Source organism: Eleutherodactylus coqui, chromosome 1 (genome assembly GCF_035609145.1).
Source record: "Eleutherodactylus coqui strain aEleCoq1 chromosome 1, aEleCoq1.hap1, whole genome shotgun sequence".
Lineage (NCBI taxonomy): Eukaryota > Metazoa > Chordata > Amphibia > Anura > Eleutherodactylidae > Eleutherodactylus > Eleutherodactylus coqui.
Window position 1 is genome coordinate 298,472,882 of NC_089837.1, and position 119,041 is coordinate 298,591,922.

The window sequence follows — 119,041 nt, forward strand, 5'->3', positions numbered from 1 at the left end:
TGAAAAAGGCCTGGGAGACTGCGGCCCTGACCGTTAAAGCCAACATCACGGCCACATCTGTGGCAAGATCTATGACGGTCTGGTTGGACCAACTTCAGACGCTGATTTCTCAGAGGGGCTCTAGGGAAGACATCTCCAACTGCCTTCCCCTCCTCCAATAGGCAACCGGCTTTCTGGCAGATGCCTCTATGGAGTCGGTGAGGTTCGGAGCCCGTTCAGCAGCCCTCTCTAACACAGCCAGGAGGGCCGTCTGGGTTAAGGCCTGGACAGGGGATAACGCTTCGAAGAACAGGCTCTGTTCCCTGCCCTTCCAAGGACACAGAATCTTTGGGCCTTCCTTGGATACACTCCTAGAGAAGGCATCGGATAAGAGTCAGGGACTACCATCGGAGAAGTCCTTCAAGCGGCCTTCCTCCTCCCTTTATTCCCTCTAAAACATACAAGGGGAAAGGGAAAACCGGATGCTGGTCCTATCCCAAAGGTGGAAAGGGTGAGAATCCGCCCTCCAGGACCCTACAAGTAGGGGGTAGGCTGAGGGGGTTCGCCCTTAAATTGAATTTTCCTCCCCTCCTCCCCGGAGGTTCGTGGTCACCCCCTGCCAGTCACCCTCGTCTGCTCAGGCCCTCCAGTTGGGGGTGCAGGAGCTGTTGTCCCTAGGGGCCATCACTCGGGTTCCCACAGAAGAACGGTTCAAGGGGTGCTACTCCCCCTTGTTTCTCGTTAAAAAACCTAACGGGTCCTATAGAACCATAATTAATCTGAAATTCCTGAATAAATCTATCTCATATCAAAGATTTAAAATGGAATCGGTGTGGTCAGCAATCCCGTTAATTGCACCAGATAGCGTCATGGCCACCGTGGACTTAAAGGACGCCTACTACCATGTCCCTATACACACAGATTTCCAGCAGTATCTGCGATTTGCCCTGGTGATGGATGGGTCAGTCTCTCACTTCCAGTTTACGTGCCTGCCATTCAGGATTTCCTCCGCACCCCAGGTGTTCTCCAAACTGGTGTTAGAGATGGTGGCGGCACTAAGATTGTCCCATACCTCGACGATTTCCTGATCATAGCAGGATCAGCTTCAGAACTCCGGTTCCAGGTCAACCTCTCACTCCGTCTGTTCGAATCACTAGGCTGGATCATCAACTCCGTTAAATCTAGTCTTCTTGGGAGTTATTCTGGACTCACAACGCCAGTGTTCATCCCTTCCCCTAGAAAGGCAAAAAGCGATCCTGGACGAGTGTCGGGCACTTTCTCTAGCCGCCAAAGTCTCCCTTAGGAGAGGCATGAGGGTCCTCGGCCTCATGACATCTTGCATCGGGGTAGTCCCTTGGGCCCAATTACATTGTAGAACCCTCCAAGACTTTATCCTGAGCAACTGGGATAAATCACCCGCTTCCCTGGATCAGATAGTCGTCCTTACCCACAAGATAAAGTCCTCCTTGGAGTGGTGGATGTCTATTACCAACCTTGCCAGAGCCATGGTTTGGTACCCCACATCCCCAGTATCCATCTTTACTGACGCGAGTGCAACTGGCTGGGGGGCCCACTTAGGCCGTCATTATGTCCAAGGGGGCTGGAACCAGGAGGAAGCCACTCAGTCCTCCAACTACAAAGAACTTTGCGCTGTCTGGAAGGCCATTCGGGGCCTCGAGACAGAGATCACGGGTAGACACATTAAGATATTTTCGGATAATATAACAACTGTGTCCCTCATTCGCCACCAGGGATCCACGCGGAACCCCCGACTCCAAGACCTGGCGGCGAAAGTTCTTGGGTGGATAGAGCAGCGGACACCTTCCGTCACAGCGTTCCACGTAAGGGGCCCAGAGAACTCCATGGCAGACCATCTCAGCCGCAGGAAGATAGATCCGGGGGAGTGGACTCTACATCCACATGCATTCCAGCTAATTATAGAAAGATGGGGGACACCAAAGGTGGACTTGTTTGCCTCTCGGGAGAACACCAAGATCCCTCTGGTCCTAAGGAAAATTCAGGGGTCCCCAGGCTCCGTTATCCTGGTGGCCCCATTCTGGCCCAAGAGACCCTGGTTCCCGCTCCTGGCCGCTCTCTCGATCGACACAGGATCCTCTACATCTGCCGCAGAGAGACGACCTCCTTCAGCAGGGTCCTCTGATATGCCCAAAGGTCCGACAGTTCAGACTGGATCAGCTGAGCGGGTAAAATACCTGAGCCAGGGCCTATCAGGGAGGGTGACCACTACTTTATGTGAGAGCTTCAAAAAATCCACCAGAGATATATACACTAGGGTGTGGGATACCTTCTCTAGGTGGTTGGGGCATAGTATTCATGACCTCCAACAGCCTGACATTAACAAGATATTGGAGTTCCTACAGGATAGATTAGATATGGGGCTAAGACCTAATACCCTCAAGGTCCAGGTGACCGCCCTTGGAGCCTTCTTTGACTCCCCCTTAGGCGACCATAGGCTAATTAGGAAATATCTTAAAGGGGCAGTCAGACTCCACCCCTTTGTAAGGGAAACCATGCCCCCATGGGACCTGAACCTAGTTTTACAGGCCCTCTGCGCACACCCCTTTGAGCCCTTGGAAGATCTATCAGTTAAAGGAGATGTCTCGAGGAAGCAGTTAATTTTTTTTTTTGCCCAGTCCCCCCCATTAAACACACATTACAAAGCCCCCCTGTAAATGACATTTCTAGCTGGTTCGTACTTACCGTTCCAGCGTTTCAGCAAGTTATAAAAGTTTCCTCAAGATGGCCGCCGGCTCTTTCCCAGTCGCTCGCTGCAGCCCGACGTGCGCGCTCCCGAGACGCCGCCAGCTGTGTCTCCATGGCAACCGGACGCATCGCAGCCGCCGACCAGACGCCCCGCAGCCGCCGACCAGACAGCAGGTAACCGGCGCTAGCCCCCGGCTCCCCAGCGCTAGCTCCCCCGGCGCAGCGACAGCCCCCCCGGCCTAGCGCTAGCTCCCCCGGCCTAGCGACAGCCCCCCCCATCGCAGCGACAGCCCCCCCGGCCTAGCGCTAGCTCCCCCGGCGCAGCGACAGCCCCCCCGGCCTAGCGCTAGCTCCCCCGGCCTAGCGACAGCCCCCCCGGCCTAGCGACAGCCCCCCCGGCCTAGCGCTAGCTCCCCCGGCGCAGCGACAGCCCCCCCGGCCTAGCGCTAGCTCCCCCGGCCTAGCGACAGCCCCCCCGGCCTAGCGACACCCCCCCCATCGCAGCGACAGCCCCCCCGGCCTAGCGCTAGCTCCCCCGGCGCAGCGACAGCCCCCCCGGCCTAGCGACAGCCCCCCCGGCCTAGCGACAGCCCCCCCCGGCCTAGCGCTAGCTCCCCCGGCGCAGCGACAGCCCCCCCGGCCTAGCGACAGCCCCCCCCCCGGCCTAGCGACAGCCCCCCCCATCGCAGCGACAGCCCCCCCGGCCTAGCGCTAGCTCCCCCGGCGCAGCGACAGCCCCCCCCCGGCGCAGCGGCAGCCCCCCCCCCGGCGCAGCCCGGCGCAGCGGCAGCCCCCCCCGACCCATCACTTACCTGGGAGGCTTCTCGGGGCTGCTGGGCTGGGCTGGTCTTCTCCGCTGGGCAGCTCCAGTTTCTGCACCTTCCTCTAACAGAGGATGGTGCAGAATGGCCGCTTCAGCGCGCTCCCGAGCAGTGACAGCTCGTCTGCGCATGCGCAGAAGAGCTGTAGCGGGGAGCACACTGAAGCGGCTCGTGCTGAATGGAGAAGACCGGACTGCGCAAGCGCGTCTAAAAAAGCAAGCTGCCAGCGAATTTAGACGGAACCATGGAGACGAGGACGCTAGCAACGGAGCAGGTAAGTGGAATAACTTCTGTATGGCTCATATTTAATGCACGATGTACATTACAAAGTGCATTAATATGGCCATACGGAAGTGTATAACCCCACTTGGTTTCGCGAGACCACCCCTTTAAGATCCTCTCCTATAAGGTAGCCTTTCTTGTTGCCATCACATCCGCTAGACAGATTGGGGAGATCCAATCCCTCTCCATTAGGACTCCGTATATGACCATCTTCCCGGATAAAATAGAGTTCAGGCCTGACCCCTTTTTCCAACCGAAGGTTCTCACAGACTTTCACAGAGAACAGTGAATAGTACTTCCCTCCTTCTGCCAGGAACCCCGTAACACCACGGAACAGAGGTTCCATAATCTAGATGTTAGACGAGCAGTCCTGAAGTATTTGGAGGTCACACATTCCTTCAGGAAGTCTAACAACTTTTTTATTCAATTTCAGGGTCCACGCAGAGGAGGGGCCGCTACTAAGGACTCCTTAGCGCATTGGGTCAGGAGGGCCATAGAAGAGGCATACAGATCCCAGGGGATTCCACTCCCGGGCAACGTTAGAGCCCATTCCACTAGGGCGGTCGCCTGTTCCTGGGCGGAGAGAGCCCAGGCGACAACCGACCAGATCTGCAGGGCCGCCACATGGTCGAGCACTCATACCTTCACTAAACACTATTGCCTGGACCTGGGGGCCAGCCGTGATATGGCCTTTGGGCGGAAGGTGCTACAGGCAGTGGTCCCTCCCTAAAGCCCTTGGTTGTTGGCACTTCTCCAGGTGTATGCTGTCAGGATGACGAAGGGAAGACAGGAATTAGGTCCTACCTGTTAATTCCTTTTCCTGAAGTCATCCTGACAGCATAGGGGCTTTTCCCTCCCCTTGAGTTATTTTTACGTGAAGTAACGTATTGTACTATGATCACTGTAGTTATTTGGTACACACTGGTGAGCCGGTGGTGGGAGTTACCTTTTGTGTTTTTCCGCCTTCTGTCCCAACAGGTGTCCAGCGGACAACCTCTAGGTGTATGCTGTCAGGATGACTTCAGGAAAAGGAATTAACAGGTAGGACCTAATTCCTGTCATCTGCGAGCAGAGGGAAAATCAAAGCATGTCCTATTTTCGTGCGGTTAACCACAGATGGCTTCCATTGAAGTCAATGGAAGCCGTCTGACCTGCGGCCCATCCGCAAAGTCAGTAGGTCACAGGTACCCACGTCATCGCCTAGCAAAAGCACGGGAAAAACAGACATTTAAAAAAAAATAAAACAATCTGTACTGTGCATGTCTGACGGCGAGCTGACAGAGCCAGCCGCTTTAAGGCCTCATGTCCATGAGCATGCATGGAATCCGAGTGCAGAATCCCGCAGCCATGAGGCTTAAAATGACATTTTCTCACCTATCCGGATGCGGCACAACTCTCTTTCCTCATGGCCGGTTCTTCTTTCTTCTGCCTGGTGGATCTGTCCAAGCATGCCGCGGCGTGTTTTTTTTTCTTTAAATCTCCTGCTGTCCTACAGGAAGCTGCAGAAAATAAAGCCTGCAGCGATTTTTATCCCGCTCGTGCGATCCGCACACTAGGATAAAATGACATCCGTAGGTATTTAATTACTTGCAGATGTGCACCTCATTAAAAGCAATAGGAGAACTCCACGGTCCTCTGCCACGGCTGTGACAACCGGACCGGAGGATTCCCGAAGTGATGCAAGGCGGTTTTCACAGGACCCGGGTCTGGGGCAGTTGGGAGGAATCACTGTCAGCTGAATGACTGCTCGGCCCTGCAGCTATCTTAGGGTACGCATATGCTGCTACTAAGGTATATCTAATGTTCTATTAGATTGGAAGCTCATAGCAGCTGAGTTTCTATTGTATATTAGATTGTAAGCTCTCAGGAACAGGTTGTATATGTCTATTTCTGTACAGCGTTAGCTCTTTAAATCTATAATTACATGTATATATGCAGCAGGACAGATTAGATCCAGGGTGATAGCCGATTGCCACATCTGGTGTTGGCAGGAATTATTTTGGAGGGGATTGCCTTTCTCTAGATCAGGGGTGTCAAACTCCTTTTCACCGAGGGCCACATCAGGCATATGGTGACCTTCAAAGGGCCGAATGGAAGACAGTATAGTAAGGGCCTGTTCACACAAGCGTATTTGCGTACATAATATGCAGTGAATAGGAGCCATTGATTTCAATGAGTTCATTCATATGATGTATATTTTCACACAGCATGACCTATTTTGTTGCGTACTACGCACCCCAGTAGGCCATTGGAGTGAATGGGCCGCGAAAATACGTGGTGAATGCGCAGGAAACCTATGTATTCACTGCATATTTGCTCACCTTTCAGTGGGCCCATCTGCGTTATTTTTTGCGTAACCAAATATGCAGACATAAGCGATTTTTGATTGCGCAAATACACAGCGTATTTGTGCAATCGAAATATGATTACGTCCATGTGAACAAGCCTTAATAGTGACCACTATAGTGGTCGCAGTAGTCATAGAGACTCTGATAGTGGCCCCAGTAAAAATAGTGACCCCCACAGTGGCCCCAGTAGTAAAAGCGACTCCCATAGTGGCCCCATTAGTAATAGCAACCCCCACAGTAATAATATTAACCCCCCCATAGTAATATTATCCCCCTCAGTAATAATATTATCCCCCTCAGTAATATTAACCCCCACTCAGAAATATAACCCCCCTCAGTAATATTAACCCCCCCCCTCAGTAGTAATAGCTCCCCCTTAACCCATATACTCGCCTCCTCCTTGCTGTCAGCGCTGCTTTAGCTCTGCTCGCGCTGAGCCCAGGTGCACACTGACATCAGTGTGTGCGCCCGGAACACTTCCTCCCTGAGTCCTCTCCTGCGGAACTGAAGAGCAAGGGACTCAGGGGAGGTGTATTCCAGCTGCACACTGACGTCAGAGTGTGCGCCGGGATCAGCGCTGCCAGCGTGATTACCAGCGAGGAGCTGCGGCACCCCAGCTGGTAATCAGTACAGTGGCGAGCAGCCGTCGGCACGCCGCGGGCCACATAAAATGAGGCAGCGGCCCACGGGCCTTTTGTTTGCCATGTGCTCTAGATCTTTGGGTCCGGTGCCTTTCATCTTAGGGCATTGGGGGACTGGTCAAAAGGACTGCAGCAAGTTTTGTGGTCTCCACCGGTCCTAACCTGAGAGTCACTGGGATAAAATACATTTTAATAATATAAAAATAACATGTAATATATGGAGCAGGAGTGACGTGACAGGTGAGGTCTGTATGTGGGAGTGTCATATGATGAGCTGAACCCCCCCTCTTTCATCACATGGAACTTGGCAACAATTATCGGGCTACTGCGAGCGCTGGAGACACTTTGATGTGTGATGTGATGGACATTAGATAAGCCGATGACAATACGGGCATGTGGGGGAAAAATAACGTCCGTTATCAAGATCACAAAACCAAGATAGCGATGGTACATGGATATTGGGGTGCAGGTGCTGGATGATGAGGATAAAGCAATACCAAACGACTGCCCTAAGTGTAAGATGCACCTATAGGGTTTTGAATATTGGGGTACATCTCCGCTGTGGGATGGTGCATTAATAAGCATTGATGATATGGTTTGATATTGGGATACAGGCTTGGAAGTAAATAAATATTGAGGTTTTGAGAGGAATGCACAGTAGTCCCTGGAGTGGGATGTTAGATGGTGGTGAAGTGGAGGAAGAAGTCCAATAAATAGGAGGGTGCTGAATGTTGGGGTGAAGTGTTGGGGCAATGCTGATAAATGCTGCAGTAATTTGTCCATATACTCTGCATAATGTCACCAGCAGCGGATTGTGGAGCAGCTACTTCTAACAGCGGATATGTGTATTGTTCGTCTCAGTGCTCCAGTCACACTATGATGATGCACATTTCCTTCTGCTGACCACCGTCTTCAAATTTGGCCCACGATTGTGGCATCTGGTGAGATTCTGACACATTAGTACACAAAGATCAACCAGCAATACGTAGCCCTATCATGAATCCAGAATGTCCGCAGAATTTCCAAATCCAAAACAGAGTCAAAATCCGCAACATTGGTGCGAATTTTGATTTCAAATAAAACATATACTCATTATCAAAAGAAATCCCTCCCCTAGAAGATGTTCTTGGAATCAAATGAACCTTTCTCTGTGTGATTATAATGATGATATCAAAAAGTGATTACGATATCAGACCAAAAGGAGAATTTACTGCAGAAAACCGAACACTTAAAGGGAGGCTCTAGTACCCTGCTGTACCGCCTCTAGCTTGGATGTAAGATGTGAAATAGGCGGGCATGGAGGCTCTAGTACCCTATTGTACCGCCTCTAGCTTGGATGTAAGATGTGATACGGGCAGGCATGGAGGCTCTAGTACCCTATTGTACCGCCTCTAGCTTGGATGTAAGATGTGATACAGGCGGGCATGGAGGCTCTAGTACCCTATTATACCGCCTCTAGCTTGGATGTAAGATGTGATACAGGCGGGCATGGAGGCTCTAGTACCCTATTATACCGCCTCTAGCTTGGATGTAAGATGTGATATAGGCTGGCATGGAGGCTCTAGTACCCTGTTGTACCACCTCTAGCTTGGATACAAGATGTAATACGGACGCGCATGGAAGCATACGCGTTCTTTATGGTATCCTGCAGCATATCGGTCCAGATTTGCTGTAACTGAGCTTCTAGATCATACAAACTCGTAGGCTGTCGAAGTTGGCATCCCAGATGGTCCCATACATGTTCTATTGGTGATAAATTTTGTGCCTGGTGGGCCACGGAATTGTGGCAATATTGTGGAGGCGTTCCTGTGATACTTGTGTGCAATCGAGTATTATCCTGCTGGAAAATGCCTCTTGGAAGCTGCTATGAGAAGAACACACGTGGCTGCAGGATGTCCTGAACATATTGCTGAGCTCTCATTGTCCCTCGTGTCATTACTAGTGATGACTGTATATCATATTCGATGGCCCCCAGACCATCACAGCATTGGCGACAGTGTGCCGCTCTACAGCAAAGGTGGGATTGAGGTGCTCACCCCTAGGTCTACAGACAGGAACACGGCGTGATCGGTGACCAAACTAAAGTTGGATTTTTCGCTGAAGACAGCCCAGTTCCACTCCGTAGCAGTCCAGTTTAGCTGTGCACGACGCCACTGCAAACGGTGGGTGAGTGTCAAAGGCATAATGGGTGCCGTGACACCAAATCTCTTTCAGCCAAGTAGCCGGTAAAGGTTTCGACAGAAGACACAGTGGCCTGTAACAATGGTGCCACCTGTCTGTGGATGGCAGACAATGATACGGTTGGAGCTGCTCATGCTTGTCGGGCAATCAAATGATCCTCCATACTGGTGGTCTATTAAGTGCCTTCATGCATGCTCTGGTCCCAATGCCTCCTAACAGTCTGGTCAGCCTAGGTAAAGGGCGATTTATACATAGAACCATCCAGGTTCTCGCATTCCAATAATACCTTCCCTTTGAAACTCCGTTAACTGGGCAAAATCTCTTTGATTGTAACGTAGAGGCGTCTAGTGGTCAACAAGCTCTACACAAGCGGAAAAAGAGGTCCAATACACACAAGTAGTCTCTGAGAGCCTTTTTATAGGCCAAGGGTGGAACTAATTTAAGGCCTCTTTCACATGGGCTACAAAATCTCGCTACAAAATGCATGTATGTGAAGCCTGTGGTGTCCATTGGGTTCTTTCACATGAGATTCTTTGTAGCCTGAAAGAACCCATTGGAAATCATGGACTTCACATACATGCGTTTTGTAGTGGCGATTTTGTAGCCCGTGTGAAAGAGGCCACAGCTGGCAGGACTGTTCATCTAATCATGCCACCACTATAATCATTTGCATAATTGCCGGAGATATAACTGCATGACGAGTTTTGTAGTAAAGCGACAACTAATTCTAGGTGTTTGATTTTTTTTTTGACAAACAGTGTATTATTTTTGCCGCACGGCTAACACCATTAGAAAAAAGATACATCGTACAAAAAGTGCACTTTTATTTCCAAGAAAAAAATGTTATAGAAAGCGATTAAAAATCCGTACATACCCCAAAATGGTGTCAATAGAAACTACAGCCCCCCTCCACCCCCCCAAAAAGAAAGCCTTAAACAACCAACTTGATAGAAAAATGAAAAAGGGATGGTGTCAGAAGATGGTGACAGAAAGCTATTTCCTTTTTCAAAAAAATATATTTTATATATTCATTTTTCAAAAAAAACTAGATACATCTGATATTGTTGTAATTATTCTATCAAAATAAAGCCAAGTCGTCATTTTAGCTGCAGGTTGTTTACTGTAAAAATACCCCCCCCCCCCCTTCCAAAAAATGGCGCGTTTTTTTTTGCATTTCAGCCTACTTAGAAATTTTTAAAATCTTTTCGGTACATTATGTGGTACATTAAATGATGCCATTGAAACCTACAACTTGTCCGCAAAAAACAACCCTCAGATGGTTATGTTGACGGACAAATAAATTTGTTATGTTTTTTTTTAATGGAGAGAAAAAACACAAAAGTGTAAAACCAAAAATTGGCCATTAAGAAAACCCTTTAAAGGGGTTGTCCCGAGAAAGCAAGTGGGGGTAAGCACTTCTGTATGGCCATATTAATGCACTTTGTAATATACATCGTGCATTAAATATGAGCCATACAGAAGTTATACACTTACCTGCTCCGTTGCTGGCGTCCCCGTCTCCCGATTAGACGCGCTTGCGCAGAAGGGTCTTCTCCCTTCTCTTGGGTCTCGGCACGAGCGGTGTTCTGGCTCCGCCCCCTTCTACGTGTCATCGCGTAGCTCCGCCCCGTCACGCGTGCCGATTCCAGCCAATCAGGAGGCTGGAATCGGCAATGGACCGCACAGAGCCCACGGTGCACCATGGGAGAAGACCCGCGGTGCATCGTGGGTGAAGATCCTGGCGGCCATCTTAGTAAGGTAAGGAAGAAGTCGCCGCAGCGCGGGGATTCGGGTAAGTACTAAACGGTTTTTTTTTTTAACACATGCATTGGGTTTGTCTCGCGCCGAACGGGGGGCCTATTGAATAAAAAAAAAACCCGTTTCGGCACGGGACAACCCCTTTAAGGAAGGTGTCTTTACATATGGGTGATAATCACTATCGTCCACATGTGCCACAACCCAAGAACGCAGATGAGGAGGACATTGATGTCTATAGATGGCACAGCGATGTAGTGTATTAACTATGCTGGCTCATTGCCTCCCTCTAGTGTCTGCTTATTAAGCTGCATTTAAAGGGATAATCCTACCCTACACATACTGTCATTGATGGCATATTATGTGATATCTGATACTATGTGATATCCATGGATGTCTGTACCCCCCCCCCCCCCCCACACACACACACACACTCTCCGTCTGATACTATTTATGAAGGCACTCTGTGTAGCACTAGGTTGACATTCGCTATCTTGCACTATTTATTGGGTCGCTCTCTATGGGTCACTATAAGGCATTCCATCTGATACTATATATGGAGGCATTCTCTGTCTGGCACTATTTATGATGGTAGTCTGTCTGGCACAATGGGGGCACTCTCTATCTTATACTATTTATGTCACATTCATTACTGCCCTCTCCTCTCCATGTGTGACACATTTATTAGGCTTTTGCTCTTGATCAATATGCGGATTTAGCTCTGTTAATGGGCAAAATCCACGTACTGAATGTCTGACACGTTTTTGCATGGATCCGCATGAAGAAGTAACACACAACTTCTTTTTTTGAATGCGCGTCACAAAAATTTGCTCGCAAATTTTGCCCACTGATGGCTGCATCCACATGTGGATTCATGGTAAAAACTGCAGCAGAATGGAATTCCAAGTGGAATCCACCGTGTGAACATATCCTTATTGTCCCCCCATCTAAGCATGTGTCACTTTCATTACTGTCCCCTCCTCTCCCCATGTGTCACATTTATTACTGTCCCCTCATCTCCCCATGTGTCACTTTTATTACTGTCCCCTCCTCTCCCCATGTGTCACATTCATTACTGTCCCCTCATCTCCCCAGTAATTACATCTAGAGGCCGGTGTGGGGAATAATTTTTTACTGGCAATTTTAATTATGAGGAAAAATGATGTTATGGCGGGGTGGCAACTTGGACAAATGGTGAGAAAAAATAAGTAGCTCATTTTGTGCACAAATATAGCCAGCACTAAGATTTGTAACTTTTGGGATTTTTGCACCACACGCCACACTTTTAGAGAAGTAGGTGGGGGCACCCACTATGTTTAGTAGAATTTACACCAGAGAACTGCCTCATAGCTGGTAAAGATTTCTTCTTCTGGCACATGATCAGCCCAAGACACATCTATTAAGTGGCATAAACCTCTTAACCCTTAATGCCACAGGACGTAAAGTTACATTACTGGTTACAGTTACTGGTCTTAATAAATCAGCCCCATAGTGTTTAAACATAGAAGAAAACTGTGTTCTGTCCCAGTCCAGCGTGGAGAGGGTCCTGGAGCCGGTTGGGGAAGAGTTGGGAGGATCCATCACCCTCATTCCATCCCAAGAATTACACCTGCTGCTCTGACTGACCAGGTGAGAAGAGCTGGCTCTTTCTATAGGAGTACTAGTGAATGATTGCTGTAAGACTGGAGCAGACAAGAGGGGTAAGACCAGGGCATAGACTGCTGATGTGTCTGTGCTGCTAGTATGACCCTGCTAGCACGGAGGAGTACTAGTGAGTGATGGCTGTAAGACTGGAGCAGACAAGAGGGGTAAGACCAGGGCAGAGACTGCTGATGGGTCTGTGCTGCTAGTATGACCCTGCTAGCACGTGGAGTACTAGTGAGTGATGCCTGTAAGACTGGAGCAGGCAAGAGGGGTAAGACCAGTGCATAGACTGCTGATGGGTCTGTCCTGCTTGTATGACCCTGCTATGCAATACATTGTGTATGTGTAGCATTTTCATATGCATCCCTGCATGTATGTGTGATACTCATAGACTCATAGAGTTGGAAGGGACCTCACAGGTTATTGGGTCCAACCCCCTGCTCAGTGCAGGATTCACTAAATCATCCCAGACAGATATTTGTCCAGCCTTTGTTTGAACACTTCCATTGAAGGGGAACTCGCCACCTCCCGTGGTAACCTCCTCCACTCATTGATACCCCTCACCGTCAGAAAGTTTTTTTCTAATATCTAATTTGTGTGTCCTCCCTTTCAGTTGTATCCCATTGCTTCTGGTCTTTCCTTGTGCAAATGAGAATAGGGCTGATACCTCTGCACTGTGACCACCCTTCAGATATTTGTAGTCCACTATTAAGTCTCCTCTCAGCCTTCTTTTTTGCAAGTTAAACATTCCCAGGTCCTTTAAAGGGGTTGTCTCGCGAAATCAAGTGGGGTTATGCACTTCTGTATGGCCATATTAATGCACTTTGTAATATACATTGTGCATTGAATATGAGCCATACAGAAGTTATTCACTTACCTGCTCCGTTGCTAGCGTCCTTGTCTCCATGGTTCCGTCTAAATTCGCTGGCGGCTTGCGTTTTTAGACGTGCTTGCGCAGTCCGGTCTTCTGCTCTGAGCACGAGCCGCTTCAGTGTGCTCGCCGCTACAGCTCTTCTGCGCATGCGCAGACGAGCTGTATCTTCTCGGGAGCGCGCTGGAGCGGCCATTCTGCTACCATCCTCTGTTAGAGGAAGGTGCAGAAACTGGAGCCGCCCAGCCCAGCAGCCCAGCCCAGCAGCCCAGCCACCCAGGTAAGTGAAGGGTGACGGACTGACGGGGGTGACGCATGACTGACTGCCGCTGTGGCCCCGGAGCCTACCGCTGTGGCCCCGGAGCCTACCGCTGTGGCCCCGGGGCCTACCGCTGTGGCCCCGGGGCCTACCGCTGGGGAGCCGGGGCCTACCGCTGGGGAGCCGGGGCCTACCGCTGGGGAGCCGGGGCCTACCGCTGGGGAGCCGGGGCCTAGTGCGGGGAAGCCGGGGCTAGCGTGGGGGAGCCGGGGGCTAGCGCCGGTTACCTGCTGCCTGGCGGTGGGTGACTGGTCGGCCGCATTCAATCCCGGGGTCCAGTCGGCGGCTGCGGGGCGTCTGGTTGTCAGGGAGACACAGCTGGTAGCGTCTCGGGAGCGCGTACGTCGGGCTACAGCAAGCGACTGGAAAAGAGCCGGCGGCCATCTTGGGGAAACTTTTTATAAGTTGCTGAAACGCTGGAACTGTAAGTACAAACCAGCTAGAAAAGTCATTTACAGGGGGGCTTAGTAATGTATGCTTAATTAGGGGGACTGGGAAAAAAAAAATTTCACTGCTTCCTCGAGACAACCCCTTTAACTGTTCTTCATAGGGCATGATTTACCATCCTGGTAACTCTTCTTTGAACTTGATCCAGTTTGTCTATGTCTTTTTTAAAGTGGGGTGCCCAGCACTGGACACAGTATTCCAGATGAGGTCCGACCAAGAAAGAGTAGAGGGGGATAATTACCTCACGTGATCTAGATTCTATGCTTCTCTTAATACATCCCAGAATTGTGTTTGCCTTTTTGACTGCTGCATCACATTGTTGACTCATTTTCAGTCTATGATCTATTAGTATACCCAAGTCTTTTTCACATGTGCTACTGCTTAGCCCAATTCCTCCCATTCTGTATGTGCTTTTTTCATTTTTCTTGCCCAGATGTAGGACTTTGCATTTCTTCTTGTTAAATACCATTCCGTTAGTTGCCACCCACTGTTCAAGCTTTTCTAGATCTTTTTGAATACTCCATCTCTTCCCTAGTGTTAGCTATCCCTCCTAGCTTTGTGTCATCAGCAAATTTGATCAGTTTCCCATCAATTCCCTCCTCCAGATCATTTATAAAAATGTTGAACAACACTGGGCCTAGGACAGAGCCTTGTGGTTCCCCACTTGATACATTCTTCCACTTGGATGTGCAGCCATTTATGACCACTCTTTGAGTACAATTACTCAGCCAGTTGTGAATCCACCTAACAGTTGCCTTGTCAATCCCATATTTGGTCATTTTTTCAATACGCATAGTATGAGATACTTTGTCAAATGCTTTACTAAAGTCAAGATAAAAGATGATACGCGGGCATGTGCAGTGCCATATGTGGTCTGTGCCAGCTCTCTGCTGGCAGAGCGTATGGTCACAAGCAGAGGCGTAACTAGAAGCTCTTGGGCCCTGATGCAAAATCTATAACAGTGACCCCTACTTACATGTGGTGTTTATAATACTTTGGTCTACTTATATGAGGGAGGGGCCTTTGGGCCCCCTAAGGCTTTAGGGTCCGGTAGCAATTGCCACCCCTGCACCCCCTATAGCTACACCCAACAAGATGGGTAAAACTCTGTAGTTAAACTCGCGTTTTACACATAGTCCATGGGCCTGAGCCCTTAATAAATTTGGGGCATTTTGTGCCAAGGTTTGTAACAAATCCCAGTATTAGTAAATTCTCCCCACAATAACTTTACTTTTCTAGTGATATAGTAATTCAATTTGTGGCCAAGAGGGGGGGTGGGGTTAGCGGGATCCTCCCGCTAGCCCTGCCTTCTCTCTTTGCTAGACAAGAATCACTATGAGAATCCCTCTAGCCCCACCCTTCTCTCAGCTAAACCCTGGGAAAGCCCTTTAGCTGTGCCCCTATCTCTTCAAGATATGTCAGAGATCCCCTGTAGCTCCGCACGCTCTCTCCCCTTGCTATGGGGGATTCCAAGACTGTTGCGCGATGTTCTCCCATTGATTTTAATGGGGCCCAGGCCCCATTAAAAACAATGGGTGATATTGCAAGTTTTTTTGTATCGCACAGAGGCTTGAGTAAACACATAGCAAATGAGAAAGAAACCATTGAAAATCATTGGTTTCATAATCATGCATTTTCAATCACTAGAAAACCTATCGCCAGTGTGTAAGAGACCTTAATTTGGTCGCTCTGCTCCAAAAATGTAACAGACAGTTTGAACGGAGGCAAAGCCACTAATGTGAATGAGCCCGCACTCCCTAATTACCAAAGCACTCGTCTCCCACCACTTACCAGGCCAACTTTGTCACTTTTTTCAGACAACCAGAACTGTTGCTTTTTATTTTGCATTTTAAATTCTACAGTACCACGTGGCAGTAATGTGTTACCTTTATTCTCGGTACAATTACAGTGATGTCAACTATGTAGAAGATTTTTCTTTATTCTTCTATTGCGCAATAACACAGCAGAGCTTGTCACTTAGTTTTTGTTTTTTTTTAAAGGAAACCTGTCTAGTCCCCACAGCGCCATAAATGAAGTTATGGTGCTGTTGGGACACGTGACAGGGAGCCAGATATAGTATTTTTTTTAGAAACTCTCGCGATGCCCCCTCTGAAGACAATGCATGGCGCGAAATTCCGATAGTTTTCCAAGTCCTGTGCATGCACACTCCCATACACGTCTGTTGGAGAGCACATGTATGGGACTCATCACTGGATCGTGGGGATCGGTGAGTATAAAAAATACATCGTCTGACTCGGTCACATCCTCTAATGGCGCACTAACTTGGTCTATGGTGCGGTGGGGACGTGACTGGTTCCATTTATATTCCTGCTCGCCATGCAAAAAAATATATATTACACAGAAATAATGTATAGCCCCTTCTCCCAGGTTTGTGCAGCTGCAGTGTCACATCCTTCAGTCTTCTCTCTAATGCAGTGTGGACAGGCTGCAGTCGGCCTGTGTATGGAATGTCACAGGCAGATGGAGCCAATCAGACCTCAGCATTCGAGCACTGAGGTCTCTGATTGGCTGCAGTTGTCTGATTTTCTGTAAATGGGTTGAATGCAGACTGTCAACACAAACCCTATGCAGAGGGGAGTATTGGATCGGCATTTTACCAGTCAAAGAGGAGAACTGAGTGCTTCATGCAGGGCTGTTTTTTGTTATTCTCATTGAAGTGAATGGCGGCTAAGGAAACGGCACAGCCCAACACTACACTGTTATCAAAAGTCTGGGAGTTAAGGAAGCAGCATAGTGCACGGTGTTAGGGCTTATTCAGACGTGCCTAGATCGGTAGGGTTTTTACGCCCGGCTGATATACTCTGTCCCTCTCTGCAGGGGGAGGAGGCGGGCCAGGCCAGAAGCACTGCATTGAGCTCCTGCCCCCTCTACGCCCCTTGCTACTATTTGCAATTGAAGGGGCGGGGCAGGGCAGAACTTCGCTCCACCCCGTCCCTCCCATTGCAAAGAGTGGCGAGGGGGCGGGAGCTCAGTGCACTGCTGGGCATGAAAACCTGGCCGATTTATGCATGTCTGAATAAGCCCTTATGCTGTATCAGTAGCTTCTTTTTTCTTCAATAAGAGCTACGGAAACAGCGCTGTGCTAATCTATACAATGGGTGGCCTTGCAGAATCTTGCATTGAGGCCTGCCGGAGGATATGTCCTCAATTCAGAGCCTAGAGGGCCCCTAGTTCAAATTAAGAACCAGGTCACAGACTACTACTGAAAGCGTGTATAGGTAGATTTAAAAACAACACACATTGGCAGTAAAATAAAGGTCTTTATTTGACAGCTGAATTAGCGGTACAGTCACAAACTTGGAACAGTTTCAAATACTTTGACTATGCTTGCTTTACTATTAAACAACACTGTCTCTGCATGCAAGCTTTTGCAGCAACAAAGAGTCTCTTAAACCAGTGTTCCCCAACTCCAGTCCTCAGGGACCGCCAACAGGTCATGCTTTCAGGATTTCCTCAGTGTTGCACAGGTGATGAAATTATTGCAGGTGCCTCAGACATTGCCACAGGTGTTCTTACCATGGGATATCCTGAAAACATGACCTGTTGGTGGTCCCTGAGGACTGGAGTTGGAAACCCCTGTCTTAAACTATGCAGCTGGTGGCGGCCTCTGTCTTGGGCGCAGCTGGTGGCGGCCTCTGTCTTGGGCGCAGCTGGTGGCGGCCTCTGTCTTGGGCGCAGCTGGTGGCGGCCTCTGTCTTGGGTGCAGCTGGTGGCGGCGCTGGTGGCGGCCTCTGTCCTCGGGGCGGCGCTGGTGGCGGCCTCTGTCCTCGGGGCGGCGCTGGTGGCGGCCTCTGTCCTCGGGGCGGCGCTGGTGGCGGCCTCTGTCCTCGGGGCGGCGCTGGTGGCGGCCTCTGTCCTCGGGGCGGCGCTGGTGGCGGCCTCTGTCCTCGGGGCGGCGCTGGCGGTGGCCAGTCCTGTGATTCATAAGAAAAAGAGAAAAGTGAGTATAGTAAACAATTTTTTAAATATATGGGGTCCCGCGTAGGGCCTCTCGGCCGGTCTGTCCCGCGTAGGGCCTCTCGGCCGGTCTGTCCCGCGTAGGGCCTCTCGGCCGGTCTGTCCCGCGTAGGGCCTCTCGGCCGGTCTGTCCCGCGTAGGGCCTCTCGGCCGGTCTGTCCCGCGTAGGGCCTCTCGGCCGGTCTGTCCCGCGTAGGGCCTCTCGGCCGGTCTGTCCCGCGTAGGGCCTCTCGGCCGGTCTGTCCCGCGTAGGGCCTCTCGGCCGGTCTGTCCCGCGTAGGGCCTCTCGGCCGGTCTGTCCCGCGTAGGGCCTCTCGGCCGGTCTGTCCCGCGTAGGGCCTCTCGGCCGGTCTGTCCCGCGTAGGGCCTCTCGGCCGGTCTGTCCCGCGTAGGGCCTCTCGGCCGGTCTGTCCCGCGTAGGGCCTCTCGGCCGGTCTGTCCCGCGTAGGGCCTCTCGGCCGGTCTGTCCCGCGTAGGGCCTCTCGGCCGGTCTGTCCCGCGTAGGGCCTCTCGGCCGGTCTGTCCCGCGTAGGGCCTCTCGGCCGGTCTGTCCCGCGTAGGGCCTCTCGGCCGGTCTGTCCCGCGTAGGGCCTCTCGGCCGGTCTGTCCCGCGTAGGGCCTCTCGGCCGGTCTGTCCCGCGTAGGGCCTCTCGGCCGGTCTGTCCCGCGTAGGGCCTCTCGGCCGGTCTGTCCCGCGTAGGGCCTCTCGGCCGGTCTGTCCCGCGTAGGGCCTCTCGGCCGGTCTGTCCCGCGTAGGGCCTCTCGGCCGGTCTGTCCCGCGTAGGGCCTCTCGGCCGGTCTGTCCCGCGTAGGGCCTCTCGGCCGGTCTGTCCCGCGTAGGGCCTCTCGGCCGGTCTGTCCCGCGTAGGGCCTCTCGGCCGGTCTGTCCCGCGTAGGGCCTCTCGGCCGGTCTGTCCCGCGTAGGGCCTCTCGGCCGGTCTGTCCCGCGTAGGGCCTCTCGGCCGGTCTGTCCCGCGTAGGGCCTCTCGGCCGGTCTGTCCCGCGTAGGGCCTCTCGGCCGGTCTGTCCCGCGTAGGGCCTCTCGGCCGGTCTGTCCCGCGTAGGGCCTCTCGGCCGGTCTGTCCCGCGTAGGGCCTCTCGGCCGGTCTGTCCCGCGTAGGGCCTCTCGGCCGGTCTGTCCCGCGTAGGGCCTCTCGGCCGGTCTGTCCCGCGTAGGGCCTCTCGGCCGGTCTGTCCCGCGTAGGGCCTCTCGGCCGGTCTGTCCCGCGTAGGGCCTCTCGGCCGGTCTGTCCCGCGTAGGGCCTCTCGGCCGGTCTGTCCCGCGTAGGGCCTCTCGGCCGGTCTGTCCCGCGTAGGGCCTCTCGGCCGGTCTGTCCCGCGTAGGGCCTCTCGGCCGGTCTGTCCCGCGTAGGGCCTCTCGGCCGGTCTGTCCCGCGTAGGGCCTCTCGGCCGGTCTGTCCCGCGTAGGGCCTCTCGGCCGGTCTGTCCCGCGTAGGGCCTCTCGGCCGGTCTGTCCCGCGTAGGGCCTCTCGGCCGGTCTGTCCCGCGTAGGGCCTCTCGGCCGGTCTGTCCCGCGTAGGGCCTCTCGGCCGGTCTGTCCCGCGTAGGGCCTCTCGGCCGGTCTGTCCCGCGTAGGGCCTCTCGGCCGGTCTGTCCCGCGTAGGGCCTCTCGGCCGGTCTGTCCCGCGTAGGGCCTCTCGGCCGGTCTGTCCCGCGTAGGGCCTCTCGGCCGGTCTGTCCCGCGTAGGGCCTCTCGGCCGGTCTGTCCCGCGTAGGGCCTCTCGGCCGGTCTGTCCCGCGTAGGGCCTCTCGGCCGGTCTGTCCCGCGTAGGGCCTCTCGGCCGGTCTGTCCCGCGTAGGGCCTCTCGGCCGGTCTGTCCCGCGTAGGGCCTCTCGGCCGGTCTGTCCCGCGTAGGGCCTCTCGGCCGGTCTGTCCCGCGTAGGGCCTCTCGGCCGGTCTGTCCCGCGTAGGGCCTCTCGGCCGGTCTGTCCCGCGTAGGGCCTCTCGGCCGGTCTGTCCCGCGTAGGGCCTCTCGGCCGGTCTGTCCCGCGTAGGGCCTCTCGGCCGGTCTGTCCCGCGTAGGGCCTCTCGGCCGGTCTGTCCCGCGTAGGGCCTCTCGGCCGGTCTGTCCCGCGTAGGGCCTCTCGGCCGGTCTGTCCCGCGTAGGGCCTCTCGGCCGGTCTGTCCCGCGTAGGGCCTCTCGGCCGGTCTGTCCCGCGTAGGGCCTCTCGGCCGGTCTGTCCCGCGTAGGGCCTCTCGGCCGGTCTGTCCCGCGTAGGGCCTCTCGGCCGGTCTGTCCCGCGTAGGGCCTCTCGGCCGGTCTGTCCCGCGTAGGGCCTCTCGGCCGGTCTGTCCCGCGTAGGGCCTCTCGGCCGGTCTGTCCCGCGTAGGGCCTCTCGGCCGGTCTGTCCCGCGTAGGGCCTCTCGGCCGGTCTGTCCCGCGTAGGGCCTCTCGGCCGGTCTGTCCCGCGTAGGGCCTCTCTTTATGGAAAGATAAGTGAGTATAGTAGTTCATTTTTTAAACAAATGTATGGGTTGTAGGGTTTGGAGCAGGTGAGTATACCCTTTTTTCCAGATAGTGCATCCTGGGGGGGCCGGTCTTCTATCAGACTGTAACCCCTTACCATTATTTGAAGTTTACGTCATGGCAGCATACTACTTGCACCAGGACCTAAACTTACATTATGCGTTGCAACACCTGAGATCAATTAACATTGATCTCCGCTTTTAACCCTCTACATGCCGCTATCCATTTAGATTGCGGTATGAATAGGGTTTACAGAGGGCGGGCGCTCCATCTGTGACATTTTTGGACCCCCCACGATGTAATCCCAGTGGGGTGATGGGTTGCCATGGCAACAGCACGCCAGATACTGGTGTCCCGTCTTGCCATTGATCGCTATTACAAGCAATAAGGCATTGCAGTAAGGAAGTCCTGCAATGCCTTTTAATAGCGATTATTCGTGTTATGATTCAAGTTCCCTACAGGAAAATAAAAGAAAAAAAAAAACGAAAAAATAAGATTAAAAAAATTTTAAAGGAGATGTCTCGAGGAAGCAGTTAATTTTTTTTTTTGCCCAGTCCCCCCCATTAAACACACATTACAAAGCCCCCCTGTAAATGACATTTCTAGCTGGTTCGTACTTACCGTTCCAGCGTTTCAGCAAGTTATAAAAGTTTCCTCAAGATGGCCGCCGGCTCTTTCCCAGTCGCTCGCTGCAGCCCGACGTGCGCGCTCCCGAGACGCCGCCAGCTGTGTCTCCATGGCAACCGGACGCATCGCAGCCGCCGACCAGACGCCCCGCAGCCGCCGACCAGACAGCAGGTAACCGGCGCTAGCCCCCGGCTCCCCAGCGCTAGCTCCCCCGGCGCAGCGACAGCCCCCCCCGGCCTAGCGCTAGCTCCCCCGGCCTAGCGACAGCCCCCCCGGCCTAGCGACAGCCCCCCCCATCGCAGCGACAGCCCCCCCGGCCTAGCGCTAGCTCCCCCGGCGCAGCGACAGCCCCCCCCGGCCTAGCGCTAGCTCCCCCGGCGCAGCGACAGCCCCCCCCGGCCTAGCGACAGCCCCCCCGGCCTAGCGACAGCCCCCCCCGGCCTAGCGACAGCCCCCCCCGGCCTAGCGACAGCCCCCCCATCGCAGCGACAGCCCCCCCGGCCTAGCGCTAGCTCCCCCGGCCTAGCGACAGCCCCCCCGGCCTAGCGACAGCCCCCCCCATCGCAGCGACAGCCCCCCCGGCCTAGCGCTAGCTCCCCCGGCGCAGCGGCAGCCCCCCCCGGCGCAGCGGCAGCCCCCCCCGGCGCAGCCCGGCGCAGCGGCAGCCCCCCCCGACCCATCACTTACCTGGGAGGCTTCTCGGGGCGGCTGGGCTGGGCTGGTCTTCTCCGCTGGGCAGCTCCAGTTTCTGCACCTTCCTCTAAGAGAGGATGGTGCAGAATGGCCGCTTCAGCGCGCTCCCGAGCAGTGACAGCTCGTCTGCGCATGCGCAGAAGAGCTGTAGCGGGGAGCACACTGAAGCGGCTCGTGCTGAATGGAGAAGACCGGACTGCGCAAGCGCGTCTAAAAAAGCAAGCTGCCAGCGAATTTAGACGGAACCATGGAGACGAGGACGCTAGCAACGGAGCAGGTAAGTGGAATAACTTCTGTATGGCTCATATTTAATGCACAATGTACATTACAAAGTGCATTAATATGGCCATACGGAAGTGTATAACCCCACTTGGTTTCGCGAGACCACCCCTTTAAGCCCACATTTTGTATTGTCTTATTGGTCATTGTACAATAAATTGAACACACTATTTATTCTGTACAGCCAAAAAACTTTAAACTTTAAATACCTTAAAAATGGAGGAAATATGCTTATTTGTTTTTTGCCTCCCAAAAACCCAAAGGAATTGATCAAAAAATCTGTACCCCAAAATGGTAACCAATAAAAACTACAAGCCCTTTAAACATTTAAGAAAAAAGTTATAGCAATGTAAAAATAAAATTTATTTCCTAAAAAAAAGAAGGATTTTGTTATCGTTATAATTAAACTGACTCTCAGAAAATATGTATTATGTCATTTATGCTGCATGATTAATGCTGTAAAAAACAATGGCAGAATTGCTGTGTTTTCTCTCTTTGCTCTCCAAAAAATTTATAAGATTTTCAAAATATGGTATTTTTTCCCTAAAATTGGTACTAATAAAAAACTACATTTTGCCTCGCAAATAAAAGAAGCCCTTATACGACCAAGTCATCAGAAAAATTAAGAAATTATGTGTTTTTTCAAAGTGGAAATGAAAATCGTTGCATCCATATGCCCAAAATACGTCATGTCCTTAAGGGCTTAAAGAGAACGGAGATTGGGGGAATGAGATCCCCCCCTCTCTTGTCACATCTTCCTTCCTCTCCTGTCAGCTGCAGTAGTGGAACCTTGTTGGCACATGCACACTGCAAATTCAGAAAGGAAAGCTTAAAATAATGAATGCTGCTTTTTGTTTTTTGATTGGACAGAAAAATAGTACCCAGATTTTGTGAATTATTCATGAATTTATGGACGGTTTGCAGCCCTAAATTTGGGTGACTTGACAGGTTTGTTGTAATGGGGCATATTATTCTGCATACCATATGGGAAGGACGAGCGAATAAAGAGCTTTTTATATATACAGTGCCATGAACTCTAGACAGGAAAGAAATGTTCATTTTAGCAGCTTACCTTATTTGTTGCGATTTTCTACTTCAGACTTCTTCCATTGAAATACTATGTAGGCATGTACAATATATAAACAACATGCACCACTTATGTGAAATATTCTCTGTATTGCTGTGATCCTTTCTACTGTGTCACAGCAATTATCATTATTTATTGTTTAGATATATATGAGAGGTTTTTAACCTTTCAATATATTTTATTTTAAAAATGTTATTAAACTCTTTTTAGTCCCATTAGGGGACTTGAACATGCGATTGCTGACAGAATACACTGCAATATTTCTATATTGTACCTTGTCACTGTTGAGACTTAAAAGGCCTTAGGCCTCATGTCCACGGGCAAAAGAAGAATTAAAATCCGCAGCGGATTTTAACTCTTCTCCCGCACGCGGATCCGCACCCCATAGGGATGCATTGACCACCCGCGGGTAGATAAATACCCGCGGATGGTCAATAAAAGGGATTTTAAAAAAAATGGAGCATGAAAAAATCTGGACCATGCTCCATTTTCATGCGGGTCTCCCGCGGGGACGGCTCCCGCGGGCTTCTATTGAAGCCTATGGAAGCCGTCCGGATCCGCGGGAGACAAAAATCAGATTTTACTCACCCGCTCCGGTTCTTCTCTTCGCCGCGGCGCCATCTTCTCTCAGTCGCGGCCGGATCATTTTGCTTCGGGCCGGTGCATGCGCGGGGCACGTTACCGACGTCATCCTGCGCATCCGCCGGGCCGAAGAAAGAAGATCCGGCCGTGACGCAGAGAAGATGACGCCGCAGTGAAGGAAGGATCCGGAGCGTGCAGGAGGTAAGTTTATTCTGATTTATTCTTATTTTCAGCCCTCATGTCCGCGGGGCAGGAGGGACCCGCTACAGATTCTCCATGGAGAATCCGTAGCGGGCCTGATTTTCCCCGTGGACATGAGGCCTTAATATACACCAGTCCCAGTAGCATTAACTAGGCCTTGGGTTGCCATAGTAACCCATAGCCACCCTACAGTTGTGTTACTGGGGAGGAATGGAGGGATTCCCTCTAATGGCTTAGATGCCACGTTCAGCATTGAGTGTGAAATTTAAGTTAAGCAGCTGGCATCTGATCCCCGAAGATAAAGGTGGATGTCTGCTGTGTAACACATTGGGTACCCTCCATGCTTGGTGCAGGCTCGTCTCCCAAACATGTACAACCTTTGTTATGAAGGGGTTAATGAAATACTTTGCATTTTAGTTTTGTAATTTCCAGGGATGCAATTTTTACCAATATCTATAATAAAGCCCCAATGACCCGTATGTCATCACTACAAGCGCTTCAGTCATTGAATAACGATCACTACTTACACCTACAAATAGTCTTTTGTGGACTGAAGGCTCCTTATAGAACCGTTTCCTTAGATAAACATGAAATAGATAAGGGCCCTCAATGAATACCATATAGGCCAAATAACTCAGTAGGAAATCGTCTCTTGTGTATCGGCCAATTTCAGGAAAATACAACAATGTCATATTTCTATATTAAAGGGTTTTCTGGTTAGGTGACGTTTTTCATGTTGTCTCTTTCAGTCCCCTGGATAGGTGATAACTGATAGATCGGTGAGGGTCCGACTGCCGGCATCCCCACCAATCACCAGAATGGGAGTCACCTGAAGTTGGCAGAATAAATTGAGTGTTGGTAGTACAAACAAGCTGCGGCTCCATTTATTGCAGTAAGACTGCTAAAGGTGTCCATTTGAATGTCTTTGAGCCATTATTTTCTTGATCAATGGGGAGGGTTTTTCAGCAGTAGGATCCCCACCCATTCTATTATTTCACATCTCAATGGCTATTCAGTGTGTGTGTATACATATATTATGTATATAATAGTCACACCAATATACTACATGTAGAATAATCGTCCGACTCCTCCTACAACATTAGGGTGCGTCACACGGGGCAAGAATGATTTTTGGTGTGGACTTTGTGCAAGGTGAATCAGCAGCATTTACAATATAAGCCATGTGGATGACATTTTAACAAATCTCCCCCACAGAGTGCAGACGATCTCCCCGAGGGATACGCTGTGGACTTTATATCCGCAGCAGGTTAACTATATGCTGCAGATTTCACCTTTTTGAATCCAAAGTGTGAAATCTGCAGCAAGTCCACCCAAAATGCAAGAGAAAATCTATAACATTAAAGGGGTTCTGACATTAAAAAAAAAAAATGTACTCACCTTGCCTGGCCTGGCCCGATCGCCAGGCATGTCCCCTCCAGCCGGCATCTTCTTCTGTGCCTTTAAAGCAGAGCAGGAGCGGTCAAAAAGACCGCTTCCTGGCTCTGCTCCGTCCGTCAGGCACTTCCGAGGTGAACGGACGGACCGCCCACAGCAAGCACGTCACAAGCAGTGCTTGCTGTGGGCGACCCGTCCGTCCTGCTGAACTCCGGAGTGCTGCGCATGCGCAGTGCAGACGCGGCCCGTCCTGACTCCTGTCAGAGGGCACCTCTCCACTGCGCATGCGCGCGATCCCGGAGCGGCGCGGCTGCTGGAGGAAGAAGACTGCCTGCCGGGAGGCATATTAGCACTTTCTGCTTAGGCTAAGCAGCGCTGCTGATTAGAGCCACCTGATTGGCTCTTCGGCACCACGTGACTGCACAGCGTGCACCAATCAGGAGGCTCTAGTCAGGCTGCTTAACCTAAGCAGAAAGTTCTAATATGCTGCCGGGAGATGACCCCCCCGATGTCAACAACAACAGGAGACAAGGTAAGTATAAGATTTTTATGCTTTAGCAGCCATTAAACCATGGGTTTCCTGGGTCCATTAGGCAGACCAGGGAACAATGGCTGCTAAAGCATAAAAAAATTATTTGTGTCAGAACCCCTTTAAACTGTGAATTAAATGACTGCTAATCTTTGTGTGACTTGGTTGCTTACGGCTCCAGGTGACCCCCTCGCTGGCGCTCCTTGAGGCTGACGCTGTGGCCGGCACTGGCTTCCCCGCGGACAGCTGCAGATCACTGGTCCTATCAGGTAATAATCCAGTCCTTAATGTCTGTTCCTGCTGTCCTCTAATCCAACGTATTTAGCCCCAAGATGGGTCTCCACTGCGCTCTTTGTCTGTCTGGTCTTTGCTACAGGATAGATCTCCTTGGACTATGACTTGCTGTTGCCTCTTCTTTCTTCTCCATCTGCCACTGTCACCATTTCTCCTCTTCTGGCTTCTCCAGCTGTTCCTGGCAAAATCCAATCCAGTTGGGTTAGCTTTTTGTCAGCAGCACCAGCAGTTCTCATCTGGCTTCAAGATGGCGTCTGACTGACCAACTGCCACTTTTCCTTCAGGAAGCTCCGCCCACTTCAGGCTCCGCCCACTTCACTGCACTACACAGAGGATGACTGTTATGTCTTGTCTCACAAGAACATAAATTAAAGGGCCAATATCGCTCTATTACAATAATAAAAAAATATGTCTAGGAATGTAAATAATAATCCAAGGACTCTAGGTAGGTTGGCCTCACACAGCACATTTTTCATGTAGTTTATTTATATATATATATATATATATATATATATGTGATGATTATTAGCACTGATTAAACTTGTACCTGGTTAAACTTGTACAATGCACGTATGTTATAAAAAAAACATGTTTTATGTCTGGGTTTTCAGGTTTTTTTCCCTTGCATTTCATAAGTCAAAAACTCCACACATTGAGATCTCTGTTTTAGGGCTCATTCACACGGGCGGATGCAATTTTGGTCTGTGTGTTATGCGTGCTTTTTTCACTTGAGCGAAAAAAAGGACGACTGATGTCCAATTATTCCGATTGCCATGTTGGAATCAGAAAGAAATTCTTTGCCTTAATGGAGAAAATTGGCTTCTGCCTCATAGGAGGTTTTTATGCCTTCCTCTAGATCAACATTGGAGGTGGGGTAATAGGATGAACTGGATGGACATGTCTTTTTTCAGCTTTACATACTATGTGTAGACAGTGACCTGTGACTATCTTTTCCTCTATATCTGTGGTTGCCCCACCACCACCACAACCACCCCCCACCCCCCAAGGTTCCTAATGTAGCCATCTCCTCCCCCAAGCACAGTTGCACCCATCCCATTGAGATGCAGCCCATCCCTATGATAGAACCACTAGCCAAGAAGAAAGTCGGTCTGTTCTACTTGAACTCAAATTCCTCCTTCCTGCACAAACTCTTGAGACACTTTTTTACCTCACTAATCTTCTGCTACCTTTCTGGTGTAGTTCAGGTTGTATTTCAGAAAATACTACTTTGAAGGTCCTTGCCCTAAGTTTACAATCTTGGAAATAATTTTTAAGGAGCTTCCTTACCTATCTTTAACTTTGTCATTGGTGCCAATATTTAGCATAACTGCTGGGTCCTCATCAGGCTTTCCAGTATTCTGTCAACCCAATCCATAATGTGTGAAATTGGGGTACCAGGAAGACAACACACTGTTCAACGCTCCTGGTCTTTAGGACAGTTTGCCCTGTCTGTCCCCCTAATAGAGTCCCCTACTTTCAGAATCTGTCTAGCCTGCCCTGTACTCTTATTATCCTTCTTACTGGAGCAGGCATCCTCCTAATGGTCAGAGGCCATGTTGTGTTGCAGCAGTGCTAACCCTGAAATTGACATTCCCCTCATCTGCCAACTTTACACACTTGTTGGTGTGTGCCAGATTAGGACTTTTCTCTACGGGACTCTTCCTTCTATGCTGTATTCTGTCACCCAGCTAGCTGCCTGATCTTCCTGCACCTCCATCCACCTCCACATCTACCCCAGCGAGTGTCCGCTGAGTAAGCAGCAAACTCCTTTCCATGTTGTTCAACGGATGTCAGTCACACATTACAAGCCACACATTTAAATCTAGGATCTGGGCTTCCAAATGTGCAACACGCTTACAGCAGTATGCACCCTCAAACTGTTGTATGTAGAGATGAGCGAGTATACTCGGTAAAGGCAATTGCTCAAGCGAGCATTGCCTTTATCGAGTACCTGCCCGCTCGAGACGAAAGGTTCGGGTGCCGGCGCGGGGGAGCGGTGAGTAGCGGCTGTCAGCAGAAGGGAGCTGGGGGGGGGGGGGGGAGAGGGAGAGAGAGATCTCCCCTCCGTTCCGCTCCACTCTCCCCCGCAGCTCCCTGCCCGCCGCCGGCACCCGAACCTTTCATCTCGAGCGGGCAGGTACTCCCTAAAGGCAATGCTCGCTCGAGCAATTGCCTTTAGTGAGTATATTCGCTCATCTCTAGTTGTATGATCACACTAGGGTTTTTATTGGTTTAATTATGCCTATTTCTAGAAGGTTGTCTATTTAAAAAAATTTTTTAAAAAATTAACAAGATGTTGTTAAAGGATGGAAGAAATACTCTTCAAAATGTTCTCATCCCCAGATATTGAACATATGCTACACATTTACTGTTCTCTGCAGTTCCCGTATTTGTTTGTTGTGGTAACGGTGAGTGAATGTGATTTTGTGTTCATGCTGCCTTGTGCCTTTTTGTTACCATTTTGCTAACAAGCTGTGTTCTGTATCGATTTCACCTCATGCTTCATGTTGTGTTTACCCAGCGCCCGCATGAATGGTTGTTCTCAGCGACTGAACAGGGTGACCTGCTGAACCAAGTGCTTCTAAATGAAAGCATAGAGAAACAGGTAAAAAAAAACAAGGCGTTTGAATTTCCACTTGGCAGAGCTTTAAGGATTGGTTTTGTTATTCTAGCCCACTTAAATTGCAAACCTTTTATGGATTCAGATCACAAACTGACAAACACTGGCTCAGGGCTTCAGGATGTGAAAATGGGCTGATGGCTGAAAAGCAATGACCTGATGACTTGAGGCAAAGAAAATCTCTTCACATAGTAAATATACACTCACACAAACAGCTACTGTATGTGAGTCGCTCGATTTCTTCTATTCCAAACAATACCACTAGAGGCAGCCTTGTCTACATGCTGGCATGCCCATACTGGAGACTTATAAAGTTATCAGGAGTGCTATAATATAGTGGCAAATGTGTACATGTAAGGATGGCTGCGCACGAACGGGTCGGATTCCGCATGCGAGAGCCCGCAGCGGTATATGACCCCGTACACGTTCAACGTCCGCGTGTACCTGTATTTCTCTGTATTGTGGATGGTCCGGATGGCTTGCCGTCAGACATGCGCGGTACAGATTTGTTTTTTTTAATCCCTGCCTTTTCTGTGCTGTCACTAGACAATAGCACGGAAACCACGAACTTTCCACAATGTCAGTTGCAGAAGGGCTGCAGGTGGAGCGTTTTCTATAGACTTCAATGGAAGCTGTCCGCGTAGAATCTGTACAAAATACAACATGCTGGGATTTTTTTTTCTGCAAGTGGAAATTGCAAAAGCTGTTGCTCATGTGAGTGGATGATCGCGGATACTGCAATCCAAATCCGGCCGTTCACATCTGACCTAATGCTGCGATAACAACTATCTTAGCTGCAGTTGTTTCACAGATCCTTGGAACTGCCTAGCAGCACAGACTGTAACACAAGGCTTGATGATGTAGGAGACCAGTTTAGAAGAGCTGTGCAGATAACAGAAGGTGACCCGGTCTAGCAGTTTACAGCACCAGACCTCTGAACAACTGCATTGGGTATTAGTGTATCTTGATGCCACCAGGAACTCCTGGTGGAGCCAAGATTGACAGGGGGGTGACGCCCCCCGTTGCTGATTGGCTGGACAGCAGTGTCGGCTGGCAGGTCCTGGCTGCTGCAGCTGTGAGCCGGCGCTGTTGCCTCCCTGCATGCGCTCCCTCTGTCTTACCTGACACAGTGCTCCCGCCCAGTTAGCTGGCTGCTGTGCTTTTCACACTCTGTTTCGCCGCTGCTCTTGTCTCCTCGCTGCCCGGCCCAAGGTGAAGGTTATATATGTGCTGTGCTGCAGTTGTCAGCGTCCCGCGCCTCTCACAGTCTGTGAGGCCACCACTGTTGTCTCCCCACTGAGCACCTCGCGCCGCTCTGGACTCCCTGCTGCCGACCCTGTTCAGCGGTTAGCGGAGTAACACATGCGGGGCATCATCCTTCTGGAATGCTGGCAGCTGAGGCACTTACACATGCCCCTGTGCGGATGCATGGGGGGGGGGCGCTGTATGCTTTATACGTTCCTTATGGGCTGCCAGGACCTGGCAGCCGACCCCGCTGTGCAGCCAATCAGCATCAGGGGGCGTCACCCCCTGTCAATTTTGACTCCACCAGGAGTCAAACAGCCAGACAGGACCTACCACTGCATTAATACTAGGGCAAGACATAACTGAAGTTCCAGAGTCAAAATAAAGTAATAAGTTGATTACGAACCACGGTGGTAACAAAGACCAAGAAGAATGAACTATTGAATTGCCACAGTGGACCATAGCACATTTTCAAGACCTACTTGTTTGATCATATAAAGTTCTGGCTGAGACACCAGAGACACGCAAGGAAGTACCAGCAACATAGCGCAACCTCCAATTTTTGATGGATGGCGCCAAAAATTAGAACAGTGAACGGCCATATGACTGGCACAGTATATGACAGTACCCCATGTCTTAGGGCCTCCCTCAATCCATTCCCCCAGAGAGGGTTAATCAGACATGTGCAGTGGACTTGGAATTGCAGGCACCTCTGGTGGTGGGCTTGGCACAAGAGACACCTGTGGCAACAGACTTGGAACAAGAGCAGGCACTGCAGCTAGCAGCCGACTTGGCAAGACACTCGGTAGGCAGCACTGTGGAACTTAGGGGTTGTGACTTAGAACTGCTAATACTCTTGCAAAGCTATGACGATAAGTTTTCTTCAGAGAACCCTTCCCTGGACAGACTGGGGCCTAAGGTTGGGGATTACCAATGAAGCACCTTACGAGTTAGTTATGACTTCACTAAACCAGGTTTAGAAATTTGATTGCATAGTTCAGGTTCAAAAGAAATATGACCAACATGGCAAGTAGTACCTGGCATGTTTTCTTTCACAGGGTCGATGTCAGATGTGTCTACAGTAAGTCCATCACTTTTGCTATGGCTGGCAGGTTCTTCGGGTCTTGCAGGACAAACTGGATAGTCTAGGTGAAGATGACCCTTTTGACCAAAGATGAGATAGGCTATTAGACAACCTCCTGGATCTTTCTGCAGAAGACAGAGTAACATGACCAAATTCCATATGCTGTTCAGGAGAATAAGCCTCATTATATGCAGAAGAAAATTTCGGATTGGCAAGAACTCGTGTAGTGGCCCAGTACTATGGGGCCCCTCCTAAAAAGTGTGTAGGCTCAATGTTATGTTGTCAGAGTCTTTTGCGTTGTGTGAGTGGAGTGCATTGCATAACATGCAGCATTGGATGGGTTAAGTATCTGGTGTCTGGGTTATGGATCTCTTTGCCGATCACGTGACTGTACTTTATATATATATGTGTATGCAAGGTGTGATAGAGAGTCTACAGTGAGATCTCTCAAGAGAGCTGTACAAGGCAGCTATCTGTGTGTATCTTCAACCCATAGACATGGAATGGAAGAGGCTAAAAGGATGGCTTAATGTCTGTGGTGCCCAATATTCTCCGAAGTTCGGCAGCATGTTTTCTGCTTGTGAGCGTGGACCGGTAGAGACTAAAAGAGGAAAGAGTGGTTCTGGGCCAGGACCTACAGATAACTGTGGCTTCTCCTGCATCCCATGAGTCCTCCCTGACACATCCCTTGTCAAGCCGCTGCTAAATTGTAATTTACTGAAAAGAAATTTGTAACCACGTTCCAGTAAAACGACCAGTCGCCCTTCCGTTTCCGGAGGCTATGTCTTAAACAGTACCCATGTGTGTGTGGATTTACTTTGCCAACTAGGAATTCCCCCACGGAAGCTGCGCGAGAAAGCGTTTACTCCTCCAACTAGGAATCCCCCACTGCAGAAGAAATGGTGGCGTCACGAGACACAAAACAGGACTAAAGGTAATCCAGAATTAGGTTCCCCATTTATTAACCTGCCCTTGGCGCTTGGACGTGTCACCAGTTACCCTCCGGGTGGGAGACAGTAGAGCCACCGTGACAAGGCCCAAATTCTACCCCGCTGTCTCCTAGGCCGTGTCCCGCTCCTCGGATGCTGCACTCGTTTCTGACGGGGTAAGTCTGAGAAACTATTTTCTTTAGACCTCTCTCTGAAGCACAGATCGACTTGGATAGCAAGAAAAATTAAACCATCCAGAGAGGAGGGTATATGATGCCCAGGCAGTTCATCTTTAATATGGATGAGGGCCACACCTGACCAGAACATGGCCTGAAAGGCTTCATTGTTCCAAAATAAATCTGATACAAAAATGGCAAAATTTGATAACATTATCCAACTGTGAAAGCACCCTGTCTCAGGTGCAATAGTGCAGTAGTGGTGGCGGCATGACGCGGTACGTGAAAAATCTACCAGAAAATAGCAAGAAAATCCTGCAGTGAAGACACAACCAGATTACTGTGGCCTCATAAAGATGATGCCAGGGCCTCATCAAATGGAAACAGAGGAGCACATAGTTTGAATTGTATATGGCACTGTTGTAGTAGTAATAATTAGAGATGAGCGAACACCAAAATGTTCGGGTGTTCGTTATTCGGAACGAACTTCCCGCGATGCTCGAGGGTTCGTTTCGAACAACGAACCCCATTGAAGTCAATGGGCGACCAGAGCATTTTTGTATTTCGCCGATGCTCGCTAAGGTTTTCATGTGTGAAAATCTGGGCAATTCAACAAAGTGATGGGAACGACACAGCAACGGATAGGGCAGGCGAGGGGCTACATGTTGGGCTGCATCTCAAGTTCACAGGTCCCACTATTAAGCCACAATACCGGCAAGAGTGGCCCCCCCCCCCTCCCAACAACTTTTACTTCTGAAAAGCCCTCATTAGCATGGCATACCTTTGCTAAGCACCACACTAGCTACAACAAAGCACAATCACTGCCTGGATGACACTCCACTGCCACTTCTCCTGGGTTACATGCTGCCCAACCGCCCCCCCTCCCCCCCCACAGCGCACACCAAAGTGTCCCTGGGCAGCCTTCAGCTGCCCTCATGCCACACCACGCTCATGTCTATTTAGAATTGCGTCTGCCATGACGAGGGACCGCAGGCACACACTGCAGAGGTTGGCACGGCTAGGCAGCGACCCTCTTTAAAAGTGGCGGAGCGATAGCCCACAATGCTGTACAGAAGCAATGAGAAATAGAATCCTGTGCCACCGCCATCAGGAGCTGCACACGTGGGCATAGCAATGGGGAACCTATGTGCCACACACTATTCATTCTGTCAAGGTGTCTGCATGCCCCAGTCAGACCGGGCTTTTTAATTCATAGACACAGGCAGGTACAACTCCCTATTGTGAAGTCCCTGTCGACCCACAGCATGGGTGGCTCCCTGGAACCCACCGGCGGTACACAGAAATATCCCATTGCATTGCCCAACACAGCTGAGGTAGTAATGTCGTGCTTAATGCAGGTGGGCTTCGGCCCACACTGCATGCCCCAGTCTGACTGGGGTTCTTTATAAGTGTACAGATGTAGTAAAAACTCCGTGTGCACCTACAGCATGGGTGGGTGCCAGGAAGCCACCGGCGGTACATAGAAATATCCCATTGCATTGCCCAACACAGCTGAGGTAGTAATGTTGTGCTTAACCCTTTCCAATGCAATTTGTATATGGTTTTCCTAGGGGGCTTACTCTTTTTCTGCTGTTATACAACGGCGCTATATGCTGGCTAAAGCCAGTACTGCATGAGCTGACACGTAGGATAGGCTCCGACAGCAGAGAGGCTGGCAATATACAGTAAGAGAACCCCGACGGACGTCTACCAACAACGGAGCTGTACAGCCTTAAACCCTAATGTCTTCACAGGTCACACAGTGGACTGGAAAGGGTTAATGCAGGTGGGTTTCGGCCCACACTGCATGCCCCAGTCAGACTGGGGTTCTTTACAAGTGGACACATGTAGGTTAAACTCCCTGTGGACCCACTGCCTGGGTGGGTGCCAGGAAGCCACCGGCGGTACATAGAAATATCCCATTGCATTGCCCAACACAGCTGAGGTAGTAATGTCGTGCGTAATACAGGTGGGCTTCGGCCCACACTGCATGGCCCAGTCAGACGGGTTCTTTAGAAGTGTACAGATGTCTTAAAAACTCAGTGTGCACCTACAGCATGGGTGGCTCCCTGGAACCCACCGGCGGTACATAAAAATATCCCATTGCATTGCCCAACACAGCTGAGGTAGTAATGTCGTGCTTAATGCAGGTGGGCTTCGGCCCACACTGCATGGCCCAGTCAGACGGGTTCTTTAGAAGTGTACAGATGTCTTAAAAACTCAGTGTGCACCTACAGCATGGGTGGCTCCCTGGAACCCACCGGCGGTACATAAAAATATCCCATTGCATTGCCCAACACAGCTGAGGTAGTAATGTCGTGCTTAATGCAGGTGGGCTTCGGCCCACACTGCATGGCCCAGTCAGACGGGTTCTTTAGAAGTGTACAGATGTATTAAAAACTCAGTGTGCACCTACAGCATGGGTGGCTCCCTGGAACCCACCGGCGGTACATAAAAATATCCCATTGCATTGCCCAACACAGCTGAGGTAACGTCAGCTGTAATGCAGGTGGGCTAAAAATTAATTTGATTACACTGTAGGCGAGGGCCCACAAAAATTGCTGTATCAACAGTACTAATGTACATCCCAAAAATTGGCCATGGCCAGCCAAGAGGGCAGGTGAAACCCATTAATCGCTTTGGTTAATGTGGCTTAAGTGGTAACTAGGCCTGGAGGCAGCCCAGTGTAACGAAAAATTGGTTCAAGTTAAAGTTCCAATGCTTTTAAGCGCATTGAAACTTATAAAAATTGTTCTGAAAAATTATTTGAGTGAGCCTTGTGGCCCTAAGAAAAATTGCCCGTTCAGCGTGATTACGTGAGGTTTCAGGAGGAGGAGCAGGAGGAGGAGGAATATTAGACACAGATTGATGAAGCAGAAATGTCCCCGTTTTGGATGGTGAGAGAGAACGTAGCTTCCATCCGCGGGTGCAGCCTACGTATTGCTTACGTATCGCTGCTGTCCGCTGGTGGAGAACAGAAGTCTGGGGAAATCCAGCCTTTGTTCATCTTGATGAGTGTTAGCCTGTCGGCACTGTCGGTTGACAAGCGGCTACGCTTATCTGTGATGATTCCCCCAGCCGCACTAAACACCCTCTCCGACAAGACGCTAGCCGCAGGACAAGCAAGCACCTCCAGGGCATACAGCGCTAGTTCAGGCCACATGTCCAGCTTCGATACCCAGTAGTTGTAGGGGGCAGAGGCGTCACCAAGGATGGTCGTGCGATCCGCTACGTACTCCCTCACCATCCTTTTACAGTGCTCCCGCCGACTCAGCCGTGACTGGGGAGCGGTGACACAGTCTTGGTGGGGAGCCATAAAGCTGGCCAGGCCCTTAAAGACTGTTGCACTGCCTGGGATGTACATGCTGCTCGATCTACGCACATCCCCTGCTACCTTGCCCTCGGTACTGCGCCTTCTGCCACTAGCGCTGTCGGCTGGGAATTTTACCATCAGCTTGTCCGCAAGGGTCCTGTGGTATAGCAACACTCTCGAACCCCTTTCCTCTTCGGGAATCAGAGTGGGCAGGTTCTCCTTATACCGTGGATCGAGCAGTGTGTACACCCAGTAATCCGTCGTGGCCAGAATGCGTGCAACGCGAGGGTCACGAGAAAGGCATCCTAACATGAAGTCAGCCATGTGTGCCAGGGTACCTGTACGCAACACATGGCTGTCTTCACTAGGAAGATCACTATCAGGATCCTCCTCCTCCTCCTCCTCCTCCTCAGGCCATACACGCTGAAAGGATGACAGGCAATCAGCCGGTGTACCGTCAGCAGCGGGCCAAGCTGTCTCTTCCCCCTCCTCCTCATGCTCCTCCTCCTCCTCCTCTACGCGCTGAGAAATAGACAGGAGGGTGCCCTGACTATCCAGCGGCATACTGTCTTCCCCCGCCCCTGTTTCCGAGCGCAAAGCAGCTGCCTTTATGGTTTGCAGGGAATTTCTCAAGATGCATAGCAGAGGAATGGTGACGCTAATGATTGTAGCATCGCCGCTCACCACCTGGGTAGACTCTTCAAAATTACCAAGGACATGGCAGATGTCTGCCAACCAGGCCCACTCTTCTGAAAGGAATTGAGGAGGCTGACTCCCACTGCGCCGCCCATGTTGGAGTTGGTATTCGACTATAGCTCTACGTTGTTCATAGAGCCTGGCCAACATGTGGAGCGTAGAGTTCCACCGTGTGGGCACGTCGCACAGCAGTCGGTGCACTGGCAGCTTAAAGTGATGTTGCAGGGTGCGCAGGGTGGCAGCGTCCGTGTGGGACTTGCGGAAATGTGCGCAGAGCCGGCGCGCCTTTACGAGCAGGTCTGACAAGCGTGGGTAGCTTTTCAGAAACCGCTGAACCACCAAATTAAAGACGTGGGCCAGGCATGGCACGTGCGTGAGGCTGCCGAGCTGCAGAGCCGCCACCAGGTTACGGCCGTTGTCACACACGACCATGCCCGGTTGGAGGCTCAGCGGCGCAAGCCAGCGGTCGGTCTGCTGTGTCAGACCCTGCAGCAGTTCGTGGGCCGTGTGCCTCTTATCGCCTAAGCTGAGTAGTTTCAGCACGGCCTGCTGACGCTTGCCCACCGCTGTGCTGCCACACCGCGCGACACCGACTGCTGGCGACATGCTGCTGCTAACACATCTTGATTGCGAGACAGAGGAGGAGGAGGAGGAGGAGGGTGCTTTAGTGGAGGAAGCATACACCTCCGCAGATACCAGCACCGAGCTGGGGCCCGCAATTCTGGGGGTGGGTAGGACGTGAGCGGTCCCAGGCTCTGACTCTGTCCCAGCCTCCACTAAATTCACCCAATGTGCCGTCAGGGAGATGTAGTGGCCCTGCCCGCCTGTGCTTGTCCACGTGTCCGTAGTTAAGTGGACCGTGGCAGTAACCGCGTTGGTGAGGGCGCGCACAATGTTGCGGGAGACGTGGTCGTGCAGGGCTGGGACGGCACATCGGGAAAAGTAGTGGCGACTGGGAACTGAGTAGCGCGGGGCCGCCGCCTCCATGATACTTTTGAAGGACTCAGTTTCCACAACCCTATACGGCAGCATCTCAAGGCTGATGAATTTTGCTATGCGGACGGTTAACGTTTGAGCGTGCGGGTGCGTGGCGGCGTACTTGCGCTTGCGCTCGAACACTTGCGCAAGCGACGGCTGAACGGTGCGCTGAACTACACTGCTGGATGGGGCCGAGGACAGCGGAGATGAGGGTGTGGGTGCAGGCCATGAGGCGGTAGTGCCTGTGTCCTGAGAGGGGGGTTGCATCTCAGTGGCAGGTTGGGGCACAGGGGGAGAGGCAGGGGTGCAAACCGGAGGCGGTGAACGGCCTTCGTCCCACCTTGTGGGGTGCTTGGCCATCATATGTCTGCGCATGGTGGTGGTGGTGAGGCTGTTGGTGTTGGCTCCCCGGCTGAGCTTTGCACAACAAAGGTTGCACACCACTGTTCGTCGGTCGTCAGGCGTCTCTGTGAAAAACTGCCAGACCTTAGAGCACCTCGGCCTCTGCAGGGTGGCATGGCGCGAGGGGGCGCTTTGGGAAACACTTGGTGGATTATTCGGTCTGGCCCTGCCTCTACCCCTGGCCACCGCACTGCCTCTTGCAACCTGCCCTGCTGATGCCCTTGACTCCCCCTCTGAAGACCTGTCCTCCTGAGTAAGCGTTGCACACCAGGTGGGGTCAGTCACCTCATCGTCCTGCTGCTCTTCCTCCGAATCCTCTGTGCGCTGCTCCCTTGGACTTACTGCCCTTACTACTACCTCACTGCAAGACAACTGTGTCTGATCGTCATCGTCCTCCTCACCCACAGAAAGTTGTTGAGACAGTTGGCGGAAGTCCCCAGCCTCTTCCCCCGGACCCCGGGAACTTTCGAATGGTTGGGCATCAGTGACGATAAACTCCTCTGGTGGGAGAGGAACCGCTGCTGCCCAATCTGAGCAGGGGCCCGAGAACAGTTCCTGGGAGTGTTCCCGCTCCTGAGCAGGTGTTATTGTAGTGGAGTGAGGAGGCTGGGAGGAAGGAGGAGCAGCAGACAGAGGATTCGGATTGGCAGCAGTGGACGGCGCAGAACTGCGGGTAGACGATAGGTTGCTCGAAGCACTTTCTGCCATCCAGGACAGGACCTGCTCACACTGCTCATTTTCTAATAACCGTCTCCCGCGTGGACCCATTAATTGGGCGATGAATGTGGGGACGCCAGAAACGTGCCTCTCTCCTAATCGCGCAGCAGTCGGCTGCGACACACCTGGATCAGGAGCTTGGCCTGTGCCCACACCCTGACTTGGCCCTCCGCGTCCTCGGCCGCGTCCACGTCCTCTAGGCCTACCCCTACCCCTCAGCATGCTGTATTACCAGTGATTTGATTTCACAGGCAGGAAATAAATTGGCGCAAGACTGCAGGCCAAATATAATTTTTGCCCTTTTTGGAAAACGAAAGGCCCCACTGCCTCTAGTGAATGAATTATCTAAGTTTAATAACTGTGCTGTGTCCCTGCTTATGTGTCACAGAACGTGAGGGTAGCAGAGTTATTATAACTCTTGGAGAGCAGGTATTTTTTTCCCAATTAAGGAAAGCAAATGGCGAAGCCAGCAGTAAAGCGTAGCTGGGTGCGTCTGATTTAGCAATGTTGTTCACGCAGCTCACACGTCTCCACCGCCCTTAGGACGGACAGAGGCTGGACAAATAGATTTGTTTTCAGTTTTTTTCCACCAAAAGGCAGCACTGCGTATATTCAATGAACATGAGAAGTTTAATAACTGTGCTGTGTCCCTGCTTATGTGTCACAGAACGTGAGGGTAGCAGAGTTATTATAACTCTTGGAGAGCAGGTATTTTTTTCCCAATTAAGGAAAGCAAATGGCGAAGCCAGCAGTAAAGCGTAGCTGGGTGCGTCTGATTTAGCAATGTTGTTCACGCAGCTCACACGTCTCCACCGCCCTTAGGACGGACAGAGGCTGGACAAATAGATTTGTTTTCAGTTTTTTTCCACCAAAAGGCAGCACTGCGTATATTCAATGAACATGAGAAGTTTAATAACTGTGCTGTGTCCCTGTTAATGTGTCACAGAACGTGAGGGTAGCAGAGTTATTATAACTCTTGGAGAGCAGGTATTTTTTTCCCAATTAAGGAAAGCAAATGGCGAAGCCAGCAGTAAAGCGTAGCTGGGTGCGTCTGATTTAGCAATGTTGTTCACGCAGCTCACACGTCTCCACCGCCCTTAGGACGGACAGAGGCTGGACAAATAGATTTGTTTTCAGTTTTTTTCCACCAAAAGGCAGCACTGCGTATATTCAATGAACATGAGAAGTTTAATAACTGTGCTGTGTCCCTGCTTATGTGTCACAGAACGTGAGGGTAGCAGAGTTATTATAACTCTTGGAGAGCAGGTATTTTTTTCCCAATTAAGGAAAGCAAATGGCGAAGCCAGCAGTAAAGCGTAGCTGGGTGCGTCTGATTTAGCAATGTTGTTCACGCAGCTCACACGTCTCCACCGCCCTTAGGACGGACAGAGGCTGGACAAATAGATTTGTTTTCAGTTTTTTTCCACCAAAAGGCAGCACTGCGTATATTCAATGAACATGAGAAGTTTAATAACTGTGCTGTGTCCCTGCTTATGTGTCACAGAACGTGAGGGTAGCAGAGTTATTATAACTCTTGGAGAGCAGGTATTTTTTTCCCAATTAAGGAAAGCAAATGGCGAAGCCAGCAGTAAAGCGTAGCTGGGTGCGTCTGATTTAGCAATGTTGTTCACGCAGCTCACACGTGTCCACAGCCCTTAGGACGGACAGAGGCTGGACAAATAGATTTGTTTTCAGTTTTTTGGCACCAAAAGGCAGCATTGCGTATATTCAATGAATAACAACTGTGTTGTCGCCCTGCCTATACAATTCTTTCCCTGCAGTATCAATGGAGGGTGCAATGGTCTGCAGAGGCGATTTTGAGAAGCAAAAAAAAATGCAGCACAGCTAACAGCAGCCTGGACAGTACTGCACACGGATAAATATGGCCCTAGAAAGGACCGTTGAGGTTCTTGAAGGCTACACTCACTCCTAACACTCTCCCTGCCTATGCAGCACTTCTGTCCCTAATGCCAGGTGCAACGGTCTGCAGAGGCGATTTTGAGAAAAAAAAAATTCCCACTGCTAACAGCAGCCAACACACAGCTATCAGTGGCCCTAATAAGGACCTTTGGGGGGTCTTGAAGCCTACACTAACTACCAATTCTTTCCCTACAGCAGCTCCGGTACAAACAGCACTGTCCCTCATCTAACTCACACCGCATCTGAGGCGAACCGCGGGAGGGGCCGACTTTTATGTTCGGGTGACACCTGATCTTCCCAGCCACTCACAGCAGGGGGGTGGTATAGGGCTTGAACGTCACAGGGGTAAGTTGTAATGCCTTCCCTGTCTTTCAATTGGCCAGAAAAGCGCGCTAACGTCTCAGCGAAGGAAGTGAAAATAACCAGAACACCGCATGGTGTTCGTTACGAATAACGAACATCCCGAACACCCTAATATTCGCACGAATATCAAGCTCGGAAGAACACGTTCGCTCATCTCTAGTAATAATATAAACGTGTTTCTTAAATCAGCTTAGGCATACATATATATATATATATGTATTCATATATCCACCATCATAGGAAATAGCTAGCAGTTAAATGGTTAACGAGCTCAATATTATACCCTGGTATGTACAAATACAATGTTGAAGATAAACCCCCTACACATCTTCCAAGCGCTACCTCACAACAGGAAGAACTTCGTATCTCTGACTGCATTCTTTCAGTCCAGATTGGAATATTAATAAAGTCTATGCTATTAGGTATATAGGAATTACATGTTCACATAGCAACATACACCTGGGGCGTAAACATATGTTAATCATTAGCGTCATTACATACTAGGCCAATCATGAGTTGTTATGATGTTGGGGGGTGGGGGGTGCATGTAATTGGTGCGTCATGGTCAACTATATTTGTATTGTACTTTCTTTGAGTAAATCAGAAGAGTATTGGGGACTGACAGATAACACCAGTCAGTTCAAACACATATATTCATGCATGAAGCTTCTCATTATAACCAGTCTGGAGCAGATCAGTGAAATCTGCTGGAATATGATTTATTCCCATAACAGCACTGATTCAGAAATTCCAGATAGATCTTAGGGTTCCCATCATATGGCTGAGGAATAGGAAGAGAGAGCTTGAATCTACAAGCAGGTGCATTCTGATGTGAGTCCATAGAGGAATATACTTGCTACTGCAAATGTTTTCACTGACATTGTAAGACCAGATCCTGTATATCTATATATCATGGGGTTGCCTGTACTGCAGAGTCTGGATTATGGCCTAAATATACTGTAATGCTGTAACAATATCTGCCTCAGGTGTAGTTGTTTTGTGGATCCTTAGAGCCACGATTAGATGGTGTGGCTAGCAGTAGAGACGGTCAATGCTGGTTGATGAAGCAGAACAGTGTAGGTATCAAACGATGTAGATGGGCCAGGCAGGTAACAGGCTGATGTAGCACGGCTGTGCAGGTAACAGGCCAGACAAGGCTGGGTAACAGAAGGCGATCTAGTTTAGTAGTTTACAGGACCAAACCTGGGAAAAACTGCATTGATACTCAGGCAAGGCGTTACGGAAGTCCCAGAGTTAAAAAAGAAAAACAAAAGGAGGTAATGAGTTGGTTAGGAATTGCTGTGGCAACAGAAACCAAAGACCAGGAGGAAATAACTAGTGAATAGCCACAGTAGACCATAGCACATTATCAAGACATGCTTGTGGTATTATATAATGTCCTGACTGAGATATCAGCCATGCAAGGAAGCCCCAGCAACATGGCGCAACCTTCACACAGATGCAAACAGACAGCACCAGAAGTAGAACAACCATATGATTGGCGCAGTGCATGTCAGTTTAGACAACAGAAGTGCATAAAAGTGCATTATTCTTGATGATTTTAGCAACAAATCATACTATGATATATTTACACACATATATATTAATTTGAGTTCTCTGTTCATGTATTGTGATCATATGACTCAGTAGGTTAGAAAGTGACCTGTAAATGCACATAGAAACGTATCTCTGATAGATTGTTGGTTGGTAGATTTGTAAATTTCCATTGACACTATGTTCTAGCGTTGATGTTTTTATGCCTCCTTTGCTATTCATTTTGAAGTCCATGTGGTTTTGCTCATAAGACATTTCAACAAGACGTGACCATAAAGATGCTAGTGTGTGAATACTGCTTTATATTAGATTTATTTGATTGGATACTATACTTTCCAATTTTTCTTTTTCATATAACCTGTATAGTGTCTTGTGAAAGTATTCACACCCATCAAGATTTTGGGATTTTTCCACATTATTCTAGTAAAAAGTGCTTCAAATTAGATGGATTATGTTGGTGTATAGCAGATCTCAATTCATGTCACAAATTCTAAATTGGATTGAGGTCTGGACTTTGACTAAGCCATGTCAAGACATATAAATGTTTCATCTTAAACCACTGTTGCTGGAAGGTGACCCTCTGTCCCAATGTCAATTCTCTAGCAGAGTGAAACAGGTTTGCCTCAAGAATTGCCTTGTATTAAATGCCATTCCTCTGTCCTTCAGTCCTAACTAGTTTTTCAGTCCCTGTCGATAGAGGGCATCTCAACACCACCACACTTCACTATGAGAAGTGTGTTCCTGGTGTGATGGGAAGTGTTGGGTTTGCACCACACATTCCATTTGCCATGGAAGCCAAAAAGCTTAATTTTAGTCTTATTTGACTAGAGAACCTTCTTCCATGTGTTTGGGGAGTCTTTGATATACCGTTTAGTAAACTCCAGACATGTTTTCTTTTTCTTTAACCACCTTAGTGACCACCCATACGTGTTTTCATGTCCTGGGTGTCTGGGCTTCATTCTACAGGGCTGTAAAAACACGCAAGCCCTGAAGAATAAAGCCTTGGGGTCCGTGAGTGTGACAGCTTCCTGGTATTTGCTACCAGAGGTAGCCGAAAGCCTGGAGCTGTCATGGGGGGCCACGGATAACGGCAATTGCGTTAAAGTTTTTAAAAAGTTAGTTTCATCTCCCCTCACGGATCCAATCCGCAAGGGGAGATGAAACTACTCACCTTTGGCTTACGCAATGCCCCACGACGATCTGATCCTGCAAGGACCTGCCACCGGCTTCTGTGCATGCACGCCACCAGCAGCCCAGGAAATTTTAAATCTCCCAGCTACCAAAGGTGGGGGGCCGCGGTGTGCTGTCCCCGGTCACGTAATCACCGTAGGCATAATGGTGGACGCATGCACAGAAGCCGGGGATTGCCCGGGAAATTTAAAATCTCTCTGCTCCTGGCTACGAAAGGTATCTGAGAGCTTGAAGATGTCATGGGGAGCCCCAATATACAGCCCCTGGTCATGTGATCACTGTTATCCAATGAATAATGTTTAAAAAAAGTGAGGCGTGATTAAATTAATTACCTAAGGCTGCCGGATTTGTCCCCCAGCGAGATCTTTATTCATGGACCTTTCCCTGGCTTCTACTCTTGTACCCGTTGGCAAAATAGCGAACGCAAGTACAGAAGCTGTTGAGGGCCCAGGAAATTTAAAGTTTCCTTGCTCCTGGCTACCAAAGGTATCCAACAGCCTGGAGCAGTGACTGCGGGCCACAGTGAGCAGTCCCCAGTCACGTGATCGCTGTTGTCCAATAGATAACGGCAATCACATAAAAGTTTTTTTTTAAAGTTTGTTTCATCTCCCCTCACTGATGCGATCGGTGAGGGGAGATAAAACTTCCTCCTGGAGGCCTCCACTTTTGAACCCTGATGTGATCATTCTCCACAGACCCGGCAGCAAAATGACAGACACATGCGCAGAAGCCCTGGAGAGCCTGGAAAAATTTAAAATCTCCTTGCTCCGGCTTCCAGTTGTAAAGACAAAGTAGTTCACTGTGCTACGTTATTTATATGACTCCCATTCACTTCTTTGGGAGTTACATATGCCATGGCCAATGGTGGCCGAGTTTTTATAGAAACAGCCTAGGAGAACCGTAAAACCCAGCCATCTCTGACTGCAGCATACAGATGGATATTCCCATCTCAGATGAATACCCCTTCTTAAAGAGAGACCATTTTTATTTGAATCAGGTTTCTATTGTAAATATAATTAAGAATGTTTGAATAGCTTTAGTTTCCATGTTGCTATTTATTTATTTATATTTAAAAAAAACAAAAAACCTTGAAATTGCACTTTTCACTATAAATACTAATAAGGCTGGGCTCACACAAACGTAATTCGTGGCATGCCGACAACAAGAGACACGCAGCAAGTATGCATAATACACGTCAAGATAGAATATGCTGTGATTTTTCTTGCTCGTGTATTTCGCACAACATGGCTGCCTATGGGAGATTAGTAAAGCGTATTCTGTACGCAAGGCCTGCGTGAGGAATACACTGATCAGACCCGGTAGTGTGAGCCTAGCTTAAAGCTGACACCTCCTGTTCTGTAACGATCACTCTGCAGTAGTCATCTCATTCTCATCACAGGTAGGATTTCAACGACCGGTTACGCTAATATATAATTATCACATGATCCACCATTCATAATAGGTGATGATTACAGTTCTCTTCCTCCCTTCACACTGACCTTTGCCTAGAGCACACTTCCTTTGAAGTCCATGGACATCTACAGTCCATTATTTTGTATGATCTATGTCACTGCTGTAAAACATATCTCCAAATGCTGTTAGGGACTGAGGCAAGATGAGTACCCCATAATCATGTAGAGAAAATACCACCATAGCATAAAGTATAGATTTCAAAAACCAATGGCTCACTATCTGTTTTTTAATTACCGTATATACCGGCGTATAAGGCGACGGGGCGTATAAGACGACCCCCCAACTGTCACCTTATACGCCGGTATACAGTGGAGAAAAAAAAAAAATCATTACTCACCTCCCACGGCGTTCTGTCGCGCTCCGGCAGGATGTCGCTCGCTCCGGCAGGCTGTCGCTCGCTCCTCGTCCCCGCCGCAGCATAGCTTTCTGAATGCGGGGCTTGAAATCCCCGCTTCCAGAAAGCTAATACACACGCCGGCAGCCATGACATCATTGAATGGCTGTGATTGGCTAAAGCACACGTGGCTTCAGCCAATCACACTATTCAATGACATCATTGAATGGGTGTGATTGCTAACACGTGCGCCTTCAGCCAATCACAGCCATTCAATGCTGTCATGGCTGCCGGCGTGTGTATTAGCTTTCTGGAAGCGGGGATTTCAAGCCCCGCATTCAGAAAGCTATGCTGCGGCGGGGACGAGGAGCGAGCGACAGCCTGCCGGAGCGAGCGACAGCCTGCCGGAGCGAGCGACATCCTGCCGGAGCGCGACAGAACGCCGTGGGAGGTGAGTAATAAATTTATTTTTTTTTACACTTTTTTTTTTTTTTCTATTACCGGCGCATAAGACGACCCCCGACTGCAGAGCAGATTTTTCGGGGTTCAAAAGTCGTCTTATACGCCGGTATATACGGTAGTAGAAAAAATCTGGGTAGTACATTCCTTTTAAAGCTCGTGGGACCCAAAGACTGGTGTCCCATCGTAATCATGTAGGTCAAGCTGCACTTTTCTTTGTATGTTTTTTTTTTTATACTTCGTAAGGAAGTCTTGAATACTATTCCATGTTCAAGTTGCTGGATTTTTCTTCTTTCTGGGACTGTGTCACTCCGTAAGCCAGCAGTAATTTATCCGTGTATCTGTGGTATTTTACAGCAGCAACTACTACAGTATGCACTATCATGTAGACAAGCACTGTTTCTGAACTGTGACCAATTGTCTAAACATGATTTTATGCAGTAAATATATCGTTCTGGAAATCAGTTATTTTATAATATTATGGCTAAATTATTGAATATTATAGGATTGCATTTTTACTACCAACTTTTTTGCCCAACTAATGCTATGCTAGTTTTCAGCTTGATGGTTCAGCTCTGGTTCCATTGCATCATTTTAGTGCACAGAAGGCTTGGGTGTCTTCTCTGTAACTCCTATAATTTTAGAATGAGTGATTACCTTGTGGCTTAACATTCATAATGAGATCTATCAGCTTTCAACCAGAATAAGTCATTGAATCTAGATCTATTTCAGTTTGCCTAATATTTGCGGCCATGTGGATGAGGAAATGCAGCCATATGGATGAGATTTTTCAGAAATCTCATCCACACAGGACGGTAAATACGTCATGGCAAAGACGGCAGGAGTTGGCATTGTGGCGCGGGTTCGCCGGATGCAGCATGTCCATTCTTTATTTATCCTGTTGCGGCCGCACTCTCCTCTATGGTAGTGCCAGCCGCAACGGAAAAGCATAGGACAGCAAGCTACATGGTTTCTGCAGCTGCCGAGCTACAGAAACAACATAGTTCATGTAGTACTATTTCCGTAACTCCTATTCACTTCTATGGGAGTTACGGAAAACGCGTCAGACTGCTTAGCTGTTCCTGTACTTCTGAGCATGCCTGACTACTGCACACAGTCAGCCCAGGGAGCTACATTATTCAGATAGGTATGGGTCCTAAAGTTAGAACTCTTTTTAGAGGAAAAGTTGGATGAGATCCCAGCCAGTTTCTAGGGAATGTTTCCCATCTGTCCCCTATGCCATGACCTATTCTTCCTTTTAAACATGTTGTGAACCTAGCATTATACGCAGTTTGCACTGTTGCAAGAAATAGGGTAAGGCCTCATGTCCATGGGCGGATCGGATTTGGCATACGAATTTCCGCAGTGGGAGACCCGTGGAAATAATTTGCGGGAGATCGTGGATGTATTATTTTCCCCTCGTCATCCTGACAGCATACACCTGGAGGTTGTCCGCTGGACACCTGTTGGGACAGGAAGCGGAAAAACACAAAAGGTAACTCCCACCACCGGCTCACCAGTGTCTTCCTGTCCCTACAGGACAGTCCAAGCGGAGCCTCCAGGTGTATGCTGGAGGTGAACAAGGAAAAAAGAAGACTCCCGTGCAGCCTGTCCGCCCCTGGGGGGAAGACTCTCTGGTCGGGCTGACAGAGCTTGCGCGGGTGAGACCCTACGAAGGGACCCTCACCCGCAGGATCCACCAGCACTGTTTCCCCTGTGGAAAATCCTCCCCCAGTACGCTGCCCAGAGGGTAGTCGTACTGGTAGAAGCAGCCCCGGTACCTGGAGGGCCTGGAACAGAAGCCCGGCGTCTCCAGCGGGGATCCAGCAGCACCAGCAGGCAGAGGTATGCGGGGAATAGCAGGGGCTCAGGGCCGGTCTGGACGACGTGCTCGCGGCAGCAGCTCCATGCGTTCCTCCTGGTCGGCGTCCCTCTGTATGCGGCGTATCCCCTGGGTCTGGCGCGGCGGCGTGACATCAGCGCGGCCGCATCACGCGGGGGCGTGGCCTCATGTAAAGGGGCGTGGCTTTGCGTAAAGGGGGTGTGTCGGCACCAAATTTGAAAATTAAAACACTGGATTCCCCTGCATCTCTCCTGTCTGCACCTTTACTGAAGATGTCAGCCAGAGAGGACGCTGAGAGCAGCCTGCTGGTGAGTAGACCTCCTTTGGGTCTTGTACCGGGGGGAGGAAGGAGAAACAAGTATCAAAGTGCTGGAAGTTCCTTTTGCTGTCTCCGTCTCTTTAGGACAGAGATGCGCAAAAGGTTAGAGAGGCCAAAAAGCGAGTGCGCAAATGTCCGGTCTGCTTGCGGCGGCTAGAAGAGGGCCACACCAAGCCACTATGTGCAGACTGTACAGAGAAAGTGGTCCATGAAGAGGGCTCCTCTGCCATGTCGGACATCCGATCCATGATTCGCGAGGAGATTGAAGCCTCTCTCTCATCTTTCTCTTCCGCCCCCCATGAAAAGGGTGAGGCGGACACGAATGGAAGAGTCTGACTCTGAGGAAGGACTCCTAGAAGATTCTCCCTCAGAATCCTTGCCGCCTATGGAGGATGTAAGGAAATACTTCTTTTCATCGGCGGACCTGGGTCAGCTGTTAACCGCGGTCCGACGCACCATGCAGGTGGAGGAAGAGGTGCCGCAGCAGCCATCTTTTCAAGATAGCCTGTTCCGGGGACTCCTACCGCAGCAAAAACCGTCATTCCCGGTTAATGACATTTTAAAACAACTGATCCTGACAGAATGGAGCAGGCAGAACACAAATTCTTCCTGTCCAAAGAATTCAAGGATCGGATGGTCTTCACACCAGAAGATATCGAGTTTCTGGAAACCGTCCCTAAGGTGGACCTGGCGGTTGCCAGGGTCTCAAAGAAAGCAGCCCTCCCCTTTGGGGACATTTCCCAACTGCGGGATCCACTAGATACCAAAGTGGATTCAGCAATGAAAAAGGCCTGGGAGATTGCGGCCCTGACCGTTAAAGCTAACATCACGGCCACATCTGTGGCAAGATCTATGACGGTCTGGTTGGACCAACTTCAGACGCTGATTTCTCAGAGGGGCTCTAGGGAAGACATCTCCAACTGCCCTCCCCTCCTCCAACAGGCAACCGGCTTTCTGGCAGACGCCTCTATGGAGTCGGTGAGGTTCGGGGCCCGTTCAGCAGCCCTCTCTAACACAGCCAGGAGGGCCGTCTGGGTTAAGGCCTGGACAGGGGATAACGCATCGAAGAACAGTCTCTGTTCCTTGCCCTTCCAAGGACACAGAATCTTTGGGCCTTACTTGGATACACTCCTAGAGAAGGCATCGGATAAGTCCTTCAAGCGGCCTTCCTCCTGGTCCTATCCCAAAGGTGGAAAGGGTGAGAATCCGCCCTCCAGGACCCTACAAGTAGGGGGTAGGCTGAGGGGGTTCGCGCTTAAATGGAATGAGGTGACCTCCAATCCCTGGGCCTTACGCCTAGTCTCGGAAGGCTATAAAATTGAATTTTCCTCCCCTCCTCCCCGGAGGTTCGTGGTCACCCCCTGCCAGTCACCCTCGTCTGCTCAGGCCCTCCAGTTGGTGGTGCAGGAGCTATTGTCCCTAGGGGCCATCACTCGGGTTCCCACAGAACAACGGTTCAAGGGGTGCTACTCCCCCTTGTTTCTCGTTAAAAAATCTAACGGTTCCTATAGAAGCATAATTAATTTGAAATTCCTGAATAAATCTATCTCATATCAAAGATTTAAAATGGAATCGGTGTGGTCAGCAATCCCCTTAATCGCACCAGATGGCGTCATGGCCACCGTGGACTTAAAGGACGCCTACTACCATGTCCCTATACACATAGATTTCCAGCAGCTTCTGCGATTTGCCCTGGTGATTGATGGGTCAGTCTCTCACTTCCAGTTTACGTGCCTGCCGTTCGGGATTTCCTCCGCACCCCGGGTGTTCTCCAAACTGGTGTTAGAGATGGTGGCGGCACTAAGGACTAACAAGGTGTTGATTGTCCCATACCTCGACGATTTCCTGATCATAGCAGGATCAGCTTCAGAACTCCGGTTCCAGGTCAACCTCACACTCCGTCTGTTCGAATCACTAGGCTGGATCATCAACACCGTTAAATCTAGTCTTCTGCCCGAACAAAAGAAAAAATTCCTGGGAGTTATTCTGGACTCACACAGCCAGTGTTCATCCCTTCCCCTAGAAAGGCAAAAAGCGATCCAGGACGAGTGTTGGGCACTTTCTCTAGCCGCCAAAGTCTCCCTTAGGAGAGGCATGAGGGTCCTCGGCTCATGACATCTTGCATCGGGGTAGTCCCTTGGGCCCAATTACATTGTAGAACCCTCCAAGACTTTATCCTGAGCAATTGGGATAAATCACCCGCTTCCCTGGATCAGATAGTCGTCCTTACCCACAAGATAAAGTCCTCCTTGGGGTGGTGGATGTCTATTACCAACCTTGCCAGAACCACGGTTTGGTACCCCGCATCCCCAGTATCCATCTTTACTGACGCGAGTGCAACTGGCTGGGGGGCCCACTTAGGCCGTCATTACGTCCAAGGGGGCTGGAACCAGGAGGAAGCTACTCAGTCCTCCAACTACAAAGAACTTTGCGCTGTCTGGAAGGCCATTCGGGACCTCGAGACAGAGATCAGGAGTAGACACATTAAGATCTTTTCGGATAATATAACAACTGTGTCCCTCATTCGCCACCAGGGATCAACGCAGAACCCCCGACTCCAAGACCTGGTGGCGAAAGTTCTCGGGTGGATAGAGCAGCAGACACCTTCCGTCACAGCGTTCCACGTAAGGGGCCCAGAGAACTCCATGGCAGACCATCTCAGCCGCAGGAAGATAGATCCGGGGGAGTGGACTCTACATTCACATGCATCCCAGCTAATTATAGAAAGATGGGGGACACCAAAGGTGGACTTGTTCGGCTCTCGGGAGAACACCAAGTGTCCCCGGTTTTTCTCCAGGGGAGCAGACGGGGGCTCCCTGGGAATAGACGCACTGTCCCAGTCTTGGAATTGGGACCTTGCATACACCTTCCCACCTATCCCCCTGATCCCTCTGGTCCTAAGGAAAATTCAGGGGTCCCCAGGCTCCGTTATCCTGGTGGCCCCATTCTGGCCCAAGAGACCCTGGTTCCCGCTCCTGGCCGTTCTCTCGACACAGGATCCTCTACATCTGCCGCAGAGAGACGACCTCATTCAGCAGGGTCCTCTAATATGCCCAAAGGTCCGACAGTTCAGACTGACGGCCTGGAAGCTGAGCGGGTAAAATACCTGAGCCAGAGCCTATCAGGGAGGGTGACCACTACTTTATGTGAGAGCCTCAAAAAATCCACCAGAGATATATACACTAGGGTGTGGGATACCTTCTCTAGGTGGTTGGGGCATAGTATTCATAACCTCCAACAGCCTGACATTAACAAGATATTGGAGTTCCTACAGGATGGATTAGATATGGGGCTAAGACTTAGTACCCTTAAGGTCCAGGTGGCCGCCCTTGGAGCCTTCTTTGACTCCCCCTTAGGCGACCATAGGCGAATTAGGAAATATCTTAAAGGGGCAGTCAGACTCCACCCCTTTGTAAGGGAAACCATGCCCCCATGGGACCTTAACCTAGTTTTACAGGCCCTCTGCGCACACCCCTTTGAGCCCTTGGAAGATCTATCAGTTAAGATCCTCTCCTATAAGGTAGCTTTTCTAGTTGCCATCACATCCGCTAGACGGATTGGGGAGATCCAATCCCTCTCTATTAGGACTCCGTATATGACCATCTTCCCGGATAAAATAGAGTTCAGGCCTGACCCCTTTTTCCAACCGAAGGTTCTCACAGACTTTCACAGAGAACAGCGAATAGTACTTCCCTCCTTCTGCCAGGAACCCCGTAACACCATGGAACAGAGGTTCCATAATCTAGATGTTAGACGAGCAGTCCTGAAGTATTTGGAGGTCACACATTCCTTCAGGAAGTCTAACAACCTTTTTATTCAATTTCAGGGTCCACGCAGAGGAGGGGCCGCTACTAAGGACTCCTTAGCGCGTTGGGTCAGGAGGGCCATAGAAGAGGCGTACAGATCCCAGGGGATTCCACTCCCGGGCAACGTTAGAGCCCATTCCACTAGGGCGGTCGCCTGTTTCTGGGCGGAGAGAGCCCAGGCGACAAAAGACCAGATCTGCAGGGCCGCCACATGGTCGAGCACTCATACCTTCACTAAATACTATCGCCTGGACCTGGGGGCCAGCCGTGATATGGCCTTTGGGCGGAAGGTGCTACAGGCAGTGGTCCCTCCCTAAAGCCCTTGGGTGTTGGCACTTCTCCAGGTGTATGCTGTCAGGATGACGAGGGGAAGACAGGAATTAGGTCCTACCTGTTAATTCCTTTTCCTGAAGTCATCCTGACAGCATAGGGGCTTTCCCCTCCCCTTGAGTTATTTTTACGTGAAGTAACGTATTGTACTATGATTTCTGTATTAAAAATGATTGGTTAAGCAAAGCCGGGTCACTGTAGTTATTTGGTACACACTGGTGAGCCGGAGGTGGGAGTTACCTTTTGTGTTTTTCCGCTTCCTGTCCCAACAGGTGTCCAGCGGACAACCTCCAGGTGTATGCTGTCAGGATGACTTCAAGAAAAGGAATTAACAGGTAAGACCTAATTCCTGTCTTTTTCTGCGCAAACCCCAGCTTCCAGTCTTTTCCCCACCGCCCTAATTGATTTTAACCTTCAAATCCGCAGTGCATCCGCTATTGTATTTGCGGATACACTGCGGATCGTCCGCACCCATTGACTTCTATTAAGCCTGTCCGCACGGAATTGGCACTGAAATGGAGCATACTGCGATTTATTTTCCACACCAAACGCTCTGCAAATCAAATCCGCATGCTTAAATTCCATGCGGATGCCAATGCTTCCCTATGGGTACTTTCAATTGCGGATCTTCTGCGCGGGTGATCAAATTGGGCCTAACAGGATATGCCTGGTGTTGATATGCTAGGTATACTGCTACTCTGGCACCATTACCTGAATGTTTCCTAGTGGCACCCCCTTCTCCGTAAAAATTGATATAACAATCCATTAGAATATTTCCCATTACACATCATTCCTCGTTATATTTAAAACTGACATTTATTCTCTTAAATGATTAATTTAATATAACAGTTTACCAAGTTACATAAATACGTTCAACAAATCTTTGCGTCAGTGCAACTCCTCATCTTCCATCTTGTTCAGTGGCATCCACAAGATTTGACCACCATGTTCCGGTGCTTTTTAAGTATTACATTGTTATTGTTGTCATAATAAAGGACTGATGTGGCCGACAGTTTTGTAGGAGCGCAACACGCTTTGGGCACACTTTCTGGCTTCATAAGGTGAACCTGGAGAAGAATACATTAGCTGATAAATACAGTGACCTTGTAAAACAAAGCATAAACAACATGGATAGCTAGCATGTAACACATCTGAAGGGCTTATAAGAAATATACAACTCATAAAAAGACCATTCTTCTCAGTGAGAAGGATACGAAACAGGAGTTAGATTATTTTCAGTTGATTCTTGACTGTTTTCCTTGGCAGTATGTTTGCTAGTTTACATTGGATTCCCTATTACTGCTTATTTCAAAGCTTGCCTTGAGCACTACTCAGTAATATGACCGGTAGAGGGCTTCATGCCGCTGTACCAGTGACAGGCACACATGCTGATTTTTCTTGTTTTGTTACTTTGTAGCGACTTTATTAGGCTCAGATTTGCTTGTCCTTGTGGCGAAATGAGATCACTCTTTCATATAGTAAGCTAGAAGTCCTCTAGGATACTTACAGATTTGGCCGTTTTTCATCAGTTCATTGGCTCTCTTCGTATTAAATAAAAATAATAAAAATAAACCCTTACACACTGCTGTTACTGTTTTACCAGCTTCTATTCATGTTTTATTTTACTTAGGCTGGATAGAAGTTGACTAGGATAACACCACCCCCTATATGAGGCATATCCTGAATGTAACCTTGTATTTGTATGTGAGGATAAAACAACACACTTTCTGATCTTAAACTGAATAGGAAGTTCTTCTGACCGAGGGGATTAGTCAGCCAATGACCAAAGTAGCAGTAATAATATTGCAGTGGGGAAAAGGTCTGGGCGGCCTCTTTGGCAAGTTGTAACCCTTGTCTGACTATTTTTCTGTAGAAACCTGAGACGTTTCCAGCAACTATCTTTATGTTTCATGCACTTTTGACCTTGTAAAAACAAATGCATAAATTTGCTTCACTGTTAGTAAAGAACTGTAAGGCTGGGTTCACACAGGGCGGATTTGCCGTGGAAATTCCGTCCGGAGTTTCGCCGCGGCAAATCCGCCTGCGGACGCTAATCCTGGGGTTAGCCAGGCATGTGGACAAGATTTCTCAGAAATCTCGTCCACACGGGATGGCGAATCTGCCGTGGCAAAGCCGGCAGAAGCCGGCGCTGCAGTGCGGATTCGCCAGCCGCAGCATGTTCGTTTTTGTTCTTCTTCCGCTGCAGCCACGCTCTCCCTTATGGCAGCGCCGGCCGCAGCGGAAGAGCGTGCGGCCAGGCCACTTTAAAACTTGCGGCTAAGTGCCACGGGATTTGAAGCAGTGCTTTTCCTGGCGTAAATCTTGCGTTTTTTCGCTGCGGCCAAGCCGCGAGATTTCCGATGGGATTCTGGCGTTTGTGAGCCCAGCCTTAGAACACATTACTATGTCGCCTATGAAGACACAAAATATGAAAACAAATACAAAATAGTAACAAATACAATGGTAGTATAGCAGCTATTGGGGTACTCTATCAAATTGGATAGCTTTTTACTTTACTGACAATGATCTGGTATGTATGAGAAACACTAGCTTTTCTCCATAGGGAGAGCAACTAGAAGGCGAGTGAGTGAGTGACGAGACTTAAAAGGCCATTCATGCTCCTCTGGATAATATGCAAATAAGGGAGACTGGGAAACGCATATCAAAGTGTATTAACAATCACTTCATTTATTTATAATTGGTTTCCCAGTCTACAACATTATAAATATTTGGTGAAGGTATGACTGACTGGACTATAACCAATGCAGAGAATGAGATTGCCTGGTTCCACTGTCTCGAGGGAGAGTGCATGCTCAGCTGTTTTCATCTCACCAATACCAGAGACATAGCTAAAGGCTCATGGATCCAGCTGCAAAAGTTCAGTTTGGGAGCTTTCCACCCCAGCCTCCTATTCCCGTGTAACTTCTCTTCACCTTCGTAGCTCCACAACTCTCGACTGCATCTTGAGTGACCTATCAATCCAGCACTAACAGCCAGTGGCATCACTAGAAGTGTAAAATTCTAACCTCAGGACATATGTTGCACCGCTACACACACCCGAAAAAAAAAAAATTACATATATATATAGTCAGACTCTAGTTTCGTTGTCTTCTAGTTTTGCCGGTTTCCAGTTTCGCTGATTTTTCAAGCCAGAAATTTACCTCTAGTTTCGCCGGCTGGCTGTGAATGGCTGAGTAGGCTGTCATTCAGCCAATCAGAGCGAGCTCTTGCTGGGAGGTGGGGAATTCAATCCCTGTCACTAGCAATAAATGCTTTGCCGGCTTGACAAGCGCCCAGCAGCCAGCCAGAAGCTCCGAAAGCAGTGGTGTGGACCCCGACGGCACCTGAAAAGTGAGTATTGATGCCACCTGTAGTCCTATGTAACACCACAGATAACACAGTGATAAGCGAGCAGGGGAAGCAGAAGACAAGCGGGGCTGCTAGTCTTCTGCATCCAGCTGTTCTCTGCGCCTGGCTGTTATACAGCTGAGCGCTCCGAGCGGGGTATGCAGAAGACAAGCAGCCACTTGTCTTCTGCATCAAGCTGTTCTCTGCTCGGAGCTCCCGGCGGAGTATGAAGAACACAGCTGGACTGCTGTGTTTTTCATACCGCGCCTGTGTTCAGGGAGCAGGATACAGCTGAAACAATAGTATCAGCGGTATCCCGCTGTGAATTCATGATAAAGCTGATCGTTGTCTTTCAGCATGCTGAAAGACAACAATCAGCGACTGGTTAACGAAAACTGCACAATGTCAGTGCAGTTACGATTATCGCTCAAAAGATGGCTTTTGAGCGAATTTTGAGTGATAATCGTTGTGTCTAAATGGGCCTTTAGGACAGATAAGGAAGGATGCCACCTGCAGTCTTATGTAACACCACAGATAACACACAGCTCTACATTAGGCTGCTTTTTGGGTATTAAAAACTATATTTAGGGCGCCTGCACACTGGCGGAAATTTCCGCGGCAGGATTTCCGCCGCTGTAAGCCTGAATAGGATTGCGTTAACAAACGCAATCCTATGCAAACCGCGGCATGTCCTGTTTCTGTGTGGGGCTCCGGTCTGCACATGCGCCGGCTGCCCGGCAGCCGACACATGAAAGAGCCAGAGCTGCGGGACGCAGGTGTGTACGCGCTGCTCTCTGCAGGCGCTCGGGTCGGGTCCCGCGGCGAGAATCCTCGCCGCCGGATCCGACCCGCCCATCTGCAGATGGCCTTACTCTCTATTAAATGTTGTTTGGTGTGTTTTATATTCACACATCAGAAACAACATAAGTCAACAGCAACCTTAGATACAGTAGTTCTTATGTAGTATAGCTCTAAATATTATAGTCGCCATATAAAGTTTAGACATCAGTTCTACACAATGATTGAGATTACAGTGCAAGTTAAAGGGGTTTTCTGGGCAAATACTGTTGATGGCCTGTCCTCAGGATAGGTTATCAATAGTTGATCGCCAGGGAATGAGCTGATCGCCCGGCTCGCTGTCAGTGCAGCTAGGCTGAAAGTGTAATAGTCACCTACTAGACTTACTGCTTCAACTCCAATGATATTCCTTCTGCTATTCACTTGGTTTTACTCTTCTGCTAGCCCTATCCCCTCAGATGGAACATGTACCCCCTTGTAATTGTCCAAAGACCACCAGTGGCCCCACTTATTCACTGGCCTCTTGATTGATTAGTGTGCCTTGCCATCAATCTAATTTTTCAGACTCCTGATGGACTGAACCTGTGTCCAGAACATGAGGTATGTTGAGCACTGTGCTATAGGTGAGCATATGGTTATGTATTATTTTCAGTGGCTCTATATGGAACGGGGTTGTTGTTGTTGTGGCCTTGTTAGTTGTCTGTGCATAGTACAGACCACTATAGCACAGGGCTAGTAAACTCATCGCAGCTGACATTGTAGACACTGGTTCAGCCAATTAGGAGTCTGGAAATTTAGGCTGACAATGGGGTACACCAATCAGTCAAGTCACCAGTGACTAGGCGGGGCCAGTGGTGGTTTCAGACAATTAGAGGAAATCCATGTTCCGTCTAAGGGTGCGGGGCTAGCAGGAGAGTAGAGAATGTAATTAGCAGATGGAACATTGTGATAGACATGATGATTATTTTGGTATAAAATGTCTATCGATTTATATAACGTAAATGTATTTTGCTGTTGTAATGACTTTTAGCTCTGGAGTTTGATCGACACACAATCTAATCATAGTATTTACTAGACAATGGGATGGTGAAGGATGTCTGATGTTAATGTTAGCTAAGTACATAGGGATTGCACAAGAGACCTCTAAGAGTTAAGGGCCATAGTGTTGTGTATATCCTGTGTTTAATACTGAGTGTTTACCTAGGCCCCCTTCCACTCCTCATACAAGCTAGTTAAACAATGGGTTGCCACATACACAGAAACTGCTTAAGGCTGTCTGCATGCTAAAGAAGACAAAGTCCATACTATGGCGGACGTGAGGGAGGGTGGGCAGAGAGGTGGGAGATTCTATATGATCCAACAAATGAGAATCTTATATGTTACTGATGTAATCTGTTGCACGCCCATTGAAGGGCGGTTGTCATGTGTTATAATAAAAAGCCTGAGCCTCTACACATTGTAGAGACTCTCCCGGTTTTAGACCAGCATTTGTGTCTGATTCTGGTCGATGATGTGTGCACACGATATAATTCGGAAGCGGCAAAATACCCCAAAGCCTGCTGGAGAAAATCATAATCCAGAACAGTGTCGTCCTTGGATGGGCGAGTGGATCTGTGAGGTCACAGCCTGGAACGTACAGAGATCGGCAGATGGCACGCAGAACTCAGGGGCCCGAAAATCTACAGAACACGGTAAGATTGCTTTATGTAAATCTACCGATGTGAGCTGGGTTCTGACTGCTTTTCTGCCTGTTCCTGATCCAGACTGGACCTTCACTGAAAGACAGGTAATAACTCTAGTTCTGTCCACTCGAAAAATCACCATGTTACCTGTCTAGGGGTATTTTGTATGCTGTTGTGTCTGAGACGGTTAAAAATTGTTTATGCAAGACCAAGAGATAAATTCTGTGAGGGTTAATGTGTCGGGAGGGCGGACTCGGCTGTTTAAGTCTGAGGGAGCACGCCGAGAGACACTTACTCCTAGGAATCTAGTGTGAGGTTAGGAAGATTTATGATACGTATACTTACCTTTATGATTGAGCGTGTTATGTTCTCATATGTGAAAAGGTATATACGTGTGAAGTATAGCCGTGGTGTGACGGCTGATGTCTCCAGAATATTATTGAGGTTTTGGTCATTTAAAATAATCGTCAGTCTCTGTGTATAGCTAAAATGTCCTGTCTAGAACGTGTACAAGAAGTGCTCTTGGGGATTACTAGACGGTGGGTTGTTAAAAAAGGTAGATGAGATATATACCTTGAGCAGTTGTGGGTATTCTCCAGTAATCCCGTCTGTTTGGTACTATAGAAAGAATGTGCAGTGTTGATTATTGGGGGAGGGGTGCTGATAAGAGAGTGGACTGAAGTTAAGCCACTGAGAGCATTTCTCAATTAACCCTTTCTGTTTACTTTGTCTTTCCCTGTGTTTTGTAGAATTAATGTGCATTGTAATCTGAGTGGGAAAGAGAGGTTATATTGGAAGGATTTGAAGAAAGCAGATTTTACAAGAGAAACAGTACTGTGTCCAGAAACTTCGAATAGAATAGAATAAGCAGGTAGCATAGAGTTGAGCAGAGTGAGCAAGGGCAAAGGTCATAGAGCTTGTGATCTGGTTGCTGAAGGGAGCAGAGTTTACTGAACAATGGGAAAGGACCAGGAAAAGTTGCAGAAAGAAATGTTAGGTCATGGACAGATAAGATAGACTGTAGCAAGTTTACAGAAGATGAGCAGGAAGCCTAGCAGAAAGAAAGGTGTTTTTAGATTGCTAGGAGGAGGTATAATGTAGTTAAGAGATTGAAGAGGGGAAAGCATGTAGTGGGGTATGTGTATTGCTTATGAACAATGTAATGCCTTTGTGTTGACTACAGCCCCTCCCTGTAATGGCGGCCGTGCTTGCAATGTTTACAATCCAACATAGTGTGACTCTGCAGTAAATGTAGTGAGGCCTGCCCCCACCCTGAAGTTACTTCCCCCCATGTGCTCACTTTCAGGGTGTGTGATGTTACTTCCGGTCCCTCCCCATCCGGGACAGGACCTGGCCCCGCCCCTTCCTCCTCCAGCGGCCATTTTGCCTCACCTGGGAGATCTGTAGCCCCGCCCCCTTCTGCCTCTGGCGGCCATTTTGCTGCATTTGGGAGGCCTATATTCCCCAATGCCACTGTATCCAGTGCTAACATCATGATTGTCTGAAGTAAGGTTTTGTTTGACCGGCCTTTGTTACACTCCAAGATGTGGCCACTTTGGATGTGTGATAAGTTCAGGGAAACAAACCTTTGTGGAGATGCAGCTTGGGACATAGTAGATGACTAAGCTGGTTTATAGTGCATGGAAGATTGGAGTTGATGCATGGGGGGCAGAGACCAGGAATACATGACAGGGGACGCTCTCTCATGTTCCCAGGGGCTCTGTTTTCCACTGCCCGCTTCTCCAATGGATGCTCAGACAGATGATGTTATGGAAGGCTCCTACAGATGAAATAATTTCCCTATAGTCACCCAGCAAACTTTTTCATGCAATTTGGTGAAGTAATTTTACTTTTTATGTGAAGAAAGAGGGACTGAATTGCCCAGAGTAGGATGTTAATTCATCCGTATTCTTTAGTTTTTCTTTAAAGGGGTTGTCCCGAGGCAGCAAGTGGGTCTATACACTTCTGCATGGCCATAATAATGCACTTTGTAATGTACATTGTGCATTAATTATGAGCCATACAGAAGTTATAAAAAGTTTTATACTTACCTGCTCCGTTGCTGGCGTCCTCGTCTCCATGGTGCCGACTAATTTTCGCCCTCCGATGGCCAAATTAGCCGCGCTTGCGCAGTCCGGGTCTTCTCCTCTTCTCTATGGTGCTCCGTGTAGCTCCGTGTAGCTCCGCCCCGTCACGTGCCGATTCCAGCCAATCAGGAGGCTGGAATCGGCAATGGACCGCACAGAAGCCCTGCGGTCCATGAAGACAGAGGATCCCGGCGGCCATCTTCAGCAGGTGAGTATGAAGACGCCGGACCGCCGGGATTCAGGTAAGCGCTGTGCGGGTGGTTTTTTTAACCCCTGCATCGGGGTTGTCTCGCGACGAACGGGGGGGGGGTTTAAAAAAACAAAAACCCGTTTCGGCGCGGGACATCTCCTTTAAGTCTTTGGTATATTCTAGTGTCAGTCTACACTGAAGCTATAATTATATTCTGACAGGAGAGTAAAAGCTAAACGCTGGCCATACCCTGAAATACTATTACACTGGGTGACGTAAAATTTGAATTGTGTGGCGCCCCCTTGTGTTAAAAAATGCTAACTGCAACCTGGAAAAAAAAAAAAATCTAAAGGATATTTTCGCTCAGACTTCGCTGCATATAATGTCACCTTGACCTACAAGGTGCTTGTTTTTGTGCCTCTTGGTTTACTAGTTTGAACGCAATTACTCTTTTTCCATTGAGTATTCCTGTTCAAAAGGGGGGAGGCAGAGGTGATCTGGGCCATAGATGATCTAGGTGTTGTAGATCAGCTATTGGGTTTGAAAAAAAATAAATAAATGGAATAAGATAACAAGATTCTGAGCCATGTGAAATAGAACATCAACATGATTATTTAGTACTAATACAGTAAGAAACTGCAGATATGCAAACAGTAACCAGAACCTCTGTTGATAATGCATATGTTGAGCTTTTTGCAGATGGTACCAGGGTGAGGATTGATGACTCCACATCGGATATGCAGTGGTCACACAACAAGATGTCCTAGAAGCAGAAGCTCTGCCTCCTCATGTCACAGTACAAGAAGCGGAATTGAAGGCCCTCACTGAGGCGAGTAGAGTGGTGAGAGGTAAGACGGCAACCCTTTACACTGACTCCTGGTATGCATTTGGCATAGCTCATGATTACGGCCCAATATGGAAGGCCAGACAGTTTTTTTACCTTAGCAGGACAACCAATTGAGAATGGTGCAGCGGTACAGAGTCGCATGGAGGCCCTACTTCTACCTGACAAAGTTGAGAGTTCGCACCAATTCCTACACTGGAGAGGCGAGAGACGACACCCTTGCTGACAGCGCAGCAAAGGCAGCGGCCCTCAAGCCGTGGAAGAAAGAAGAAAGATACTGACAGCATGAGTCAGTGGTAAAAAACTTTGGACATTGACAAAAATTTGGACTTTGATATGCTAAAAGACTTTTACAGTTACAAGCCAGCAAGGAAGAAAAGAATAAATGGACTAATATGGGAGCAGCAGAAACAGGACAGCGTGTGGTGAACGGTCAACAGCACTTGCCCACCACAGTTCCTGTATCCCATGATGGCCCAGCTGATGGACGGAAAGACCCACCTAGTAAAGCAGCAATGACGACGACGCTTGAAAGAGGTTGGGTGACTTCTGGGTTCTCTGTAGCGGCTGCATCATTTGTCCTGTTTAGCATGATCTATGCCATAGGTGAGTCAGGGCAGAAGTAAATTTGCCACATCACACTTGCCGGGACCACTCTACCCATTTCAGGGATTGCAAATTGACTACGTTCAGCTCCCACTTGTTGGGAAGTATGAATACATGCTTGTTGTTGTTGATGTCTTTGCAGGTTGGAGGCCGACCCTGTTACCAAGGCAAACAAGTAGGTAACCGCAAAGAAGCTCATGAACGAGGTAAACTGTGAATATGGGGTACCAGAGGTGATTCAGAGTCAGACACAGGTATAAACTTCGCAGGTGAATGTAACATGTCATGTCTGCTCTGGGTGTATCCCAGGCCTTTTACATACTGTACCACCTTTAGAGTAGTGGAAAGGTGGAGAGACGTAGTGGCACGCTAAAAAGTAAGACACTTAAAAATGACGCCACTTTGGAAAGACTGTCCTCTAATAGCCTTATATAGTGTTAGATATGAACCCAGGGGGGATTATACATTATCTCCCTACGAGATTGTTTGGGCTAGCCCCAAGGCTAGGTCGTTACTATCCTCAGTAGTTACAATTACAATCTGATGTGTTGACTGAGTATGTGATTTCCGTTGTTAAAGAACTAACCAAAGCCTATGCACAGGTGTTCTCTTCCAGACTCAGAGGCAGACACTGGGACACATATCTTGCAGCCTGGGGATTGGGAGTGCGTCAAGAAGTTCCCCAGGAAGCACCCTCTTGAGCCCCGATTTGATGGCCCCTACCAGGTGCTTCTGACTACTGCCACAGCTGTGAAACTAGCCGAAAGACTTACATGGATCCATGCTTCATACTGTAAGAAAGCTTCAGATCCGGGAGACCAGTCTTAGTTGTGCCAAAGACATTACTCTGGTTAGGGCTAGTGAGAGAGGAGGGTGGCAACTGGAATCCTTAGTCGGAAGAATATGGGGGTATGGTTACCTTCTGGTATAACTCGTTCAATGCTCAAGTAGCCACATATTCCTTCGACTATTGTACTGTGGTCCCGTGTCTAGGCGCAAGATCCCACCGCAGGCCAGATTTAGCTCAGTCCAGCTGGTTATATGACTTATATACCCGGGGAATACAATATGTTTGCGCCACTGATAACGTCTGGGGAGAAGACTGCCGTTATTGGGGATTAGTGGGATGTAACACAGGAATAGACTGGTCCTATAAACCGCAAAGTGCCTTAAATAAGAAAGATAGGAGCGGGAAATCCCTAATTAGTCGTATAACCCTCCTTGAGAATAATAAGGACAGCAGGTATTGGAAGGCTGAACTTAGTATGTTGCTTGGTTTTAATGCGGTTTTTACACTAACCATGGGAGATCCAAGCCCGGGGGACGGAGGGACTTATAGTCTGGGGACATACCGGTACGGGAGGACAGATCCCTTAGGGAAGTTTAAAATAAGGGGTATGGTAGATGCAGCCGAATGGAAGCCTTCACTTAGTCCCGTGCCCATAATTAACCCCCTCCGCCGTAAGATAAAGACCTTGACGAACATGATGATCATAGCCGACCCTACCTTTTGTGGACACCTTGACAGTAGCGACTGGCTACTCTGACCAGAATCTCTGGTTGGAGTTGATGAGGTACAATGCTAACAGGAGCAACAAGTCTAACTGTTGCGTGTGCGGTAGTGCCCGACCACACTCGGGGATGGTCCCCCTAAATCTCCCTGTAGATGCTGAAGAGTGGTTTATTAGTCTCTTCACGAACATTTCCGCTAATTACACTGTCCGTGAGAAATGGAAGAAGGAATACTCTATAACTACTTAAGTGTTTTGCACCAGAGAGAGTATTACTGACTACCCTGGAAACTACACCTGCCAGGCAAATAGGCAGGGTGGAGGGAGATTTTTGGGGAACTCACCAACGGGTATTGCTCCTCCTATGGTACGATAGGAGGGGAATAGATGCAGAATCAGGTCCAGTCCTTAGGAGACGTTTACTGGCTTTGTAGTGACATGAGGTAGAGGACCCGCCTGGAGGGTAATTGGACAGGGGAGTGTGCCTTAGTAAAGCCCTTATGCCCCTCCACATCCTGTCAGACAACATTGAGGATAATGAGGTTACCCCCAATAGTTACTTTATCTCGATCCAACTCAGTCTGTGTTTTGTGGTTATCCTGTCATGTTGGTCTATCCTTGTTTTCCGCATAGGTACGGCGGTTCCTTCCAGTCTTGTCACTAGGTAGTGTAGGGTCAGGGTGAGGCGACCTGGACGTGTTCACCATTAGGACTATCTCCAGGAGGGACATTGGTGTGGGTGAAGATTAGGGAGTCCCACGCCGTGCGTACCTGTGCACGCTACTAGTATTGTAACATTATGCTAGAGCGAGAAGAGAGACCCCTGGTGGTAGTTTTGATCTACACATGTACATTGACATCATAGGATAGCCAAGGGGGGTACCTGACAAGTTTTAAAAATTAGAGACCAAGTTAAAACTAGATTCGAGTCCATTTTCCTGTTCATTATGGTAAATAAACGTTGATTGGATTAATTATGTTTTTTATAGTTAGCAGTGGTTTATAAATTATACTAGAGACGCCTTATAGGGACTAGTCGACCAATAGGACCTACTTCGACTATGACTTTTTAAAAAATAGAATGACCTTAGATATGACTTTAGCTAAAAAGGGGAGTGTCTGTAAGATGATAGGGGAGACTTGTCGTACCTACATCCTAGACGACACGTGACCCGCGGGTAAAGACGCACTTGCCATTAAGAAGCTGACCGCACTAACTAAAAAGAGCTAACTTTTGGGACCAGCACTCGCCATGGATGAGCGGGTGGTAAAGGATCCTGGCACAGACGGGCGTCGCTGTTGTATGTGAACTGATGGTTACCTTTTCTGTTCTAGTCTGCTGTGTTATCCCCTGTGTCAGAGAGACCTGTGAAACTGATGCTGGAAAAGCCGCTCCCACCATGAGTTTGCTGGATGCATCCCCAGAAGGAGTGGACAAGTCCTACACCCCCTTGAAGACCCTAAAACGAACCTTCAACGCGCTCCAGTTATAGGCTCATGCGCAGAGAACTGTGAAAATTAGATAGAGAATTAGAGGATAGACATTTTAAGGGGGGATTGTGATAGACATGATGATTATTTTGGTATAAAATGTCTATCGATTTATATAACGTAAATGTATTTTGCTGTTGTAATGACTTTTAGCTCTGGAGTTTGATCGACACACAATCTAATCATAGTATTTACTAGACAATGGGATGGTGAAGGATGTCTGATGTTAATGTTAGCTAAGTACATAGGGATTGCACAAGAGACCTCTAAGAGTTAAGGGCCATAGTGTTGTGTATATCCTGTGTTTAATACTGAGTGTTTACCTAGGCCCCCTTCCACTCCTCATACAAGCTAGTTAAACAATGGGTTGCCACATACACAGAAACTGCTTAAGGCTGTCTGCATGCTAAAGAAGACAAAGTCCATACTATGGCGGACGTGAGGGAGGGTGGGCAGAGAGGTGGGAGATTCTATATGATCCGACAAATGAGAATCTTATATGTTACTGATGTAATCTGTTGCACGCCCATTGAAGGGCGGTTGTCATGTGTTATAATAAAAAGCCTGAGCCTCTACACATTGTAGAGACTCTCCCGGTTTTAGACCAGCATTTGTGTCTGATTCTGGTCGATGATGTGTGCACACGATATAATTCGGAAGCGGCAAAATACCCCAAAGCCTGCTGGAGAAAATCATAATCCAGAACAACATCATGCCATTACAGAAAACATTTGGTTGTTGTTATGTGATTAGAAGATCATGCCAGAAGACTATTTATAAGGTCGGTTTCACACGGTCGTTTATTGCGCACGAGACTTGTGCATTGCGACACGCACAAATCTCACGCAAATATGAACTCCATTCTTTGGAATAGAATCATGTACATGAGCTGCAGGTCCTAGCTTTTTGCATGCCTTACAACGCATTGCCCATTGTTTTCAATGGGTCAGTAAAACACATTGCATAATTGAAAACAATGGGAAACACTCCTCAAAGGCAGCTCAAAGACACAACAAAAAACATAGCATGTACTATCTTGACATGTATGATGCGTGCATACACTCTTAGATAGTGTATGAGGATTGTTGGTGGGTAACAAGTACGCAATGCACTGCGCAGAGATATGCTTGCGGTGCACAAGAAAAAAAAAACGCTTGTGTGAGAGATCCCTAATAGTCCAGGTTTTCAATACACAAAACAAGCAACAGTTTGAAATATCGGCCAGGGTCATGATTATTAGCAATCCAAGTTTGGTACATACGTAAGTGGCAACAATTTGTAGCGTAAGGCAGCACATCAGTAATAAGCTAGACTAGAGGCAAGAAGCACAGTAATCTGGCCAAGGAAAAACTGCCATGGCCTGGTTTATATAGGAAGTCCAAGGATGGTGCTCATTAGGCAAACAAGGCAAGGAACAAGGCAATAGATTTAACAAAAAAGCTGTCTAGCATTACCTCTAACTCACTTACAAGAGTAAGGTGCCCTTCACATGGGCATATTAGCGAATGCAAAATTTGCGTGCACAATACGCAGAGAATAGAACTCATTGATTTCAACGGGCTTATTCACATGCGCATATTTTCTTGCATATTTCAGTTCTGCAAAAAAAGCAGCATGCTTTACTTGCGTGCCAAATTTCGCCATAGAAGTCAATAAGGAAGGTGCACTCGTGTGATGGGGGCCTAAGATTTTGTTTATACATAGTGGAAATGCTGCAGAATTTCATGGCAAAATCCACAGCATCTCCGCATAAAAAACAGAATCCCAATTCACATTAGTGTGGATATTAACCCGAAATCAGCTGTGCATCCACAGCTGATTTCAGAAGATACTACATATTACTATGCTTTTTACAGCAATGGTAGGGAATACCACCCATACCTCTTCTATTACCGGCAGAATAATACACATAGTGGACCTTTAAATTGCATTGCTTAGTTAAATACATGCAGTTTATTGTAGAAACAGGTGAGAAAGAAGAATGTGAGACTAATATTGTAGAAAAGTTATGAAGGGAATGATTCTGATACAGAATGTTAAACGGTTTATCACTAATACCCAGTATCATTTATTCCTGACTATCTCAGTGTAGATTTTCATGGGAGTCTAGACATCGCTGAAGTATCAGTAACATATGTATCTCGGCTTAGTGATCTGATATAAAAGTTCCATTCATCAGTATTTCAGAGTTTAGATATTTTGTTTGAATCTTGTCAGAATGTGTTAGAATCTGACTCTGAATTTCTTATCAGTAGAATTCGCTCAGAAACTTGGCAGGACAACCCAGTAGTTAAAACTTGTCACCATGTATCAGTATACAAAAGCTGAACCAAAAGCCTTTTAACTAAATCGCCCGGGTTAGAATGGAAATGTTCTACACGCTAAGCAAACATTAGTTTGTACATTTTGTTTTTTCATTTTATTAAGGTGTTGTTTCACTAGGATAACCCTTTTCCATATGTTCTTCTAGAACATGTGTATGACATAAGGGAAGGAGCATGATTGGGGCTGCTTCCTCCATGGGCAAGAGCAGAGGGCTGCAAAACATCAGAAGCTCCCAATTGAGTGGACTGATCTGAATGGTTGACAAGTAATGCAATTGTACATTTCCCCTATGGCTACTAAAGGGAAACACTATGGTCGTTCACAAGTTATCTGCAATGATTGTCCGCTCAATTTTAATTAGTTTTCGGGGTAGGGCAACCACTTGAAATCACTGATGATTTATATAAAAATTGTTAAATGCAGTCATTGTAATATACAGTAACTAAATTATCCATCCAGTACTTTCACAAATACATTATCTTATCATATGTTCTAAGATACATATGAAAGTCTACATGCAGTATCAGCTTCAAATCTGAACTGTTATATTTATTGACAGCATGGTACACAACTAAAACGAGGATTGTTTTTCCCCAGAAACAGTGCTACTCGTCTCCATGGACTTTGACTGAAATTGTCGAAATCTGATACTAATGATATCTGCCCTGCACAGATGAATACAGGAACATTTGTCTGAAGTGGGATTGTTGAGAACAGCAAAGTGATTTTTAAAGCATACCTGTGTTTTCAACAAGTTTTCTAAATTACACCAGGTTCTCCTTACCATCTCATTTGCTGCTGTTTGCACCCATTTCATGTCTGTAAGTTCTGATTTGCGAGTGGTCTTCCACATATTTCTGTTGTCCTGGTGTTTGCAATTCACTTTAAGGAAGAGGGCAGCGTGTAGCAAGCCTAGTATTCTGTCAGTAGTTCACTGTCCTGACTTCCTTGCCCTTACTTCTCATGCTGATTTGCACAGTCTCTGGTCCAATTAGCAGGGAGGCAATGTCTAAATGCCCACCCCTCTGCTTTCCCAGGATGATTAAGACATTCAGAGACATTCTGGCCAAATAGTTTGTAAACCCACTATAATGTGTATGTGTAATATGTGCACAGAGACATACAACCACACGCTATAACAGCAGGAGAGGCAGACTGTGGAGATCGTTATCACAGTGTTTGTAGATCTGTCAGTCTGCAGTCTAAGGCTGCATTCAGACGAACGTATATCGGCTAGGTTTTCACGCCGAGCCGACATACGTTGTCCTCGTATGCAGAGGGAGATGGAAGAGCCAGGAGCAGTGCTCTGAGCTCCCACCCCCTCTCTGCCTCCTCTGCACTATTTGCAATGGGGAGAGACAGAACGGGGTGGGGCTAATTCGCGGGCCTTGGCCCCGCCCCGTCCTGCCTCTTTTCATTGCAAATAGTGCATAGGGGCGGAGAGGAGGCGGAGAGGGGGCGGGAGATCAGTTCCTGCTCCTGGCTCTTCCATCCTCCCCCCCTGCACATGAGGACGACGTATATCGGCTCGGCGTGAAAACCGAGCCGATATACGTTCGTGGGAATGCAGCCTCAGGTTGCAGGGGAGTCGTCTGTGAAGATAGCCCTCCCCCTGTTGCTATGGAAATGTCCCCATGTCCTTATTACTATAGAAGCTCTGTACCTAAGGAGTAGAGAGTAGACTGCAGAGAAGCTGGAAGGGAAACCTCTACTGGCAGCCACTTCAAGTGTGATTTATAGTGGTAAAGCAGCAACATTTTTATTGCACGTTTATTACAGAAATTATGAGACCAACACAAGCTGGTAGATGAGCAGAAGTTATCTGAACAGTTAGTGCCCTTTTAATTTAAAGACTGTGACAGCAGATTTTGGTTCTGTACATGGCCTACAGTGCCAAAATCTAATGACTCCTACAATAAAATCAAATTGCATGTGACTATATCATGTTTCCCTGTTACACAGATGACAAAGTTCATCTCATCCTTAAAGTGTTTATGTCCTGCAGACAAACCCTTTTCATATATTTTGGAAGAGCAAATAGATATCATAGAGGGGTCTCAGCTTGTCCATGTATTGCATTGCTGGGCAATTCCCTGTAGTGGTTCTGCTTTGACTTCCTAGTGGCCATGTACCACCTGCAGTAACATAGCATTATACTACTTAGGGCTCATTTATATGGGCGTACTGGCGGACCATATTAAGCGCATATTTTTTACGCATATAATATGGACAGCATATACCCTATTGATTTGCATTGGGGTATTCAGACATGCATTTATCACATGTATTTCACGCCCATGAAAGAAAATTGCAGCGTCCCCTATTTTGGTCTTTACTACAAACCAAAATTGGTCTATTTAAGTCTACGGGATCGCTTAAAAACAGAGTGAATACATATGATATATGTGTATTAAAGGCAAAAACACATTGGCACATCAGCTAATACGCTCCCTGCTACAGAGCGTATGAGCACATGAACAAGGTTTGGTTTTTTTTAGAGTATTCAAAATCCACGCAATAGCATGCAGGTTTGAAAAAAAAAAAAGTAGGAAGATAGGTCCTGCCTTATTATTCAGGCACATAGGGCTTGCCCAACCTTTCCCACATATAGTTAATCCTATCTATTCTTATGAGTAGTATTAATGCGCGGGAATCCCCATAGTGGAAATGTAACCATTGAAATCAATGGTTTTGTTTCATCCCGTTATGCGGTCATGATTTTCACGACCGCATAATGGGACTAAAACATGCCCTTAACTGAGCATGAAGACAGGCGCGTATAAAATGCAGTGAATACGCATGCAAAAAAACACAAGAGCAACAAAATACACACAATTTCAATACATGAAAACGCTGTGTATTTCACGCACCAAAACTGCATATGCCAGTGTGAAAAAGTCCTACATCTGATGATCTATATTCATTATCTTGTCTCTCAGCATTTTCATTAAGTAGTCAGAATTATTGAAACTGGGTCCTTTTTGCTTTCCTGTTGTAAGTTCAGTTCCTCAATCTACCTTCTGCGTGGCGCATTCCTGGCTAATTCATAATAACCTAATTTCTTTACTTCCTAGAAACTCATTTTCCCTAAAAAAAAATATTTTACGTGGACGAACTGGAAGCAGCTGCCTTTTAATTTCAATTACTAAAAATTAAAAAAAAACAACAAAAGTTAATGAACAATAAGATTGATATTGAGGAGCATCACTTACTAGTGATTGTAAGATGGCATGATTGGTGGCATTCATACAGGAATCAAGTGGAAATGAACATTCTCCTTCGCAGTAAAATGCTGAGTACCCCTGTGGAGCTATTACCCAGTCCTATTGAAATGAAAACATAGATAGCTCAGTGAAATTGCACAGTACAATGATCAATAGTTCCCAATTTTTATTTACTTTTGTATTACCGTATATACTCAAGTATTAGCCTACCCGAGTATAAGCCAAGTCAATAAGTTTTACCACAAAAAACTGTTAAAACTTATTGACTTGAGTATAAGCCTAACTATACTCGAGTATATACTAGGTAAAAAAAAAAACAACGCAATACTCACCTCCCAGCATGCGTCTGTGTCCCCGGAATGATGCTCTCCCCAGCGGCGCGGCAAGCTGCTTCAGACTTCTCCCCGCTGTCATCTCCCTGGCTCAGCCAATCACACCGGGCGCTCAATAAACCAATCAACGCCATTCAGTGATGTAATTCATTGAATGGCTGTGAATGATCGAGCGTTGGCTGTGATTGGCTGGTACCATTTTTTTTTTCTTTTTTACCTCACGTGAGTATAAAAAAATTTTTTTGTGCTGAAAAACTTGGCTTACACTTAAGTATATATGGTATATAGCCAAGAGAGAAGCTCAAAAACATGAACCAATGGGACCACCTTATTAGACGATTGTTTCAATGAAAGGAGGTGGGATGGGGGCGGGGCTAAGTTCAGAGAATTAGCCCCGCCCCCATTCCGCCTCTCCCCATTGCAAATAGTGCAGAGGGGCGGAGAGGAGGCAGAGAGGGGGCGGGAGCTCAGTTCCTGCTCCTGGCTTTTCCATCCTCCCCCCTGCAGAGGAGGATGACGTATATCGGCTCGGCATGAAAACCGAGCCGATATACATTCGTGGGAATGCAGCCTAAGGGTACATTCACACGAACGTATATCGGCTCGGTTTTCACGCCGAGCCGATATACGTCCTCCTCGTGTGCAGGGGGGGAGGATGGAAGAGCCCAGGAGCAGGAACTGAGCTACCGCCCCCTCTCTGCCTCCTCTCCGCCCCTCTGCACTATTTGCAATGGGGAGAGGCGGGACGGGGGTGGGGCTAATTCGCGGACCTTAGCCCTACCCCCGTCCCGCCTCCTCTCATTGCAAATAGTGCAGAGGGGCGGAGAGGAGGCAGAGAGGGGGCGGGAGCCTCAGTTCCTGCCCTGGCTCTTCCATCCTCCCCCCCCCTGCACACGAGGAGGACGTATATCGGCTCAGCGTGAAAACCAAGCCAATATACGTTCGTGTGAACGCACCCTTAGGGTGACTACCCACTACATTTTTTTTTCACTGCGAAATTCGCAGGGTTTTTTTTTCTGCAGGGGTCTATGGGACTTGTAATGTTAAAATCGTGATTGCGCAAAATCGCAATTTACCGTGAAATCGCAATTTTGCGCGATCGCGATTTTAACATTACAAGTCCCATAGACCCCTGCAGAAAAAAAAATTGCTGCGAATTTCTCAGTGAAAAAAAACTGTAGTGGGTAGTCACCCTTACTCACATATTTCTTGCTATGCACACGGCACAAATATTATGTACATGACACTACTGCATAAAATAGCCGTCACAGATATAGAGTTAAAAAGAATAAATTTTATTAGTAATTAATTTAAAAAGTCAAAGCCTACCAACAAAAAAACAGTCACATAGAAAATATAGTGACAGGACAAACAGTTAACATAAAAAGGGAGGATCTTATGGGGGGTAAGGGAGGGGGGAGTATATCTACAGTTCCCGTGTAGCCCTCCAGAGGTCCTCAGGAGTCACTTATATAAGATGGTTCACTATCAAGGTAAGTATTTAGTACTTGAGCTGTTATGATTCGCATCCCCTTGAGATGGCGATTGTTTTTTAGTGCGAACCAGACAGCCCTTTTATTTATAAGGACTCGTATGATTTTTAGTATGGTATTCAAATCAGTGTCGTTTGGTGTATTGTTTACACTGTATCATTTCGTGCATTGTTTACACTGTATTCATATTATTTTTGACTCTCATTTGTTTTTGCTCTACGCGTTTCCCTATCGGGATAGCCGATAGTTCGTCAGGAGCTGGGCAACAATACGCCCCTAGAGAAGTAGGAGAGAGTTTTCTATCAGAAATGATCACCAAAACGATGGCTAAAATGTGCCTGTCACTTTTCAATAAAGAGATTCCTAGATTCCTCAAAATTGCCTCATTTATAAATTGCGCTTGGATTCTATCTGTAGAGTGAATCCTACGTATGCTTGAAACCTATAAGGTCCAGAAAGCTATTCAACTGGATCCTATTGCCTCGCAACTGAATGCCGTATTCGCATTAGATAGTGTAACTCTAAGATAGAGTAAAGTAACTGTGCATCGTGTATTATACACTGCGACGATGCATGTGCAAAATAGCCAGAATTTTGTCCACCTCCAATCGTGTCTCAAGATCCTTGGTGATTTTCGTAGGGTTAACACCAAGAGACCTTGGCTCTTGGAAAAATGACTGTCAGGTTAAACACCTATTAGCCCAGCACAATGATAGCATGCAGGATATACAGCCCCACTTCAGGCTAAGACCTACTAGTAACTGCCACAATGGCAAAAAGCATTTTAAACTGGCTATAAGGCTTGCATTCAGTAAGGCAGAATTAGCTGTAATAGCTTATAGAGCGAGACAGAAGGTATAGAGCAGGGCAAGAGGAGTGCCAGGAGTGATCTCCAGCAGCACCTGCAGCTCTGATGGTGAGCTGTAGGCATGCTCTATACCTTCTGTCTCGCTCTATAAGCTATTACAGCTAATTCTACCTTACTGAATGCAAGCCTTATAGCCAGTTTAAAATGCTTTTTGCCATTGTGGCAGTTACTAGTAGGTCTTAGCCTGAAGTGGGGCTGTATATCCTGCATGCTATCATTGTGCTGGGCTAATAGGTGTTTAACCTGACAGTCATTTTTCCAAGAGCCAAGGTCTCTTGGTGTTAACCCTACGAAAATCACCAAGGATCTTGAGACACGATTGGAGGTGGACAAAATTCTGGCTATTTTGCACATGCATCGTCGCAGTGTATAATACACGATGCACAGTTACTTTACTCTATCTTAGAGTTACACTATCTAATGCGAATACGGCATTCAGTTGCGAGGCAATAGGATCCAGTTGAATAGCTTTCTGGACCTTATAGGTTTCAAGCATACGTAGGATTCACTCTACAGATAGAATCCAAGCGCAATTTATAAATGAGGCAATTTTGAGGAATCTAGGAATCTCTTTATTGAAAAGTGACAGGCACATTTTAGCCATCGTTTTGGTGATCATTTCTGATAGAAAACTCTCTCCTACTTCTCTAGGGGCGTATTGTTGCCCAGCTCCTGACGAACTATCGGCTATCCCGATAGGGAAACGCGTAGAGCAAAAACAAATGAGAGTCAAAAATAATATGAATACAGTGTAAACAATGCACGAAATGATACAGTGTAAACAATACACCAAACGACACTGATTTGAATACCATACTAAAAATCATACGAGTCCTTATAAATAAAAGGGCTGTCTGGTTCGCACTAAAAAACAATCGCCATCTCAAGGGGATGCGAATCATAACAGCTCAAGTACTAAATACTTACCTTGATAGTGAACCATCTTATATAAGTGACTCCTGAGGACCCCTGGAGGGCTACACGGGAACTGTAGATATACTCCCCCCTCCCTTACCCCCCATAAGATCCTCCCTTTTTATGTTAACTGTTTGCCCTGTCACTATATGTTCTATGTGACTGTTTTTTTGTTGGTAGGCTTTGACTTTTTAAATTAATTACTAATAAAATTTATTCTTTTTAACTCTATATCTGTGACGGCCTCAACCTATAAAAAATATAGATACTTCATACCACTGTGATTTGTACTGCATAAAATAGAATTCAATACTTTCACATCGGCAATCTGCAAGTAAGACACAATATTTCTGGCTGCACTATATTGAATATACATGTACAGATGAATAAGGAGGGTTTGAGGTATGAATTATGTAGCATTTTTGTAAAAATAAAATAATATCAGTAAAAAAAATGGGGCAAAACGGCCGTAAGTAAATAAGACCATAACAGTAACGGATACTTACCAGCCAACCTAAATCCCGAAAGCTGACGTACAACTCGTGCCTTTTGCACACTTGCCTGCCATCAGGAACATGTACATGATCTAAAGCAAAATATCACAATTTAATTCATTAGTATAAGACTTAAATTACCCAGTATATGTCCATAAGTGCTGGGAAATGTGGAGTTGTGTGTATGCACAGATGCCCATACACTATGCTGCATATAAAGACATCGCTGTGAACAACAAACACCCACATCAAAGCTGGCCATGACTTTGACTTGGGCTCCAAATTGTATGGGAAACTTCTAGTAGTTACCATGTTAAATCTAAAAACAGCATACAGAAAAGAGTAGCGGAAGTAGCATAAAAATACAACACTGAAAAGCTCAATGGATATCATACTGAAGGGTGCTTCATAAATAAAATGATATATTCAAAAACATTTACAGCCACACACATCCAACACTGAATGTAAGGACTTCTGTGTTATTTATCTAGCCTTTGCCAGAGTTTATGATGCACAATATTCATGCTGCTTTGGTTAGGGAAATCTACAAACCATCTGAAAACTATTTCCCACAATACAAATGTTTATAGAAAATAACAATATAGAGCTGGAGTAAGGATGGAGGTTATCACATAAGCAGGTTATAAGCAGGAAGTTGTTTCACTGACAATATTCGATGAGCGTTCCTCTGGACCCCAGTCTTGTAAACACAGTAGCACACATAGTGGGAAGAAGGTCCATGTTCAAGAATCCCATATGGATCCCTTACTGCCCTACAATTAATATAATATAAGCAAGGTGGTCATTATAAAGCTCTTATAGAACTCCTGGCACCAGTGTGTCCAATTCCAATCCACGCTAATTTCTCAATCTAATATTAATTGTGAACTAATGGAATCATTAACCCAATCCTCTAAAAGCAACCTATTAGCTGCTCATATCATATGTGTGAAAATTCTTAAGAATAACCGCCAATGTGATCAGCTGAGAAGGAGGTAATACGCGTAATACGCGCATGAAAAAAACGCAAGTGTGAATTCCCCAATAAAAATCAATGGTCTTTTATTGGAGGATTCACACTTCCGTAAGCACAACTATGCTCAGCAGCATGGAGCGTAGCTGTGTCTGAGTAAGGGAGATATCTTATCCTTTTTCGGCAGTTCAAACTCCACGCCAGAGTGTAGGAGTTTGAAAAAAGAGGAGGGAAAATAGGTGCTGCCTGATCTTAACTACATGCGGGAAAGATAGGGCAGGTCCTATCTTTTCCCAGCCATACAAATCATGTCCGGGAAAAGAGGCGGTGAAAACAAAAACCATTCAAATCCCATAGAGATCAGTGGTTTGGTTTTGTCCCATTATATGGCTGTGATTGTCACAGCCGCATAAGGGGATAAAACCACGCTTGTCTTAATCTGCCCTAACACCACATATTACCAGCATGAAAAATACATGGTGACATGTGCACGATTAGGGGGTGAGCCCTTAAAGTGAACCTGTCACCAACTATAAGCACCATAAACTAAGCTATGGTGCCTATTGTTTAGATGATGAGGAGTCTGGGGAGCCTCTTTTCAAACTCACCTTGTTCCCCTATTCCTTTAGTGCTCCCTGGCAATGTCAGCACATGCACAGAAGCTTGACTCTTTTTGGAAGGCTGTGTGCATGCACCTCTCAGAGATGAATGGGAATGTGGACGCACTGCCTTTGCTGGGGGACATACAGGAATGGCGGACAGGGTGAGTATGAGACAGCTCGCAAGACTCCCTATCATCTAAACCATAAGCACCATAACATATAATGAGAGATTCCCTTTAAAGCAGTTTTACACCATGAACCACTCCTGTGTTTCAATGAAAGTATTTATGTATCTAGAATGAATTTTTAAGTATACAATTCCCAATGCTATATTTTACCTATATTCAATTTTTATATTAACACACAAAACAGGCACAATGCACATATACAACACAATTAATTTCTTCCATACAAGCCTTACCAAATACACCAGGTAGTTTATTGGGATGTGGAAGATCACTGTGTTTCTTCTGTTGCCTTTTTTTGAGCTGTTTAATTGCTCTTGTTGATCTGATCTGATTTTTACTTGCTCGAAAAAATGTCACCATGAACGGCTGTTTCGAACGAGGTGCCCGTCTTCCTAAGATGCCTGCCAAGCTTGGATCAATGCTCTGTCCTGTTACATTAATACACATCATTATAGAATGTTATATGTTATGTGCTCTAAAAGGTAGAAAAGCATTTTTCCTGAAATGTCTCAGTTTATACAACTGAAAACAGTATGCCTTAAAACAGAAGACTGATGGACTGGCTACGGGGCTCCAATGACAATTCAAATACCGACCTAGAAGCGGAGCTGTTTAACCCATGGAGTCTAAATGCCCTCCTACATACAAGTTACACTAAGCTTCCAATAGAATGTAAACACTCTATATGGTAAAAGACACCATAGCAGCCTGGAAGATAGCCTATAAGGCATACGGACTGCCGGTTAGCATCTCCAAACACATGGACTTATGGCAACACCCAGAATTTAAGGAGTGGAGGGAGAACAAAAAGTTTGGATTGTGGCAGAATAAAGGGATCATGAAAGTTCATCACCTTCTACACCAAGAAAACACTAGATACAAGACTTTTACAGAATTGTCTGAAGAATATAAATTTTACCTGCATCCCACTTTCTACCATTCACACAAGTGCGCAATTTTCTGCGGGAAAGACTAGTGGACGTATCCAAGGAAGCAATAATTTAACAAATTGATATCTTCATTAAAAATTATTCCTATAAGCACTCGATCTCAAATTTGTATACCAGATAGAGATGAGCGAGCATACTCGCTAAGGACAATTGCTCGATCGAGCATTGTCCTTAGCGAGTATCTTCCCGCTCGGAAGAAAAGGTTCGGCTGCCAGTTCGGGTGACAGGTGAGTTGCCGCCATGAGCAGGGGAGAGCGGGGGGGAGAGAGGGAGAGAGAGATCTCCCCTCCGTTCCTCGCTGCTCCCCGCTGGCAGCCGAATCTTTGCTCCCGAGCAGGCAGGTACTCGCTAAGGGCAATGCTCGATCGAGCAATTGCCCTTAGCGAGTATGCTCACTCATCTCTAATAGCAGATTTAGGGAAGGGTGGAGGATGGAAAACAACTCTATTTTAATTAAAAAATGGGCGTAAGATCTTCAGGATCCAGAATTACCAGAGGGAATAATTAAGAGTTGGACTTCTGTGAGGCAGGCGGTAACAAATGAACTATGGTGATAAACGTATTTTAAGATATTCCATGGAGCTATATATGGGTTTGACAAGCCTCAGAATCCCAATGGTCCAAGCCAGGTTACAAATAAACTTAAGCTATAGAAAGTAAATTAGGTCTAGAAGAGTAGAAGGTATTTCTATAAACTGTGCAAAATAAATGTCAAGATGACATTAACCCATCTCTACATGTGTAAAGAAGGACAACATGCAATTTTCACTTAGGACAGTCATTCTTAGGGTTTAACCTCACCGTCATCATTCTCCACATAGAGACGCAGCCCTGAATTATATTTTGAGTTAAGCAACCAGTGGTTACTGGCAGCTGTTACATCAAAGACCAACCACCCTTCATCCCCAGCTTGTATACTCTCGTGGTCCAGCAAAGTTAATTCAGACTGTCTATAAAAGAAAGAGATGTTATTACGTTATTGCATGTACAGCATTTTATTAGTCTACAAAAAGCTTGGCTCTACAGTCTAGTGCAGTTTATTGTTATCAGTAAGGTAAAGCCACATACCGACTCGTATGCTCTCGGTGTATCTCATAGATGCTGATGTGAAGGGTCCTGTTTAACTGCCGTGAAAAACTGCGAGTTTTGAAAAGTCGAAACTCAGCTGCTGTCACAGACTCTCCAGTTGGAATTTGGGTCATGTCAAACTTAAACTCTTTCCAGTATGGCTTCTGATGGAAGATATCGCGGTCATTTTCAACTGTAAATATACAAAGTATAGTTTTCTTATCTTATTGTTAGCCTAATGTGACTATTAGTTAAGGCAGCTGTGCCTCCCAAATACCAAATACAGTAAATTACAGGACAGTTGAATCCAATGAATGAAAGGAATAATGTGCTGATGATACTGTAGATAGCCTAATAGATCTCATTCACACGGCACTTAAAGTGGCTGATCTACATCTGAATTTCCAACACAAATCTGCCACAATAAACTATGACAGAAATCTGAGACTGAGCCTGCCATGGATTTAGCCTCATTTAATGGTACAAATCCATGTGTGGCCACACGATGTGGCTTCCATGTCCAGAACTGGCATGTCAATTTTTTTTGTGATGGGCATATTAAAATCCAAGTGAAGCAAAATCTGCGCTGTAGTTCATATAGCACACATTTCCCCAAGCATGGATTTTAATGGAATTCAATGACAAGGTAAAAATGATGCGAAATATAATTTAGATTTCAGCGTGCAATCGGCATTAGAATCTGCATCTAAAAAACACAATGTGAATAAGGTCAGAGAACATACATACCATAAATGCAGACCATGTGGCTGCTACAAGGCCACTGTAGACAGGGAGGTGAGACCAGACTGCCTTTTCTACATTCTTTGATGGGTGGTGAGAAGTTGTGTGGTGAACTTCTCTTCGTAGGTTCTATAACCAGAGGTGGGAAATTAACCGAAGGATCATAGTTCGAGCGTTGAGGTCTGTGATTGGCTACAATAGCCTGCTACATCCCGTAAACAGGCTGCTGTAGCCTGTAAACGCAGCGCTACAAGAGAGACCAGAAGCTGGTGACACATGAGCTGCTGTGACGCAATTGCGTTGAGTATAGATTTGCTTATTATCTTTGCGCGTGGGGGAACCTTTTTAAAGGAAAAAATTAAGTTTGACAAACCCTTTAAACATGTAAAATTCTTTAATAAAGAATGGACTTTTATCACTTATCCACAGTGGATAGGTGATAAATGTCAATTGTGAGAATACTCTTTTAATTCAGGGGGGTGGAACAAAAATATTGCCTTGACCATTTAGGAATTTTGGGCATTTTTTAAATAGCTCCTCCATTTACATTGCATACTTGTGCAAAAGTAACAAAACATAAAATAAAATATAAATTTGTTATAGCTGTACTTGTACTACCACATAGAATAAAGGTAACATATTACCGTATTTTTCACTCTATTAGATGAACCAGACTATAGGATGCACCCCCGTTTTAGAGGGGAGAAATAGGGAAAAAATATTTTGAAATCACCAAGAGACAGTGCAGGGGATAGTACCAGGCGACAGAGCAGAAGAAGCAGCAGAGGTCTGAAAAATCGGAGCTCCGTGTCACAGCAGCGCTTGTGTATGGCAGGAGAAAGGGAAGTTGCCGTTTGGAGGCAGGGAAGCAGCATCAATTCCCACCAGCGCTCTCCACCAATCAGCAGTACGCATGGGCGAAATTCGTCGCGATCGTGCGAACAAATGACGATTGCGACAAATTTCAGCACATTCGCTCTATAGAATACAGTGACTTTTCCCCCCTTCCAGCTTTGTAGGGAAAAAAAAGTGTGTCTTATAGAGCGAAAAATTCGGTATTTATGTAAATGACCCAAAATTTAAAATGGAAATAAAAGAATGTCAGAATTGCCTTTTTTTCCACTTATAAAGAGTTAAGAAAATTAATCACTGAGTAATATGTACCCACACAAGATGAATTTTGGAAAACGTAGTTTTATTGGATCTAATTCCAGGATTCTTTGGAATTCCGTAACAATTACAACTCATAAAATCACAGGAGAGCTGAATCAGGCTCTTAGTCCTGTTCAAAAAGTGATGCTGTGCTACGCAAAGCCCTTGCCACATAATACGGGAACAAATGCAAGACAATGCATGATGATATACTCTTCCTCCTTTCCATTCCTCCTCTTTTGAGATTTTGCTTTCCCCCCATCTTATGCTGTTCTACTAATACGCCACAGTTGGCGGTTTAAAATAGGAGGTTATTTTTCTCTATCAAGAGAATACAGGAATAGAGAGGGTACAGGGGGTGGGTGCGGATAACTATGGGAAGAGGTTTGGGGAGGCGTGGGTCGGGGATTGACCTTCAATGAGGGTCTTCTTTCCTCTTCACAGTCGTGGGAAATTCGGGATCAAGCATAATTGCAGTTGACATTTACAATACTACATAGGTAGTACCTAAATGGCCCCACCTCCAGGGGTTTATTGTACGTGCTTTAAGGTTTAGCATTTTGTCTTAATCCAGTTGGGGAATTTTTGCTACTGTTTGGGTTGCAGGTTGTCAATTTCTTTGCATCACTTAACAGCAATTTACCTTGTTTTTTTTGAAAAATGGAAAACTTATAAATAAAGAATCAAAAAAAAAAATGTTCCTCATAATGGTGCCACTAGAAAATCTAACTTATTCCATAAAAAAACCCTCATACAGCTACATCCTTGGTAAAAAAAAAAATCATGGTTTTTGGGATGCAACAATAAAAAAACCAACAAAAATGCTTAGTCCTAAAGGACCAAAATACAAAGATCCTGAAGGGGATACAGTGAAATCCACATAATGGTGGCTTCCTACATCCAGAATTATATAAGCTACCAAGACAGGAAGAAAAAAACTCTCTGCTATACAGAAATTAAGCAGCATAAATTTGTGGAGGACAAAATGGAATGATGGACATTAAATGGGTTGTCCAAGTTTATTTTTATAGTAAAAACCTGTTCTCCATGCTGTAACATAACTAACTGATATATACTCGCCTCTCCCTGCTGACTTCTGTAAAGATTTCTAAGCAGAGCCTATGTTCAAACATTATTTGATTCATTTTTTTTAATGTATTAGAAATTAGGGGCGATGGAAAGTAGAAAGAAAGTGGTCTCCAGATGGCATAACACTTTTATCTTGCAGTGACTGACAGCATCATTTTTTACTCTCACAGGCCTGGATACAGATACACCATAGAATGTGTTATTTTATCATATCATTGACCTGACCTCTTTATTAGAAACATTGGACTGACAGGAAGGCCAGGAAGTACATATTGTTGGTCCTGAAGTACTACTCTAGAATATCACACAGCGGTATGAACATGAATACATGGTAACACATATGGCATTCATTAAACTGTGCTACGTCTCACAGAAGAAACAAGACTGGAGGAAATGAATAGTCAAGGTAATGGTGTATGGCAACAAGAAGCAATGTATTAGTAATTATAAAGGCTTTTGAAAGTCATACACATTTTATATGGTTTCCTCAGTGTGTGGAAAGGTTTGAAAGGCTAATCCCACCATTTTAATAATCTTTGTAAGAGTCATTTACCATCCATTCACAGGAGAAATATCCGAAGCCCTGAGGGCCATTTCCTAACTCAAGCCTTGGGTGGTTAGGAAGACACCGTGGGCCTCAACGAATTCCCTTCCTCCAGCACAGTTTAATAGATTACAAGGATTCTCCAGAAAATGTACAAGAATATCAGCTAGTAATGACAATAGTGAATTAAGGCAGTTAAGGTGTTGATCACATTATGTAGAGCAGGTATTGCTAGTTTCTATGAGTCCTCCCTTTTCTATCATTTACAGCTCTCTATCACCTAAATGAATACAAGGTCGATATTATAGACTTCAGTATCAGTGCTCATTCTCAGAGCTCATATTATGGCAGTGTGGCTGCTGAAGGCCCTTTTACATGGAACAATTATCGTTCAAGCAAGAAAAAATGAACAATAATAGCATAAACGCAGCCAACGCTCAGACGACGAACAATAAATCGCTTTTCGTTCATTTTATGCAGGAATAAAAATAATGGTTGGCTCGTTCACTAATCATTCAGCGTAAATACCGATCGTTCAGTCGTTCTCACTTATACAGTGAATATGAACGACTGAACAATTTCTCGTTTGAACGACCCAACAATGCATCTGCCTGTATAAACCGGCTGCCCAAAGGAACTTGGATATCGTTTGCTCAATAAAACAAGAAATCGTTTGGTATAAACAGACCCTTAAGTGGCATCTTTACCCCACAAGAGGTCAACTGGCAGGAATATGTTCAGTGGGGAAAGGGTTTTTCTCTGGGTTTCAGCTGCCTCATGAGGTAATTAGGGTGGGAAGCTCTTCAAGAGACAGATAAGTCCTTCCCTGAATGCTCTCAGTCTGCATTAGGACACGCAGTGACAAAGCCGGTGGGGCGATAAGCCTGAAGTTCTGGTATGAGCTGTGTTTAGTTTATGGGTGTCAGGCAGAAGGCCTAATCCTCGTTAACGAGGCACATTGCGTATGCCGGTTAGAGGTGACACAGCCAGGTCTCGTTTAATGCATTTGCACTGTGTATCAAGTAAAGCATGTGTTTTACTGAGGTTCTGAGGGTAGTTTTAAACACAATTCATCAGTGTGGTAGTCAATTTCTTTTTATGCCAGTCATCTTCTAGAATTCTTCGAAGAGCTCGTCTTACCATTAAATTCCATATTCACTGCAAAGGTCATAAGAATGTACAATGTTTTCCACTTAAATGCAGTTATGACATTTACTTACATACTATGATGCAAATGGTGTTCAAAGTGAATAGCAATAAACCTAATGAGTTCAGTCACTCTCCCCACAGCTGATTCTCTGCATAGTGATCCCCAGTTCACGGCTGAGCAGCCAACATAGATAGCTTTCTGCCTTGCTTGTCTAGGAAGGCGCTGAGTCTCTGACGTAGCAGACTACTTCTGCAGTGGAAGTACAAATATGCCCTTTTCTTAAACTTCATGAAAGTTCTACAATTTGCCATGATAACAATTTAATATATTTTGGGATGATCCAGTAAAAAGGAAGTTATGTCCTCATAGGCGACTAGAACTTACAATTATTCGCTCCCTTAAACAGTAAACTTCAATACCATTGTATTGCATTGTATTGTATTCAGACCAGCCTTCAACTTAAGCCACATTCACATGATTATTGCTCAAAATGTGCTCAAACAATGCCTTTTGAGCGATAATCGTTGTGTGTAAATGCTACTATCGTTTCATTTTGTTGGAACGGTGATTTTTTAAGTTAAGTTTAAAATCCATTCTTTGGCCAGGGAGCTGATAGCAGGGACCACATGCTGTGATTCTCTAAGGGAGCACTGATAACTTTGTATTCAGCTGCAGTCCCACAGCAGAACAAAGAGGATTTATGCAGATAACAGACCACCTGCTGTTCTCTGCATACAGCTCAGGGAGGCTCATTTACATGCAAATGAAGGTAATAAGCTGCTAATGGGCATTAGTGCCCAGTAGCAGCTTATGCAAAATGATCACTCAACCATCCTATCTTTTGAACGAATTTTGAGCATTCATCTTTGAGTGTAAATGGGGCTTAAGACATGCCATAGCTATATATTAATCAATCATTCATGGCAGCCCTAGGGGCCTTCAGAATGCCCCCGGCTGTTATAATACCCAGATAGCACCCCTCAATGTCATCATGGGGGGTGGGAGGTTCAGGACATCTGAATGCTGAGCAGGATATTTAAATTCCCATGTCAGAATTGACAGCAGCATTTAAAAAGTTAACAACCACAATTGGAGTTATCTCCAATTGTGGCTTTTGCGGGTGTCGGCTGTCAGGGAGTGCCAACACCCATGTGTATTGAGCAGGCTCAGCTCCGGAGCCCACTTCATACAATGACACCCAACACGCACAGTACATGCATGGCACATGTCAGGAAGAGGCTGTAATGCTTTCTATTCCATTATATAAGTGATTATACTACCATCATAACTAGTGATCACAGGTGATATCCCCTCTGACTGGAGTCATTCACTTTTCTTTTCCATCTGGCAATGATCACTTCTCCTCTTTATAATTTGTTTATGCAGAATTTGATACAGACATATTTAACCCCTATATGTTCAGCCGCCTGGCTTTGTTTTCCAAACTTTTACATTATCCCCCCATCCATTGTGCTGCAGATACTATTACTTCCACCCATGGTGACGCGCACAGCATCCCTGTAGGCCCTATACAACAAGTGCCACTTTTAGTGCCCCTCAGCAGTAACAATGCCACACTTGGTAACATTGCCTTCTTTATAATAATGCCCCTCAAGGCCTGCATTCAGTAATAATGCCTCTCTTATGCCCCCACTCGGTAATACTCATCCCTTATGTACCCCACTTGGCAAAAATGTCCCCCTTACGTCCCCCCACTTGGCATTAATGTCTCCCAATGTCCCAACTCAGTAATAATGCAACTCTTAGGCTCTCACTGAGTAATAATACCCCTCATTGCCCCCACTGAGTAATAATGCCCCTTATAGGTCCCCATTTGGTTACAATGCCCCTCATAGGCCTCTGCTCTGTAATAGTGCCTTATATATATAAGAATAAAAAACAATTATAATCACTTTTGTCGCTTCTCTTACTCCCAGCCTTTGCAGTACTCTCGGTCACCCACAATGTATAGGATTTAAATAAGTCTTAAAATGTTTTATTGCATTCATTTTTACAATAGTGTCATGAACTGCAAATTATAATCTGTGATTTAAACAATACCAGATTATGATTGAATTGTGATTCACATTTTCCTCCAGCAATTCCACAACTCCAGATTCTTTCCCCAGCATGACACTTCAGATGCAAAGCCTGCAAGGCTTCTTTATTTCAAATATTGCTTTGATATTCTATAAGAATTAAAATATTTTAGGAGTGCATTGATTCTGCCCTTTTGTCTTCCATTCAATTTCTTGGCTATCTCCTATACAGCATTTCACATAAATAATAATGTTCTTGAAAGTGCTGTGGACTCATCTATCAAAATGGGAAACTTTTCTTCTCCTTAAGTAAAATTTGAGAAAGTATTTTTTTTTAACATCACTTGACATATCTTTAAAGGGAATTTGTCATCACTTTGGAGCCTCATAAACTAAGTTATGGGGCTCAGAGGTGAGGGAACAGGGAATCTGGAGTGCTGTGTTTCATACTCACTCGGTGCCCCATTCCTGCACTGTCTGCCCACGAAGTCCCCAAAAACAGACATCTGGCTTGGCTGCACTGAGAACAAGCCTGAGGATCAGTAGATTACGCATGGTGGACCCCGCCAAACAACTATTGATGACCTATCCTCAGATAAATTCCTGGAAAACCCGTTTAAAGGAAACCTGTCAGCACCTATGAGTGTCATAAACTAAGCTATGGCGCTCATATGGCACGTGCCAAGGAGTCCAGGAAAGTGCTTTTTATATTTACCCGGCTTCCCACTCCTGCGCTGTCATTTGCGAAAGTCTGTATACAGACTGTGCAGTGGACTATCTGCAGGTTGTGCACATGCACCCCCATTGTTTTTTATAGGAGTGAGCATACACAGCCTGCAGAAATGGGTCCACTGCACTGTCCACACGCTGACTTCCATGGGTGACAGTGCTGGAACAAGGAGCATGGTAAGTCTAAAAAGCACATGCCCAAAATACCTGGGCCAGACCCACTTAGTTTCTGCTGCTTATAGGTGGTGACAGGTTCTCTTTAATGTGCAAACGGAAACCTAAGTGGCTCCTGCAACCAAATCTTCCTGCAGGTCTTTTGCAGTAATTTAAGGATTTTTGACCACCCTCCTCCTCAGTAATCTGATGGCAGCTAGTGATAGCTTCCTCTTTCTGCCACATCCAGAAACTGTATGTGACAGAAAGAGGAAGCTATCACCAGTGTTTTTAACTTGGAACATGTGAACTATGCTTCCAACAGGGTATCTCTAGGAACATGTAGTGCCTTTGTTATCTTGTTGTATTCTTTTCTGTGTTTGTACATGACTGATCACTTTGCTAAGGCTGGGTTCACATGGTCGGATTTACCGCGGAAATTCCGTGCGGAATTTCGCCGCGGCAAATCCGCATGCGGCTGCTAATCCCGGGATTAGCCAGCCATGTGGACGAGATTTCTAAGAAATCTGGTCCACACGGGACGGCAAATCCGCTGCGGCTAAGCCGGCAGAAGCCGCCGCTGCGGCGCGGATCTGCCGACCGCAGCATGTCCATTTTTTTCTACTGTGCCCACGCTCTCCTCTATGGGAGCGCCGGCCGCAGCGGAAGAGCGAGCGGCCGGGCCGCTTCAAAGCCGCCGCGGGTTTGGCAGTAGCGGTTCTCCCGGCAGCAGAAATCTAGCAGTTTTTCGCTGCGCCCAAACCGCGAGATTTCCGCCAAGAATCCGCCCTGTGAGAACCCAGCCTTAACGTTTTGGACAACTCTCTTGTCTTATCTATATTTATAACATGCAATCAAATGTCACAGTCAACAAAACCCTAGACAGTCCAGGTATTTGATGTCTTTTATCTCAAGCACAAGTGGTGTCCCTTGATTAGTTGCATCAGGTGTGCTTGAGACAACACTTGATTTAGAAATGTTTGTTCTTATCAGGCATTCTATTTAGGGGGTTGAATAATTTTGACACTGCAGTAGTCATTAAGAGTCGCATTTGGCTTTTGAATTTGGAGAAACCACTTGTTATATTAATTGTGTTTAGCTTTTTAAAGTTGTTCTTGTTTGACAATTTTTTTAAATAGCTGAAAGTTTGTAACATTGGCAAATTAACCTAATTTGCAATGGAGGTTGAATCATTTTGATTGCAACTGTAGTAAGAAGTAGTGAACAAATGGATAACAATATAACTATAGTGTCAGACTACACAATCTTTGTTCTGTCACCAATAGAACATATCATTGTAGTAACTGTATGTCAAATCTATCAAACTTTACAAAAGAAACAAAAAACATTCCCATTTTGCCCCCATCATCTTGATTCATCCTATAGAAAGAGAGGAAATTTGACGGTTTTGCATTGGTCTGTTAACATACGACATATTGCAGTTGGTGTAGTTCAACATATTGGCCACTAGAGTACAATAAACCAACATTTTTTTTAACCTACAACCTATTGTAGTTACTACAACGATATACATCTACATAGTAGCTGTAGTTGATTGTAGGGTGATTTTTAATTAAAGGTAACCTGCCATAATGAAAAAACAATCCAATCTCCAAGCTACATATCATTAATCAGGAGGAGTTAAGCTTATTAATATATAGTTTTGTGGGAAAATATTTATTAGGATCTGTAATTTATTGATGTGAACCTCAGCTCATTCTGGGTTTATTTTGCGAGATCACCTTTTTCAGGGTAGGTGTACTGCTTATTAGGCAGGTTGGTTACTTTAACATCAGACATAGGTCCTGTCCCTTTCTTGTCTGCTGCTCTGATGTGTATCTCATCTCTTTGTCCCCTTTCTAGTCCTTGTTGTCTCCATTTCATACTGGTCAGACATGATGTTACATTATGAAGCCATGTGCTCAAATTTGTTTTTCTGTCAAAATATTTTTATTAGAGTTTTTAAGTACAAACAGAATAATTAGCTTTAATTTCAAAATCCGATCACAATTGGACCTTCAATATCTATGCAGTGTACGAATGTCCAATAACTTTTCCCTTAATAATAAAGCCGTTCATGGAATAAGGCAAAATAAAGTTGGGTGATATTTCCTCACATCTCTAAGTCTGTTATTGTATTTATAACCAACATGGTTCCAGACAAGCTGAAAAAAAAAATAATTAGAGATGAGCGAGCATACTCGTTAAGGACAAATACTTGAGCGAGTATTGTCCTTTTCGAGTACCTGCCCGCTTGTGAGAAAAGAGACGGGTGCCAGCGGGGGAGAGCGGTGGGTATCAGGGGGAAGATCTCTTCTCTCTCCCCTGCTCCCTCCTGCTCACTCCTGCAACACAGAGCTCACCCCTGCCGGCACCCGAATCTTTTCTCACGAGCGAGCAGGTACTCGAAAAGGACAATACTCGCTCGAGTATTTATCCTTAAAGAGTATGCTCGCTCATCTCTAATAATAATATAAATAAAAAACTCTTGATAACTATCCTCATAAACATTTGTAAACTATTTCACCTCCAAAAAGCGATCCCTGATGGGGATCTCCTACGAAGAAGAAAAGAGTGATAGAGTAATGAAGAAAGGTACGAATAAAAGAGCAAGAGAAGAGAAAGGGAAAAGAAAGAAAGAAAGAAAGAAAGAAAGAAAGAAAGAAAGAAAGAAAGAAAGAAAGAAAGAAAGAAAAAGAAAGAGCCTCAACCAGTATAAGCACATTACCCTAGACATGCTAGGTAAGACCCAGTTCGCCAGCCACTGTTCAAACTCTGCCGACTTGTGAAACTCCAACCATGCCTCTCAAGTGGAGTGATAAATCAAGTATTTGTCATCATCCCTAGCCCTTAGCTGTTCCATGCGGCCGATTTCATCAGCGCCAACACCCAATTCAAATGTGACGGGGGAATCTGAGATCTCCAGAATCGATGAATCCCCATTCTCATGGCAAGGAGAAAAAATCTTAGACTATTCCTCTTGCTGGTGCCAATGGGCCCCAGCAGGATTGATAACATAGCAATTTTGGGAGAGAATGACAGAGAGCCCCGATTCAAGGTGTTGTATAGAGTCTCGATCTCCTTCCAAAGTCCAGAGATTTGTGGGCATGACCACCAAATGTGTGTGAACATACCTCTCCCTCCTAAGCATCTCCAACATAAGTCAGATACGCCTGGTTGAAACCTAGCCAAACGTGCCGGAGTGTGATACCACCTTGTGACAAGTTTGTAATTCAGCTGTTGATGGGTACATCTTGTGGGTCAGGAGCAAAGTCCCCCCCAGCTACCAAGATAGAGTAAACCGCGGAGATCTCTCTCCCTGGATGACTAGTGCTAACGTTTCCATTTAGTATTGTCAGCAATACACTCTTTAAACCAAGCAAGATTCCTTTGACGAGGCTCCTATATTCTCTTGAAACGCCACTAGGAAGTCGGGGCCAGTGCTTCCATATACACAGTCCAATATATCAAGAAAGAGAAGTTGCAGCAAGTATGGTGCAAAATATTAAAAGTCCATTTTATTCCTCCACATTTAAAATCAGCAGCGTTTCGACTGTATTAGTCTTTGTCAAGGTAAACGTATACTCATAGTGTATTCACATTTATACAAATGCTCACAATGCTGAAACATATCCAATGACAATCTTTAAAACACAGATGTATAATATCAGTTGTTAATTACCTCTCATTTACCTCTTTAGATGTTCCTACAAGTAACTGCTACCCTGTTTCCCTGAAAATAAGACATACCCTGAAAATAAGACATAGCATGATTTTCCAGAATTTTTGAGGATGCAAAATGATTTTTCAGGCTTTTTGAGGATGCTTGAAATATAAGCCCTACTCCAAAATTAAGCCCTGCTAACAGTTAATTTAAAAAGTCAATTTAAATAGTGTCCAGGCAGCTATACATGTAAAAAAGTTAAACCTTTTGGAACAAAAATTAATATAAGACACTATCTTATTTTCGGGGAAACACGGTACATGCATGGAGCCAAAGCTGGGATCCTATATACCCCTCACCCATAACATGGTGACCGCTGGCGTTCTGACCCCTCCACTGCGCCTGTGCGAGAATTTTTTGTATCTCTCACGTTACCCCCTTTCCAAGTGGTTATTGCGCCTGCGTGACGAGTTTCTTTCAGACACCGCACAGTCCTATGAGTTCCGATTCTGAAATAATTAATGATTATAACATTTAATTATTGTTCCAAAAAAAATAAAAAATATAGTAATGTAACGGCCAAGAAAGGCATCCAGGCCCCTCTTGAACTCTTTTATTGAGTTTGCCATCACCACGTCCTCAGGCAGAGAGTTTCATAGTCTCACTGCTCTTACAGTAAAGAACCCCCTTCTGTGTTGGTGTAGAAAGCTTCTTTCCTCTAGATGTAAAGGGCGCCCCCTTGTTACCGTCACAGTCCTGGGTATAAACAGATCATGGTAGAAATCTCTGTATTGTTCCCTGATATATTTATACATAGTTATTAGGTGACTCCTCAGCCGTATTTTTTCTAAACTAAATAATCACAATTTTGATAACCTTTCTGGGTATTGTAGTTCATCCATTCCATTCATTACTTTAATTGTCCGTGTTTGTACCCACTCAAGCTGTGATATGTCCTTCTTGAGTACTGGTGCCCAAAACTGTACACAATATTCTATGTGTGGTCTGACCATTGACTTGTAAAGAGGAAGAACAATGTGCTCATCATGTGCCCCTAGACCTCTTTTGATGCACCCCATGGTCCTTTTTTTTATTGTGTCCACTTTGCACTCTGAATCATATGTATCCAAAATTCTACAGCATGCATTGCTGGGTTAATAAGAGTTTGAGCATTCTTCCTTTGTTTGTTTAAGTCTATCAGTGTGGTGAAAGTGCTAATTCATATTAGACTCAATTCACATTCATGGCTCTGTTAGTAAGATAGCACAGACTGGTTTGGCAGATTTGTTTTGATACAAATCCTAATGAATCTTCAAGGATCCTAGTGACTTATAATTATGTCAGCTTATATTTTTTTTAACAGTAAGAAAATCGCTGAAGACCTGCAATTAAAAGCAGAAACTGAGTTGAATGGAAAAGAGAGCTATTATGAACAGAGGCTTATTAATGCAAGCAAGACCACTATCAATATACTGCTTAGACCTTTTCAACTTATATATTCCATTTTTTTCACTACTCTTGTCTTTTTAGACATAACTATGAGATCTATTCATCACAGTTATGTGATAAAAAAAAGTGGAGCCTTGTGCCTGTTTTATAATAGTCTGTAGCCATTGAAGGAGATGTTTAGAGTACAGGTGCTCCCCGACTTGCGAACAGGTTCCGTTCCGGGAGCCCGTTCGCAAGTCCGTTTTGTTCGCAAGTCGAACAAATGGTAGTATGGAGGGGATCGCCGGTGAATCCCGCTCCATACAACGTCGGGAGCAGGCTGTTCTTACAGCGGGCACCCGGCGGCAGCAGTTCCGACGTGCCACGCCGCTTGTCAGAACTGTTAACACTTTAAATACCGCTCTGACAGCGGTATTTAAAGTGTTAACAGTTCTGACGAGCGGCGCGGCTCGTCAGAACTGCTGCCGCCGGGTGCCCGCTGTAAGAAACAGCCGGCACCCGACGTTCAGGGGGCCCGTACAGCGTCCCACGATGAGATCGTGGGACGCTGTGTGGTTGCTAGGCAGCCGGGGACTCCTGAAAGGCCCCAGGGCTGCCTATGCAGAGTGCCTATCAAGCGCACGGCTTGATAGGCGCTCTGCATAGACAGCCCTGGGGCCTTTCAGAAGGCCCCCGGCTGCCTAGCAACCGCGATGTGACCGGACAGGCTTCTATCAGGCTTGATAGAAGCTTGTCCGGTCCCTGCACAGCATGATGTAATGCCATAGCATTACATCATACTGTGCTGTACAGATAGTTCGTATCTAGCGAAATTCGTAACTCGAATGTTCGCAAGTCGGGGACTATCTGTATTGTGTCAAAGATACATTTCACATATCACTAATATGTCACCGATGTAACCTCCTCAAAAATAAAGACCTAGGAGATAATAGGTATGTATGTACCCTACCATTACTGTCAGCTCTGCTCAACTTGTGACAGTATTAAAGGGGTTGTCCGGGTTATCGGTTTTACATAAAGGGTTTCCCATGCAGTAAAATAACTAGCAGGAAGATACTCGCCTCTCTCCGTTCCCGCTGTGTCCCGCATGGTGCGAGTTCCTCCACGCCCGTGTTTGTTTACAGGCTGCAGTCCCGCCCGGTTTGCATATTAGCCTCTTATTTTCAAGCTCAGTACTATGGAGCAATTCCAGCAACCTCATTGGTTCTGATTCACAATTCCAGCAACCTGATTGGTTGTTTGGGTTCTCTGATTCAACCTGATTGGTTGTTTGGGTTCCCTGATTCAACCTGATTGGTTGTTAGGGCCGAGCGTGAGAGTAATACAGATATATGCGCCCAGTTTACGGGATATCACTGGCGCTGCAGCCAATAACACAGCTGAACAATTGTTCGCTGAGCTCTGTTATTAGCTGCAGCGCCTGTGACATCCCATTGGGGAAGCTTATAAACTTGACATCACAGGGGAGACTTGGAACAGCCCAACAGGACACAGCAGGATGCAGGATAGGGAGAGGTGAGCATCTTCCTGCTAGTTATTTCACTGCAATGGAAAGTCCTGTAAGTTAGAACCCACAACTCGAACAACCCCCTTAATATATATATATATATATATATATATATATATATATATATATGCCCCATTATATATTGCACATGCAACAGATGTATAAAAAAAACACAACAAAATATGATTTTAAATGTGAGAAGTGTAATGTCATCGTCTTTCGGATGAGAATCTTAAAATACATTTTTACATAACAGAAGCTGTTGCGGATGTGGAGAAATATTGTGGCTCTCTGCTGGCATTGTGAAGTAGACAGCTGCGTAGTGACAGGATGGAAATGATTATGTCTTATGATCATGCTTTTTAATCTTCTGTGACAAAACATTAAGTCTTGCAGTTTACCTCTTTATAAATAGCAATTGTTCATTTACAAGATGAGATGTATTTTCTGTACATTTCTACTGTTCTGTATCCTGATGTATAAATATTTGCTTTTCAAGGCAATGTATAAAAGTGGTTCGGTGATCTCACTTTGTGAAATGTGAATAGAAAAGATCTAGTACAAATTATGGTAATTGGCAGAACCTAAACAGAAGTACCCAATGTTCAAATGCCCTGAGGTTATTTCCTCCCACGTGAATAAAGTAATGAGTTTACTTTTCAAGATCTCTTAATGTGGTTTTAAAATACAAATCGTTGCCAAATGTTGACATATGGAGGAGCAAACTGTATATGTGAGTAGGATGAAAAGAATATATGCAGAATCTAAATAATGCTATTAAATTGAAGAACTGTAAATGCAAGATGAACAGAGCTTTTACCAAACACTTGGGTTTCAGTTATTACCACTAGAAGTATAGGAAACCTATAGATCCATTTACATATTTCTCATCATAGACCTCACATTAATGCACACTCTTTGTAAAAAAAAATTAAGCACTAAGTAGTTGTCATTTAGCTGCAAAACCCGGCATGCAGTTACATGCCTGTTGTAGCAGCCATATTGTCCCCTATATTAAAATAATTAGGTCACTCACCTCCCTCATGGTCCAACCGCGCCTTCCGTCCGCCTCCTGGACTCTTCTCTCTGACGTTCAGCGATATGATGCAGGCGATGCGATGACATCATCCACCAGCTTCACATAGAAGACGCTGGGCAGCAGAGCAGACGCAATTAACTTGTGGAGGTGAGTTTACTTCCATTGAAGGAGGTGGTGAGTTCTCCTTCAATGGAAGTGTTTAAACAAAGGATGGACAGACATCTGTCTGGGATGATTTGGTGAATCCTGCACTGAGCAGGGGGTTGGACCCGATGACCCTTCCAACTCTACCATTTTATGATTTTATGAACTTCAAATTCAGCCAGAGGATCAGCGGGCCGTGACAGTGGCCCAGTGATCCTAGGCAGCAACTCAGATCCCTGGTACAGCCCTGCATGCAGGCAGCAGAATTGCATTTAGGAAGGGGTGCCGCCTGATGTAGAGTCGTCATCTCGCTTCATAGATGGGGCACCCTTGATATTAGAGCTACTTAATGTGAGTGCAATGCTAAACATGGACAAAACATGGAAAAGTAGGGATATTGATATAGCAACTAAATGCAGGATAGTGCAAACCACCGTTTTCCCCATAACCATGTATGGATATAAAAGCTGGACTGCGCAAAAAGCTGATAGAAGGAGGATTGATGCGTTTGAGCTGTGGTGCTGCAAAAGCTGCTGCGTATGCCCGGGACGGTGAGAATAACAAACAGAGAAGCCCTGAATCATGTAAGATGCGATATATCACTGGAGGGCAAGATGACCGGGGTCAGACTCATGGATTTTGGCCATGTAATGTGGGCAGAGTCAATAGAAAAATCTATAATGCTTGGACAGATCAGTGACAAAAGAAGATGCGGCCGCCAAAGACACGATGGCCGATACTGTCAGAGCTGATACTGGCACGGATATCACACAACTGAAAGAAGCAGTGCAAAACCGAAAAACATGGAGGGAGGGAGCCTTCAGGGTCGCCAAGGGCCTTGAATGACTAAACGCCTAACAACAACAACAATGTGAGGCAATGGTGGAACTTAATTAGTGACACATTTACTAAATGTGACTCACATTTTGCTGATATTTACGCCATTAATGACCAGCCTATGCTGTGCCTTAAGGACTAAGCGATTTTCATAGTCATATTGCAAGAGCCATAGCTCGTTAACATAGCCATTTGATGACTTGTTTTTTTGTGGGAAAAGTTGTATTTTTTTTAATGGGCACCACTTTGGGGTACATATAATGTATTGTATAACTTTATTGGTGGGGAAATAGAAAAAAGACCTCCAGAAATTCCACCATTGTTCTTTTGGTTTTGTTTTCACAACGTTCATCATGTGGTAAAAATAACATGAAAACTTTATCTTGATCAACACAATTACTACGATACCAAGTTTATATAGATTTTTTTATTTTTGTACTACTTTAGCACAAAAAACATCTTTTTAAAGAAAAAAAATTGAATCTGTACCGCCGCATTCTACGACCCAAAACATTTTTATTTTTTCAGCAATAGAACTGTGTGCAGTCTTGTATTTTATGGGAACAGTTGCAGATTTTATTGGTACCAGTTTGAGGTATATGTGACTTTTGGATTGCTTTTTAGTGCATTTTTGGGAAGCAAATGAAAGGAATATAGCAATTCTGGCATTACTTTTTAAAATTATTTGTACAGTGTTCACTACATGAGATAAATAACAAAACATTTTAATTGTCAGGGTCACTATGAATGCGCTAATACCTATTATGTGTTGCTTTTTTACTAAATTATTTTATCCTTTTAAGAAGGATTTTTGTGGGAAAAATGTGTATTTTTTAAAAACTTGAGTTAAAAAAAAAAAGAAAAAATTTAGCTTTGTAGAACTTTTTTGACATCACTTTTTAGCCCATCAAGAGGAATCAAAGATGTGATTGTTCAATCGCTAGGATAGTACACTGCATTACTTATATAGTGCATTCTACAATGCCTATAACATCAGCTGATTAGACTTTGCCAAAGGCGGGGTCTAGTAGGCTGATTTACATGGCAGACATGAAGGGCTTTGTCAGGCCACCGACTGCCATTGGTAATTTGTGATCACATTGTGAGGTGCAGTTGGGAGACAGGAGGCGCCCCCCCTTCCCCTTTCATCTGCTTATGTGCTGCAATTGCTATTGATTGTTAAATTACCAGAATCTCAGGTTTCTCCATTCCTGACAGTCAGAGCAGGGTCCTGGCTGACAGCTAAGCCACTGCCTTAAAAAAAATGTATGTGCAGGTTTAAAGCCCATTAGTTCCCACCATAGAATGGCGTATTGTCAATCATTAAGCAGTTAATGCCACCTTTGTCACGAAAAAATACTGGCCATGGTAAAAAGGGGCGTGTCGGGAGGGGCATGGTTTGAGGGTGTGACTTATCGTGGCATATTTTTTCTCCTTTATCTCCTGGATCCCGTCCAGCAACTGTGTACATGTGCGGGATCCAGGCCAGCGTCTTCCCACGAGATGACGTTTAGTGTGAATCACACTAAACATCTACTCACGAGAACACGCTGCAGTCTACAGACACTCGCATTACATACAATCTACACACAGGCGCGTGTGACATCCCCCAGAGAGGCCCCAGCATTAATAGTGACATTGCACAGAGCAGCCCCAGTGGTAATAGTGACATCCCACAGAGCGGCCCCAGTGGTAATGGTGACATCGAGCCTTGTGTGGCGCAGAGTGTAAGCTCTCGCCTACGACCTGAAGGTTGCAAGTTCAATCCCTGCATGATTCAGGTAGCCGGCTCAAGGTTGACTCAGCCTTCCATCCTTCCGAGGTCGGTAAAATGAGAACCCAGCTCATTTTACCCAGTGTTAATAGTGACACCACACAGCGGCCCCTGTAGTAATAGTGACATCCCACATTTTACCCAGCGTTAATAGTGACACCACACAGCGGCCCCTGTAGTAATAGTGACATCCCACAGTGGCCCCAGTGTTACTAGTGACATCCCACAGTGACCCCCCTGTAGTAATGGTGACATTCCACTGTCACAGATAAGAGCTGTGGTAGAGGATCCAGCTGCTGGCACCCCTTAATTGTTTTTCAGGGAAGGGCTTTAAATATAAACCCTTCCCTGAAAAACAATCCAAACTGGTGTAAAAAATTTAAAAAAATACTCACACATCCTGTCTACGCTGTCCCCGGCTCTACACTGAAAATCTTTCAGCAAGCAAGAAGTTCTTTCAATGAATGACAGGCGAGAGCTGCCTGAGCATGGCTGAGCGCCTCAGCCAATCAGAAGCAGCTCTTTCAGCAGGCCGGGATTTTAATTCCCCAACTGCTGAAAGAACTTCAGTGCAGAGTCGGGGACAGCGGAAACAGGATGAAGAAAGGTGAGTATGATTTTTTAAAATTTTTTACACCAGTTTGGGTTGTTTTTTTGGGAAGGGCTTTAAATACAAACAATTAAGGGGTGCCGGCAGCTGGATCCTCTACCGCAGCTGTCATCAATGACAGCTGCGGTAGGGAATTCTTTATTTCCCGCGGGAATGAAGAACTCCTTTGCCGCATCTTTCACATCCATCTGTGACAGGTGCAGCAGGGAATTCTTTATTCCCTGCGAGGATGAAGAAAACATCTGCCGCATGTGGCAGATGTGTTCTTCATCCCCGCAGGGACACGGCAGCCGGACCAAAATAGGCCTGTAATAAGCCCGTTAAAAAAAATACAGGCACCGGCCTGGCGGGAAAAATACCGGCCAAGCCGGTGAATTACCGACTGGTTGGCAACCCCACCTGGTACCCACAAAACTCTAGTTATGCCCCTGGCTGTGATAAGCATATGTTATTTTCTCTTATTTGTTTTGTCAGTCTGGTTATTCCTATAGGGAATGATTAGTGACAGGCACAATAGGAAGGATAGCTTAGATAGATCTTCAGCTCTTTGGCCTGATACAACACAGCCTGCTGCAGAAGTAGGACGGGTTATGTGCTTATTTATCTGATGATGACTGAGAAGGTACTTTTCATTCTTCCAATGTGTTCCCTAAACAAAGTGAGCAGATACAAATGACTGAATGTATTTAAGGATCTATTTATAATATTGTGTGCACTGCATTTTTTCAGTATGTTATGGTTTTTATTTAATAGACAATCCCTTTAAGTTGTACAATTCAATACAAAAACATAGAAACAAACCATTTAAGAAATACAACCCAAATTAATATCGGTTATCTTCTTGATAGTCTTGCTACAGCTATGTCTACTACTTTATAGTCTCTTAAGAGGTGCAACTAGCAGCCATGGACTTTGTTAAGACTTAAAAGATTAGGAGCACAAGCATCACCCCTGAGCCAAAAATGAATGAATAGCTAAGGGCTATGTGTCATTGGCTGAGCGCTCAGCCAATAGCTAAGCACTAGCTGCTATTGGCTGAGCCCTCAGCCAATCAGCACAGCCCTTTGAGGAGGCAGGGATTTTTAAATCCCCACCTGCTGAAAGAGCTTCATGGCAGTGCAGGGGAGCCAGCCGGAGGATGCGTCTGAGCGCCGCAGAGGTGAGCAATTTTTTTTTTACATTTTTTTTACACTTATTGCAGATTATCGGGGAAGGGCTTATATTTCAAGCCCTTCCACGATAATCATACAGCCGGGCTTGGCACAAAGCAGTGCTTTTAATGGGATTGGCAGCAGTGCCGATCCCATTGAAAGCAATGGGATAGAATGCCGAGGACTCCTTCATCCCTGTGGCAGAGGATTCCTTCATCCCTGCGGTCCCTTATAGTGGACACTTTGTGCCACCATACTGTTATAGTGGCCCCTTTATGCCACCACACAAGTGATCCCTATGTTCCCTTACACTTTATACTAAAATGTAAACAAAATACAGTGCTCCATAGTACACAGGGACTCCAAGTGTAATAAGAGAGAACAAGTAGTACTAAGAATCTTGGTACCTGTTGCGGTTGTGCACAATACAATGCAGTAATGAAGCTGTAAGCTGCAGCCTTCCCAGATGGAATGGTAGATACCTCCGTGCATATAATACATTTTAGAAAGTGGGGCATTGTGGCACTGCTTCCTCAGAAATGACATTACTGCAGTTTGCAATTCTTCTTCCACAGTTGTGACTCCAGTCATATTTTTCCTAGAGTGGTAGGTGACTTTAACAAATATCCTACTCCTTTAGAGAAAAATATAACTACAATAACAACTGTGGAAGAGCAAATAGACCCAGTAACAGACGTAGTATGTAGAAGAAGAATTGCAGCCTACAGTAACATTTCATGCTTTAACAGGAAGCAGTGCCATGATCCCCCCTCTTTCTACACTGTTATTGTAGCCCCAAAGTAATGGTACCACACCCGCTCTGACCAGTATCTTCACATCACTCACATTATCTTCTTTCACAGTGAGCAGTCCGACTCCTCCTCCGACTCATTCAGCACTGAGAACAGGAGACTCAGGCAGCATCAGTGGAGTGAAGATCTCACTGTGAATGCAGATACTGGCCCAAGTTGTTGTGTGGGAAGTAATTACAGTGGCAAGGGGGAGGGTCTATGAGTCCCCATAGCTTAGGAGCCTGGTTGCAATTGCAACCTCTGCGACCCCTATAGCTATGCCACTGAGGAGTTATCCTTGTATGTGCTAGCAATCCTCTTCTTATAGTACAACATAAACAACATAATGGATTGTAGATGTGTTAGGTAAAGAAACAGACAAAATACCTGCCTGAAAATGATAATTACTAAAGGGCAGTATACTTCAATGCTGGTCATAGCCCAGGGGCATATATAAACCTCGTGGGGCCTCATACCTAAACTCAAAATTGCCCTCACCCACCAAAAAAAATGTATTAGCGACAGCACAACTATAATGTGGAGGGCTTAGACAAGGATTCTCTGAATAAAGCAGTCAACATATAATAGTCAAATAGCAGCTCTACCCAGTGATAGTGATTACAATACAGTTACTGCCTGTGATCACAGGTAGCATCTGCTTTGATTGGTCGGCCATTTAACCCTGGACCCCCTTCAGTCCCATTAGCCTCGTAGCAGTTGTGTGGTTTGCCTACATAGGGGGCACACTACTACCATAGCCCTTGCTATGTGTGGTGTCTGGAAGTACTAACTGCATACGTGAAATATCACTGTATCAACCTAAATACATAGGTCTATGATGCATATGCTCCATTACTAGACATGGAGTTGTGATAAGTATGGTGTGCTGACATGCCAGAAGTCGAAGTATGCATGCCTCCCTATCCCTTGGCAATAACAATAGAACACAATAGTTCAACAAATAAAAACTTGGTAAAATTTCTACAACTATGAATGACTATTGAAAGTGAACATGACATTACTGATGCCGCAGTACAAACCACTACACTAAACCACATCTCTATATATACAATGATGAAAGTATTACTGGCAGATGAGTACGCAGTGGTCAGGTTTAAAAGGAAATAATTCAGGATTTCAATCATTTCAAACAATATCAATATAGTGGAAACATCTGTTCTTTGCACACATGCTATGACTACAAAACATCTTGTTGTTTTGTTGTTACTGTACTCAAGCCATTGGGGTATGCTTCATTGTGGTAGGAATGCATAATGGTGTTAAGTGCACCACCGTAGGCCCACAGCAGGAAACGTAATGGAGAGAATGTATTTGTCACCCAGTTTAAGATGGAAAAGATATAGTATGAATTTTTCAGGTTGTCCTCAGATAGCTTAGGTGAAACTACTTACATTGCTGAGGCAGGTACTATGGTACCTTGTCATCACCAGAAGCTAGGGGTTTGACAGGGCTTGCATGGACGAACACCCCTAGCTCCCGATTGGTGGAATTATTGAAGGTCCTAGCAGCATGTGTATAGATTTATTTTTGCCTCCCTTGGAGGGTTAGGGATAGGGTTCGTTTTCATGGTAGGCTTACAATGAAACAAACCCTAACCGTAACCCTCCATCCCAGGCAATCCAGGCTGCTAGGAGTTTGCCGGCCATTTCACCTAATCTCCCTTGCACCCTGTAACCCCCAGCCACTAAGCTCGCCCGAGGCTCTCGCCCCTACATTTCTTCCTCTGCAGACAGTGTCCCCACTGCAGCCGCGCATACCCCCAGCTGAAAGCGGCTTTCTTGCCAGCGCCCCAGAGGGCGGACCCCCACTCCGTGTTTCACTACAGAGCGTGGTCGGCAGCAGGGAGCCCACAGTACCGGGGGACAGTGACTGACAGCCAGCGCCAGCAAGGGAAACTTACACAGAGGCCGGGGAGGACAGTCACACGGCTGCCGAAATGACAGACAGTAGGAGGACAGCAGTGGGGCACCCACTGCAGCCATGCATACCCCAAGCTAGAAGCGGCTTCCCCACCGGCGGCCCAGAAAGCGGACCCAGAAATCTGTGTTTCACCGCAGAGCGCGGTTGGCAGCAGGGAGCCCACAGCGCCGGGAGACAGTGACTGACAGGCGCCGCCCGCAGAGGGAACTTACACAGAGGCTGGGAAGGACAGTCACATGGAAGGACAGCGGCGGGGAACACACAGGGAGAGCGGCTCCGTCACATGGCACGGCGCTGGCCAACACAGTGACAGAGAGGCCACAACACAGGCCAGGCAAAAATCCATCCTAGAACTTTCGACAATTCAACAAATCGGGAGCTAGGGTTGTGGCAGGGGTGTCCCTTCCATGCAAGCCCTGTCAAACCCCTAGCTTCCGGTGGCGACAAGGTACAATAGAACCGCTGAGTCATAAAAATTCTGCAATTAATGCAGACTAGGTCTATATGGCAGCTTTGGTTGTGTTACAGCTCTTTGTGGCCAAAGGTCACATTATGGTCTTGCTACATCACGTCCTAGTGTAAATGAATGCAGTCACAGTGTGACTAGTAAGTTACCGTGACCTGACAACTGCAAGAAATCCACAAGGTTTGTAGTTCTTGTTATTGTCGGGTACTGGCAAATTGTAAATTGCAATGCGCCCACATTGTAGCAGGACCACAGTACAAAATTTAGCTATATGATGTGTGTGGTAGGCAAAGTTATTGTGTACCACTAGCCTAAGGCCGGGCTCATATGAACGGGTCAGATTTCGCTTGCGGATATCTGCAGTGGAAGAACTGTAGGTGATCAGGAAAACGAATTGCGAATGGTTGATTATGTTATGGTTTTCCACTCGAATGTACAAGTATGGACAGTGTATTGTCTGGGGGAAGAACACATGCAAGCAGGGAATGACATTAGAAGTAGCCCAACCGCCTGGAAACACCCTTCTATTGCTCAGGTGAAATTCCCTTGTGCTGTCGTGATGAGAGCTGTTCTGAGAGCCTTCAGAATAAGATACTGCACCTCAGGCTTGGCTGGTTTATACTATTTATTTTGGAAGTAGTAAAAAAACCACTTTAAAAAAAAATTCTTGTGGAGGAAGAGGCCAGAAGGATATGCGGAGCTTGCAGACAGCATTCTGGAATGGTGTGTTGCTCCCTTGTCTGCCCACAAATTCCTGCTTTCTTTATTCCATATTGTATCTGGTCTCCTAGAAACGTGCAAGCGAATCCGCGTCCATGTAAACTGCGTTAATTGTTAAATGCATCCATAGAGATCAATGGAGACCATACATGTGGCATCCGCAAAAAAATAGAGCAAGCTGCAATTTTTTTTCCACTCTCGGAATCCACAATTCCTACCCGCATGTGTGAGCCAGTGAAAGTCCATGCCTTTCAATGCCCACGTATTACTCAGTATCCTCCGCGTGAATGGTGATCGCGGAATCCGCAATTGAAATTAATAGTGTGAGACCAGTCTAAGTCAGAGAAGCAAGAAATCTACAGAAGTTTGATGGAAGAAGTCTGACAACTCGTACACTGTGATTTATTGAACTGAGTTATAGGTAATGAGACCTAATTATTTTATTTAGAGCCCAGGCAGGTAGGTATTTATTTAATGTTTATTTGTATGTGCTATATGCTCAAAGGGACTGAACTGTTTGTTTTTGACTTTAAACCTGTGAAGGCTGTGAAGTGTTATTGCCCTCCCCCACAAGCACAGATACCAACTCTACAGAGTGATATATGTAGTACCACAGAGTTGGGGTCCCACCGCACCGCTATTGCTACCTAGTGTAAAGAGTGTATATATATTTGTAAATCTGTGTAATTATGTTAAATTATGTTAAAGTGTACCACTTTAAATGGTCAATGTTGGGTTAACTTCTGGTGTTCCTACTACCTAAGACTGAATGACAATGCAGAATACACCCTAACCTCTCGCATCTGCCAGTCACTCCTAGCTAGCCGGGGATTGGATAGTTAGATTTCCCCTACCTTAGTTTTGGTGGAGAACAAAAAGTATAAAAGGTAGAGAGTAGTCAGAGTTAGTCAGTCCATTCTAGTAGTCTAGCTAGCTCAGCAGAGTCTGAAGGAGACTGGGGAGAAACAAGGAGACCATCTTTACTAACAGCCAGTGCGATGAGAAGGAAACATCAAGTGTGAGTACTAACAAGCCAAGTTTATGTTGGAAAGTTGACAGAGGAGAGAGAGAGATAGAGTGAGAAAAGAGAAGAAAAATAGAAGAGCAAAGGAGACAGAAGCAAGTCAGTAACTAATCTGCAAAACGCTAGTCAAAGCCAGGGATAAAAGCCAGAAGTGTTTTACTGCAATGTGTTACCACAGCCCCCCTGAGAAAGTATTTCAATGCAATGTCTACTACTGTAATTCAAAATCATCAATTACTTCAAATCAATGTGATTCCACAGTTACTGCAAGTGCATGTAAATTGTGTTTATGTACTGCAAGGTCCACAGTCCCCTCTATCCCTGCAATAAAGAGTTAAACTGTTATCATCATCTAAGGTTTACTTCCTAGAGTCTCTTTCCATCATCAACATACTGCACTGAGGTACCACACTTAATGCTCTAGAAGCAAGGACTACTAGCCCAGTATCCTTTATTTCTCCAATTTTTGTATTTTTAGTTTTTGTCCGGAATGGGTCCCTACCAATATACAGACTGGCGTCATGACAAACTAACACCTTCCCCTACCCAACTCCGCGGATAGCAGGCTATAACAGCTGCTTATTTTATTTGTTTTTTTACCACTTTGCATGGGGCTTACCGGCTTTGACCACAATTTTCCACGTTTTAGGGGAGCAGCAGAGCCACCATTGACAACCATCTTATTCCCCGCTGCTATACCTTTATTGTCAATCTGCGCTCGGTCTAGTCCACTGCATATACACTGATGTGTCAAAAGTCATGGGATAGCAGCATGTAAACTGATTATGAAATGGCGTTGTGAGGTTTTATATTGTGATTTTGATTGAACACTAGTCAGCGTGCTCATGGCAAGGGAATGTAAATGATCAGAGTTTGAACGAGTAATGATAGTGAGTGCCAGATGGATGAGGCATTTTATTTCTGAAGTTCTGTGGGCATTTAACATTCCTCAATCCATAATGTCACATGTGTACCAGGAAAACATTATAAAAGGCATTATCAATCACAGTAAACAACACAGTGTCCACTTGTGGAATGAATGCCACATCGAGTTGCTGCACTTCACTGGGCTAGAGGGGGTCCTACACGAAATTAGTTCCTGACGTATGACATTTAACACGTCAGTGTATGCAATGCACAGTATCGGTGTATATGTTTCACACATGCATGTATCAGTCCATATGTGTATGTGTAGTGATGGTGCTTAACACCAGATCCTGATGATTCTGATGTGCTGATTACTTGTTACACTTTTGGTTAGGATGGTTAGTAAAATAATACTTTATCACATGAGGAACCCAACCACACAGCGCCAGATTCTTAAACCCCCTTTAAACGAAATGACTCTCAGGAGCTAAAGTGCCCAACAGCCATCCCAGCGATGATCGCTTCTGTACTTTCACACAGGAGCGATCATCACACAGTGAGTGGAGGGGGAACTTCCGACCCGCCAGTCACCATTCACAGTAAACCACCAGTCGTTCACAGTAGAATGATTCCGTTTACACAAGCCAATGCAGCAACAGACCAACAACGATTTTTTGGTTTGTATGAAAGATTTGATCAGTGATTTATCACTGATTGTTCTTTCACTGATGTATTTACACCTAACAATTATTGTGTAAACCGCTCAATCCAACGAGTGGTTTGCATGTTAATCGTGCAGCGTAAAAGAGCCTTTAAGTATTCTCATTATGGGTAGTCTTCTAAATGCCTAGTTTGCTACCAATACTACATATAAATAACTCCACTTGAAGATATGGAATACAGATTTTACTGGTCACTTGAGGTTAGAATTTGTTGTTGATATGTGAGTAAATCACACAAAAAAACATCAGGCATGTAGTCATAGGTTAAGAAATTGCACTAGATTTGTGTTTGTCTGAAATACTGCTTGAGGTCGACATGACTGTGCCAGATCTGGATATTAAAGGTCTCTGTGGTATAAAAAAGCAACAAAGCTTCCCATTGTCGCACTTTGTTTCTACTTTAATGTTGGTTGTTTAATGATTCTACTCCCTCCTACACAATGTTAGAAAAATATCTTTTGGCTGAAATGTGGTCCGGATTTCATTGTAAGAGTACTGTGCAGGCTCTTCCCTACTATAAATGACACATCGTCTGTAATTACTAGTCCTGGCTTTCTTTTTTTTCAGACACTAAATTAAAAGGAGCTTTAGAGTGATGAACCACATCACATGTGAGGAGGCCAAAAATAAGTGGACAAAATGCATTGAGCAATATGCCAGGAAATGCAGACCATAAATATCACTGATTTATATAAGCTTAACAAGTGCTGCCTGCAGAATTTAGAGGTGAGCTGCATTCATATTGGCAACCAGACTCATGGCTTCAATGTACACAATTTTCTGTAGTGAAAGTGTATATCTATTATATAGTCCTTAATAGGGGGTTCTGACGGGCTTTGCCACTTGGGATCACCGCTGGCGGGGTCCTCTATCGGTGCGAACAGAGACGGAAAAAAACAGCTCTGTCAGAATTGCAGTGGCCCTGGATGGTAATACAGTCACAGCTCCTATTGAAATCAATAGGAACTGTGCCTGCAATACTAACTTGGGTCACTGCAATGTTGACAGAACTGATTGTGCAGCGCATGAAACTATGCCTGTTCACTGGAGCAGCTGCGCTTGGAGAAGCGCAGCTGCTCCACAAAGGTCCCCTGATCACTGAACACTGTGACAGCATTGTCACAGTGTTCAGTGATGAGGGGACTCCCCGCGGGGACGTAAGAATCCCCTGCCACAGTTGTCACAGCAATGGTATGAAGGCAACCCCCGCAGGGATTTTCGGGGAATCGCTTGAAATATAAGCCCTAGGCCGCCTGCAGACGAGCGGGTCGGATCCGGCGGCGAGAATTCTCGCCGCGGGACCCGACCCGAGCGCCTGCAGGGACGAGCGCGTACTCACCCGCGCCCGGCGGCCCCGGCTATTTCATGTGCCGGCTGACGGGCGGCCGGGTGAGTGACGTTTCTGTGCGGGGCTCTGCGACAGCGCTTCTAGGTGATGTATTTTTTTTCCAGCAGCTAGAGGTTATTTTCGGGGGTTGCCTTCATTCCATTGCTTTTAATGGGGTGGCAGCAGCACTGGCCCTATTGAAAGCAATGGGAAGAAGGCAACCCCGCAGCGATGATTTTTGGGGAAAGGGACCTGAAATATATGTCCTACCCCGAAAATCATCCCTAGCTGCAAAAAAAAAAACATAACTCACCTAGAAGTGCTGCCGCTGATTGGTCACAGTGCTCAACCAAACAGAGGCAGCGTTTTCAATCCCCGCACAGAAGAAATGCAGAAGAAGACTGCCGGAGACCACAGAGATGAGCCGGATAGAGCTTCTAGGTGAGTTATGATTATTTTTTTCTGCAGCTATGAGTTCAACGGAAGCCGTCTGTGTGGAACCTGCACAAAAATGGAACATGCTGCGATTTTTGCCTTCGCTCACAGAAACTGCATTTGGTTTCTGGAGGTGTGCAGGATGCAGCGGTATTCCATAAGATACCACGAACGGTATTTGGTGCGGATGCTGACCGCGGATTCCGCAATGTGTGGAGCTGGCCTAACTGTGGATATTGGTGTGTAATTGCGGGCTGATTTAAACCATTTTCTTTCCACTCAAAATTTACATGGATTTGGGTGTGGAATTTACTATAACTTGCGGTGTGGAATGCGGAAAATTCCACTTGTGTGAAAGGGCCCTTAAAGATCCCTGTTTACATGCAGTGATCACCATAATTTAGTTTGTGCTAAGCGCTCAGATTTTTTACATGTCGGACTCTTTTAAAGTATAATAACAGACATGATAAAGATCACCAAAGGTCATTCCTGTTCAGTATTAATAGATGTGATTGGAGCTACTTTAAAAGCACAAGAATTGTAACGTATAAACCCACTTATAGTCATTTCCTAAAGTTGCAAGAAATAAAACTGCAACACCGAAGCAATTCTGTAATCACCATATTGGCACTTGGATACAGTAACACTATGCTTTGTAAATGGTTAGGAAAATGCTGGAAACTTATTTTAATGTACTGCACTTACTATATAGCCCTCTGCCCTGAGCTGTTAGACTCTGATAACTAAATAAATGTCTTGTGCGCACCCTCCATGATCAAATACAAAATGGAGAAGAAAACATTTTAGAGATTTTCTTTCAGTATCTTTCCAGTTTTTCAACACTTGCTCAGGAAGAATGTGGGTGGGTGGATTGTGGTTACCTGTTCTTTAGAGTAACCAGCGTCACCACAAGAAAATTATAGACTAAAAATGCCAAAATATGCTGCTTGTGTTTCTATTTGCATAAGAAACACAGGTAAATATAACACATTGACCCTTGGTCATTTTCTATTTCTGGTAGAAAGTATAGTTACAATATTCTTTGTGAGCACTGGGATACTATAGTATCACTATTATCTGCATAGATTGGTTTATATGATCTATATTGACTGTTTTACATCAATATACTGACAGAGCACATACAGATGTATTAATATATTCTGGACCAGTGGACAGTATTCCCTCCTAGCTTATTGAGCAGAACATGTAAGGAGCTAATCAATAAGGGACTGAAGATTCCAAAACGGCAAATAAATATTGCTGTATAGCAACCTAATAATTCACTATCTAATGGACAGAGACACAGTGCCACATAGCGCCCAGCTAATATTGCATTTAGCTTCCAGATAAGTCACGGCAGCCCATAGAATGTGATTGAGAGATTAATGTCAACATTTCTAATAGTCTATGAAAGGACCAACTGCAGTTTTCTGATAGTCTAGTACAGTGTAAAGGTTAATTATAGCATCCCTGACTGACTGTGACAATAAAGTAGTTAATGCTAGTTATCTGGTGGTCTACATTGGTGTATGCATTCATGATAACATCCTTGTAGATGTAGAGTAGTTTAGGGGTTAACTGTAACATTCATTAAGTCTAGGCTAGGGAAAGGGTTAACATGAGCATCCCTTTTTCTTAGGGTAGTTAGAGGGTTAATGCCAACTTTCTTAGTTGTCTACTTTTTTGATGGTCTACAGTACTGAAGAAATTGATGCCAAATCCCTGGTGTCCTAGGACAGTAAATGAGTTTATGCTAACATCCCTGGGGTATATTGTAGTGTACTGCATCTCTGGTGTTGTAGGACAGTAGTGAGGTTAATATCTGCATTCCTTTTGCTCTAGGGTAGTGGAACTGTTAATGTCTGCTCCTTTGGTGGTCTAAGGCAGTGAAAGGGTTAATGTCAGCATATTGTGTTCTGCTTACTCTTTTTTCCCCAAACTGATCATAGAGAGCAGGGAATGGGGTGGATAGGAGGGAATTGTGCAACTTTATGTCCACTGTTCTTGTGTACTAATAAATTTCAAGCTGTATCTGTATAAAGACTTTTCTGACAGGGATCACCACATCACTTGCTTACCTACACACATTTATAGTCATAGGATGAAATTTTGGCTGCATGTGCCACCAGTAGAGGGTGCTAACTCCATATGGATTTTTACAGCAAGTATTGTACTCAATAAATCAGACAGAGAACAGGCTGGGAGTATGGGTGGGCAGAGCCTGGCTATAGGTGCACCCACTCTAGAACTTGCTGGGAGGTAGGAGCAAACACACTGTATAGGTCAGTAATACTGGCCAGCACGTTGGGTCCTGCACCTGCCACAGACTCTAGTGCCCAAGTTCTTACTGCTGTCTTGAACTGCGCCTGTCACATGTGCATCTCTATATGAGTCCATGTTCTTTGTGCCTGCGTGTTGACTTCTCACTGGTCTAATGCCTGTCACGGCTCCTCCACAGCTCTTCAGTAGAATCAGGGTTCAATCAGTGGGCTCTGCTCCTCTCTTTCAATGGCTCCACCCACCACACCCAATGCCCGTCTACTACTGCTTGTCTCCTGACCTGGCAGTGCCAATAAACAGAAGCACTGGAGGAGTCAAGGCAATAGGGTTGGTCAAAGCACCAGGAGTTGAAGCAAAACCCAGATCTTAAATTTTGCCCAAACAGGGCTTTTAAGAATTAAATGTGTAAAAGTAGAACATACATTTGTATATAGATTAGGAGCATTTGATGCTGGTTTATCAATAGTATACTATCATTTCGGCCTTTTTTACTTCATCTTCACAGGGGGTAGGGCAGATAAAGTCGTTCGCCTCAATGAGAAAATATCAACTCATAAGTAATTGATAAGGGTAACAATCTAAGGTTTCTCACCTAAATTACTGTTTATTGCTGAAATGCCAAAATGTTGTCTCTGCCATCCTTTGGTATTTTATAAATAGTAATGACACGTCTTTACCATATCTGTTCTGTAATGTTATTAGATGCAATATCACTAGAGCCAATGCATGATGAGATCACATGTGAGATTTTATTGAAACATACAAGGGAATAATGTAAAAGATGTGAAGTTTAGATCACCATCACTAAAATGTGCATAATGGAACTTGAATTTATTCCCTTTCTATGATCTACATTCATAATGAGGTGGTAATAGATTAGGAGAAGGTGTTACAGAAATAACTCTTTAAATGGAACCTGTCATGTACTTCATGCTGCCTACAGTGAGGGCAACATACAGTATTGGCAGGCATGCTGATTTCAGCAGTGTCACTTATGGGGTAATGTGCAGTGGTTTGAAGAACTGACAGCTTGTTTCTGCAGCTCCTTGCAAGAGATGAATCCAGCTTATTCATGAGGACCTAGTATCCCTGCCTATTGTCAGTCTTCTAGCTATTAAACTGTATACTTAGAAAATTGCCAATCAGGGATCATGGGTGGGTTAATAGGTCCTCATGAATATATTAGACTCATCTCTTGCTGGGAGCTGCAGAAACAAACTGTAAGTTCCTAAAAAACAACTGCACATTACCCTATAAGTGACAGACCGCTGCAATCAGCATGTATGTCACTACCTTATGTTACCCTCAGTGAGGACAGCATAAAGTGCATGACAGGTTTCCTTTAAATGTGCATAACTTTTACCACTAGCACAGCACTAGTAAGTGCAATAGCAACAATCATGCATTTATGAAATGTGTTTTATAATGTTTGTACACTATATTTGTGTAACTATGACATGCTCAATCATTACGGCACACATTGAACATATAGATGATTTAGTGAATAGGGAAACATATAAATCTTTACTATTGATTGATAAATTCTAAGATAATCTCCAGTCGCCTTTATATACTGTTGTGTAGGAACATCACTTAGCAGCTAAGCCTACAACATTTCCAGCTTTCAAATATGTACAGCTCATACACATAATCTAAGAACTAGATATTACATATAGCGTAAATGAAAAAAATTGTCCTTACCCATATTGACAAAACTCATGACTGTATCGGCCTCACTGATGACTGCTCCCAGAGGAGGGCTTTGTGTACTTAGAGTAGTGAACAGTGGCCTTGATACCCCTTGCCCTCCATCATCCTCTTCCTCGCTGCACATAGCATGATACAGATCCAACATGAACAATGGTGCTGAAGATGGAAACTGGCCTCCATTTGCAGGTCTGGGTCTACCAGGCAACCCCAAGATGGATAGTATCTCTCTCTGCATCTCACGCTTCTCTCTACCACTTAATTTCCTTTGGATAAAACTTGATCTTAGATGATTTTTCACAAAACTTCCATTAGTAAAATGGCACAAAAATCCAGCAATACAAAGTATGGTCCAAATATAGTGCAGAATTCCAGACATCTTAGCAGAAAAAGGAACTGTGAGAGATATAAAATAAATATATTACCATCCCTGAATCCAGGGGGATCAGTTCAGTCTCTTATCGAAAGTCTCTTCAGCCTCCTTGTCTGGATACTTCTCATATAATATTCCCTCTATACTTCTAGGCACAGGAAATCCACAAATGCTGGATCTGAACTTTCCTCCAGTAACAGGTAAGTCTCACTTTCCCAAACAGAGAATGTATACCTAAGAAGAGAGGGAATTCCTGGCAGAGCTGGCTTTAATTTCCTTGAGTGATTAGCAGTTCTTAAGCCTCCTGCCTGTTCCTAGCAGACTAGCAGAAGCCTTCCTCCTGCAATGGGCTCTAGAGGTCTCCAGCTTTCACTCCTTGCTCTGTAACTTGGCAAATTAAAGTATAGGTGTTAACTTGCAATGTACCCAGGGAATGATTGGTTAAGCATTTGGGCAACATGTTTTTTCATTTATGATGAAATACACTTATTTCTTCGATGCACACATCTTGTAAGTAATATTCATTGCCAGAAATTATCCCTTCCTTATACATTTTAGGAAAACATTTTTCCTGAGGATGATACTCAGTTTATTTGAAATGCATGGTATTCTGTAATACATATACTGCAAAAAGTAAAACCAACTTTGTTTATAAACTAATGACATTTAAGATATATTTTCATACATTTTAAAGGGGTCTTATATTTTACATTTATATATTTACTACACAATATCACACTTTATTTGCTGTGGGTATGGACAGGGGTGGGACTCAAATTTTCATCAACAGAGTCCCTGCCTGAATGTTATAGATATATGCACATGATAGCTGCGGCGTACGTAGCCCCCAGGAACTCACTGCACTACACACAGAATCTCAGCCAGCCTATACATCCATATAATAATTTGGTTAGTTTTTCTACACTGCTTGTAAAACAAAATCAAGCACCTAGATGGAGTTGTCATTATGCTGCAAAACTCAGCATGCAGTTACATCTGTTAGCACTGATAAATGTAAGGTTATGCACATGGGCAGGGAATACATGTCACATTACACACTAAGGGCTTTTTTACACGAGCGCATAACGGCCAGCGTTTTTAACGGCCAACCAATAAACGCTTCTGTCTGAGCAGTTTTTCCCTTCAATGGGCAAAATTGGCTTCTACCACCTCATTGTTTTTTTTTTGCCTTCCTCTGGATCCACATTGGGGGGTAATAGGCTCAACTGGATGGACATATGTCCTTTTTTGGCCTTACATACTATGTTACTATCTCAGGCTGATATGCAATGATTAGAGTTTTGGCGTGATTAGATGAATGGTCTTGACACGTGAGGCCCTAAAAACTCGTTCCATCCTTAGCCTTTACAAAGGCTCTCAGAGGCTCCTTGTGTGTAGCGGACCTCTTATTCTGCTTGTACAGAGCTTGTTGACCACTAGATATGCCCTGTGATGTGAGTTTTTGACCAGTTAACAGAGTTTGAGAGGGGGCTCATTATTGGAATGCTAGTGTCACAGCTTAACGGCCACAAGAGAGTCGTGGAATAACGTCTGGGGCTGTGATATGTCAGTGTAAGCCATGTTATGAAACTTTCTTTAATTGAATGTCTTTTATCCCTTGGGGGTTCTTGTTGCTAAAGGGTCATTGGAAGTCGTATGTTGACATTCCCTTAGATGTTTTTCTGGCTGACCAATCTATTAGAGTGGCAGCTTATATATTCCAACCCCTGCTCTTACTAGTTGCTGATTATTCATGTCTCGTATTGAAGTTGGTCTAGTCCATATTTCTCTTGGTATTGCCCTCCTGATTCAGTTTAGGAGCTGGTCTGTTTACTTGTATATTGGAGTTTTTTCTATCATCTCCCCTGCTGTCTGTAGTTGTTTCACATGTTTATAGACATTCCCTATTTGCAACTAAGGTCAGTGTAGGTGACCCAGGTTCGGAACGTGGAGCCATCCTTGTCAGGGCAATTGCCCTACTTTAAGTTGGGCTATTCCTCTTCAGGCTGTTAGGGCTAGATTACCCTTTTTTCCCCCTTGGTTATGTTTGGTGGTGGTTTTGGTGTTTTATGAGAGACCTAATGGTGTTTATTTGTCCCATCAGAACATTGCCTTGTGTTCGTGCTTGGCGTGGTATGTAAATGCTCAGCAGAAACGTAACAGCAAGAAGCAGGATGGACATTGCCTACTACATCAGCTGTTCTGACCAGACTATTAGGAGGTGTTGGGACCAGTGGACGTGTGAGGGCACACACACAAGGCAGCCTGGGTACCTGACTGATCATAAGAAAAGGAGTCCAGAAAGTCCCCGAATTAATGGAAAAGGTCAATCATGTGCACCACTATTCCATTCATTTCAATAAAACTGCCAGAGATTGAAATGAATGGAGCAGCAGTGCAGTAGATAGACCCCCATCGATCAGAGAGTGGATATGGAATAACTTCTTTTGGTAGAACCACCCCTTTAAGGTGCCAGAACTAAGCTCATAGCATAACTTTAGTGTCAGAGTCAAGCTCAGTAATTTGTGTAACCACACTACCTAAACAATGCTAACACCATTCATCATTCTGCAGACCATAGTAGGGACTACCTTACTGCTCCAACACAGTCAGAGGCAGAATGTACACTAATCCTTTCCAATCCAATTTCTCTGTGACCCACACACTCCCCAGCTCTTATTTATTTTGGGTAGGAAAGCATGTTGTGGATTCCTTGGAATTACCCAAAAGAAACACATAAAAATAACCTGTCATGATGACTTTATTAGCAATTTTTTAAAATTAAACATGAGTTATGGGTGTTTCACATCGGGAAGATCATTTGCAATAATCCTGAAAATATATGGATATATCCCTGCAATGCAGTGCAATAAAGAGGTATCCTATAACTACATAGTATGCATGACAGCACTCTGATGTCAGAGGCTGTTATGCATATGTGCAGGACTGCGTTCTGATGTACAAGTGTCGGACCTTGTCCGACATTGGAGCTATGTAGGGAAATCTTAGCGTCGGAAGAGGTCTGACACTGGATTGGAAAGGACTAACGTTCGGTGACTCACAGGTGACCTCTTATTTGCTTGTAGATGTTCTCCTTACTTTTCTTCTCCATCTGGTCCAGTCTTTCATAACAACTTCTTTCAGCCACAACTCACACTCTCTGCACAATTAACCATCTTCAGCTCCTCGCTTTTCTAGCACATCCCAACACTGTAAAAAAGAAGCAGCACTCTATTGTCTTCTGTGATTTGTGGAAGGTTTGTTTACTCATGGTTTTTAAAGCAATGTTTCAGCTCCTCTTTGGAGTAACTGCCCTAATAGTAACAGTATCATATACTTGTATAGTGCCCAACTGAGTAAAAATTACCAGTGCGCCTCTTGAATAAAAATTTGCATTACAATGTCCCCATATGCTACAATTTGCTCCTTGAATAAAAAAAACTTTAAAATGAATTCCCCAGTATGGAACACTCAACTGACCTTTCCTTGCATTCGCTCAGTCACGTTGGCCTCTACCAGCTTTGTTTTTGCATAATGATGGTAGGAGTTCAGCACGGTGATTGGCCTCTGATTGGCTGCAGCGGTCACCTGACTTCCGTTGTAAACAGACTGAGAGAGATGCAGGTGCCATTATACTGTTTACCAAGGGGAGAAGAGAAGTGAGCTTTTTTTTTTTTTTCTTATGGAACAACCGCTTAAAGAAGTTAATAGTCTTGTCACAAATATCAGTAGCTTCAACTACGTTTGTTTCTAATATTAATTACTGACAAATTAATTTTAGTTTATAAAACAGAATACTAACAGCTGTAATAAATGCAGGCTTTGGTTTACAAATGCCTTAACAAATACACATTAGTATTAAAGGCATCTTGAAATGAGATAAAGTATCATATGTAATTGTAAAGACATCGTAAAAGTTAAATATATATATAAATATTTTAAAATAAATACTCTTCTTATCTTTGAGTTATCCTTGGCTTTTCACAAGAGAAATATACCATATATTAAATACAAGTGAAACACGACAGTGCCACCATATGGCTCTGACATGAATGGCTTGCTAACAGTAAAAAGTTACCAAACAAGTTAAAAGTGCATTTAGGCAGTGTACTTAAAATGGGATTAGGGACTTGTTTTTTATATAGCACCAACCTATTCCGCAGTGCTTTCTGGTAAGTTATTTTTACTGACCTCAGAAGGATGAGGCAACCTTGAGCCGGCTACCTGACCCAAGCAGGAAATTAACTCACAACCTTCAGGTCATGAGCAAGAGCATAGGACTGCATTTCCACTGCCTTAGCACTCTGTGCCACACGAGGATTAAACATTTTACACAAGGATTCTGTTTTGTATTGGCCTAATTTAGGTTTAACTTTGAAAACCATTTTATCATTTATATATGTAATCTTTTAAGGATGCGTGCATGATACTAAAATGAAGTTGAGCTGTAATCCCACTCCAACCCATCAACAACAGTGGTGTTGTTTCTGGAAAAAGCAGCCATGTCATTTTAATCTCATAGAGCCTCTTTAATAAACATCTCTGTATAGTCTATGGGGCGCAATTACAGCCGGACCCCTATGCCAGGGGGGCCCACAGGCCCCCCTTGCCACACTACGGCTGTCTGACCTCACAGTTAATGCTCCTAGGGCCTACACACAGCACAATCAACTTCTCTTGCATGGGGATTGATAGTCAGAGCTTCCTCCCCAGCCTCGACTCAGTCTCCTCCCTTCTGTTGTTCTGAGTGGAGGAAATATAGATGGGGGAGGAGACTGAAACAGGGCAGAAGAGGAAGCTGTGACTATCAATCCCCATACAGGAGAAGCTACCTGCACAGCGTGGAGGGCCTATGAGCATTAAATTGTGAAGTCAGGCAATCCCTAGGATGGCTGGTTGTCTCTAAAACCCTTTTTTCTCGCTGTGCCCACCTGCCCTGGCTTTGTCTTGGTTAGCGCCTCGCTGCAATACCTTGTGAGCACTGTACTCTGATTGGTCTTGCAGTGTATCATTCAGCTCCAAGGAGAGAGGAAGGTACTCAGAAACTAGCAGGGGCAACATGACAGACAGGCGCTGTACAGTAAGCAGGAACTTACACTGTCTGAAAGGAGTGTCTTATGTGTCAAGGGAAGGATTGGGAGTACCACCATCAAGGATCAGCTTATGTGAGGAGGGGGGAGGGGGAGTACTATAAAAGCTTTTTCACACACAAGATTCTACAGCGGAATTTTCAGCACGGAATACACCTGTGAAACCATGGCAGACATCTGCAGCTACCCTGCCGTGATTTTTGCTGCAGATCCTCACATGGATTTAGCCCTGTCAATGGTAAAATCTGTGTGCTGAATTTCTAATGTCTTTTCGAGCAGATCCACATGTAGAAGTGACATCGCGTCAGAAATTCTCCACTCGTATTTTGCCCATTGGCAGGGCTAAATGCACCCATGGATCCGCGGCAGATCCTGTGAGTTTCTGCTGTGCTTTTACAGGGTGATTCCATGTGTGGTGAGAGTTTGGGGGTGAGAAATAACAATAAGGGGCATCTTGTGTGATGGGGGGAAGAAAAGCAGCATTCTGTGTGAAGGGGAGGACTATAAAGGGCATCCAGTGGGATGAGGGGAAAGGGAAGAGCTATAAGGGGCATCCTGTGTTATGGGGGAAGGGGAGCACTATAAAGGGCATCCAGTGTGATGAGAGGGAACGGAAAAGCCATGAAGGTTATCCTGTGTTATAGGGGGAGGTGAGGACTATCCTATGTTACAAGGAAGTTTGACAAAAGCATGAAAGAGCATTGTGTATGATGAGGAGGGCAGGTGCAGGGGGGAAACTGTGGAGCAGTCTATGAGAATATGAGAAGTGGGACTATGATGAGCATTCTGTGTAACAGGGAGGGGGCAGAACTATGAGGTGTTTCAGCAGTCTGTGTGAAAGAGAAGTAAATGATGGGGGTCAGTTTGTGTGAGAGGTGAGCAGTCTGTGAAAGAGGTTGGTTTGGGAAGTGGTCAAAGAGAGAGAGGCACGGGGAGCGGTCTGTGCGAAATTACTTATTAGGAGTAACAACTGGTTGACACTATTAAAGGGATAGCAGGATGAAGGTCTGTGAATTGTGCGAGAAAGGATAGAGCTAAAGATGTCTGTGTTGCAAATTCTGCAGAGACAAGTGACGGCTGGAGAAAGTAATCATGGCGGTCTGGACTGGATTAAGATGAAAACTGAACGTGAACATCACTAATCAGATGTCAGCTGTGTTCAATGGGGGTAGCTGCACTGTAATCACTATTACTGTGTAGGGCTGGTAGCTGAACATTACATGCTGATTTCAATATTAGAGGAATACTAGAGCAGAGCCGCTCTATCTGAGCCCAATGTGTTATAAAAGTTATCTTATGTTGTCTCCAATGTGTGCATATATATTTTTTCTTTTCATGGGGGAACAAAACATATCTCAGGCCTTTTGCTGCATTGATGGGTCACTTACAAGGCCTGCAATGCAGCTAAAAGTGATGGGTGAAACACGGCTATAAAGTAAAGTTTAAGGAGACTCCAAGCTGTACATTTGTACCCGATACCATGAGCCATTTGCTGTACCACTGATAGAAATGTGTAGATCCATATGATCATTGCACCACACAGGTATAATAAGACACGTACAAATATAATAATGGTATATTACGTGGTGCTGATTAATTGATCTATAAGCTAATATTCTCTGCTTGTCTAAACATAACACAAACACGAGTTACATTATTTACTAGGACAAACATGAGAAACAAACTGATCCTTCCTTTTATCATGTCTTACGTTATGAAAACATTTGCTTCACAGTATATCAATCAAAGCCAAACTTGTGGAGCATGAAACATTAAAATTTCTCTTTCATCACAAAGTAAGAGCGCTGATGCCTATGTCATAGCAACATTCTCAAAGACAGTGTATTTACCCATCCATCGGCACATTCATGCTTACTTGAACATTGCTTTTATATATGCATATTTCAGAATGGCTGTAAAATGAATAGATTTTTCCCATTTTCATGTGATCATCTCTGCATAAGTGGTCACTTCCGGCTTGGGGTCTGTCTCCTGTAGGTGCTTCCACTGACCTGGTGCATACTCTCTTCTCATGACTTCACAGGATGTAGGGTCTGAAGCATTAGCCGAAATATTCAGTTCTTTGCCCTGGCGGCATTATCCTTTTATGCTCCGTCTCTTGAGCCCTGACTTCTCTCACCAGCTCCAGCATTCAGCCTATTCTGTGACCTGGTTTTATACTGCGACTGTATCATCTCCACAGCCATCATCATGTCAACTCACCTCTGATAGTAGTGTTGCAGTATGTGGTAGGATATGAGGTGGACACCGGAGTTACAAAAACACACATTTTTAATATATTGAATAAACTGCCAAGAGAAATTGATTTAGCAGTTTAAATGCAATAAAGTAGATACATAAATTTTAGATCCATTACACAAACCAGACCATTGCTTACTAGGAATGACAAAAATTATTATAAGCATTAAGTAGTATAAGGCTGCCTGTCCACGGGCGTTGCAATATCCCGTGGCAGATATCCGCCACGGGAGCCGCCGCCGAGGAGTGGGAGCCAGCTGACGGATCTCCGCGGTGAGCCTATCTAACAGATAGGCTCACCGCGGATAATCACGGCAATTCGCAGAGTGCTGCAATTTGCCATCCGCGAGCGGAGAATCGCTATGATTCCCCCTCGTGGACAGGAGGGCTGCGTTTTCCATAGCAACGGCTGGATTATCACTGCGGGGAATGCAATGCAAAAACGCCCGTGGACAGGCAACCTAACAGTTATTAATGACAGTATCAGTAATACACACTAGAAAGAAAATAAATGGTACGTCACAGTAACCAGTAATTGGGGCTTGCTGCAGACAGTCCAAATTTGGCTTGAGCCAACAATTTACCTGTGTCCAACAGAATAGTACAATGTGCCTAGCAGACCTGCGTAGTCCCTAACAGCCTCTAGGCATGTGCACATCTTTTATTGAACACCGACCTCCCTTACGAGGGGTGTTCATTAAAGATTTCCTGACCCACTTCCTGTGGACTGAGAGCAACGACACTTGGCCCAGTTTTTAGTCTTTCTCTACACAGATGCCACCTAGGGACACACACTTCTCCCATCTCTTTATGAAACTGTAAACACCTCGCTTGTAGAAGTTGACAGGTTTCTCCAAAAGCCGCGTTGTGACTTGGAAAATCAGAGTCTCATCATCTGGAAAATGCTTTCCCTTCAAAAATGACTTCATTGTTGGAAAGAAGTGGAAGTCCAATGGTGCGAGGTCGGGTGAATAAGGGGGATGCGGTAGAATTTTATACCTGCAGCAGCGTGCTTCCCTTTGGGCAACATGTGAGTTGTGAACTGTGGCATTGTCTTACAGAAGGCGGACAACTTTGGTGAGCATGCCACATCTCTTGGTTTTGATGGCCTCCCAAATTTCCACAGCAGTAAAGCATAGTATGCCCCAGTAATCGTGGTAAATTAGCATGTTGCAGAATTAAATGCCACATGTCAATATCCACATGGGTTTTGCGCAGATTTTTTCCACAGCGTGTAGCTGAGATTTTCTAAATCTTATCCACTTTGCTGCTACAACTACTGTGTAGTAATAGTGACCCCATATATTGATGGCCCCAGTAGTAGTAGCACCCCGTATATTGGCGTGAGTATTAATAGCAT

General features: G+C 45.9%; 1 protein-coding gene across 1 annotated transcript; it reads right to left on the reverse strand.

The window, feature by feature from the left end:
• Positions 1-52,738: 52,738 nt before the first annotated feature.
• LOC136573161 (bone morphogenetic protein 8A-like) lies at positions 52,739-110,643 on the reverse strand. Its single transcript, XM_066574398.1, has 7 exons — positions 109,954-110,643; positions 77,908-78,100; positions 77,641-77,789; positions 76,123-76,317; positions 74,139-74,218; positions 70,013-70,123; positions 52,739-52,985 (listed from the first exon to the last, which is right to left on the reverse strand). Exons 1-7 carry the CDS (start codon positions 110,336-110,338, stop codon positions 52,836-52,838), a joined length of 1,263 nt encoding a protein of 420 aa, XP_066430495.1. The 5' UTR covers positions 110,339-110,643; the 3' UTR covers positions 52,739-52,835.
• Positions 110,644-119,041: the final 8,398 nt, after the last annotated feature.

Coding starts and splice junctions, on each gene's coding strand:
- LOC136573161 (XM_066574398.1), bottom strand. CDS start 110,338: ATGTCTGGAATTCTGCACTATATTTGGACCATACTTTGTATTGCTGGA. Junction 70,124..74,138: donor TTCGGGATTTAGGTTGGCTG/GTAAGTATCCGT, acceptor TCATTTCAATAG/GACTGGGTAATAGCTCCACA. Junction 52,986..70,012: donor ATGCCATCTTACAATCACTA/GTAAGTGATGCT, acceptor ATTCTTCTCCAG/GTTCACCTTATGAAGCCAGA.